The sequence below is a fragment of the Telopea speciosissima genome, chromosome 11, assembly GCF_018873765.1.
Source record: "Telopea speciosissima isolate NSW1024214 ecotype Mountain lineage chromosome 11, Tspe_v1, whole genome shotgun sequence".
NCBI classification, from domain to species: Eukaryota; Viridiplantae; Streptophyta; class Magnoliopsida; order Proteales; family Proteaceae; genus Telopea; species Telopea speciosissima.
The window spans coordinates 6,810,548-6,939,909 of record NC_057926.1 but is presented as its reverse complement, the minus strand read 5'-3'; the positions used below and the strand labels follow the sequence as shown (position 1 = coordinate 6,939,909).

At 40.0% G+C, this 129,362-nt stretch overlaps 4 protein-coding genes across 9 annotated transcripts; 2 read left to right on the top strand and 2 right to left on the bottom strand.

Moving 5' to 3' along the window:
- Positions 1-7,033: 7,033 nt before the first annotated feature.
- On the bottom strand, positions 7,034-7,948 carry LOC122644721. The gene has a single exon (XM_043838114.1). It carries the CDS (start codon positions 7,946-7,948, stop codon positions 7,034-7,036), a length of 915 nt encoding a protein of 304 aa, XP_043694049.1.
- A 6,317-nt stretch (positions 7,949-14,265) lies between these two features.
- LOC122645685 (protein S-acyltransferase 24-like) lies at positions 14,266-43,047 on the bottom strand. The gene is made up of 13 exons (XM_043839013.1): positions 42,708-43,047; positions 42,186-42,326; positions 37,175-37,287; positions 20,694-20,773; positions 20,372-20,535; positions 19,169-19,307; positions 18,971-19,070; positions 17,033-17,090; positions 16,767-16,844; positions 16,561-16,659; positions 15,880-15,958; positions 15,595-15,743; positions 14,266-14,735 (listed from the first exon to the last, which is right to left on the bottom strand). Exons 1-13 carry the CDS (start codon positions 42,975-42,977, stop codon positions 14,313-14,315), a joined length of 1,893 nt encoding a protein of 630 aa, XP_043694948.1. The 5' UTR covers positions 42,978-43,047; the 3' UTR covers positions 14,266-14,312.
- Positions 43,048-50,901: 7,854 nt separating this feature from the next.
- LOC122645684 (protein ENHANCED DISEASE RESISTANCE 2-like) lies at positions 50,902-109,976 on the top strand. 6 transcript variants are annotated; one of them, XM_043839007.1, is made up of 24 exons: positions 50,902-50,999; positions 51,279-51,465; positions 52,212-52,286; positions 54,754-54,807; positions 63,499-63,564; positions 63,868-63,971; positions 66,593-66,660; positions 66,753-66,869; positions 67,030-67,070; positions 67,175-67,275; positions 80,265-80,360; positions 89,694-89,758; positions 89,854-89,925; positions 90,048-90,203; positions 92,870-93,105; positions 93,177-93,216; positions 93,322-93,476; positions 93,577-93,678; positions 101,939-101,983; positions 102,080-102,220; positions 108,464-108,559; positions 108,672-108,773; positions 109,355-109,491; positions 109,805-109,976. In XM_043839007.1, exons 1-23 carry the CDS (start codon positions 50,992-50,994, stop codon positions 109,478-109,480), a joined length of 2,253 nt encoding a protein of 750 aa, XP_043694942.1. In that variant the 5' UTR covers positions 50,902-50,991; the 3' UTR covers positions 109,481-109,491; positions 109,805-109,976. The 6 variants fall into 6 exon arrangements, with proteins under 6 accessions (XP_043694942.1, XP_043694941.1, XP_043694944.1 ...); XM_043839006.1 differs by lacking the exon at positions 109,805-109,976 and having other exon boundaries at positions 50,903-50,999; positions 109,355-109,752; XM_043839009.1 differs by lacking the exon at positions 109,805-109,976 and having other exon boundaries at positions 50,903-50,999; positions 66,599-66,660; positions 109,355-109,696.
- A 12,720-nt stretch (positions 109,977-122,696) lies between these two features.
- On the top strand, positions 122,697-123,638 carry LOC122644720 (MADS-box transcription factor PHERES 2-like). Its single transcript, XM_043838113.1, has one exon. It carries the CDS (start codon positions 122,697-122,699, stop codon positions 123,636-123,638), a length of 942 nt encoding a protein of 313 aa, XP_043694048.1.
- The last annotated feature ends 5,724 nt before the right edge of the window (positions 123,639-129,362 follow it).

Sequence of the window (129,362 nt, the reverse complement as noted above, 5' to 3'; positions counted from 1 at the left end):
GTGTGTGTTGAGATCATACAAGCGGTACCCTTTCTAATTAAAAGGATAGCCAAGGAAAATCCAACGCGTAGCACGGGGTTAAAATTTGTGATGACTAGGGGGATGATTGTGAGCATAACACAAGCATCCAAAGACACGGAGATGGGCATAAGATGGGGTTTGGATCACCCCAAAACTTGAGAGAGAGGTTAGCCTGAAAAATGAAGGCCGTGAGAGACTTCAAGTAGGTGGCGATGCTTTTGTTCAGCCACACCATTTTGTTGGGGTGTGACAACGCAAGAGTGTTGGTGGAGAATACCATGTAGAGAATAAAATTGTTGCATGGGATGGGGAAAAAACTCTAATCCATTATCAGCCCAAAAATTGCAAATTTTACAGTTAAATTGAGTGCTAACCATATGGTGGAAAGCCGTAAAAATTATATATGTTTTCGATTAGTGACGCATGAGGTAAACCCAAACAGCACGGGTATGGTCATCAACAAGGGACAGAAAATAATGGGTGCCAGAAAGATACGCAGTGGGGTAACCCCCCCCCCACCCCCAAATATCACAATGAACGAGAGCAAATGGCTCAGTGCTACGTGTAGTACTTAAAGGAAAAGACAATCAAGTTTGTTTAGATAGATGACAAATATCGCAAGGGGATGGGGAAACAATAGCATCAAAATTATTGGGAACATGAGAAAGTAAAGGAACTAAACGATGAAGACGGTTCAGAGAAGGATGGCCGAGGCAAAGATGCCATAAGGGATAAGGTGGAGAGAGCACAACTGTAGAAGTCTTAGGAGAAGGTGGGGTAAAGTAGTATAAGGCATCATGCATCGTGCCCACCCCAATCAGCCTCTTCGCAGACAAGTCCTGCAAGACACAAAAAGCAGTCAAAAATGTGACAGAACAATTTAAAGACGAGGTTAATTTACTGATAGAAATTAAATTGAATTTAAATGTAGGAACATGCAAGACATCATGCAAATTGATGGTGGGGCTAAGAGTCTTGGAACCATGATGAGTGATAGGAAAGTTGCACCAGTCGGTAAACAGACTGGAGTGGCTTGAAGAGGGAGAAGGAGGGAAAAAACGGAAAGGTCACAGGTCATATGATCGGGGGCCCCACTGTCAAGCACCCAAGAAGATGAAGACATATCTGAGATGGAAAGATTGGCGGTGGTACTTGCGAGGTTGGCGACAGAACAGGAGGAAGCAGTATGCAAAAGACTCAAGAGCCAGTGAACCTGATCAGTGGAAAGCCCTAAGATAAGGGCAGTGGGCGATGGTGGCACCACGGACGAGGCGGGCAAAGGGGCAGTTATGGGCCTAAAAGCAGAACCAGAAGGAGGGTGCTTACCCGTGCGCTGGTGACCAGGGGGTATCCATAGAGGGCATGATAGGTGCTGCAGCAATGACCATGACGCTGACAATGATCATACTATGGGCACTAAGGACAAGTAATAGGGTTGGCATGAGAAGCCAATTCATCCCATAAGAGCTTTACCGTGCGAAATAAATGGCGAGAGAATCCACGCCCTGCTGAATAGTGGCAATGGATTGCTTGAGATGAAAGATATGAGGGGCGTTGGTGCGAGAGAAGTGCTCCTTGAGATCCTTCCGTACTGAAGAGACGATTTCGGCGTAGATAACATTGTCGGCCAACATCGGAGAAACAACATTCAAGATCCATGAAAGGACCATGAAATTACAGTGCTCCCAAAGGTGGACGGTGGCAAGAGGAGCCAATGGTTTGGTGAGAGACCCGTCCACAAACATCAGTTTATTTTTCGCATATAGGGCCGCGCATATCACGTTTCCAAGTTGAGTAGTTATGCCCATTGAGAGGGGTCGCACGACAATAGTGCTAGGATTATTGGAGTGATGGAGGTGATAAAGAGAGGAGGGACCGAGAGGTGTAGTGGGGTCGATGACGGAGGATTCAACGTTGTCAGGCATGGTGGGAAGAAGGAAGAAAGGCAAGGGGGAAAAAATTTAGGATCGAATTAAGCGAGAAGCTCTGATGTCATGTGAAGTAACACACAAAAGAGGAAGAAGTTATGTATTTTCAATATTCTGTGAAGGGTTTTAATATACCCGATTATAAGAGAAGGATCCCTTTAATTAAGGGATTAGATAGAAGAGATATACAAGAAATAGGAAACTATAAACAAGGAGAGAAATATAAAAGGAAAAGCAGCCTCAAGGGCAGCTGGATGTATGAGTGTGGATTCCCTCTAGTAAACTCGCTAATATTTATGATATATGCTATATATACATTCATGCATCAAGAGTATGACACTTATTAATTATGTATCACGAAAATGATTACGTTATATGTATGTACCATGACATAGCACGAAATAAATGCAAATGAATGTTATGAAGAAAAAGAAAGAATAATCATGATAACTGTTATGCCAACATACGGCTCGCTCTGGTATACCAAAAACTTAGGGGCAATTATCGGGAACGATCCTGTAAGCCTTAATTGGCACCTCATGGGTACACGCATCAAATGGAGAAGTTGAGGCAAAAATTGTAAAATAAAATGATTAATAATAAATGAAAGATCATGAAATGTCTGATGCCAAGATAACTCAATGTGATATACCAAGCCCTTAGTGGCAATCAACAAGAATAGTCTCACAAGCCTTATTTGGCACCTCCTGGGTATACGCATCAAATGGAGTTAAGGTTAAGATTGTAAATGAAAGGTAACTTATAAAGTGACTGATTAACGATGAAGCCATGATCAATTGTGAACTACTAATGATGATAAGTTTCTAATGTTAAATGAAATGTCTTTGACTGTCATGATCTAATGCGAGAATCCTGATTCTCATATGTTATGTTTAAATGATTATGATTATTAAGTATTTTTTATTACTACATGATTGTTTATCTTGCTCACTATGTTATATAGCTCACCGCATCGTTATTGAATATTTATATCAGATCAAGGTTCAAAAAAGAAAGGTAAAGGAATAGTAAAGCAAGAGAAGATCAGTTGAAGGATTGGATCTTTTTACTTTTGGTGTATGTAAAGTGATTTGTAGTTATGAATGCATTTTAATGTAAAGTTGATGTAATGTTTTTAATTCTAGACTGTTTTAGCTGCCAAAAGTATCACTACCTATAATAGGATTAGTTGGGGATTTATGCTTATAATGTTTCAAGAAGTTTATGTTTTGTACCCCCTTCTGATTCTCGAAGACTTCCACTGATGACGGCATTTATGTGATGATCAAGTTTTAAAGCTTATATGGTTTTGAACTAGTTGTTCTAATATGATAAATTATGATGAATGGATGTGATGCTTTCCCTGTGCAATCCCAGCCAAATCTAGTGTCATGGGCCCCACTAGGTCTTAGAGTCTAGGGCCATGACATGAAACCTCTTCAAAAGAAGCAGAGATTGAGAAAAGGTTCCTTTAAACAAATTACCCCCAAAAAAAATTGTTCCAAACTATTACAGTCACCAATGGAGGAGGGGATTTCTCCAGACAGTTTGTTGTTGGAGATATCCAATATAGAAAGACTCTTCAGGTTACCCATTTCAATTAGTAGGGATCCGACCAGAGAATTATAAAATAAGATGAGAGATATTGATAAGGAGGAAATAAGAAATAGTTGTTTAGGTATTGGGCCTTGGAGTCTTATTATTAATGGTTATGTATTGTAAATATTGACGATTTCCAATATTGGAAGGAATGCTTGCATTCAAGTTGTTTTCTTCTATATGGTGTTCATACAAAAGAGTGAGATTTCCCATTGAGGAAGGTATCTGTCCTGAAAGTCTATTTCAACCTAAGGGTAATCTTTGTACTTCGGAAGTTTTACCAAACAGAATATTATCTTCAAGAAAGTTGTGCTCCATGGTCAAAATGGTTGTGTTGACAAGATTCTCAACCCCATCAAGGATGGTTTCAGAAATTTTATTCCATCCTAAATAAAGTGTTGAGAGATTGGCTTTAAAGTTGGGAAGGGGACCCTTAAAACAATTTGTTTTTAGGTCCAAATTCTCTAAGCGTGTATAATTGACCAAAGAATTTAGAAAATCTAAATCATCAGCTTCCCCTATTCCACATGGATTTTCACTAATGAAGATCTCCTAAGTTGTTAGGAACTAGTCTAATAAAAATGTTGTCATCGAGCTCAGTTATTTCAAGGATTGAAATATTGGAGATGGACTCTGGAATACTCCCTGAAAAAGGTTCGCTCCAATTGATTTGAGATTTGGAAGATAGAGGCCTATGTCTCGTGGAAGGCAACCATATGCATTTGTTTCCTTTGAGATCAACAATTCTAAGAGAGAAAGATTATATAGTGAGATAAGGACCATATTAGATAGCTTGTCGAAAGACAGTGATAGAAAGTATAAGCTTGTTAACTAACCAAGGGATTTGGGAATGCACCCCTACAGTTCATTTCCACCTAAAGAGATAACTTGGAATAACCAATTTTAACAAAGACATAAATAAATTCGATCGGAATCTTCTTAACAAGACTATTACAGGAGGAGTGAATTTCTCTTAGACTAGTGTAGTTGGCCAAGCTGGTAGGAATTTCTCCTTCAAGAGTGTTGTTATTGGTGGGGTTCCATGCGGAAGGCGAAAAAATAGTCTCACATTGGAAATGAATCGGGAATGTGGGGGTTTACAGGTACTTGGGCACCCTCTCCTTACGGATAGCTTTTGAGGATGAGTTCTATCAAGTCCCTAACAAGTGGTATCAAAGCTAAGGTTATAGTAGGTCCAGGGTGTGGTAGTACCAAAAACTTAGGGTAGAGCCAAGGTATGGGAACCCAGTGTGATCTCGGTTGCCCCCGTGTGGAGGGAGAGATGGAAAATATCTCGGTAACTCCCGCATGGAGGGAGAGATTGTTGGGGTTTCACACTAAAGGCGATATAAATGGGGAATGTGGGGGGATTTATAGGTACTTGGGCACCCTATCCTTAACTGCTAGCTTTTGAGGATGAGTTCTACCCAAGTCCCTAACAAGAAACAAAAGCAAACAATCACACACAATGCAAGGAATTTAACGTGGTTCAACAAGATTGCCTATATCCACTTGAAAGAACTTAAATTTTTCACTAATTCCTAAAAAACTCCCTATACCACTCTCTGTTCCGGATGAAAATCTCCGATGCCCGATTCGCCTACGGATGAGCCTGCAAAAACCGAGTGACCGCAAGAAAGCCAGTGTAGCTCCAGCCTAGGACTCTCCGACGCTCAAGTCAGGTCTCCAATGCAACAGCGTAACAGCTAGTAAAAAGTGAGATGAGTGTTTGAGCTCCATACCTGAGTATTTATAGAATGAGGTGAGGTGGTTGGAGGAGTCCTTATATGGTGAGAGTCCTTTGTTGGTAGGGCTCTTCCACGCAGGGCGGAGTGGAGAGTTATTTCTTGGGTCGGACTCTTGTTAAGGTAAGAGTCCTAATGGGAGTGTGATTCGGTATCGTGATGAGATCCTGACTCGATCCTTATCCCGCGAAACTCGGGTGGTACTGACGTGGCATCGTGATCCCCGGTGGGGCGTTATGGTAGCTTCCGTAAAGGAGGGCTCAGCCTCGGTGCTTGGCCTCAGACTGTCGTGGAATGGGCGCTAGGCCTCAGACGGCTGTGGCCTCGGCATATGCGGCATAAGAGTTTCCCCGGCCACACTGGAGCTCGATCGAATCATAGCGGCTGATCTTAGGCTGACTTGCATGGACTCGGCTCATGGCTCGGCTGGCCTGAGCCTCGGCTATGCTGAGGAGGTTATTTACTCACTTTGAACGAGGTATGGCATCACGCACCGGGTGCTCGGCCTGGTCCTTGGCGGGCTGAGTGGTCAGCCTATGTACTCGACCAGGTCAGAAATGAAGTGTTGCTTCCTTCCGGGTGAACGATTCGGCCCGGCCTTGGGCGGGCTCGGCTCGGCCATGGGCCTTAGTCTCAGCACATCTATGTGGCGACCTCCGGTTGGTTGGGAGATTTATGACTCATCACAGGCCCCCCACTCATTAAGGTCGGCTCGGCTTTAATGAGTAGAACCTTTGCGAACTGATTATTTTCTCCTAAGGCCGAGTCCGAGGTAGTGGGTGCTCATCTTTCGGGCACGCCTTATTGAGGTCGGTATAATCGACACACATTCTTCACTTCCCGTTTGGCTTGGGAACCATAACGACATTCGCCAACCAAATCGGGAACTTCTCTTCTCGGATGAACCCGGACCGCTGGAGCTTCTCTACTTCCTCTTTGATCGCGGCTTGTCGATCAAGGGCGTAGTTCCTTATCTTCTGTTGGATCGGCTTTCGGCTCGGATCCACATGGAGTTGGTAGCGGATCCGCTATGTGCCTCGGTATACCCTGTATGTCGGGGGCCGACCAGGCGAAGACGTCAGCATTCACCTTTAAGAAGCTTTCGATTCTATTCTTTTGTTCTTCGTTCAACAACGATCCGAGTTATACCGTCTTTGTTGGGTCTTCGTCACTGAGGGAGAATGGGGTGAGGTCTTCCACAGGTCTTCTGCGCCTCTCGGTGAGCTCATCCCTCTGATCCTCAGGGAGGTGCTCGATGCACATTGCCATTCCTCGGACGTTGCCCTTATTTTGCTTGATAAATGTGGCGTAACATTCTCAAGCCTTCTTTTGGTCACCTCGAATTTTGTCAATGCCGTTCTCCGTGGGGAACTTCATCTTCAAGTGTGTCGGCGAGATGATGGCTTGAAGAGCAGTCAATGATGGGCGACCGAGTATGGCGTTGAAAGCCACCACCGATCGTACTACCATGAATTTGACTTGGATCGTTGTTTGACATGCAGCTTGTCCGAATGTGACCAGTAGGTCGATTGAGCCCTTGACTGTTGCAGTGGCACCCGAGAACCCATGGAGGGAAGTTCCTTCGAGCTTGAGTGCATCATCTCCGAAGCCGAATTGTCGGTACGCATCGAGCGACATAAGGTCCACGGATGCACCCATGTAGACCAATACCCATTGAACGGGTCTCCTCGCGATTTCTACTTGCACCACCAAAGCATCATTATGAGGCAAACTTATACCTTAGAGGTCAGCCTCGGTGAAGGAGATTGTCGTCTCAAACTTTGACTTTTTGTTTGGCATCTCAGCAACCCAGACGAACCGCGTATTTACCTTGGCCTTTCGAGTGGATTCTTGTCCGGGCCCTCCAAGGATAGTGTATGTGGGAGCTCCTTTGTCATTACTCGGCCTGGACCCATCATCTTTCTTCACAACTCGGGCTTTATCCTCTTCATGCTCGGCTCGTCTATTCTCGAACCTCGGCTCGGCCCTCTTTTGGTCGCGGTCTTCAGGCTGTCGACTCCCCCGTTCTTCTCGGCCCCCCTTAATGTACTGCTCCAAGTGCCCTACCTTGATCAGCTCTTCGATTTCTCGCTTCAGCTGATAGCATTCTTCGATGTCGTGACCATTGTCTTTGTGGAATAGGCAATACTTGTTGGGGTTCCGGGATGACCCGGCTTGCATCGATCGAGGTCGGCGGATGTATCCATCATCTTGAATTTGCATCAAGATCTCCTTCCACAACGTGTTCAAGGGGGTGTACTCAGGACTCCGAGCTCGATCGAACTTCTCGGCTCGGCTGTCAGTCCGGGTCTGCTTCTCATCCTTATGGTCGTCAGCCACCGATCTCTTCTTCTCTGCCTTGCTTTTAGTCATTCCGTGCTTGGAGCACCTTCGCCATATTCGTAAGTCATTACACCTTTCCAGGAGCTCGGCCATATTTTTTATTGGTTTTCGAGCCAAGTCCCTGATCAGGTCCATGTTGGTGAGTCCGTTGCTCATGGCCATATAAGCCGTGGCCTCATCTAAATCCTTAATGTCTAAGGATTCCTCGTTGAAACGGGAGACAAATGCTCGGATCGACTCGTCAGACCTCTGTTTCACACTGAGGAGGTTGACCGTCGTCTTCTTATGCTTCATGCTACTTTGGAAGCGCATCACGAAGGCTCTGCAGAGCTGGGCATAGCTTGTTATGGAGTTCGGCGGCAGCCATGAGAACCAAGAGGTCGCCGCACCCTTGAGGGATGAGGGGAAAGCCCGACAAGAGATAATTTATGTTCCCCCGTACATGGTCATCATCGCGTTGAAGTAGTTAATGTGATCCGTCGGGTCGGTCATCCCATCATACCGATCAAAGGGAGGTGGCTTGAACCCGGTGGGAAGAGGTGCAGTCATGATCTCAGACGGATAAGGATGTCGCCCGACTAGCGAGTAGGTGTCCGGGGTCGCTTGTTTCTTCAATCCTTCGACCTACTCGGCCAGCTCCCGCAGCCTTCTTTCCATTTCAGACTCGGGAGCTCGGTCGTTCTGATCCCCGACTCGGTATTGGTCTTCTCCTTCCTCCAGTTGAGGTCGGCTATTTCTACCGTCGGCTTGGTGTAAATTACCTTGCTCAACTGGCTGAGGTCCGCCATTGCGCTCCTCGACTTGGGATCGGTTCTTACGATCGTCCCGTAGAGGTCGGCCACTATACTCAGCTCGGTTGGCCTCACCCCCTCAGGCCCTTCTCTCCTCCTCGACGTTTAATCCACGAGGGCTTCTCTGCTGCTCCTCTCGGATGGGTGGAGTTCGGCGTCGGGGGCTGTGCCGAGGTCTTTCTCCATCCGCCTGGACGTGCCTACCATTGGGCTCCTCCCACGGTTCTCGGCGTCCTAGTGGTCGTACATCATCGCCGAGGCGACCAGAGAACACCGACCTTCTTGTGACCGAGGCCGCCGATTCAATCTCTCGCCACGACCTCGGGCTTTGACGATGCCCCTGCTTGTTTCGTCAAGCGCTCCTATTGGGATGCGGAGGAGGTGTCTTCTGATGGGGCGGATGCTGCTCGGCTAGAGTCGGCCCCGACTCTGACCTCCATTCTGCTCTGCATTTCCCTCGATGAGTACGGGTGCCAAGGGAGGTGCCACTGGCGGCTGACCCAACAACCCGCCCTGAGCCATTTGTCCCATGAAGGTTCGCAACATCTCGTTGGTGTGCAGCAGTTGGAGCTGAAGGTCCATGACTTGCCGATTATTTACCGATGCTTCGAGGTCCAAATTTTTTGGCAAAGTTGGTGGCGGCGCCATGGTCAGCCCATTCGGGTTAGGCTCAGCTCAAGGCTGACCTTCCACTGCCGCCGTGTCCAGCACGCTTCCTCCATTTCCACCCTCCGACGATGGAATCGGATTGGAGGTAGCGCCCGCACTGCGCTGAGTTACTCCCCCTCTCGAGGGTCTTCTGGCTGCGCCCTGCCGCGACATCTCAGGTGGTGGCGAGTGTCTCGCCTATCGATTGGGTTGTAGCTCATCCCCACGGGAGGCTGAGCCATGTTGCCCTGATCTCGTTTGCACCACCATTGTCTTCGTTCCTTGGATTGGCAGAAATGACGATGACTAGTCGACGTCGTTCCCATAAACGGTGCCAAATCTGTTGCGGATGAAAACCTTCGATGCCCAGTTGGCCCACAGATGAGCCTGTAAAAACCGAGTGAGCACAAGAAAGCCGATGTGGCTCCTGCCTAGGACTCTCCAACGCTCAAGTCAGGTCTCCAATGCAACAGCATAACAGCTAGTAAAAAGTGAGATGAGTGTTTGAGCTCCATACCTGAGTATTTATAGAATGAGGTGAGGCGGTTGGAGGAGTCCTTGTATGGTAAGAGTCCTCTGTTGGTAGGGCTCTTCCGCGCAGGGCAGAGTGGAGAGTTATTTTCGGGGTCAGACTCTTGTTAAGGTATGAGTCCTAATGGGAGTGTGATTCGGTATCGTGATGAGATCGTGGCTCGATCCTTATCCCGCGATACTCGGGTGGTACTAACGTGGCACCGTGATCCCCGATAGGGCGTTATGGTAGCTTCCGTCGAGGAGGCCTTGGCCTCGATGCTCGACCTCGGACGATCATGGCATGGGTGCTAGGCCTCCGGACGTGACCTCGGTGCTCGGCCTCAGACGGCCGTGGCCTCGGCATACGCGGCATGAGAGTTTCCCCGGCCATGCTGGAGCTCGGCCGATCTTAGGCCGACCTGCATGGACACGGCTCATGGCTCGGCTGGCCTGAGCCTCGGCTATACTGAAGAGGTTACTTACTCACTTTGAACGAGGTATGGTATCGCGCATCGGGTGCTCGGCCTGGTCCTCGGCGGGCTGAGTAGTCGGCCTATGTACTCGGCCAGGTCAGAAATGAAGTGTTGCTTCCTTCCGGGTGAACAGTTCGGCCCGGCCTTAGGTTGGTTGGGAGATTTATGACTCATCACTCTCCACCTCATAAAGTATTCTGCTTTTTTATTGTCAAGGTTTTCCACACAAAGATTATATATATGAAAACCCAAAATCCTAATCCTCACATAATTTTAATTCTACCCCCTACATGTAATGGACCCAAAACCCACCCAATTACAAATATAAGCCAATAACAATTATGTGGACCCGCAGAATACGAGACATACCTAGCCCCAACAATCTCCACTTGGCTTGGATTCTTCAAACAACCCTAAAGAAGACCAGTGTTGATGTTGATTCTGCAAACTCCCCCCCGCCCCCATTGTCTTTGCCTTTCTCCCATGCCCAAACGGACTTGGTCCACACCCCCACCTAGGGTGTCCTTGCATGTCCACCATACCCAAACAGGTATGGCCCACACCCCCAACCAAGGTGTCTCATACAGCTTATTGTTGTTGCACGATGTGATGTGGCTCCACCTCTCCTACTGCTGCAGCTCACTCCGGGAGATCATTGCTACTCATCAAATCCGCAGCGAAAGACACCCGCAAGACTTGCACTTGTTCATTGCCTGAATCACCTGCAATCTCTATCCTCCATCTGTACCTCTTTCATGAGTTCCACACAAGCTCCACCTGTTTCAATACTCCCTGCAAGTCTATACAGATCACTGCTACTCACCAAATCCGCCCTTGCATCATAATCATGGCCCCTCTTAAACCCTGAGAACTCCACCTTCATATGAGCATCTAAAACAGCTCAAATCTAGTGATCCTAGTTAAATCAGATTCATCCTTAGATCCGGTACATGTCTCAAATGAGCATCTAAAACCGCTCAAATCTAGTGATCCTAGTTAAATCAGATTCATCCTTAGATCCGGTACATGTCTCATCCCAGTCAAAGTTCGCACAACGCCATCAAACATGTGAATCTATACAGTCCCAATCCTAGTAACTTTGCTTTCCGCATTACTTGTCAATTTGACAATACCACTCTCACATGCACGTTATATAGGAAATTGATCTCTGACTAAACATATATGAAATGAACAACCAGAATCTAAAATTCAATCTGAAGTATCCATACCTGATGATGTAGTGAGAAGGATATCTCCATTCTCCCTACGCCTTGGACAATTCTTCTATATATAAGCTTCCTCCTCACAATAATATGTTATTTTGCAATCTTTAGATTTTAAACGACCCTTGTACTTGTTGAACTCCTCCTATCTCTCACTTGACATGCCAGACCTTGACCATCATCTGCAACCAAGGCATCACCCTCCTCTGACGCCCACATTACAGCTATTTTTTTGTCGTATCTCATTCATATAACCTCATCAAGTTTAAGAGTATCTTTACCAAACATTAGTGTAGTCACAATATGATCAAATGAAGGAGGCAGTGATGCCAACAAGAGAAGTGTCTTGTCCTCCTCTTCGATCTTCACATCAAGAGCCAACAATTCCATCAATATCCTCTTGAACTCATCCAAGTGCACCTCAAACTTCTCTCCCCTAATAACCGAAGACCATATAATTGTTTCTTCAAAAATAGCTAATTTATCTACGACTTGGACTTATACCTACTCCCAAGCTTTGTCCAGACTTCCTCTGGATCCGCCAGCCCGATGATCTCATGAAAAGTGTTATCTACAAGTTATAACTGGATCTTACTATTTGCTAAATCTCACAACTCTTGTCAGTCATTGTCCTTCATCTTCTCTGACTTTTCTGATTTCTTCCCAAGAGCCTTGATTGCCCCCTCCCTCGTAAGAATATTCTTCACCCTTTATTGCTACAAGGTGAAATCATTATGGCCATCAAATCATTCAATAAAGAAACTTGAACCCTTCACCACCATCATATTTACCTAACCTGTGTCATCCATACCTGCCATTGACCAGAACAAATCGTATTATCATTAATAACTTTACGAACCCACAAGAACTATACTAACGTAGCGCAACCTATGTGATCCATCCCTTTCTCTGAGTCCGAAACGCCAAAAAATCTTTGGAACATTAACCTCCGTACAACACCCTTTGCACAAAATCAGATTTCTTGTACGGAGCAAAAGCCTGTACAATACTAACTCGACAAAAAAACTTTTTTTTTCACCAAACCTAAATTTCTCCTTTCTCCTTTCTCACATTCTTCTCAATTTGTTTTTAATCCATAATAATTACTTTTCAAAAAATAAATAAGGCCAAAGATTTTATGCACGGCCATGTCCCCTGTCACAAGGAGTTGGAAAAGTCAAACCCTTCACCTTTATTAAAGCTTCGAAACTCCTAAAAACAAAAAAAAACTCTCTACACCATTCTCCACCTCTTAAAGTGTTTCCTATTGCTTGTTACCATGATTTTCCACACAAAGACAATATTTAGGAAAACTCAAAACCTTAATCCCCACGCAATTACAATTCTACCATGTATATGTAATGGACCCAAAACCCATCCCAATTACAAATTCAAGCTAATAATAATTACATGAACCCACAGACTACGAGACATACCCAACCTCAACAGTTATGAGATATAATGTAATGTAGTTGAACAGATTACCGATTTCTTGGGGGGGTTTTCCATGGAAGCTATTATTTGCAATGTTGAGGGAATGAAGAAAAATGAGATTTCCCTGGGGAAATCTATAGGTTACCTCTCAAGCCCTTTTAAATTCAAGTTGATAACTTATTGTTGATGACAATGGTCACATGTGATCACTTCACTTTAAACCAAACAGAGCATAGTAATCTTAGGAGGGGACTGCCGAGGTATATAATTCGGTTCACTTGATGATATCAAGCAAACCATTTCTGGCTTTTTGTATTAGTCCCTACCTTAAGGCCCATGTCACAGTTATTCCTTTTCATGCGTTAAATTTCAGAGTTGTCTTTTTTTATTTTCAAATGCAATAAGCTTTCAGTGTTTTCCAAAACTGCTTTAGCAAAAATAATAATAGTGTTTTCCAAAGAGTGTCAATACGAAAATCCCTTCCAGAAATTTGATTCCTTTTGATTCACTAGGGAGGTTTGAATCAGGTTTTCTTCCTTATACTATACTATACTTCTGCTGCACATTTATTTAGCTTAGAATACTTGTAAGAACAATAGGTTAAGAAAGCATCCTTCAACTAGGGTTTCACAAGAGCTGTCTGATGAACTGTACCTTTACTGTTTCATCCTCATAGTTCAGTGAGTAATTAGGTTGTCATTAAAAGGAAACATTAACTGTCAAAGCCTAACCTGTACCACCACAAGAATGATCCTTCCTCATTTGACTATAGCAATTAACTACAATCCAGCAAGTAATTTTTACTCTGATTTCCTTAATATCCATTTTGCTTGATATATAGTGCTCTTGTTTCATTTTCCAACTAGGCATACTAGAAAATTCTCATTTCCAAAGAGTTAGTTATGGCAGCTGCAGAATGAAACCATGATCAGGCATCAACCTTTTGTTTTCCCAATGCTCTAACTCTTACTCTGCAATCTGCATGTTAGCTAATTGGAGAATTGGAGTTAATAAAGGAAGTGATTGGGAGCATACAAATCCACAGAATGAGAAATTTTCAAAGCTGCAGCCAACTCAATTTAGTGCAACTCAGAAGTGAGTGGCATGTTTCTGTCCTCTTCCCCATTACTTAGAAAAAATGAGCCACCGGTTCAGGTACAAGATACTATCATTACCACCTGGACAATTAGACATTCAACCCGTAATCGCAACGAACCAATTGCAAGAGCGGTGCTCTACCAACTGAGCTATATTCCCCCGAGCCAAGTGGAGCATACAAGGACCCATCAAGGATGCCTTTAAGGCTCATCTCAATGGGTCAAGTTATGTAATTTGATTCCAGTGTGGCTTATAACTGCACCTGAAACCAAAGCTTTCCACTTCTCTGTTCAATGCTAATGCTTTTTCACTTCAAATAATACAAAAGAATGAATATACAAAAATTTGCAAATTTCGGAGTACTGGAAACTAAAAAAAAAAATTGACCAAAAACTAACCAGGTAAATGCATATGAACAGTAACAAACACAACTGACTACAATTTAAGTAACAACTACAAGTGAGTACAATTTTGACTTTCTAGCAAATGGGGGAGATCATGAGGCTATAACAGAATGGCCATTGTTCTGTCCTAGGCCAATACCCAATCCTATCGGGACACCATTGGCCTTCCCATGGTTATTATGGTTACAATGAGAGTTGTGAGTGTGGCCACAATGTGTTCTTGAGTTCTTAGAATCTACATCAACAGAAATGTGGCCATTGATGTTGACATGGTGAGAATGTGCCTCCCCGTTTTGCAAGCTTGAAGTCCTAGATATCTGAATCATTCCAATCTCGTCAGAATGGTTGGGTTCTTCCATGCATTCCACATCCTCATTGTAGCCATTGATCAAGAAATCTGAACAGTTCTTCCGGATGCCATGATCATAGGGATTTCTGAACCGACCATTGGGCCCTCTTAGATAGCTATAACGCATAGCATTTGCCATTTCATTTGTTGTGATGTTTCGGGAGATCTACAACCAGTAAAAGGTGAGTCTATCACATAAATAATAACTGGTACAAATAATTTTAATTCCTTAATGCTTGCTGACAAGTTTTCTTTACCAAAATCCAAAAAAAAAAAAGGGATGGATTACCAAAATTATTTTTTTAGGGGGCAGTTAAAAGCCACAGAAAAAGGAAAAGTTTCAAGTAAACTCCCATTTTTATAATGATTCTACTGGATAATTTTCCTTACACATGGTTTTTTAACTGGAAACAAATTAGGTCTGTAAACAAACAAGGTATCATCTCTCTGACCCGTTTATCCTGGATACGGATACAATGTTATCATGTTCGATTAAGATCCAATCCATTTATAGCATGTCCGAATAATTTTCGGTCAGATATTGGCAAAGCCATATCCAAACCATTTTGAAGTACTATATAATATAAATATATGTGACATAAATATGTATATATATGGAATTGAATGTAACAAAAGGTTATATAAATTTCATTTAGCATAACATGAGGAGTATTTCTGAAGCAAGATTTTTACAAATAAAGGTGTATAAGTAAAAACAGGTATAGAAATAGGAGGTAAAAGAGGGATTAAAACATACGTAATTTTTATCGGATATCCAATTACCGGATCGTGTACGGACAGTTAAAACAGATACAAATATGGATACAACTTTCATATCCATCGGATATCGTATATTCTATTAAATAAATGGGCGGCATATGGATATAGCTATACTTGGCCCATTTACAGCTCTAAAACAAATGGAGCCTAGAGAAATAAAGCAGCTTTTACATTCTTAAACTCTGACCTTACATATAGATATTGATAAATAATTAAAAAATATATATTTCTGGAAGGAAACATACCTGTGAAGCCTGTACAACAGTCAAGACTGCAACACCAAAGAAGAGGAAGAAGTCCACAATCAGAAAAGACAAGGCCCCCCCATGGTGAGTGCCAACATGATTAATCCATGCTCCAAAAGAAGATGGAGCTATTGGATCCTTCAAGACTCCTGCATTAGGAACAAAAGCTTTCAAAGCCTTTCAGTGGGCAAAACTGCCAGTGTCACTAATTTAGAACTTCATCTCTAGAAAATAAAAGGAGGGGGGGGGGGGGAAATCAAGGAAGTAGTTCAAGAGGACACATACTTGTAAAAGCGACTACACCAGTAATCATCATTGCAGATATTTCTAGAACAAGAAACAAGAAGAAATCCCATTTGTTTTTCTGCAATGAAGAATAGATAAAAATTGGTCAGACAATGGGCCATAGCACCAGTATCAGTGCTCATATTCAAAATGAGAAAACGCAACCATCAAGCAGATCCTTAGGATAGTCTACCAGCGCCCACATAGACATGGTAACTCTGCAATAAGGAGGAACCAACATCCAACAAACAACAACAAAGCTTCAAATGCCACTATTTCACCGACCAGCCACCAGCTGATCGCAACCATCAAAATGAAACATTTTTCCAAGTTCCGTCTAACATTTTGTAGAGAAAGGATTCAACAGCCTCTAGATAGAGCTTCTGTAAATCTTGTCACTATTAATCTAATACAAGCTTTCCTTTTCCCGGAATAGTATGATCATCTATTAAGTATCCTATTAACAGCACCGACATCCTCAATGCCCCCCCACCCTAAATGTATTTCATGATTCGGTGCCCATGGTACATTATCCCTGTGATCTACCTTAAGGTCACGTTATGTTCCACCCTCCCCCTTTATTTTTTCTAGAAATATGTTCCATCCAATGCTAAAAGATTGGCAGTGGTGCAAGAAGAAAGGTAGATAAATTGAAGACGCAAATTATCAGTGTCAAAATACCTTGCCAATGCAATTGGAAACCCAAGGGCAGTGATGATCAAATTGTTCAACACAACGATCACAGGTGGAACAGTGTTTTGAACGAAGAGGCCTGACGATCTGAAAAATAAGGCGAAAAGAAAGTAAATTAGACATTAGCCAGGAGAAAAAATGTTATTCGGAGAAACAAAGCAACAATGCAAATTAGACACAGCAGGATATGGCACCTTGCATGTCGCACAGAGCTGAGACCAATTCCCAGCTAGCAAAGCAGGATGACCAAGCTCAATCTTCAATAAAGGTTCCTATTGGAATCATAGAGGTGAAGAGACAGTAAATGTTCTGAAAAGGAAGGACGGACGAAAAAGTAACCAAGACAGAAGCCAGAAGACACTGAGAAAAGAAATTTCAGTCTGTTTTAAGTCTAAATGATGTCTGCTGCCAAGAAATAATTACGAACTGTGACAAGAAATGGCAAATGAATGAGACTCACGTCATCCTTCAGATTCTGTGAATCATGTATATTCATTCCGACATAACCTGGATCCTTCCTAACCAAACAAAATCAGAAAAATAAGCCCCAGGAAGTGCAAGCATGATCATCCAACGAACATTATCAGAGTATAATCCTAAGTTGTTCCCATCTGCAACATAGAACTACATATATAAGCAGCAAAAGCATAACCCTTCAATGTGACAGATGTTCGATTTTCCGTCTCCCCCCCCCCCCCCCCCTCCCCCCTCCCCCCTCTCTTTCTATTCCGATAGAACCACAGTTCTTTGGACTAGGAATAGGATTGAGATTTGGATTCAGACCAGTCCCAGCCAATCCCAACTTAATCAAGAGCATTGCTGATCCACTGAAAGGAATGGATGAACCACAGTGAACAATTCAATCCACCAGGTAATACAGTTTTGATAGGTCATTTGGTCACATTCAACTCTAATTTGGATTGCTGCAGTCAGGATTCGGATCTGCTGATCCTTGAAAACATGTACTGGACTGCATATACAACAACAACAAACTCAGCCTTATCCCAACTTATGGGGTCGGTTACATGGATCCAAACAAAAAAAAGTTAAGGAAAACTGAGTTCTAACCAAAATAATGGAAGGAAAAGATGGAAAAAGCGGGGTGGGGGAAGAGAAGAGCAATGAAACAGGAAATAGGTAGTAAGAGGGAAGAGGCACCGCCCAACACGTCAGGAGAATCTCAGCTAAATGGGAGAGAATGCATATGTGCGGCATAAAAGAGAGAATTTGTTTCCTAGGTGAAAAGAATAGACAGATCAGAAGAGTGAAATAAAATAATTTATTAATTATAATCCTGGTATCAACCGCAGCATCAGTAGGTCTAACATATAAAGATAAAACTCAACTCAACTAAGCCTTTTTCCCAACTAAATGGGCTCGACTACACAGATTCTGTTCCACCATTCTGTAGATCTAAAATGTAAAGATAAAACTAAAATGTCAACTACATTTCTCCATTAGGTAACAGGGTCAGCAATCAATACCATTGACATGGAAAAAACAAGGTCGACATTAAGAAAAGTTACCATAAAATGTTCACAACACAAACCACAAGTTAAAATATTAGAAAAACATGGGATGGTACTAGTAACCATTTTCTTCTTTCTTTCTTTTTTTTTTTTCCCCTAGACATTCTCTTCACCAGTCATAGAAGAAAGCATTTAATCCAATAAATATGCAGCGCACACTCATGATCTAGAAGTGTTTCTGTAATTCACTTAATAATTGCTCAAAACCAAAAGAATATTTACTAGAGAGCATGCTCACAAATATCTACAACATGTTAATAAGTTTTATATAATTAAAGTTAATTTCTCTCATTTTGAAGAAAAGAACGTGTAGAAAATCTGATGGTGATGAAATGTGAAGCATTTACAAGGGAACAACACACTTCCAAGTTTCGCCCAATGGTATTTCCAGAGGTAAATAAAACAGATAACTGATGGACTCTTTTGAATCTTGAATAGTATTTTTTTACCACAGGGGGGGGTGACTCGACCTTGAATAGTAACTTGAGGAACTACTTTTAACTCAGCCTGGTTCTTGGATAATTATATTAGATGGTACCAGGACTGTGCTATATTTTTGATGACGCACGGTACCATTTTTATTCAACTAGAACAAAAACTAGATTAGTTATTTGTGCATCAGTAATAATTGAAATCCAGAGATCTTTATTTGATGGCAGTATAGGAACCCCAATCGATATAAATCAATAGATGGAAAACTGGATCCCCCCCCCCCCCCCAAACACCAAAAAGGGGGGGGGGGGGTGGGGAAATCACTGCTTATTGCCGTATTGCAATCGCTACAAAGAATTACCTTCAATGTATGCTAACAAGTAGTCAACATTTCCCTCTTTTTCCCAGGTAAAATACAAATGGTCTTTAGAAGATACCTGCTACACCTGTAAAACATCACTAGACCAGCAGTTGCAAGAAAAACTCCCAACCATGCAAAAAGCCCAAATCCAGCTGTTAACTTCGGCAGGTTTGTTGCTGCAGCCAATCAAGATAGGAATAGCTAACGTAAGTTTGCTAGATTGATATTGAGAATGCATAAAGTGATTCTTATATGCAACATTGAAGCACTATACCCATGACGACCGAATGAATATAGGTCACTAGCAACATAAGGATTATACACCAAAGTACAGGTGCAAGTCCTAGCTTTGCAAATTTCCCCAAGCGGCTGTTTCCATCACAGCGTTTATCAAACAGCCTTCTGGCATTTCCCTGTAAAATTAGACACATAAGAACATTTCATGCCCCGCAGAAGATAAATTAGGAACTCAGCAAGCACTCATCTCAGATCTCTTTGAAAAACAATTGCGCACTTTAAGGCCCAAAGAAAGATTGTAACGTCTCTCAATAGCCATTACTCAATCGTAATATATTTCGATACCGGGTTTGAGTTAGATTATGAATTACTGAGAGTCCTAACACATTACCGCTGTTGGAGCTCTTGGCAGTGTTGTGATTGTTGGCAACAAGGATTTGGCAGTGCTGTGGTTGTGAAGACAGCATTCAGTTGGTCTGAAGGGTATCTTTTGGAATTGTATATATATTCTCGTTAAAGGACCAAAAACGCATCTCTGGAGCCCTAGTGAAGAAGGAAATCGAGGAGAAGTCATCTTCTACCATTCCGCCGTGATTCGAGAGCAAAGGCGCGAAGGAAATCGTCAGAAAACATCGGATTGGTTGTTAGCGATGGATTCGAGTGCTTGATTCGTCATGTTGAAGATCTCACAGCATTCATTTGGAGTTGGGAGTTTTCTTTTGAGAAGGTAAACGTGTTCACAAACCATTGTGTACTCTGTTAAGGGTTGGGTTTGTGATTGAAATCTGATTATTGGGTTGATTGATTGTAAGACTGAGGCCATTTTATATTGGGGATTGAAGTCCTTGCCCTCACTGAGGTGAGAGGTTGAAGCAGGGTAAGGGGTATCCTGGCCGAAGGGGCGGCTAATTGTACTGTTGTTGAGTATTGGGCATATACGAAACCCTGAGGGGTATTGCTCCGTGGACATAGCCTTCACATACTATGAGGTGAATCACGTAAATCGTGTCTCTGTGTCTACTTTTATTTGTTGGAGACTAATCCCTGTTTTGCAGAGTGGGTTTATAGTCTTGATAGACCTAGCCACATTCTGGTGGTGCAAGGTGAGACTATAAGTGACTGTGTGGTTTGCAAAAGATGCCGTAAAATTTAAGGGAACTGATTCACCCCCCCTCTCAGTTCGATCCGGCTTTCACAACCACCAACAAAAATTAAAGTGGTTTGGTCATAGAATACCTACAAGAAAAAAAGCAACTTGTCTGTGATTCTTATCAGAAGCAAGTTGGGCTGGTGTAAAGCCAGTTTTATCAGTCACCATCAAGTCTTCTTTCTTCCCTGCCTGCACTAATACGGTGCATGCCTCTAGGTTCCCCCGAATAGCAGCCCAATGAAGTGGGGTACAACCTAATGAAAGAAGGAAACAACTGCAAGTAATATTATTCTACAGTCAAAATGAGTTGCATAAAAACTAGAATATATCTCCTCTACATCAGCAGAATGCATCAATGACAGTTCAAGAAATAAGAGGTCAGCTTATGAGAAAACAGAGCACACAATATTACCCTCTTTATCTTGTCGTGCCCTATATGCATCCAGAAATAGAAGAAGCCGTATACAATCAGCAAAACCTTTGTAGGCAGCCCTAAGAAGCTCAAAAGAATCAGTTATACCATAAGGTACAAGTCCAATGAACGTAATCATTGATGCCCATAAGTATGGACCACAAAATGTTTTTGACTTCATAAAGACTTCAAATTCTCAAGCAGTACAAACCCAACGTTAAGGATCATAATATATCTGTGTATGACGGGCATGTGATAGCACCCAAGACAAAATATGACTTTCCCAGAAAAGAATTTAAGCCCATGGTAAAATAAGCAACTTAGCATGCATATGATTTTCATATTAATGTGCACAGTACCTGTTTCTGAAAAAAAGTCTGTGTCCCTCATTAAATCTAAAATACCAGGGGAAAAAAGCTGCCCAATGCTTACATTGAGCATATAGCATACTTCAACTTCTGCATATTGACACTACGCATACTCCGGATTGTCACCGTTTTTTTCAATGTCAAATGTATAGTGCAGATATTTCCAATGTCCTCAAACCTACTATGGTGCAAAGCTTTCATGTTACATCAGTTGTACTGGAGGAAACCATGAGGAGAACCATGATGTCCATGATGGATAAGGGACTTAAAGGTAGATTTATTAATGCAGTTTTAGTGCAACATTACGGCCCATTTTGATAGTACTTGGCTATGGGCTTCTGTTTTAAATGTGCTTATTTGTAATGGCTCAATTATAAGGCCCAAATTTTAGGTCCATAGGGGATACACGAAATTAGTATTTTAAGCTTATCCTATTTGTGGGACCCTGTTTGGAGGTGTTGAAATAGGCTGCTTACTGCTTACCCGATTGGGGTAAGCAGTGCTAGTTCCACTAGGATTGGTCCTACCTGTCCTAGCTTACTGATTAGTCCTAGTCGAGTTAGGTTGGTTAGTCCCACTTTATTTATGTTTCATTTTCTTTATTTTTTATTTCCTTTTATTGTTTTTCCCCAGCTGAGTTCTAGTTTGGGATTCCTAGTTGTATTAGGAATTCCTAGTAGGACTAGGACTGAGTTAAGTTTCTATTTTCAGTTGTAATTCTGTTCTTTATATAAACAGGGCCTGAATGATCGAATTAATCATTCAAGCATTCTCTACATCTCTCTTTTAACATGGTATCAGAGCTAGTCTCTCAGATCTAGCCTGGTTCCTAGCCCCCCACCCTCCTTCCATTATCACTCGATCTCCATCTTCCCCCCCCCCCCCACTCAACTCTCTTCACTTTTTCTAGTTTTTTCTCCACTTAGGGCAGATCTAATGAGGTGATTTGTAGATGCTGCCCTAATATTTCACCTCAACAATTGATGATTTAAGAAGTTCTTTGATCGATAGCTGCTGCCCACACTTCTGCAAATTTTTTTTGGAGTTCTCCCTTATTGAACATCAGATTCTCTTACAATTACAGGCTGGTTTTCTTGGGATCCAACACTGCAGGTTTTTCTGGACAGCTGCTGTCTCTGTTTTTCTTCCTACCATTGAGACATATATCCATATCACTCTCCAGGTTTTTTTTTGAACAAATATTCAAGACCTGCTGCTTCTCGATTTGGTTTATTTCTCCTCTCTGCGTGAGCAGTTTTGTTGCACAGATCTGCATCAACTTTGAAGACAGATTCTGCAAATTTTTTTACAACATGAAGACCCCTGAATCTCAATCGACTTTTCTTCTAGGGTTTCCTCAAAACCCTAACTATCGATTTTTTATTTAGGGCTGGTTCTTGTTGCTACAGAAGGGACTCATCTTTCAGTTTTTATACTGTTTTGTCTGCAATATGGGGCACTCAGATGTAACCACGGCCAACTCTGGAGTTGATTCTCAGCCGCGGACAGAATTTCTCCCTTATGCTGCAGCTATTAAACTTGAGGGATCAAATTACCTCATCTAGGCCAGATCTATCTCCTTGACTGTGGCTGATAGGGGACTCACTGGCCATCTTACTGGCACCACCACACAGCCTACTAAAGCAGGTGCTGCCCATACTAAATGGGCTGCCAATGATGCTATGGTGATGTCCTTTATTACGAATTCTATGACCACTGACCTCTCCAGTCAATATCTACTCCTTGACACTGCTACCCAGATCTGGACGGCTGTCAAGGGAACTTATGGCCGTTCAGGTAATGATGTTTAGGTGTATGACATCAGGAAGACAATCCAACATACCACTCAGCAGGAGCTGTCTGTCACTAAATACTATGCTGCCCTCAAGTGTTTATGGCAGCAATTGGATCACTATGCTAGATTTTCACCTACTACTACTACTGACATCACTGCCTATCATTCCTATGTTGATAAGTTTCGGGTCTATGATTTCCTGGCTGGCCTCAATGATGATTATGATCCTATCTTCTCTTTGATGAAATGCCTATCCACCTCAACATGCTTAGTACGATCATGTTGTACAGGATTGTGTGCTATGCTGATTGCAGCCTTGTTGTCACAGTACAACATCATAGGAAGACGAATAGGAACACCAAGATCTTGTAACAACCCTTTAAGCCAGAGTAACTCACAAATACCCTGTGCCATAGCTCGAAACTCAGCTTCGGCACTAGAACGGGCAACAACATTTTGCTTCTTGCTACGCCACGTGACAAGATTTCCACCTACAAAGGAGCAATACCCAGAAATAGACTTGCAATCTACAGAACCAGCCCAATCAGAATCAGTGTATACTTCGATCCGTAGATGACCATGCGTAGACAAAAGAATTCCTTTTCCAGGAGTTGACTTCAAATAGTGTAAGATACGAAGAACAACCTCCATATGAGAAGAATAGGGATCATGCATAAACTGGCTTACAGTACTCACGGCGACAGCAATGTCAGGACGAGTGTGTGAGAGATAAATCAACTTCCCTACAAGTCTTTGGTACCGGCCTTTATCAACAGGCTCCCCTTCTTTCTCGTTGAGTTGAACAGTAGGGTCCATAGGAGTATTTGAAGGATGGCAGCCTAGCAACCCGGTTTCAGCTAATAAGTCTAGGACATACTTCCTCTGGGAGAGAAAAATGCCTTTAGAAGATCTGGCCACTTCAATCCCAAGAAAGTATCGTAATTTCCCTAGATCTTTAATCTCAAATTCTTGTCCAAGGAAGGTCTTCAATCGTTTGATCTCATCGCCATCATTACCAGTAACTACTATATCATCGACGTAGACTATAAGAACAGCGAGTTTTTCACCAGTCTTCTTTATAAAGAGTGTGTGATCAGCATTACTCTGCTTATAGCCCACAGAAATCATAGCTTTGTGGAACCTGCCAAACCATGCTCGAGGTGACTACTTCAGCCCATAAAGTGCACACTTCAGTTTACACATTTTTCCTTGGTTTCTGTTACAAGAGAACCCTGGTGGGACGTCCATATACACCTCCTCATCCAGTGCTCCATTTAGGAAGGCATTTTTTACATCTAGCTGCTGCAAATCCCATCCAAGGTTGACTGCACAAGATAATAACACACGAACAGTATTCAACTTTGCAACAGGTGCAAAAGTTTCCTGGTAATCAATGCCGTATGTCTGAGTAAACCCCTTGGCCACGAGCCGTGCCTTATACCTATTCACAGTGCCATTAACCTTCTGTTTCACCACAAACACCCATTTGCATCCAACGGTTTTCTTCCCAGGTGGAAGAACCACAAGCTCCCATGTGTTATTTTTCTTCAAGGCCTCCATTTCTTCCATCATAGCTTCCTTCCACTTTCCGTCTGATAGAGCTTCCTGCCAATGGTTAGGAATACGAACAGAAGAAAGAGAGGAAACAAAAGCATGAAAGGATGGGGAAAGTGAGTTATAAGAAACAACATGAGATATGGGATGTTGAGTGCAAGTCTTGACACCTTTGTGAAGAGCAATAGGTAATTCAGGAGAAGGAATATTACCAGGTGGAGAGGCAGGTTCTAGATCCGGGTTCAGCAATTGGATGGGTACTGGAGCAACAGTTGATTGAACCTGCTTATGTTTCCTTCCATAGGTCTTCACAGTACGGTAATCAATCCTCCTCTGAAATTCACTAATAGTCCTCTAGATAGGAGTTTGGACCGGGGTAGGTTGCTCCTCTTGAATAGAGATAGTCTCCCCCTGAGTCAAGGGAAGTACTGGGGACAGGCCGAACTGGTTCAGACTCGTGGTAAACAGACTGAAGTGGAGGTGGAGAGTCAATAGTCAACACATCTTCACTAACACTCTCCCCCTGAAGAGGTGGGGACACATAATATGAAACATGTTCATGAAAAACAACATCCATGCTAACAGAAGTCCGGCGGGAAGGAGGGTAATAACACCTATACCCCTTCTGGGTAGCAGAGTAACCCAAGAAAATGCAGCGGAGACTACGTGGGTCAAGTTTACCAGGGGACCTTGTATCCCTGGCATAACAAACGCAGCCAAACGCCTTAAGGAAGAAGAGCCAAGTAATAGCTCAATAGGGGCCTTGGAAAGAAGAACCCGACTGGGCAGCCTATTAATTAAATAGGCTGCAGTAAGAACGGCATCTCCCCAATAAAGGGAAGGGACATTGCGAGCAAACATAAGAGCTCTAGCCACCTCCAAGAGGTGACGATTTTTCCTCTCAGCCACACCATTTTGGGCTGGAGTGTCAACACAGCTGGTCTGATGGAGGATTCCATGGGTAGCAAGGTATTTTTGGAACTGACCTTCCGTATACTCTTTCCCATTGTCACTCCTCCAAATTTTAAGAGTGGCAGTAAATTGGGTCTTAATTAATTGATGAAAGTGCTGAAAGTAAGAAAAAACTTCATTTTTTGTGTGCATAAGGTATACCCAAGTGAACCTAGAATAGCAATCAATGAAAGTGACATACCACCGATGGCCAGTCAGGGAAGCTTTCCTACTAGGCTCCCATACATCAGTATGAACAGTATGAAATAAGGAAGAGGATCTCTTATTAGAAATAGGATAAGTTGAACGTGTCTGTTTAGCCAAGACACATGGTTCACAAAAAAACTCTTCCTTATTACAATCCTTAACTAATGCTGGAAATAAATTTGATAAAGTTCCTAAGGGGGATGGCCTAGTCTAGAGTGCCATTTATGTATTTCGAATGAAAGATGCCGAAGGTAAAGACGAGTAGGTGTAGGATCTCCATCAGCGGTGCACAATCCGCCATGCACTTTACCCGATCCAATCGTCTTCCCCGAGTCCAGCTCCTGAAAAACACAGTGAGTTCGAAAAAAAGTCACTTTACAATTTAGGGATTTAGTGATACTGCTAATGGAAAGAAGGTTAGTTGTAAATTTGGGAATATGCAACACAGATGGTAGGGTAAGGGAAGGAGAATAACCAATGGATCCTTTCCCTGAGATGGAGGAGAGGGACCCATTAGCAATTTTGACTTTATCTTTACCAGAAGCAGGAGAATATGTATAAAAAAGGTTAGAAGAACCTGTCATGTGATCAGTAGCACCGGAATCTATGATCCATGGAGTGGATACTACCGATGCACAATGACCAGCAAAAGAAATACCTGTACGGGCAAAGAAGGAACCTGAATTGGCAGCAGACGTAGTAGAGGCAGCGGATGTGTTCAACATACGACGGAGAGCCTGGAGTTCTTCCTGAGAGAAATCGATGTCAGCAGTAGGAGTTGGGGCTACACTTGCATTGTGATTGGCTTTGCTTTTAGACTTAGCACGTCCTCGTCTAGCCTCAAAATCAGTAGACTTGCCATGTAATTTCCAACACTGAGTCTTCGTGTGATATGGTTTGTGACAATGCTCACATTTCACAGGCTCTTTAGTAGTGGTAGCACCAACACTGTCAAAAGAAGTAACGAGAGTGGAGGCAGCAGTCAGTAATGCTGATCGCTCAACTTTGGGAGTAATCATCATGGCAGCCCTTCTTGTCTCTTCACTGTGAACATAAGAAAAAGTTTCCTCTAAAGTGGGGAAAATTGTTTCATCCCAATTTAGTCAAGTTGGGCATGATCGACATCTTTGCTCCAACTTGAGGGGGAGTGTTGAAATAGGCTACTTACTGCTTACCCGATTGGGGTAAGCAGTCTTAGTTCCACTAGGATTGGTCCTACCTGTCCTAGCTTACTAGGATTAGTCCTAGTCGAGTTAGGGTGGTTAGTCCCACTTTATTTAGGTTTTATTTTCTTTATTTTTTATTTCCTTCTATTGTTTTTCCCCAGCCGAGTCCTAGTTTGGGATTCCTAGTTGTATTAGGAATTCCTAGTAGGACTAGGACGAGTCCTAGTAGGACTAGGACTGAGTCCTAGTAGGACTAGGACTGAGTCCTAGTCGAGTTAGGGTGGTTAGTCCTAGTCTTGCTATTGTGCTTGCTCATTATGATGGTTAGTCTTATTATGTTGTTAGATCTTCCATCATTGTCTCTTTTGAAGCATTGATAACCTTGTTGCATGTCACAGAGCTTATGAACTCTTAGTGGAAACAATGTCTGAATAACCGGGTTGATCAGTACCTTAAGGTTTTAATTTTCAAGAATGACTTCAACTAACTACAAATGGCAGCCCATTTGGTATAAGGCTTTCAGTTGAGTTTACCTCAACTAGCTTTAAATGACTAGGAAAACAAATACACTTCTACCCTCTAGTAGTGGCATTGTATCGATATGAAATTTGGACATATATAATGCCTTTAGGGTCAGTCTTTTAAATAGAGAAATAGTAAAATCAGAAGTGTTCATAATTTCAATTGGTCACATTTGTTGACTTTCTATTGGTGTTACAGAGGTTGGGTTTTACGGAGTTACTAATTGGGATATTTGTGAATATGTAGATCCGCGAATAGATGAATAATGACCAGTGGAACGATGAGGCTTATTGAAAACGCAGGAAAATAATTGTCTTAGCTGCAATTGCTTGTGCTATAGCAGCTGACAAATATTGTAAGATGTACCTCAGTAAGGATCGGTATCGCGGTGAAGCTCTCTGTGATCAAGTCGAGACAAAGAGAATTATTGGTGTATTTGACACCACTTGTCGATCTCTAATTAGGATGAGTAGGAGGGCATGTTTTAGTTTAGCTAAAATGGTTAGGCATAGGGGTTTTCTCTATGATGGCAAATTTGTGACAGTGGAGGAACAACTAGTTATTTTTTTACACACAATTGGCCACAATGCCAAAAACCGAGTCGTCTTACACCAATTTGGTTGTTCGGGTGAGACTATTGGTAGGTATTTCAACCGTGTTTTGTGTGCAATACTTCAACTGCACACAGAACTATTGAAACCTCCAAGATCCACAACTCAGCCCCAAAAAATACTTACAGTACTTCAACAACTGCATTGGAGCCATAGATGGTTCGCATATCTCTGCATGGGTATCAGTTGACCAGCATCGAAGATTTCGTGATATGAGGGGGAATATATCACAGAATATCTTAGCTGTCTGTGACTTCGACATGAGGTATACATATATCCTTTCAGGATGGGAAGGTTCTGCATCAGATTCTCGAATACTAGATGATGCCATCCTCAAGGAAGGAGAAGAAAAGATAGTTGTACCTCGAGGTAAGTACTATCTTGTTGATGCTGGGTTTGCTAACCAAGTGGGTTTCTTGAGACCATACCGCAATGTTCGTTATCATTTGAAAGAGTGGAGTAACTCCGAACATGCACCAGCTAATGCGAAGGAATTATTTAACTTGAGGCATTCTAAATTGAGAAATGTAATTGAACGTTCATTCTCTCTATTGAAGTCCAGATTCAAGATACTGAAAAATCAACCAGAATACCCTTTCAAGACCCAATCCTAGATTGTGATAGCATGTGTTTTGCTACATATTCATATTCTCACTAAAAACACTGTTGAAGAAGAGGAGTGACATGCACAAGAAGAATGGGAAAATTCAGCCAATAATGAGAATGAGATCAATCCTAAACAAATGGTAATTAATGATGAGGTGGATGAAGATTATAATAATGTTGACATGAATCAATTCCGAGACGAGATGGCAGATAAAATGTGGGATGACTGGGTCGAAGGTTACAATGAGGAGGAAGGAGATGAAGAAGATGAAGAAGAAGATTCCGATTAGATTTTATTTATGTGCTTTGTAAACATTTGGGTGGTTATGTAATTTGATGGTACAATGGGTTTTGTTGAAACATTTGGTTTGTTATGTAATTTAATGGTACAATGGGTTTGTTATGTAATTTGATGGTACAATGGGCATTATATATTACGAATTGTTCCCTTTTTGCAGCTTCTGTTGTTACCTGCTGTTTGGATATGTAGGGGTAGTGTACTGGTTTCTAGTTTGATGGTTGTCTTGCTGCTGCTTGCACTTGTCATTTTCAGTCTTTTGGGAGATGGGTATGAAAAAAAAAAGTGAGGTGGAGAGAGATGGATATTTTAGGTATATAGTATGTACTTATTTTTTCCTCTCTCTCTCTTCCTTTTTCCTTTCCCTTGAGTCCATGACAGAACATATACTTCAGGAGAAACAAATAATACATGGGTGTTTGTTCCAACTCCTAAGATTTACTGCCCCTCTTAACCTTGTGAAATGTATCATTAGTTCTTGGGGCTTAAACATGTTCTAGATGTGGTAGCTACTAAGCTTTATGTTCTTGAATGCTCTTAACTACTGTTCTGTTTGATACTGGGGTAGCAGATGATGGTTTATGTGAATTATGGAATGTCGGGTAGGTTTAGGCGCTGGGAGATGGGGTCAACTTAAAAGTTTCGTCAAAAGTTCCTCTTCTTCTTCTTAACATGGATTCCACTTAAAACTTTAGAAGATAAACAGCTTTTGTTTTCTCTGTCTTTTAGGTTATTATTAACCAACCCCATTTCAGATTTCTACAACTTCACCAAAAATCGGCCAAATCAAGCCCGAACATAGAAGATGGATTCTGATCTCTCTTTGATCTTCTATATCTATATCACATATATAGAACACAAAAAAAAAAAAAATTAAAAAAATATATATATATATTCTTCTTTCATAAAGAACTATCTCACCATTTCTTCTTTCTCTTCCTTGCTGGGAGATGGGGTCAGGATTTCTTGATTATTTTCTTTCAAGGTTCTTATTAAACTCTTAATACATTATGGCATTGGGGGCTGTTGCTAGTCTCTTGTAGGAGAGAAAAGAGGTGTGGAAGGGTGTGGAGAAACTCTCTTTTTACTGTATTCATTCTTATACAAATCGCGAATCTGTTACTTGGATTAGAACCTCACTTTCTATGTAAGAAAATTTTCTGTTTGAGTGGACATGATAAATATTGGAAGTGGGAAGTTCACGGGGTTAGAACTTGGAAGTGGAACAACTTTAATTGTCAAATACACCTACTAATTAACGGGGTTAGAACTTGGATCATGTCTGAAATTTCTGAATGGCATTTGATGTATACATGGCCCAAGGAGTTCATTACTTCACCTTTATTAAGAAAATAAGAGATTCAGCATTGTTCATTCTTAGGGAAGGGTGAGGATGCTAACAACAGTAGCAGAGCTTACGCCCAACAACTAGAGATGAGAATGCATACACCAGGCAGAAACATCATCCAAGACAAGTTTTGCAAAATCAGATAGCCTATCTGATGGTAACTTCTAATCAGATAGTGGGGAAAGAACAGGGTGGAAATTGAACGTTGTATAACAAAATGATTGTACAAATGCATATCAAGCTTCCCCCTTGCAGGCTAAAATACCCAGATTATTGTTTGAGTCCGAAATGAAAAGAAGAATGGGGATGGAAATAGATGGCTAGTTGGCTGATTTGATGGCTGCTTCATATATTCAAATCCCCCATTAAGCATTACATTTGATTGGATTTTCTGTTACTGCTGATTGCAAGGTTAATTGTAGTAGTTGCTGCCTTAGTTTCTGCTGCATCCATATATCAGTTTTTGAGCCTCATGTGACTATGTGAAGAGAACATCTTAAAAAGTAAACTTTTATTACTTATTATAGATTCATTAACATTTCTTTGCAATCTTTCCCTTATTATAAGTAATATTCTTCTTCTTCTTTTGTTTTTTTTTTTGCATCCTTATTTTCTTTTCTCTTCTCCAACTTTCCAGATTGATGGACTCTGAAAACCCCTCTCAATCTAAGACAAGAGACATTGCAACATGGCCTAGTGAAATATCACACTTTTTCCTAGAGTGTCTCTTACAACAACATAGACATGGGAGAAGTGGAGATAATGGCCTCAAGAGAGAGCAATGGCAAGCAATCTCACTCAAGATAAAAGATCACTTTAACACAACCTATGAATGGGAGCAATGCAAAAACCACTATAGGATATGGAAAGCTAGATTGAAAGCATTGTCTGACTTACAGAACAATTCTGGATTAGGTTGGAATGCGATAGAGATGAGATTTGATGCACCACAGCATGTTTGGGCTGAGTTTAAGGTACATTTGGTTTGTTATTTCATATGAATAATTGAATTTAGAAAATACCATTTTAGTCATTCTTGTTTCTCTTGTTCTTGTTTGTAGAAAAAGGAGCAAAAGTATTGGAGAAATACTAAAGTACTTCCCATTTACTTAGAAGTTGCAGTGTGGTTAGGCAACGAAATTGCAAATGGGAATGCTTCAACCACCCCAGCACAGGCTGCTGCTGCAGTTGCTGGACTTGATAACTTAGTCCTTAGTGATGATGGGGAGAGTCAAAATGAAGAAACTACAACTCACACTCCTGTTGGAAGTTCCACTCGTAGACGTGGTAGACCTCAATCAACAGGCACAAGTAGGCCACAGAAGAAGAAGAAGCAAGGGGTTGAGAAAATTGCAAGTCCTCTAAAAGCTATTGCTACAGCCATCACGAGTATGGTGCAGAATGATTCACAGGTAGCTTTGGGAGACAAAATCATTGATGCAATTGATTCTATCCCAGACATTGACTTCCACAAGCAAGCCGTTGCCAAGTCTTTTTTTCTGGGAAATAAAGACTTAGGCCTCGCCATCATACGAGCAAAGGTGGAAGATAGGCTGAAATTGGTGGACTTGTATATGTCAGCAGCTGGGAGAACCAATTAAGGCTGATGCTGTGGTGGGGTTCTATGGTTTTATGTGGTGGAATTCTATGGTTTTTAGTTTGGATGTGTTGAACAATATTTGGTTTTTTTTTATGTCTTGCTTAGTTTGCAAGAACATTTCATGGTTTTAAAACTTATTGCTTGTGTGTAATATTTTAGTAATGGTTTCAGAACATGTTTGGATTTTATGTGGTGGTCTTTTGTAATGTTTTTGTAGATTAGTATTTGACTGATCTACAAGAGAACATTGAACAATTAGTAATGGTTGCTTCTAATGCTTTTGGTTAATATTTGTTTATTATACTGTTAGTAATGGTTTAGTAACGGTTACATCTACATTGACAACTTCTTATTATGTGTTCATTTTTGGATTTGGATAGATGGATAACAATGTGGCTAGGTGTGAAATTTGTGGTGCTAAATGCATCATAATGACATCAACTACTAAGCGTAATCCAGGAAGAATGTTCTACAAGTGCCAACTACACAATGATTTTTTTTTTGGTGGAAGGATCACTTTAGAATGTGTGATTGTGGAGAAGAGGACAATGCAAAGTGCGGAGATGTACTAGTGGACCAACAATGGGAAGTGATTTTTGGTGTTGTTCCCATTCCACTTCAGTATGAATCAACATTCTTTTTTTTTTCCCCTTTTTTTAGATGTTTTTTCTTTTGATAAAGAATTCCCTTTAAAATCATTTTTTAATCAATAATTGGAATTTTTGTTTATTTTCTGGCACAAAATCGTGGTTGTGGGATGTTTAAAATAATAGAAGAGGGAGAACCTTCGTCTCCTAAAAACAAATGTAGAAATATCGAAGAAGTTTAAACCACAATCACACAATCACCACTTGCAGACACAAAATACATACAAGGTTACCTTTGGGAAACAATCAATGCTTCTCAAGGTCAAGCAAGGATGTTGGAGCAACATACAAGGGAGTTGGAGGACGTCCTTGATGCTGTCAAAAAACTTGACCTTAACAAGTGATGATGTGTAGGAGGAGGGAATATGATATCACAATAGTATAACAACTTATTTAAATATATATTTTATTCATGTAATGAATGACATACACAACTGTTGGATAAGAACTCTATTAATTCCTATTTTATTCAAGTTTAAACATTAGTTGAAATGGTTAATTCTTCATAATTATTTCATTTTCTAGCCATAGAGTAGCCAATCTGATGGTAGGATCTATCTGAACCAAACAGTTTTTCATACAGATTCAATTTGAATCCAATTGACAGAATCAGGGAAACCAAACAGTTTCTCAGGATGATTCAACTAACAGTCTCAGGGTAACCAAACTGTTTAATCTACCTGGACAATGGATCCATTGGTGCATCACCAACTGGGTCAACACCAACATCAATGCAGCCACCAATTGGTTCTCCGAACCAAACACGCCCTTAAGAATTCCAGCCTTGTTGACCTCTTTAATTCTTTTAAGACCAAGACCCCCTTCTTTCTTAGGCACACAAATATAGGACCAGCTGAGAGGGCGGAGGAATCTAGAAGATTGAATACCTTTCCAGAGATAACCATTCATGTGACCTTCAATGGCTTTGGGGATGGATTGGGGGAGAACATAAATACCGTGTGGGTCCATAGCGAATCTGCCATTGTTATTAACTTCACTTTAATTAGAGGATTTGCCATTAACTCTTTGATTTGAGTGTTTTCTTATCCGTGTGGGTCCATAGCGAACCTGAATACCTAAGGTTTTAGTGAGATTCTCTAACAACTAAATTCATAAAAAGGTGAGACCGATAAAAAAAATTCACACTCTCACTGTATGTGTTGATTTGCTCACCGAAGCCGTTAGTTCCCTCCATACTATAATGACATCCATGCAAACTTCTGTTGACCGACTGGTGGCTTATGATAAAGGAAAGAGTCCAATGTAGTCTTCTAACTCCATCCCATAGGGTCTGTCCCATGGTACGCCACCAGCACCATCATATGGAGTTTGTCGATAGGATGATCCTATTTATGAAGCTGAAAGAAGCACAATGTTGGACTTCCTTGATTTTTATGGGGATAGCAACCCAGAGTAGTAACTTAACTGGGCTCACAATTTAGAGACCTTTTTCAGATGAAACGGGATGACAGAGACCAAAAAGATCTGAATTGCAGAGGCCAAACTGAAGGACACAGCTCAAGTCTAGTGGATCAAGCACCAACTACAGAATCAGACTCGAGGAATTGGTTTAGTCACTACTTGGGTTGAGATGAGTGAAGCCATGAACTAGAGATTCTTTCCTATTGACTACAAGTAGCGTATGCACCTTATGTTTGCACAGTTGAGACCGGAAAGCATGACAGGTGAGGAATACTTCACCAGGTTTTGTTATTTAGCCACTCAATGTAATTTTGAGTGGAATGAAGAGATATTGGTTGCATAGTTTTGCAATGGTTTGCATCCTCAGATCAGTGGTGCACACTTACACTAGCATCTAGTTGACTGCCTACAAATTTACAATGGAGGATGTTGAGAGACACCCTTGTTATGTTCTTTGTCTTATTTTGACCACTCACAAGGTCACTGAGGATGAAGTTGGCGTGACAACAATATCTGAACCAAACAGTTTTTCATACAGATTCAATTTGAATCCAACTGACAGAATCAAGGAAACCAAACAGTTTTTTATATAAATCCAAATAGAATCCAACTGACAGACTCAGGGTAACCAAACAGTTTCTCAAGATGATTCAACTAACAGACTCGGGGTAAACAAACAGTTTAATCTGTCAGGACAATGGATACATTGGTGCATCACCAACTGGGTCAACACCAACATCAATGCAACCACCAATTGGTTCTCCGAACCAAACACGCCCTTAAGATCTAGAGGCCCTTTTGTTGATTGGTTCAAGGTTGCTTGGTTCAAAGGCCATATCCCAAGACATAGCTTTTGTGTTTGGCGCACACTTTCAAACTGTCTTCCAACTCAAGCTTTCCTCATCCGCAGACATCTTAACGTCTCTCCCGCTTGCTGCCTTTGCTGCAACGGCTCCAAATCAGTTGATCATTTATTCTTTGACTGCCCCTTCTCTGCTTCTATTTGGTCAGGAATCCTCATCAAATGCTGGCCTAGGAGAACGAAGGTTTTGGCCCTTCAGAGTGAGTGGAAGTGGATCATTAAAGCTTTTGGAGGCAATTCGATTTGCGATAGAATTGGTTTGCTGGCTTTCGGGGCTACTATCTTGCACATCTGGATGGAGCGTAATATTAGAGATGGACTTCCAACTCTAGGTCTTTCAGGTAGAATTGGGACTCCATCTCTTTCGATGTTACCTCCAAATCCTCACATTCTCCTTCTTCCTCTTGTGTTAATTCCCCAAGGAACAGGCTCGTTGTTGCTTCCTGGGGTCTCCCTTCTTCTCTTCTCTCCCCTTCCCCCTAGGGGGTCGGTTAGCCCTATGTATTGTAGGTTTTTCTCTTCTCCCCCCTTTTCCCCCTGAATTCTGGGGGCTCTTTGTTTTCTTTCTCTTTGGTAATGAATTTTATTCACCCCCAAAAAAAAAAATAACAATGGCAGAATTGTAATTATGGGAAAAACACACGAGGAATGTCACGTATGGGTGGGAGGGGTAAACTTGGAAGCAAAATAAAATATAGGACAAAAAAGGATAATGGAGAAAAGGAGGGGAAGTTTAGGAATAAGAAAAAAATAAATAAAGAAAAGAGACAAAAAGGGGGGATTCTGGGGGGTTACTGTCTCCTACTTGGAGTCTTTTACTCCAAAGAGGGAAAACAGCGAATAGTCACTGTGGGTCGCGACTGTGGACAGAGAAGGGCCACAATGCAAGGAAGGAGGACTCTTCACAATTTCAAAGGAGGGTTCGATTTGATGACGCCGACAACTCCAGAGGGGGATTCGATCCGCTTCGAATAAGCCAACCAGGGAGGACTTCGAACCAGTATGTTTCTGGAACCAAATAGGAGTTCTCCCTTCTCTTTTTTTTTATCTCTCTCGCTCTCTCTTATCCTCTTTTCTTATTTTTTTGGTTGCTGGCGGAACCCTAGGGCGAGGGGGTGTCAATCAAAGTTCCGAGAAAAAAAGGAGGGCGGTGGGGGGTTGTTCTGTGGGAATCGAAGGGGTGGGGTGGGAGAATGATTGCACAGGGGTTACGGTTACAGGAGGAAGGACAAAAATGTCAAACAGAGAGGAGAAGATAATGGAGGAAGGAAAGAAAATGGATCAAGTTTTCTGTTCTTTTTTTCTTTTCACTGGCGGTAACCTATACTGCTGGGGTGACTCGCTCAGAGAAAAGGGAAACAGTAATGAGTACTGTTTCACAGAGGGAAGAGAGAGACTGATATGGAAGATGGGGAACTTCAGCTCTGATACCAAATAGGTGGAGGGCCAGTTAGAGAAGGGGAAAATTCTAAGAGGAGATCTCAGTTGCAGGGAGGACAGAGAAAACAAACAACCACACACTAACGTAGGGCAAACCCAACCAAATTTCTATTCACTGCACTGCGTCTAAGGTTGGGTTACAATGTAGAGATAATAAAAAATAAAAGACTCCCAACTAGACTCAAACTGTAAATAACTTGTAATCAAAGTCTATCTATCTCCTAAATATCCTATCCCAAAGTAAATAAAAGACACATAACTAAACTACTTCCAACCCTTAGTGGACCAAAAACCTGGGTTGGACCGGTTCTGTCTGGGTTTGGGTTTCCAAAGCTGGTCATGCTGGTCCAACCAGTCAAATGCTACTGCATCATTTAGACATCATCACATGATAAAAAATTCTTTCAAGCCTCATCAACAAAATGTTGATTGACATTATTTTCAAATATGTTGTATGAGCAGCAGAACTTTGGAGCCAATATATGCAAAAATATATGTATTTTATTAAGAAGAATCCATAAAAGTACAGATATTTAATGAAACACGTTTGCTGATCAAGTTTTCTAACAAAGAATATTGCAGGTGTACATGCTGCAACAGAGATGGAAGCTCAAAAGCTCTACATATTTGTCATAATATCATCTACACATGTGAAAATTGTCAGCATCAACTTGCCGAGAGAAACCCTAGTTTAGGAACATTTCTTTTTCTCTGCAAGTAAAGTTTAAACACTCCCAACAGCTAGCATTACTGGGGCATGAGTCCAGTACGCAGTAGGGAACACTAATGTGGACAGGCATTTAATTTCACATAAGCAATTCAATAGATTTTCAACCCAAAGAAAAAAAAAGAATAGGGCTGTCCAATAGACATCTGGAACACCAATGTCATAACCCCCAACGAAATAGGAGACCTCATCTAGTAAAGAGACTTGGAAGATTCAGTTCAGAAACCTTTTCCCATATTAAAGTGTCACATGCACAAAGCATCAATGAAGTCAAAACTCAAAAATATGATTGAAAGTAGCTGAGTCAAAATATTATTGTTCAATAAACAAAAAGGTGTAGCCAATGCTGTAATGTACCAGTGTAGAGGACTTCTTCCATCATTATCAGGAACATCAGGATCAGCGTTCCATTTCATAACAATATGATAAAGGAAAGCTGTTTGACCATATTGTGCTGCAACATGAGTTGTCTGCATTAAAGTGAAATTAAACATGCAAATGTTGATCAGAGACTGCAAGCTGTAAAAATAGTTCAAGACTAAAGAGAAAATGAAACCAAAGACGCAAAAGAAAAACAGATGAATTCATCCTCCACTGGAAATAAATAATTTACAAAACAATAGGCTATGGAAAGCACAAGTACATTTAGGAGTTTCTTATGGAAACTTATGACCTCCTAGCCTACCATAATTGTCAAGGTGCTAGGCAACCAAGGTGTTGGAGGGCCTTCCTACACACTTAGGCGACAAGGCAACCAAGGCACCTGGACACCAAGGTGAAGCCTGGACAACCATGTAGCATACACATTGTCAAACTTGCTGGCAGTGAATTGATCATGGTCACTGAATGGACACCTTTGAGCAGTTTGGGGTAAGCCACAAAAGCCTAAACAATCAGACGAGAGCGATATGTGAGAATCATCTGACAGGTAAGGACTTAAGCCAAACATGACCCAACTGAGTCTGTATGGCATGAAACATATTTTGCACAATGAAGTGAATAATACAAACACCCTGTCCATGTATGCCTCAGATTTTTCATGTACAGAAATTTAATGCACCTCGTTTCTACGAGCATCCAGCAGTAGTAAAACATAACCAAGCAAACGAACTATGAAGATTAGAGAAGGAATATACAAGAGCTGCTTAATAGAACTTAAATTCCCAAGAAAATAATGCAGATCAATCAGATTTAACAGATCTGATTGACCTACATGTATTGGGCCCGCTAAAGAATGTAAGGGATCCCACTTTGATGGATAGATGTGGGTAAGATCTGATCTACGAGATCCTAACAACTAATTTCCAGGATTTAAATCAGTCATAAAATTGGCAAGTAATTGAATTTAATGGGAGGAATGAAGGAGAGGACAAAAGAGGTCGATGGATGTCATAAAGGTGATAAATTAGGGATGCTAGATCCTAAAAGCCTGATATGGGGGTGAGAAAAGTAAGAAATTAATTCCAAAGAGTTGTCCACTTGTCCCATTAAAGAAAGAAGCAATAGGAGGAAAAAGGGGAAAACTGATAGTAGTAAGAAGAGAGAGAAAGAAAGGGAAGAAAATAAAATGTGCAAACAGTGTGGGGTGGGGAAGAAAAGAGCTCAGCCACACAAGGCGATTTCCAAACTAATACATCCATTCCAATTCAATCGTTTGGTTGGGGGGGGGGGGGGTTACAGCTCTTTATATTAAAAAAATTCAAAAACAAGAAGCCCAAGGCCCATAGAACCAATCATGGGCTAAATAAAGTATTTAAGGCCCAAATGGCCCAATTGGACACCCTTAACTGCATCGATTCCCCCGGTTGTGGGAGAAAAAAACCATCCTCAAGTTTTATAGAAGGTGAGCATCAACGCCACTCAATTGGCATCCACAGTCGGTGGCGTTGATGCTACAATGATCCAGTGCACCACATAACCAAAATCAACAACATTCGGCTTCCTCACATCAAAGATTTGTGGAGGAAGAAGGAAATCAGTGGTCTTAATCCCTATGAATTGTGTTTCCTCAACTGGAATCATCTCTTGATGATCATTGAGTTCTTCTGCCGCTGAATCTTCTTCCACTTCTGATTCGTTTTCCGAAGCTTCCATCATGATCAATACATTATTGCACAGATGCTTAGTATTATCAACAAACTTTCGAAAACCCGATCAGAGATCCAACAAGCTATCCTCAAATTTCTTCACATTTCATCATGATCAATACATCTTTGCACAGATGCTTAGTATTATCAACAAACTTTCGAAACCCGATCAGAGATCCAACAATCCATCCTCAAATCTCTTCACACTTCTCTCCATGTGAAGTTGAAGAGCAAGAAAATCATACTCAATCATCATCGAAAATAAAGGATTTCAGCTTTGGTACCAAATAATACAGATCAATCAGATTTGAAAGATATTGGCCTACGAGTAATGGGCCCACTAATGAATGGAAGGAATCAAGATCTGACGTCTAGATGTGGGTAAGACATGGAACTAAATCTCGGTTTCTCAGGTTTCCGAGACGAGTTGGCCAGGAACTAGAAAAAATGAATGGTTTCGACTAGTTTCAACCGGTTTCGACCGAGATGTTGGTAATTTCGCAAGTTTCAACACTTATGCCCATCGAAACTTGGGGAAACCTGGCTCAAAACCAGTACAAATACTTATGTATGCCAGAAACCAGAACAGAAACAAGTATAGGCACTTAGTTATGCCTAATATCACTTAAGTGAATGATTTCCTTTACTTAAGATATTATTCATAAATAAGCAAATACCCCCTATTTGAATCCAATAAAAATAGTTAAAAAATCAAATTTCTAAAAGATAAAAAGTCAACACCCCTATTCAAGAACAAAAACTGGATTTTCGGCGGTAGGTGAAATTTTCAACCTTCTAATGCTGAGGCGTTTCTCAAATCTATAAACTCCATAAATCTTAATATGGTAAAACAATTTGAGCACTTGCTTAAATCTGATTTATATTGAAGGAGTTATGTACCGATCAAACTTAATTTGGTGTGCGCGAATGCTGTCAAAATCGCTCTAAATGAAAATATTTTTTTGGGCATCAAAACAAATGAATATTTTACCGCACTTTCAGTTTTTAGCAATGTTTTACCATATTAAGATTTATGGAATTTTTTAAATGAGAAAAACCCAACATTAGAAAGTTGAAAATTTCACCTACCGCCGAAAATCCAATTTTTGTTTTTGATTTGGGGATTTGACTTTTATCCTTTTGGAATTTAATTTTTTAATTATTTTAATTGGATTCAAAGAGGGGGTATTTGCTTATTTATGAATAATATCATAAGTATTACTTGAATGATATTAAGCATAAATAAGTTTTTGTATACCAAGGTTTGCATAATTAAGTGTTTGTATTTCCCACCGAGATGACCGAGATCTCGTCAATATCTCGAGATCTCAGCCGAGACATTGTATTTTTCTATTTCGCCTTCAATCACATCTCGGTTTTTGAAAAAACCGAGATCTCAGCGAGTTCTTGAACTATGACAGAGATTGAAGAGAAAAGAGTTACGGTTGAAGCTGTGAGACACGGCAACGATGAGAGAGTGTGGGTGAGAGAATGATATGTTGAGAGAGCCTGGCTCAGAGAGCTGATCCTATCCCCCTATATCCCCTTCATCTGCTTCTTATCCTTTTATGTTTCTTCTTTCATATGTAACGTCTCAAGGTTTTGATCTAGCACGACACTCGTTTGCATGATAGAATTGGAGTGATGTATTAGTATTGGATGTATTTTAGTGGTGAGAAGTGACTCAAGTGAGAACGAAAGAGGAGTTGATAGAGGTTTATGTTAAGATTGATGTATTTTTCATTTTTACATTTCTAATGCTTATTTAAGTTGTTTTACATTAATTGTATGCTTTCTACTACTAAATTATGTGTAGAATAGGACCTATTAGTACGTTGTAGCCTACCAACCTAGGGTCCGAAGTCAAACTCCTATTTGGAAATTTTTCAAAATCTGATAGTGCCATTGTGTTTAAATGGCCCAAAATAGGCTTCATATTAAGTTTCATGACCTAACTAGGTCAAAAACTCACCGAAACCAAGCATCAAGTTCAAAATATATATATATTGCACCAACGCATCGGCCCAACTCGGTTTTCTGCCTGGCCGAAACCAGGTCTGAAACCGAGACCTTGAACCATGCCATGAAGCGATCACATTCCTCATAGTACAGCTTCCCTGTGTTCTGGCCATATTGAATTTTCAGTTCCAACCATGGATTTTTGTAGCGATCCAACTTCTTCCCAATTTTAGAGAACATTAAGATCAAATTAAACTAAACAATAAAACAGCAAGGAAACATCCAAAATAAATATTCTTTACTTTTCTGTTCTGATTATTGTCCTTGTTGAATTGCTAAGGCATCAAGCGCAAGCTTCTTATACACCCTTTCAATCACTTTCTCCTCTATCAAAAAGTATAATATCATTCCAATGAGTAAAGAGTTGTAAAATAGCTTGAATTTCACTTGTCAATTTCCTTATTGTTTTGATCCTGGCTGCAATCAATCTCTCACTGGTTCTTCCCTGGTTCAAGGTCGACTTTTGCATTAGATTCAAAAGCTGAAACTGGGTTACATATACCTTGTAAGTGTAGACAAATAGGAACAATGTCAAACAAGAAATTGACAGCCTCCTCCTATGCCAATGAATCATTCCATCTCACCATAATAACTATCTACTGATTTGCATACTCATGCACTAACAAACTTGCTTAGATTGAAACAGATGTGTAAATCTACACTGATAATAACAGTAAATGTGCCAGTGGCATTTTTGCCACAAAATTTTCTACTTGGGACTCCAGAATCAAGCACCAGACTAACCATAAGGCAATGTTGATACACACAGAAAATCATATCATCATCCAAACAAACCAATGAGGGAGAAAAAACTGTAGTATGTGCAATGAATAGTGTATGTTTTAATTTTGTAGTCCTCAAGCTATGTTCTTCAAATTGAGTATCAACATCCTCCTACAACACTGTTATACAGACAACCACGGCCAATGGATGCACACATGCTCACAAGATATGATAAACTGCATAAGCATGATCATTAGTAGCCCTATTCAAGGTGACGTCGCCCCAATTACGAGGCACCAGATCGTCTTCTCTACTTTTCTTTAGTGTTTAATCATGACATTTAGGATACTACTGGGACTATTCAATATGACCATCCCCCAATTACCAGGAAGCATATCATCTTCTCTACTTTTCGTTAGTAATGGATGTGTTTAATCATGACATTTACTCCTTGACCTTGGGGGGAAAAAAAATATCTTCAAATTCAATCAACTATCCATCTCAAATGTACTTAACACAATGATCAAGGGAAGACTAACCTGATAACCATATAAATCAGAAGTATCCACACGAGCACCCTCCTGGAGTAATAGCTCGGCAGCTTGGATTGCTCCCCTCACAGCACTCCAGTGGAGAGCTGTTTGCCCGGTGTGGTCGGCTGCATTGACATCTCCTCCATGCTGGCAAATGAAGGAGCAAAAACTATCAAATACTGAAAGTAAATGAAAGGGGAAAGAAGTGAAAACTATTAACTTCAGTTACTACATTTAACCGAAAGCAACCCGAAACTCCCATCCAATTCAGTTGTTGAATAAAAACCAAAATTAACTTTGATGTGCCTTATCCACTGTTCAACTTAGTGATTACTAGGGGGCGGATATGGAGAAGGAAAAAAAAAATCTCATTAGTAAGTTCACGAAAACACGAATTAATGGAGAAGGGGCAAAAAAAGTCAGCTCCCTGAAATCTCCCCAAAGATGAGAAAGAAGAATGGAACATTAAAGTAAATAAAGAACAAGAATGGAGTCCGAGGTAGAAGTAGAACGTATCGGATACAAAACCTCGATAATATACTGCACGGCCGCGGTCCTATTGTTCAAAGCTGCCCACTGCAACGCATAAAACCCAAGCCCATCTGGCTGAGAAACTGAACACCCTTCGCACTCCACCAACCTCCGCAACTTTTCCAAATCACCGTATGCCGCCGCAGTGTACACATCGTTCCCAAGACTTTCATCGCCTTCGACGATACCGGTCGTCTCCGTGGAAAGTCCACCCTTTGCACCCGTCTGGCATTCTCCTTCGTCAACGACCTCGATCTCGGATGCCATCTCTATTCAGAGAATTACGCCAATTCATCAGAGGGAGAGTTCACCATTTATGCAAACAGAGAAAGATCACTGTTTTGATTTCTCGCCCACCATATCTCCGTTGAGTATTCAAATTTGCCTGCTCTAGGGTTTTGTTGGAGGGGAACACCGGAGAATGGGAGAAGAGAAACATGTACGTAAGCCGCCGTTCGTGTTGACTGGGTCGCGTTGATGGTCTCTCTGACTCTCTCTGTCCAAATATTTTTTAAGCCAACGCCGAAAACCAAAAATCAAAAGACCAACGAGTTCCAACATGCAAATGGATATATCTGGAAATGCATCGTCAAGATCATCCCCATTGAGGATCGATGGCAGTGCCACACTGCCACCTGTCTCAAACTGGTTCTTTATTTATCATTTATTATATTTTTGTATAGAAGACAATATCTTATGGCTAAAAGTAAGGGTGTGAAACGGTTCGGTTTCGGTTTGATGCACATTTTGCAAGGTACAAATCAAAACCACATCAAATAAGAATCATCCAAAATCATAATCATTTTAAACGCGATGCGATTTTAGCGGTTTCTATTCGGTTTTTGTTATCCGATTTACATGCGGTTCGTAATACTAGTTTCACCTTTCTTTTAATTATATTTTCCATATCCTTGTTATGCGGGAGAAATTATATTGTTTCATACACATCTAACTCTAGGCAAAGTTCATTTAAAGATACTAGTTGCAATGATACTTTTAAGTGATTACTCAAGGCTGTAAAGTATCACAAGGGAAACCAACCTTGAGGACGTCACCAATCTAGACCCCACTCAATTCATTAATAGAGTCCACTAAGACATGATTGTATTAAAACCTTCTATCCCTTCATGAATTTGGCACTCAAAGTATAATTTTTTTTTTTTTTTTTAAAAAAAAAAAAACATCTATAAAGAATCCTAATATTTTAGAGTATTTAACCCCATTCTTAAACAAATAAAAATATTCTTAATCTCGGTTTTCTATTCGGTTAACCGACGGTTTTTCAATTTTGAATCGAACCGAACCGATAATAGAACCTATGAAATCAGAATCATACCGTTTTATACTATGCGGTTCGATTCGATCATAAACGGTCAGTTTCGGTTCCGACAAACGGTTTTGGTTCCATTTTGACACCCTTACTTCCCATGTTGGTTTTTTGGAGTGATACATAAATTAATAATTAACGTAAGGGAGGCAGTTTTCTGTACAGGAGTGTGGCCTATGCCAGCACTCCCATGTGTCTATCTAGGGGTGTCAACGGGTCGGTTCGGTCCGGTTTCGGTTCGGGCTTTTTGATTTCGGTGTGACTTTTATAGAAACCGAAACCAAACCATTAAGAAATGTTCGATTTCGGTTTAGGTGCGGTTTGGTTTTGTGTCGATTTCGGTTTATGATAACGGGTTGATATCGGTTTGGATTCGGTTTGATACCGATTTTATATAACTAGTAAGGTCTTGTTAGTGTTTATTTTTCTTCTCTTTCTCTTTTAACTACATCAAATATTTCAAATACAATGCATCTTTCCATCATATGTCCTATGCCTGAGATAGTGAGAGTCGAGAATTTGAGATGAGAGAGTAAAATTGAAAGTGATTAGGGCATTTAGGGGGCAATGGGGCATTTTTTATTTATTTTTTTTCCAGTAAAAGGCAATGGGGCATTACGCATTAGGCATTTATTGATTTTCATTTACGCATTTATCGGGTTGGGTAGGTTCGGTTTGGGTTCGGGCCAACGATGCACCATCGGGCTAGCCCGAACCGAATCGAAACCGTTTGCTCTCTGAATCCACAAACCGAACCCAAATCCAATAAGAGATCGATCCGCTGTGGTTCGGGCCGATTTTATCGATTCGAGTTGGGTATTGACACCCCTATGTCTATCTCTCACCTCCTTAAAACAAGGGGGCAGAGGTGTTTTTTCACATGGGGAGGAGAGAGATAGACTCGTGGGAGTGCTGGCGTAGGCCACACTCCCGGACTGAGAACTTTTTCCCTTAATGTAAATAATTGAGTGAATGTCTTGAGGAGCTCGTAGGGTGATGGGACTATTGTTTTAAGGCAGGACTTAAAAGAATGGGTTTGGTAGGAGGAAATCGGATCTCATTATCATCCCTAAAAAACATGGATCATTTGTTTTAGCTGTTTTTGGTAAATTTAATCCGATGGAGATGCCGATCCGATGGTTAACTTGATTAGAACATTAAATTTTCTTTATCACTACATCGAAGTGGAAAATGTTATATGATACGATACTTGTTTCCAGTCTATGTAGTGGACCCCTCCTTTTTCACTGCACCACATTGTGTCCCTCTTTTGTTGCCATCTTTTAAGGAATTTTTTATTCTAAGAAGTGAAATCCAATTTTTTTTTTTAATAGAAAGAAATTTATTGAGAGGAGTCATTACAAGTAATGGTGTCAAACGGTGCGGTTCTGGTTATTCGGTTCGGTTGTGGTACGATTTATATTTTGATAAGGTGAAATCAAAATCGAATCGGATAGGAATCAGTCAAAATCAGAATCATTTTGCATACGGTTCGGTTTTACCGGTTTCTATTCGATTTTTGTTATCCGATTCACAAGCGGTTTACATGCGGTTTGTGTATTGTTGTTTTGGAAAATATTAATGAAGACAACCTTGGTTTTCAAGGCCTTTATATTCCTGTGTTTCCCCATTCTCTCCAGGTCTCCCTCACTCATCATATTTCTTATGCCTATGCGATAAAAATAAAAAACTTTTCATCTTCACCCATCATTTTCCTTTCTTATTTTTTGTTTTTTCATTTTTTTTTTCTCCACTCTCACAAGATGAACAAACTATTTCTTCTATTAAAAAGTAGGATTTTGTTAATCCATTTTAACATCATCCATAATTTTCAATTCATACTTAAACAAATATAATATATAGTTAACCCATGGTATTTTACTTATTGTATGTTTCATGTTGATACAATAATTATATTTATTAAATTAATTATATGTTGTTAATTAATCCAATTGATGCATGGGTTAGTATTAAAGTAAGAGGTATAGGTTTCTATTCGGTTTAGAACCGTGGTTTCGCAGTGAAAATCAAAATCGAATCGGGAAGAGAACCTATAAAATCAAAACCGGATAATTTTTCTGCGGTGCAATTTGGTTCGATAGTAAACGGTCGGTTTCGGTTTCGATATTCGGTTGCGGTTCCATTTTGACATCCTCAATTACAAACAGTAGCATCAGCCTTGCGAAGCTGTAGAAACCATGGAGAAGTGAGAGGCCAAACAACCGATGACTATTGAAAGGGCTGACCTGGCCAAGAAATCCGCCACATAATTGAAGAACCTTAGAATATAAGAAAAACTGCAAAATACAAAAGAATTCTACAAATGAAAAATATCTTGGCAAATGCCATTAATCTCGATCTTATATTTAGATTTGGAAGATAATTGGTTAATCATATCTGAATAATATGATTTAACCAAAATCTGATTAAAGCCACACCTAGCAGCTTGTAGCAGACTAGATCAAATAGAGAGGAGCTTCACCAATTTTACTGACTCACATTGCATCCCACTAGAATAGGCTAAAATTCAATTCATGGTCCTCTGAATGGCTGAACCCTTCTCCTAAACATTTTCCATGTAACAATACTAGAAGAATATGGGTTGACGAATCCTCAATACCAGGGTTTTAATAATTGGTATCGATGTTGGCCAATATCGATGTGATATCGATTCATATCAAACAATTTTACCCCTAAATGTCAAGAAAAATCAGTTTTATTTATATTTTTACCCTTAGTCAGTACCCTTGGATCAATATCGTATTGGTCAAGAATTGGTATCGGTCTCTATTCGATATCGATTTCTTGAACCATGATCCTAACTCAAATATGGACCGAGTTTCTTTTCAGGGGTGGCTTAACGGAGCTGATGATGGGACAAGAGTCCCATCACATGGTCAGATCACCAATGGTGAGAAGATTCTTCCTTCCCCCACTCATGAAGGAAAACTATCCCACAAAACTAGGGACCGAGTTTTCCTCCATTCATCGCAAGTGTCAGATGGACGAGAGAGGGCATTGCAAGGGTGATTTGGGAAATACCAAAACCCTATAGGGGTTTGTGAACCCTATGATGGTGATGAACCATTGTCCTCTTTAGGAAGAAGAAAACTTTGTCTCAAAACTATTATTATGTTTAGTATATTTTGTATTTGTATGCTATTTTTGCTTCATAATCCCAAATAGGGGTGTCAATTCCAGGCGCGGGGCCTGCTAGGCACAATCGAGCCCATCCGATTAAATCCTCATCCGACCTGATCCGCTTGACCCGATTACTAAACACATCGGGTTTCCCATTGTGGGGTCCTAGCCCATTAGGTACCCGATCAAACGGACCGATTCAAGGTCCAACCTAACCCACCTGGTTATAGCCTCACCCTTTTTTTTGTTGGTCTTTCATATTTATTGGTTTAAATGTAGATACACTTAAACGTAGGTGAGATGAGATTGATCTCCTCAACTTGGGTCATGATTGTCAATGAACCACAATAACAGAATGGGCCAAGAGAGAGAGAACAAGGTCATTTCATAATCCAATTGTTTAGTTTCTTGTTGACCAATTAGAAATAATACTAAACTACTAACTAGTTTGGAAAGTGTAGTAACTGTATGTAACAATGAAACTTGAATTTTTAAAGTCATCTTTGTCTCCTGTCTAGCCATCTCTTTAGATATGGTGTCTCTTTTCCCACCTCCAATGCCCTTGCTTTAGCTGGTGTTAATGATGGCTCAATATCGAGCATTCTCAGTAAAACAACTTTCTCCCGTTCTTCTAGAAATCCTGAACTCTATATATTCTTATACAGCTTAAAAGATAGAGTCATCCACCAATAAATTGTTCTTATGTTAGTGATGCTTCACAAATAGTTGTGTCATTGTGTGTATATATTGCAACAAGAAACTTATAATTGTTAGGAAAGAACGGTGGGATTGAGATTGTAGACTTCTCTATGGTGCAGTGGGATATGTAAATTCGTCTTTTTTTTTTTTTTTTTTTTTTCATAAGTTTTTTAGGGCTACACCGTTTAAAACCTGTTTAGATTTAAATATACTCATAGTCCGATTAAGGTCTGAGTCTAGTACCTGATTATAGCTTGAAGTCCGTTCTGATTATCTAAATGGGCGGTCACAATATAGGCTTCAAGCTTGGTTAAGCCCGATTAAGCCCGATGGATTGACACCCCTAGTCCTAAGTACAATGTGTTTTTCGATTTCTTATTGCTAACAAAATAAGGAGAAAATTTTCGTACACCCATAGTGTAGGGTTCAACCACCATTCTAAGATTCTAAAACATCCCCATATTGAATGAAGTTGACAATACATTAATACCTTCCTGCCCATTCCAAAAGCTATGATCACGGGATTCCCCTTCACCGTGGCTTTGGAAAACTCGGTCCATAATACAATCACTAGTCATCCGAAATTTTGTTTCCTTCATTGACATTGTTTGACCCAAGTTACAAGATCCATGTTTGGATGATCTTGATCCATTTACACAGGCCCCCTAGAATGCAAGTATTAAGTAGACTTTTATTTTCTCGTGGGACATTCTTCCACATGCATCAGTTTCATGGATTTAGGGATTGAGATCGGATTGATAATATCAGTGAGGTTCTATGTTAGGATTAGATAGTTCTGATTCCAATTGACTTGTGATCTTACCACATGAACTGATTTATGGACTCGACTCATGTTTACATACGAGAATATTCTCGTACGCCTGCAAGCCATCCAAATGGAATTCACTCCTCCTCCGAATTCCATTGGATGACTTGCAAGCATAGTTCTCTTGCGTGAACCTGAGCCGGCCTCTTGATTTATATATACATGCATATAGGTGTCAAAAACCAACCTGAACTGGTTGGACCAATTGAAACTGAACAAATAGATTGAATTGAACCGAACTGATTCTCTAATCCATCGTGTTGAGTTTGGGTTTTTTATAAACCAGCACAAACTGAAAATCAACCAAAATGATCCGAATTGATAACCGGAAATTTTGATAAAATGTTTTTTTTTTTAAATGCTAAATTTGTTTCTGTCTATGGGAAGAGAAATGAAATGGTAATGGACAAATATCGGACCGATAAGAATCCATTAAGAAACCAATAAGAACTTGAACCAAACAAGACCAAATTTGAAATCGATTGAAACATTTCAACGGTTAGAGTTTGATTTGGGTTGATGCATGCATAAAGTCGATCCAAACCGACCAAAACTGGATTGAAGTGAGATGACATCGGGATTACTAGTGCCTACTATCTTTTTTTTTTGAGTGAGGTGGTGGTGGGGATTTTAGTCTAAAGAATCAAGACTCTAACTAGAAACCTCTTGGGGGCTAGGCTCTACTATACTAGCCTCAAGCCATTTGTGCTAGTGCCTCCTATTGACATTGATTAGTCAAATACTCAAAATGAAGTGGGAAGGCATGGGATTACTAATGCCTATTCTTGTTTTTTGGTAGTGTAGTAGTGGGGATTGTAGACTAAATGAAGAACCGAGTCTCAAACTCAAAACCTCTTGGGGGCTAGGCTCTATTATACTAGCCTCAAGCCATTTGCGCTAATAGCTGTTCTCTATAAGTTCCACTATAATACTCAATACCAAGCACTAAATTCGTGATTGATTTATTATTAGTTTTTGAATAATATTAAAAAAAAAACCAGAAAATTAGCAAAATAAGTCACCTACATCGAAAGTATAGACATTACAAGTAGGAATGCCAATTTGATATTCAACAATCCGAATTAGATTTGCATCTTTAGTCATTTAGGGGTGTCTGTCTTTGTTTAAGAATATTCGAAAAAAAAATTCATAGTCTAGAAAAAATTTATCGGATCCGGATTGATATACAACTAATAATAAAAAATTAAATAGCTAATTATCTTGAGGATTTTTGAAGATTCAACATGCTCAAAGGAATGAGGAAATGAGAATCATGACACTAAGAGACATGGATTGATAGTAAATCCTATTTGTCAGGGGAAGAAGATCTGGGTTATACAAGTCAAGAATAAAAACGGAATGTCAAACATCTAACTTCGATTCGCATCCATATCCAGTTTGGGATATCTGTGTTCGGTCATGAAAAAATCTGAATCCGATTAGTATTCGATTGTTTTAAGTCTCTAATTACAAGCCCATTATTGAATTTGAAAATTTACTCCATGTAGGAAAAAATTTGATAATAACATTCTTTTAAATAAATCAATTTAGATTCATATAGTAATATGTGGAAATTTCACTTGTCCACTTCTTTGAACCTTTGACGGTAGAGACTGGAAGTATCTAAAATTTAAAAAAAAATGGGAAAGAAATCTTTTTGAAACTTTTTGAGCTTTTAGAGGACCGCTTCCTATTTTCCTTTTTGTCACACACGACTTCGACACAGATATTCTGTTAAAGATACTCTTCCTCTCCCCCCAAGAACAAACAAAAAAAATGTAAATTTTTATCCATTTCAAGTTATTTTCACAAAGTCCACAACTAAACCGCCCCCCAAAAACGCCAAAAAACCGAATGATTCCATCATCTCTCTGCCAGCTTCACATCTTCGGGATTCGTTCACTTAAATCTTCGTAGTTCGTAATCTCTGCCTTTCTTTTAAAACAAAACCTCACCCCAAACCCCTCTGTACTTATTCCCGCCAATCTAGTCAACGTCACCGGAAGTTCTCGCCGGTAAAAAATACCTGTCGTTTTCCGTTGCCGGAAAACTACCTTCCCTGCATTTCAAATTGAACGAGAAAAAAAGAAAAAAACGACAAAACTGTGTTTTCTGATTTTCTCTTCCTCTATACAACAGAGACCTGATCGGTCCATAGGTTTTGTTCTCCAGGCCGGCTGAGTTGATGTTTGGCTTCACCTCGAGCTTCTTCGCCTCTTCGGATTTTCTTTGCGAATAGATCGTCTGATCGTTCGTTCATTAATTCTTCAGAAATCTTGAATTTTGGAATGAAAAGGTATTTAGGTTTTGAATTGAAGGATTCTGCTGGAAATTGAAATTCTTTATGTCTGTATTTGATGATCTGAGTTTGATTCTTTCGCTATTCAGTTAGAATGGTTGGTAAAGAGTGTTGATTTTACAGAATTTGATAGAAAAGATGTGTTTTGTGAAGATTTTTTATGTTTTTTCAGTTTCTTAGGTCTTGATTGTTTCGAAGGAAGTGGGATTCTTTCTCAGCTTCGAGAATTTTGAGGACATTTTGTTTGGGATTTTTGGAAGCAGTTAGCTGATGAAGGGGTGGATGTGGATCTGTTGCTGGTGGTGAATATTTAGAGGGGGCGACAATGTCGAAGGTCGTCTATGAAGGGTGGATGGTGCGATATGGACGGAGGAAGATCGGACGTTCGTTCATCCATATGCGATATTTTGTTCTTGAGTCTCGGCTTCTTGCTTACTACAAAAAAAAGCCGCAAGACAATGTAGTAAGTTTCTTGCCCTCTGTTTCCTCGTAATTTGTTTTTCACATGGGAACTGTTCAGGGTTCTAGGACTATTTCTTTGTTTTTGTTCATTTATTATCTTCTTCCAGTTTCCACATTTTAACTCATACTACCTGTTTATTGTTCTTCTGACGGATGGTGAGTGTTGCATTAGAAAGAATGCCAGAGATACAATAAAATCACCCAAAAAAAAGAAAAAAACATACGAGAGGATTAGAAGATCAGTATCATGAGGGCAAACCATCCCCAAAACATATCATAGGGCAGAGGGATGTCTTTCTTAGCTAAGTCATGTCAAATGAAAAGTTTGGGTGACCAACTAAATATAGAATATATCTGATGACAAGCGAATCTCCAATGTCTGTCCCCCGTCTTTTGGGATCCATCAAATGATGCTGGTAGCATCACCTTCCACCAGGATGTTGCTATTACCAGCTCAGAGCGCCATTTCTAAGTCCACCTTCAAGAGCAATTCTGCTCTTGTAGAGTGACAGAACTCTCCGGAGGTGAGATCCAAGAGAGGTGAATCTCGTCAGAGGCCAGTTTGTAATTGTCATTCTTCGCAGCTCTCTCTTGGACATGCTTAACTTACTCTGTTTGATTATAATTGCAATGGAAGAAAGTTATTTCAACTATGAAGCAACAAGACCATGGCATTACATGGGGAGTTTTGAAAGAAAAATCAAAATTATTTTAACTCTTGACTCTCTTTCTATGCTGCATATTTAGGTTCCAATCAAGACCCTTCTTATTGATGGCAATTGTAGAGTTGAGGACCGTGGCTTGAAGACACACCATGGGCATGTGAGTCTCTCTCTTTCAGCAAACAAAAAGAATATTTCTTTCGTAAATATATTATTTGTTCTTTGCATGAGAGACTCTGTCACACAACAGAAAATAAACATATAATAAAATTCTTAACGGTGCAGCCATGCAGACATTAATTTGTGAAATCATCTGCCCAAATCCTCATCTATGAAGCATAGTAGTTTTAAATTTGACATTCTATTTAACCCTGTGTTTTTGGGCCCGGGAAAGCTCTTCCTAGAGAAATTAAGCGTTGAAATGGGATCAGGGGTGTGAAATTTCCAAGCATTCCTATTAACATTCAAATCTTGTTGGGAATTGATATGAACTTGAGAAAAATATAATATATGGTCATTGTCACCAAGCATGATTAATCTTGTTTGGCATCGACACACTGTTATCTCTTGCAATGATTGACCTCTCAAGGGTGCTTGTAACTTCCATCCAGTTGGAGTGACCCTACAGGATTCTCCTCCACTTGCTGTATACTGGGAGCCTCTATTCTTGAATTTTCCACTGCTTTAATTGGCCCCTAGCAAACTCAATTTTGACCTGAAACTTGACATGTGAGCAGGGACCTTGAAGTGTACCTGTCCACTAAATTTCAGCCCGATGTGGCCAGATGTTTGTGCCAGTCTGGAGATTTTTTCAAGACCTTCCGGACTGGAAAAACTTCTCCCTAAAAAAACTTTAAAGAGTCTTATATAAATGACGAACTAAAGATGGGATAGACACAATGGGAACATCATGCCATGGGCATTCTGTTTGCATCTATTGATGGGAAATTTTCTGTTTTCTAAGTTACTAAGCTAAGATGAATTTTTCTAAGCCATAGGTGCCTTGGTCGCATTGTTGTTGTCATCTTGCATTTTTTTTTTAAACCCGATTATGAATTGGGACCCGGGCCAGCCCCTAGGATGTTATTGATTTCCAAAAAGAATGAACAAATACACTGGACCGGGGGGGGGGGGACATGCCTCCTTAGCCCTATCCCAAAAAAACAAAACACAAACAAAACACACTAACATGGGAGTTATGATCTAAGAACTGGCAAACCAGCCCTGTCCTTCCGAATGATACGTTGGAGTTCACCTAGAGACTAGAGTGTCCGGCTCAAAAGTGGTGGAAGACCCTACCTCGCAGGCGTGGTTAGCCAGCCAATCAGCAGCTCTATTACTCTCGCTGAAAGCAAAAGAAATACAAGGGCTGACCAGCCCAATCAACTCCAGTGCTTCCTGGAACCAGTACCAGCCCCTCCAAAGAAGGCAAAGATTACACCTCTTTAGCCCAACCATGTTCACGGTGGTGACTGAATCAGAGTTAACCACAACCCCGGATAGGCCTAAGTCACAGCATAACTTTAAGCCATCTCTCAACGCACGAAGTTCAGCAATAGAATTCGTGCAGGCACCATAGAAGTTAGCGTAGGCTGCCAAAACGCAACCTTCCCTGTCCCTTATAACTCCACCCCCTCCACCGAGTCCTGGGTTCCCTCTACATGCACCGTCCACATTCAATTTAACTGACACAAATGGCGGGCACCAAACAACAGGAAGGGGACGAGATGGACTAGTGGGGGGGGGGGGGGAGATCCCAAGAACACGAAGGATCTGCCCACCTCTAACCGATGAAGCATTGCCAATCTTGGGGGGCAGCGGTAGGCGGTTCACCCAAGCCTTGATGAACTCAATGATACTTACTTCCAACCGCATCCTCTCCCCATGCCTTCTATTGCACCTCTCCTTCCAAAGCTCCCAAACTATCAAAGAAGGCAAGAACCCTGCAATGAAGTCATTGAGATTCTTGCAGCTTGCCGATTCATGCCAAAGCAATAGGCGGCTTCTGGCATCCTGGGCATGGACCAACGCTACATAAAAAATCCCTGAAAAGAAACTCCATGCCTTGGCAGCTGTCCCACCAGACACAAGGCAGTGATTTGTGGATTCACTCCTTGGCCTCCCACAACAGTTGCACTTAGATACCAGAGGGATACCAACTGCCATAAAAAATTCATCCGTAGGAATCAACCCATTAAAGAGTTTCCAAGTGAAGAAAGCAATCTTTGTTGGTAGGGTTTGATTCCAGATCCATCTGGCGTAGGGAACCACTGGCGAGCAACACCTCCCCACATTCCAAACGGACTTCATTGTAGCCAATGCCTTGGGTAGTCTAGATACCGTGACTGACAACTATGTTCTAAGCCAAGTTCTTGCTTTTTGCAAGCTTTGCCTGTACTGTGCTATACTTTTCTAATCCAATTCTTAGTGATAAAAATATCCATTAGATGTCTAGATGTACAATAATTGTGCCATTCTTATTTTCTGTTCTCATGTTCCTCTTTTCTTCATTTGTTGTTCCTTTTCTTATTTTTCTGATACTTAATATGCTGCAATTACTACTTCTTCTCTCTCGCTTTGAAATTATGCAATTTTCTCAATTTTGTACCTTTCATCTTTCTAAACAGATGGTCTATGTTTTATCTATCTACAACAAGAAAGAGAAATACCATCGAATTACGGTACACGATCTCTCTTTTCTCAGAATCATAACCATTTAATTTTCCTATTATTTACTATTTTTGCGAGTAAAAATTTGCATGTAAACATGTGGGATCATTTAGATGCAGTTATCCCTTGTTTATATTATCAACATTTCTGTTACAGATAGGTTGTCATTCAGCAGTTCTGTTACAAATAAATTTCCATTGATTATGAGATTGCCTGAGGCTTGGGCTGTTCAACTCATCCAATTTGAAGCTTTAAGTAATCCCAGCAGGTGTTTGAAACCAGGCCCCAAATTTACTTTTCTTATGGTTACATTTGACATAAGATTATATACTGTTTTTGGTGCAAACCTGTACTCTCAAGCTCTAAGTGTAGGACTCAAGAAGATTCATTTGCAAAGTGAATTTCTAACAGTGAGGAATAATAGGGAGCTAATAGAAAATATAATAATAAGAGCACACAATTCAGAGATTAAGAAATAATAAAAATTGAAATTTCCAGGAAAAGGCAGTTTACAAAAATAAGGAAAACAGGGAGGTTTAAAAAATTTCTGGTCAAGTTGGAATCTGATCCAGATCTAAAAGAAAATAACAAAAATTCAGAAATTTCCAGTTAAGATTGTTCAATGGGGCCTAGGAAGACTCTATTTTGGCTCCATGAGTGGATTTTATGAGCCTTGGGCTTTTTATTTTTGGGTTTATTTATGTAATGCGTCTCTTTATTAAGCCATCTTGTTTTCTTCTCTAACGAGCTCTCTCTTTCTTATCCCTTGGGTAAGAGATGTCTGTTCTTTTCTCTTTCTCTCTCTCTCTCTCTCATTATTCTTGTTGATGTGTGTTGATATACATTGTTGCATCAAAGCCAATCGGGTGTTCGATCCTTGGTGAGTGCAAGGGTTTGTGTTGTATGTTGTTATGCCCCTACACTTTGTGCCCCTTGGTACCATGAGATGGTGCCACCACATGTAATGTAGTCCTAGGTAGGTAGAAGTCCCATTAGGTACCAGTACTACAGGATCTGCTATGAACAGGCAGTCCGATTGGTGTAAAATATGGATTTAGGTCAAAATTAGGGTTAGGTTAGGGTTTAAAAGGTTGGTTATGCTAGGCAGGTGTAGGGGAGTCTATTAGTGAAGGTCCAATGATGGCTTGATAAGAGGAAGTGTGAATAGTTAAATGGCAGCAGGTTAGGATTTCGGGTTTTTGAAAAGGGAGAAGTGAGGAAATCTAGGGTTTATGATGGGAATTAGGGAAGGAGCTTTGGATCGAGTTCTCTAGGGATGGAGATGAGCACTCGGCCAAAGTTTGGAAGGGTTTAATGGCTTGAATGGTCTGGACAGAATTTTAGGGTTTTGGGGATTGGATGGAGCAGAGGTCTGGATCGAGTGGAGGGGGTGTTCTGTGGTTTGAATTTGAAGTGATTCTGATGGTGGGTTAGGTCTGTGAGTGATTTAGGTTATGAGAATTTGAAGAAAACAAAAGGGGGAAATTAGGGTTGGGCTGTAGAGGGTTTAGAAGAAGAAGTATGGGGTTGGGGATGTCTCAAACTTGTAGTTCCAGAGATTAATCAGCAGCAGCAGAACCTTGAATAAAAATTGAAACTTGCAAAGGAAAACTTGAAGGAGGGCTTGTATGAACCACCCGGGCTTCACACCGCAAGGTGTCAATTGGCTCACACACCAATTCCACCTGCTTTGATCAGACACAAAGCAACTTCACAGTGGAAGAGAAGCAGCAGCAGCTTGCACAAGCAGAATTTTAATTTCAAAATGGAGAGTGATGAGCTCCACGATTCTATTGCTTTAAATAATGGCTTATAGCCTTAGCCTTAACCTATTCAGCGTAGGAGTCAAAAAGACCCCTAGCCGACTTAACTAGCCCACACTTCTCTCTAAATCGTGGGAGTGTGGTGTGGACCCAAAAAAAGTAAAAATTATATAATAAATAAAAGGGGTGACTCAGGTCACTTGAATGAACCACTGGTTCACCCAGGTTGGGCCGGTTCAATTTAAAAACATAAAAACACTTAAAAAAAACTAAGTATGGATTCACTACTAATACTACTAACACTTCTACTTGGGCAGCAGCTTCTTGTTCTTCTTCTTCTTGCGGATGTAGTACTTCATCTCTGCATCAACATGAGAGTGTCATGTGCAAATTCGCGTGTGTGTGTGGGCCTGCGCGTACCGGGTGTGCTAATGTGTGTTGATAAACATTGTTGTAGCCCTTACTTATTAGCTCGAGTGATGCAGGAGAACTTTTGAGGATTGGCTCAAACCCATTTGGGAATCCAGACGAAGATAAACCGGGTTCAATTGGGTTTTTTTTTGGTCTAGTAGGATTCTTCTTCCTTTCGTCTTTTATTCTTGTCCCAGCGCTACCGCCAGATCTCACAAACAGGTTCGGTTCTCCCTCACCCCTCTTCTATTCCTTCTCATATTCTGGGTGCGCACTTACCTACCTGAAGCGACTTCAATTCCAGGAGTTTGTAACCTAAAACCCTTATTGCTGAGACAATCAAATCGGTTTCTCAAGTGGTAATGTTAGTGCCATCAGTTTCTGATTTCAGACTTTAACCAATCGACTATGAGTTGATTTCTGGGAGTATTTCTTGCTGGAATTGATAGAACATGAAGTTGCGATTCTACGCCTGAAATTTCAGGCCTAGCTGATGACAATCAAAGGAATTCTTTTCCTTCGTGGGTTCTCCTCTTCTGCCACTTTGTTTTGATCAGGAGGTTGAAGATAATCCCCTTCCTTTAATTGTTATCTTTAGTTTTGTCTGTTGTTTCAAATTTACCTTATATTTGCTTCCAAGTCTTCTCCTGGTCAATAATTGTAAAACCCTTCATATCCTGCTCTTTATCTTACCTAGTAACCCTTGAAAAATCTGGTTTGTTACAATATTGCCACTAGTTCTTAAGTTTGAGCTATTTGTTATTTGGGTGGGCCCCTTGGCGAACCCAAATAGGGTTTTTCGACCCGGGTTCCGCATCATCGAGCCTTTGGGATAAGCGGTTGTAACAATTCTCTCTTCTTATCAATCGCATCTTCTCTCCCTTGCGACTTGTTATTTTCTCTTTTTTCTTTCAATATTCTCTTTCCTTTTTTTGTCTTCTAAGTTTTCTCTTTTTGCCATAAATTCTGTTATCAGATCTGATTGTCTCTCTTTCTTCCTTCTGTCGTTGATCGATTCCTGATTTTAAGTTCTCTTTTTCCTCCCATATTGTCTGTCCTTTAACCATTGATAATTATTTTCTGTCCACTTTCCCATCTCATCAATTTTAATATTTTTGGGATATCTTATTTTTATTTCTATCCTGAAATTTAATTTTTGAAATCTATTAGTAATTGTTGGACCTAGAAAGTTCCATCTATATGATGCAGCTCCAAGTAGGAAGAAGAAGAAGAAGAAGAAGAAGAAGAAGAAGAAGAAGCCCTGAACTTAGGGCTTGATTAGGGAGCCATAGATTAGGATTATTATTTTCCATACTTAGTTTATTTTTCTGTTTTTAGATTGAACCGGTTTAGAATTGGTTGCACCCAATTGGTTCAATGGGTATAATTTAAGTGAAGTGTTCCTATTGGTTAATAGGTCCTTATATCCCATTGGCTAGTATGGAATCTTCTTTTAAATTAGTTGTTTTAAGTTAGATTCTTTTAAATTAAGTTAGTAGGGGTAGTTAGGACATTTTACAGTTTTAATTACTATCTTTTGAGTTATATTCCTTCTCTTCCACGGTTTATCAAGGGAGAGGTTATTTTGTACTAGGATTTGGCCATTGGCCCTTTATTATAAATAAAGAAATCGTGGAGGGCTCCCCCACATTGAAATTTGAATTAAAAAATCTGTTTGCTGCTGTCGGCTGTTGCTGCTGCTGCTCCCTCGTGAATGATATCCTTGTGGATTTCAAGGTGGATAGGGTGGGTGAATTCCTGCGACTCCTTGCATTGAGACGATCGGGAGGTTCCTTCAATTATCAAGCTGCTGCCGGTGGATTCCTGCTCTGAGTTTGACTTTTAATTATGTTTTTCCATTCATTCTCCTTCCCCAATTGATTCCCCCTTTATTTTCTGTTTTAATTTCATAAACCCTAATGTTCTAAATTCTGTCCAACCATATCCTATCATCCAAATCCCTTCAAACTTCGGACACAGCATCACTACATTAACCCCTCCACTCGACCTAGCCTGCTGCGCCATCTTCAATAACTAAACCCTAATTCCCCTTCATCTCCCACAAAACCCAAAAAAAATCCTAAGATAGTCTCAATTCTGTCCAGACTATTTTAACCATCAGAATTGGCCAATATTCTGATCGAACTTTCCCCCCACTGCCAGTAAAATTCAACCAGAAACCCAGCCCAAAAATCCTATCCTAAACCCTAGTTTTCAACCTAGACTGTAAAACCTAAAACCCAAACCCTAACCCTATCTGCAGAATTATAAAACCTAATTAAATCCTATTTTTTTTATATCAAAATAATCCCCTAGACCTGCTGATCATTACCATGATCATTACCATGTATCACATTCATCCCTAACCCTAGCCTAAACCCTAAATTTGCCCTAAACAGCCCCAAACTGCCTAGCCAAACCAGCAGCTGTATTTAGATCCTATTGCTTGGCCTCTAATAGGATCCATCTCCTATTTAGAGTTACATTACTATATTTATGAGTTTTAGATATGAATACCATTGAATGATGTGTGTTTGGATATACTAATGTATATGCTAAATGTGCTAAAAGATAGATGTTACCTAAGTTGCTGAAGAGGTACAGTTGAAGAAAGAATAAGGCATGTTGATTGAAAGAAGAACTATTGAAGACGGTATTCCGTGTGCTTGAAGAATCAAGGAGCTGAATGCTACATCAAATGGAAGATTCCTTCAAGACTTGTCATTAGAATTTGAATATGATTGGAATATTTTTGTAATCCTAATGTACATGATCAACAAGATGCGAAAAGCCCAAAAATGACATAGAAAATGACCTAAATGGAAAAACCAAGAAACTAGGTGGTTTCGCTTAGAAAGAACTCTTAAGTCTGCTAGTCACGGTTTTCCGTGAATAGGGACGGACGACTGGGCTTAATTGGCATATCCAAAATATTCTAGGTCTGAACTCATGGGCAACTGAGGTTTTAATGCTAAGTGTTCATGGATGACCACTGCAGTCTTCCGTGTGGTCTTCAGTGAATGTTTAAGAGTTATGAGATTAAGTCTTCTCAGATGGACGATGCCACGGTCTTCCATGACCATCTTCCATGCATATCCGTGAGTGACTATCTCGAGTCCTTTTAGCCGTAATCTTCTATGCAATAGTGTTTAATGCTGTGTGGTCAAGAAGTTGGAAAGTCTTTGACTATTTATTTATGATCATTTGGACTCTAACTACTTGAGTGGAATTCTTAAAATCTTTACTGATGTTGAGGAGCACCAACAACTAGTTTTTCTTGGAAATCATTAGTTGAATCTTGGAGACTAAAATTGATTAATACTTCCAACTAATTTGAAGTTTTATGGGTTCTTCAACAACTAGTTTTCTAGGGAATGAAAGATGAATTCAAATGTTCAAAGGAGAAGTTTAGCTTGACTCTAACAATTAGTTTAATGACTAGTTCGTTTTGCCTATAAAAAGGATAGAGTCATTTGATGTCATGCAACAGATCAATCACAAAAAAATACAACAAGAAGAGCAAGAGCCTAAATTGATCAATCTTCTTGCGTAGAGTGTCATTGTAAAGATTGTCTTGAGAAAGTACTGCTGCTGCTACTGCTGCTATTGCTGTGACTGAGCTCATGTGTCATATCATCTTGAGGGGCTGAACTAGAGCTTCAACGTGTAAAGTGCTAAAGCTAAAGCATCTTGCAATTGATGATAGTGTGCTTAAAAGGTTACAATTATCCGGCTTGAAGAAAGAAGCCATTTTGCTGTAAAGTAAGCTTGTGTGGCTTAAGAGAAATCCTTGGTTTGTGCGATTTGGGTGGAAATCCTTAGCTAGGGTGGTCTGGGTACTCGGCCTAAAAAGTGGTTGAGTTTGTAAGGGCTTGATTCTTGCCTGGGAAAAAAATCGGATAGTGGAGAAATCCTTGGTCCATGGTCAAGGTAGTGGAAGTAGGGCAGGTTGGTCCGAACCAGTCTAAATCCTTGTGTGCTTGATTGCCTATTGCTCTCTCTCTCTCTCAACCTTGCAAGTAGTCTACATCAAGCCACTGGTAATATCCTCTATGGAACTTCCTTTATTTGTTTTCTATTGTGTGCCATTGTGTGATGTTGTTAGAATAACATTGGGTTTAAGTTTTGTTTGTTATGTTATGTTTTGTTTTATTTGGTAATAAGCCGATTCACTCCCCCTCTTGGGTTGCCTTCATAGTTCGAGAACGCGTGAGATCTCACCAAATTTCTCGGTTTTTGAAAAAACCGAGACGATACTACCTGTGAGTCGCAAAAGTGCAATATCTCTGCGAGATCTCGGTTTCGATCCATTTTTTAACCCACCTACCACTTAAATACCTCACCTAACTCGACAGAACTCGACATATCTCGGTGAGATCTCGGGTTGACCCATGGAAATGACCCATCTACTATGTATTTACCTAACTCGATGGAAAAAAAAATATGCACCAACTCGGCGAGATCTTGACTCGACTCGGTTTTTCCAAGAGCCGAGTTGGTTCCGATACCCAAGTTTTAGTACCTTGGTTGCATTTGATCCTACAGTAATATATCAAAATCTGACAGTTAGATCTGAGATCAGATCTGACCCATATCTAGTCTTCAGATTAGATTCTTCTGCCTCCAATCTTTAAGTGAGCCAACCACTTGCGGATCCATCATTCGATCTGTATTAAAAGGTTTTTAGAAAATGAGGGCATATATTAAGATGGGAAGAAAGTAATCAAATAATTCAAGAACTAATGACGGAATTCCAAAGGTTATGATAACAGAAATTGAAACTTAAAATTTGAGAAGTAACAGAGCAGTAATGAGAGAGTTAATGGGATGGTGAAAATGATAGAGAATAGGCCTAAAACAGGGTATCTGCTGGCTCGTATAAGTAAGAGAGAACTGGCCTGAGAATTAGCTGAAAAGAGGAATACTAGGGGGAAATTATATTGTCTTACCAATGATGCTAAACTAACTTGGAACAGAAAAACCAGACCTGTAACTGATTCCTACTCAGCCAAGGACAAATTTCATGACATAAACTGGAGGATAAAACTCAGCAATTATCCTACTAACTCTTGGTCTCCAAATTGGACTTGAATAAAGAGAGGAAAAAAAAACATAAAACTATATTTCAGAATTTCATACCTGACTGTAAGATTTTTAGTGAAGCTCGGAAATAGGGGATGCATGGAACAATAACTCGCCGAGATCTCGGTAATATCTCTCTATTTTCAAAAGGCGAGACGAGATGGAAGGCGAAATGGAAAATTACAATGTTTCGGTTGAGATCTCGGTTCGACTGAGACTGAACCAAACCCGTTGAGATCTCGATTGGTCTCAGTGCTCTCAGTTGTTTCGACAGTGAAGCTCCATGAAACTTGAAAAATTGGTTTTGGTCCCATTTTTCGACAGAAAACTCACTGGATTTCTCGGAGAAACGTCAACAATCATTGGAACCGCCTCTTCCATACCCTAGGATAGTGTTCCTTCGGATAGTTGATGACAACACTTTTATGTATATATGGAAGAGTGCGTGCAATGCTTCAGCAGCACTATGACATAGGAAGCCTATGTGTCACATACAGAGGCTAACTTGCTTCAAAACTAAGACTTGGAATCATAGAGGTATATGTTAAGATCGATGTATTTTACATTTCTAATGCTTATTTAAGTAATTAAGTTGTTTTACATTAATTGTATGCTTTGATTGCTTTCTATTACTAACTTCTGTGTAGAATAGGGCCTATTAGTAGTTTAATACGTCGTAGCCTACCAACCTAGGGTCCGAAATCAAACTCCTATTTGGACTTTGATTTTGGAAAATTTGATAGTGCCATTGTGTTTAAATGGCCCAAAATAGGCTGTATACCAAGTTTCATGAGCAAACTAGGTAAAAAAACCCACCGAAACCATCAAACGAGTTCAAAACAAAAGTGCACCAACTCGCCGAGATCTCGGCTCAACTCGTTTTTTTGGCTGGGAAAAGCCAATACTGAAACGGAGTTCTCAAACCATGAAGGGATGTCAGTCCCTTATCCTTCTCTTAATCACCACTTCAGTTTTCAAATTAATAATCCTGGTTCTTATACATTAATTAATTGAAATTTACAATAGTCAATTTTCATGGATGGTGGGAGTTCAACTGGTTCAATCACCTGATCCGGCATCAGTTTGATGACAGTGGACTGCAGAATTAGGCTTGAAAATGTTAATAATATGTGATTAGAATGGATGGTGGCCAACTTAGCATGCCTTGAATAAGCAAACTGCAACAGTCGAACATGACATACATAATGTATCTAGCAACTGTCCAATGTTGCTCAACTTTAAGTTGCATGCCTCTGCTTATTTTCTTTTACAAATTCTATGAGGGAAATGGGGTTCATTAAATGCATTATTGACTACCTTTTCCTCTTCCTCCTTGCTGAAAAGTCATTGTCATTTCTCTTGCATGGGTTTGTGTGATGTTAGCTTGGCATGCATTGCTTTCTTATGTTTTGGGAAATTTCTCCTTTGGGTTTTTTCTTATTCCAGATGGCAGCGTTCAACATCCAGGAAGCACTGATCTGGAAGGAAAAAATTGAGCTTGTCATTGATCAGGTCTGCTGTTCTTCAACATTTATTGTGTTTATCATCTTTGTTGCTTCTTGTTGGGCGATGACAATGAGTGAATTAGGATGTGATCTTTTTCTAGCATTTTCTCTTCTGAATGGTTTTTCCCAGTATGCTCTAAACCATCAGCTATTGATATATGTGTCGTATTATCCACGCTCTTGTCTTTGCCTTTGGACTACAATATTTCCATACCCACATTTTAGTTTTTGCCCAATATTATGGTTGACCTTTTTAAGTGGACAAAAAGCATTGAGTTTTGGATGCTAATTAGGTAACTCTATATTGCAGCATCAAGAGTCTCTGATTTCCAATGGTAACAAATTTGTTTCATTTGAATATAAATCTAGTATGGATAGTGGGAGGGCTGCTTCGTCATCAGACCGTGAAAGTCAGTAAGTAGTTATTCATATCTTATTCCTGTGATATTATTTAAATATTTTCTGAGCTTTCTTAAAATTTGCTTTCATTCCTTTCCAAATGTTCACAATTTGAATCTATGTTACCATGCTTAAGGAATCCTGCTAGATAATGGGTTTGAGTAGATTGCTTGTATAAATAGCTTGGTAAACCGATATAAATTTTCTCCATATGTAAATAGCTGGACTATAATAAATATTTTATTAAGCTATAAGGGAAGTTTAGATATAATGTGGTTAGAAAAATCTAGACATCAAAAATTTCATTAATCTATGATACTAGTTTTTGGAGATCTGTTGTGAACACTAGGTGGATTTTCATTGAGAGCAATAAGAGAATTCTGCTTTGGAAGGATTATGGGTGTAGTGATCAATTTCTGTTGCACTGGTTTCCAGAATTTACTATATTGCCGATTGTTTTTTTTTTTGGGTGATATGAGTATGACAGCTTGGGGTGGATTGCTTGGACTCATAGCTTATGGAGATATTGAGTGACTAAGAGAAGCAACAACTGTCTTCTCTTCTTGAGCAAGTTTATTCCATTGTTTATTCATGATGAGAACTGTTAAAGAGAACAGGAGAGTATGGAGATGGGAGGGATCTGGTAAATTCTCAGTTTCTTATGCAAAACCAGGGGGTTGTGAATCTTCTTATGACGAGATTTGGACTTGAGGGCTTCATTTTTAGGTACAGTGGGATTCATTCTAAGGTACAGTTTTCCCTCTGGGCAGCAACTCGTAAATAGAATCTGACCATAGACGTCTTGATCATTGACATCCAATGTCCATCCAATGCTTGTTTCTTCTAGTGTTTGGAATTTCGAGTGGAATACATCATAAAAGCCAGGTAAAGTAGGAGAATACAATATTTTGCTGAAATAAGTGAAATAAAATTATCAAGATGTTAGAGTTTAGGTCAAAATGATCTAAACATTACAATACAATTTAAAAAAACTAGAAAAGTAGGGGTGGTGATGTGGCAGATTGGTTGGTTCTTCTTAGTTATGTAAAACACTTCTCTCAAGCTAATCAAAGCTGCCACACCAAGATTTGGAGGAGTTTCAAGCAGATTTTGCTTACATTTGGGTAGAAACTAGATTTTAAAACTTATGTCCATATAATTATATCTTACACTGTCTTTGTTTAAGTCTATATATTTTATGTTGCTGATCTACAATAATTCATATGGGTCAAGACTCAAGAGGTAGGGGTGGCTATGTGTCGGATGAGTTGGTCGTGTGAATGTCGTGTTGAATTCATGTTTTGGTTAAATGCACCCCAACCCAAACATGACTGACACAATCACTTTCTTTTTTTCCCAGGTTGACACGAATACGACACGATTTGACACAAAAACAACCTGACCTAGTATAGGTTATTTTTTTCCCCAAAAGAAAAAAATAGGACCAAATAAAAGCATGCAAAATCTCTTTATAAATATATGAACATTAATTGTTTAATTCTCATATCATTAATTGTGGAGTTTGAATTGTCAACCCCTAAAAAAAATGGAATTAAATATGTTTCAGGTCGTTGCGGGTCAACCTGAACATGACCAGAAAACTTTTCGAGTCATTCGGCTTCAGTCTGAATCTTACCCGAACCTCTAAAACCCCCTAACCTGATCACAGAACTGTCAGGTCTTGTTTGTGTTGGGTTTAGCCACCCCTAGGTCGAAGACACATTACTTGTGCAAGCTACTAGCAACATAGGGTGTGGAACAAAAATACTAATTTTATTATTTTTTTTTAAAACATTGAATTAAATAAGCAGCACTTCAAGTTTCATTACAACCAACATTCAAAGGATTTCCCTCATTTCCCTTTATTTTCCCTTTTTTTTTTAAGAACCAAACTTAGATGTAATTTTGCCAATTTTGAGGAAATATTTCTGATTTGACATGGGATGAAATGAACTATCCTGTTGAAATCTCAAACCTTGTTTTCTTATTTTTAAGTACTCTGCAACACCGTTCCATGATCTTCCATCTACTCATACAGTCAGTATTCTTTTGAAGTTAGGGACCATTGTTTCAAAGAAATCAACATTGCCTGGCCATTGCCAATGGACTTGAAGAGTCTTTGGTTCTGCTGGAAAGACATCAAGGGTGATGAAAATAAATTTTGCAGTTTATTTCATCATGCTTCTGTAGAGTATTTGGAAACATAGGTAGAATATGGCTTTTAAGGGTATTCTGAACCAGCTTATAAATTGTATGAAAGTGCTTTTCACAAGTAGTTTGGTGGGCTTTCAATTGTAGAGATAATGCAGGAGCATCATTTTTCATTGCTTTTTATTTGCCTCCATGTAAGTGGGGCCTAGTCCAGCTATCAGATAGAACCCTTATTCAAGGAAGGAGATGGTGCATCAAAATAATATGTAAGAAGTTTGTTTCTATTCATTTAATACGGTATTTGACCCAGAAAAAAAACCTCTTTCTCGTCTGCTGAAGCCAAAAAGTATCAATATTGTCTTTCTATTTGACAATGTCATTTCCATTTGTCAGTGGATAAGCCGATCTTTGGATGTTGTACCATTTTGTCACCAAATAAGAAAATGTTTGGATGTTCTTATTCCCCTTCTAACTTTTTCTTTTAGGTGCAGTGCACATGAGGATGAAGAGGAGAACAATCCAACATTACTACGGAGAACGACAATTGGAAATGGTGCAGTTGTAACTAATCTTGATAGGTTTCTTAAGCTGCAAATTGTTTGGTAATATTTTGATCTGAATATAACTATCTTCTACAACTTGCAGGGCCTCCTGACTCAATACTTGACTGGACTGAGGATTTTGAATCAGAGTTTTCAAATCAGGACAGTAGTAATCAAGTCTTCTCTAGAAAACATTGGCGTCTTGTCCAATGCCAGAATGGCGAGTTTCTATTAAATAATTATTTTTTTAAATAATATTTTCACTTAAAGGCATGATGATGAAGATAAACTATGCAAAGGGTGGACAGGAAATTTTGTCTTCACTATGTTTGAATACTGTCATCGAATCATTAATAATCTTTTGGTATGGAAATTTCCAGGCCTTCGCATTTTTGAAGAGCTTCTTGAAGTTGATTACCTTGTATGTATTGTGAGCAGTTTTATTTCCTGTCCAATTCTTTTACAGCTTAATTTTATTGGAAATTTTCAATTCACTTGCATTATCTATAATTTTGTCATTTGCAGCCAAGGAGCTGTAGTAGAGCAATGAAGGCTGAAGGTGTGGTGGAGGCTACCTGTGAAGAAATTTTTGAGCTTGTAATGAACATGGATGGAACACGGTTTGAGTAGGTTTTTTCCTCCATTTGATTTGTTTCTTTCCTCTTGGCCCTGAGGGGTGATGGGGTTAACAATTATGTTGTCCCTCACAAAAGTTGACTGGTTGTGACAGATTATATTTACCAGCACCTTCTTCCAGGAGAATGATCCTTAATCTTGGGAATATTAGAAAATGTTTTTTTCTTTCTTTGTAAAGTCATGGCTTGAATACTAATAGAATTCTTCTGTTAGTTGGAAGCCTTTTTTTGTTTTTTTTGGGGGGTGTGGGTGTGGGGTGTAGCACAAATCCAGCAGTTTAAAGAGGACCTCCCACACAAGTGACCTGTTGACTTCCCTTTAGTTAGAAGACTTTTGTATTATTATTGTGGTAAAGTGGATTCTTTCTATTTGAAGAGGATGATGGCCAAATTAATGGGGATGATGCATAGAAAGAGGATAAAGGAAGAGGGTTGGTGCGTCAGGTTGGTAGCCAGCACTGCAAAAATTTAGCCAAACCCTTTTGCATGAATTCTAGAAGTATAATTTTCGACCTTATGCTAGGGCATTCCCTTGAAGCGATGCGTTGTACTATGACTTGGGTGTAGTGGAAAGTGAGCAAGGGTTGGCTAGGGCTTTGAAGCGACACACTGCTTTGGCACTCGGTTGCGGTGACAAGTAGCCAAGTAGGCAAGGGTTCTTGCATCATGGGTGATTGGTAAAGAAGCTACACCAAAAGCGTAGGATTAGATTAGCATTGTGGCAAAGTTCTAAAACTCGGGGAGATCTCGGGAAACTCGAGCTTCTCGAGACGAGTTTACATACAAGACAGAATATGCATAAACTCGAATATCTCGACCGAAATTTTGGCGAGATTTCGGTAGTTTGTACTGTCTTACCAAAATTTCGGAAAGCTGCTACATTCCACATTATAAAAAAGCACCAACTCGAGAACCCACTTCGAAATTTCGAAATAACTCGATAGAGAAGGGGGAAAACCTTGTTTCTTGATTTTTTGGGAACACCATCACTCAATACAACTGGGATACACTACTGGGGGTTGCCACATCACTACAAAGAGATCGATTGTATTGTTTGGAGTTGGGACATGGAAGGCTAGTGAAGTAGGGTGTCTATGACTAATGTATTGTTCATTGTTGGGTGTCTATGTAATATGCGTTGTGAACACTTCACATGGAGGAGTTTGTAGTAGAAGCTTTAAGTCTTTAACTATTTTTTAAATACTTATTCAATATTATGTGTCTTCATTCATTATTGCATAATTTACTTGTTTTACTTGCCAATTATGTCTCATAGTACTCAAACAATGTGTAGAATAAGCAATTTTACATTTAGGGTTCGACATTTGTTGCCAACCAAGGATGCAAATCTAAAACACCAAATTGAGTGTTTTTTTTACACTATGAATATTTAAATATGTTTATTAAGCCTAAAACAAGCTCCCTTGAAAGTTTTAGAGCCAATTGAGGCCATTTGTCCACCGAAACATCATACCGAAACCAAAAAAAAAAAATGCACAAACTCGCCGAGATCTCGATCGTCTCGACCTGGTCGAGACACCGAGTTGAGACGATTTTTCGAACTATGCATTGTGGTGCATAGGAACTTTAATTGGGAAGAGTTTGGAATTGATAGACGTAATTAGAAGAAGAAGAATTAAATAGCATATATATAAGAGACTAGATGGAAGGTAAAAAATATAAAGAAATAGATGATTATAAACTTTGGTATATTGATACAATAATAGTAGAAGAGGAGTGGGAGTACTGGTAGATAAAGATTTAAAAAATGTTGTTGTATATGTTAAAAGATTTGGTGATAGGATAATATCCATCAAACTTGTGTTGGAAAAAGAGGTAATAAATATAATTAGTGTTTACGCACCCCGAATTTGATTCGAAGAAAATACTAAGAAACAATTTTGGCATCACATGGATAGAGTAGTTCAAGGAATTAATCAAGAAGGAACGTTATTATAGGGGGAGATCTAAATGGACTTGTTGGAAGAGATATTAGAGGTTATGAAAGAATTCATGGAGGATATGATTTTGGATACAGGAATGAGGAGGGGTCTTCAATTTTAGATTTATACCAGGGGAGAGCTTAGCCACACAATATAGATTGATGGTCATGGTCATGTGTTTTAAAATGCTGAATTATAGGAGTACTGAGATTATTTGCTCTAGAATAAGATGGTGGAACTTAAAAGGAGAGAACTTGATGACATTTGCAAATAAATTAATAACACAGAGAAGGAACTTAAAAGGAGAGAAGTTGATGACATTTACACATAAAATAATAACACAAGAAGGAAGGTGGGACTACGATGAATATAGTAATATAGTGTGGAACAGGGTGTCTACTTATATTCAAAATGTAGCGACATATATTTTAAGAGAATCTAAAGGAAAGCGACATTCATTTAGGGAAACTTGGTGGTGGGTTGAGGAAGTTCAAGTAGTCGTTAAAGCTAAGTAATCTAGTTAAGTTGGAAAATGACTGAAAATGAGGATTTAAGAAAAGTATAAATTTGTTCGAAATGAAGCTAAGAAGATAGTAGGGAAAACACAGACTAAGAAATATGAGGATCTCTATGACAATTTAGGCACAAAGAAGGGAAAAAAGTTGTCTATAAACTAGCACAAGTGATTGAAAGGAAGAGTAGAGATTTAAAACATATTAGATACATTAAAAGTGAGGATGGTAATGTATTAATAAGTGATGAGGAGATTAAAGAGAGATGGAAAAACTATTTCTGCGACTTACTAAATGAAAAGAATACAAGTAATAGTAAATTAAAAGGTTGTAATAATCATCAAGAAACCCCAAATCTTAGATATATACGAAAAAAATTAGGATATCTGAAATAAAGTAAGCTTTAAAGAAGTTACAAATAGGCAAAGCGGCCGGTCCAGATGGTATACCATTAGAGGTGTGGAAGAGCTTAGCATTTGTGGAATAACTTGGCTAACTATGTTGTTCACTAAGATTATGAGCACAAGGAAAATGCCAGATGAATTGAGTAGTGACTAGTGTAAGAACGGTTGGGGGGGGGGGAGAGGGTAGTGAATTCCTAATTAGAATTGGATTACATATAGGATCAGCTCTAAGCCTGTATTTGTTTGTGCTAATCATAGATGAGCTGAATAGAGATATTCAAGATCAAATCCCTTGGTGTTTGCTGATGATATTCTTTTGGTGGATGCAACAATGGGGATAAATGCAAAATTGAAATTATGAAGATCAACCTTGGATCAAAAGGTTTTAAGATAAGTACAACAAAAACATAGTGTATGGTGTGTTACTTTAGAAACAATAGGATTGAAAGCAGTGTGATGAATATGATAGAGAAGTTCTGCAAAGTGAAAATTTTAGGTACTTAGGTTCAATCATAAATAAGGAAGGAGAAATAGAGGATGATGTTGCACACAATATTAGAGTAGGGTGAATGAAGTGGAGGGGAGCATCTAGAGTGTTGTGTGGTCAACATATTTCTTTAAAACTCAAAATGAAAATTTTTATAGGACAGGTTACAGTCACGGAGGTGAATGCTGGGCAGTGGGCAGTGAAGAAACAACATTTAAACAAACTTAGTGTAGCTGAAATGAGGATGTTGAGATGGATGGGTGATAAAAAAGTGGGTAATTTACATGTACCTCCCTTGAGGTAAGGCCTAATTACAGATCTACCTGTGAGTTTTGGATATTTATGCACACCCTCCCTGCTTTCCAAAATAATTAATAAGTAAACTCTTAATAAAAGAAAAGTAGAGATTTCGACCATGTGAGATGTATTGAAGGTGAGGATGGAGAAGTACTGGTAAGGGATGAGGACATTGCGTGGAGATGGGATGATTATATTTGTGAACTTTTAAATGGGGATAGCTCGAATATGATTGACTTGGGTAATTGCATTATTCATCAAGACACCACACGCCATAGATATGTTCGAAAGGGTGTGGCGGAGGTTAAAGAAGCCTTAAGAAAGATGAAAGTAGGTAGGACACCGGGCCCAGATGAGATCCCGATTGAAGTGTGGAAGGCCCTAGGAAATTGTGGGGTATATTGGCTAACCAAGCTGTTTAACAAGATTATAAACTCAGGGAAAATGCCAGATGATTGGAGGAGAAGCATTGTAGTGCCGATCTACAAAAATAAAGACGATATTCAGAGCTGCAATAACTATAGAAGCATAAAACTGATGAGTCATACTCTTAAACTATGGGAGAAGGTTATTGAAGTTCGTTTGAGAAGAGAGACACATCTCGAAGAACCAATTTGGTTTTATGCCTGGTAGATCTACGACATAAGCTATTTACTTGCTGAAGAGGCTTATGGAAAGATGTAGAGCTAGCAAGAAGGATCTCCATTTGGTCTTTATTGATCTGGAAAAATCCTATGATAGAGTCACTAGAGACTTAATCCGACATGTTCTTGTTAAGAAGGGCGTTGAGTAAATATATTGATGTAATTATAGATATGTATGAAGGCATGGTGACTAGTGTGAGATCTATGGGAGGTCAGGGCAAGGAATTCCCAATTACGATTGGATTACACCAAGGATCGGCTCTAAACCCTTATTTGTTTGCGCTTATCATGGATGAATTAACCAAGAACATTCAAGACGAGGTCCCGTGGTGTATGCTCTTCGTTGATGATATCGTTTTGGTAGACGAGACTAAAGCAGGGATCAATGCTAAGTTAGAGATGTGGAGATCAACCCTTGAAACAAGAGGCGTTAAGATTAGCAGATCGAAAACAGAGTATATAATGTGTAACTTTAGTCACTCTACGATGGATAATGACATGGTAAAAGTTGAGGAGAGAGAGATACCGCAAAGTGACTATTTTTAATATTTGTGGTCAACCATAAATAAAGAAGGTGACATAGATGATAATGTTTTATAGAGAATTAAGGTGGGATGGCTGAAGTGGAGAGGTGCGCCCGGAGTACTATGTGACTGACGTATCCCTTTAAAGCTTAAAGGAAAGTTCTGTAGGACCGTTGTTCGACCGGCTATGATGTATTGGGCAGAATGTTGGGCAGTTAAGAAGTGTCATATAGAGAAGTTATGTGTAGTGGAGATGAGGATGTTAAGATGGATGGGCGGCAAGACTATGAAGGATTAAGTAACGAATGAGCGTATTAGGGCTGATTTGGGAGTTGCCCCGATCAAGGATAAGCTGCGAGAATGTCGTTTGAGGTGGTATGGCCATGTTCAACGGAGGTCTGAGGATGCCCAGGGGCAGGCCGAAAATGGCCATAGGAGAGGTTGTGAGAAAAGACATGCGTAGTCTGGGTCTTGTACCAGGTATGACCTCAAATAGAGCCTTTTGGAGGGCAAAGATCCATGTTGCCGACCCCATATAGCTGAGATTTCCTTTACATCCCGGGCTGGGCCTATTTCCTCTTGCTTTCATTTACCTTCACTTCTCTTGCATTTCGTTTCGCACTTTTCATCTCGTGTGTCTTCATTTCTTATTTCTCTTACTTTGATTTGCAGGGATCCATCTATCCGACCCCATTTAAATGGAATAAGGCTTAGTTAGTTGTTGTTGTTGTAAACCCACTCCGTTAACCTGGGACTAAAAACGTTAGAATTTAACATATATTGACCAAATTTCCTTTCCTGCTAAAATGAACATCTTCTTTCATTATTTCTAGGGTTTTGCGAGAATAAACCAAAAGGAGAAGCTGCGACTAAGATCTGCTAGTTTGCTACTCCTCCGATCTGGGTCCACCGCTTAGACTTGCACCTTCTCTCTAGTGTCATCATAATCATGTGCGTGCTGAGTATGAGACAACGCTAGATTTGCTAGATCTCTGTTTCTGTAAACCCTAAAAGCAATGGTCTTCGAAGGCCTCTTCTAGCAGATATTCAGGGATTCTATTCCTCTTATTCTCTCTTTCTTTCTTCTGTAAAGTCTGTCTCTAAAAATTAAGTTTGTATGGAATGGATGGAAGTGATGATTTTTTCCCTTACTTTCGGTTGCAGCAGCCTTCTATGGCTACTGCCCTAGTTTGATGGAATAAAGGAGAAACTAGGGCCTCTTCTACCTGTTGTTTTGATAGACTATGATGATCTAGCCTATCTTCAAGTTCTTCAAATTCTATGAAGACTATTGTTGCTGCCCCTGGTCTGGGTGAATTATTTTTGACTATTGAAGCCTGCTGATTCTCCTACCTGCCGTATCGGATTGCTTCCAGGCTTTGGGGTTTCTCACTACATCTACTAAGGCTCACTCGATCCATATTCTGGAGGTTTTCTACTTCCATATTTGCTGCTCCATGGTTGTGATCGATACTCTGTTTTTTAGAGTTTTTTTTCTTTCTCAAACTCGATGTTGACTGGGACTCCTCTTCCACCCTGCTGATCTCTCTATTTTTTCGGGATCTTATTTATCTGCACAAGGGACTGCTTCACCATTAATTTCAGGTCAACCACACGTGCAGAACTGGTTCTCCTTATCTGATCAATTTTACCAGTCAGGGTTTTACAGGCTTCTCGATTTTGGGCTTTCTCCCAAATTGTACCACTGATTTGCATCAATTTTTGGGGTTCACTTCCTCCTGCCTGGTATTTGTTTCAGTTGTCTTCTCAGGTCAATCATATGGGGAAGAAGAAGAAGAAGAAGAAGAAGGTATATATATATTTTTTTGGTGAATAAATATATTACCAAACCCCAGGAGGGGGCAAGGAGAAAAGGGGGGGGATATACAAGAGAGAAGGAAAAAGGGGGGGGGGGGGAACAAGGAACAATCAACCCGACCTACGCAGAGGAGGGAGACTGCAAGAGAGACGAATCAAGACCCTAGGATACAACAATATGCCTATTCCTTGGGGTATCCAAAAATTGCCTGTGACGAATAAAATAAAGCTTAGAGGACTCGTCGAAGAATATGGCTTTCCAAATCAAATCAAACGACCGAGAGTTGGAAGTCCATCTCCTGAGGTTCCTTTCCATCCAGATATGATAAATAGCGGCGCCAAAAACAAGCTTCCCAATACTGTCACAGATAGAGGTCCCAGAGCATGTCATGTACAGCCTTAGCCATTCTCACTCAAAGGCAAGAGGTCTCTTGCATCGGGGCCAGGTCGAGGAGAGGGCATAAAATGTCTAAAACACTCTTACCGTTCGCAACTAATGGGAACAGCTAACGGAGTGGGTATATTTATTAATTATTTTGGAAAGCAGGGGATAAAATAACGAATGAACAAATTAGAGCTAATCTTGGAGTAGCCCCGATATATGATAAGTTGCAAGAAAGTCGTTTGAGGTGGCACCAATACAGAGGGGAGATTTTAGGGTAGGCCTAAAATGACTCTAGGAGAAGTGGTGAGGAAAGACATGCATAGGTTAGGACTAGTAAGATGGCTTTAATTGAGCTGATTGGAGAAAAAGGACCCATTTAGTAGGGATAAGTTGAGTTGTTGTATTGATAGAAAGAGAATGCTGTTGAAATATCAGGAGAAGATTGGTTATGTGCTACTATTTCATGTTGTAAGAAGTATCGATGAGCACTGCAAAGTTTTTGTCATTCCTCAAGGCTTTTGTGGAGAAAATATGAATGAGAACTGAGATGCATTCACATCAGTAAAAAGTTGCATTTTTTAATGGTGCAAGTTGCATGTTTTAGTGGTGCAACTACTATTGTTCATCAGTGTTGTCATGGTCCAACGAAGATAGGTATGGTACTTATTTGTCTTACTGGGCAAGATCATATGACGATGTTGCTACCATGCAAGGATGAAGCAAAACTGTGTTTGTGTTCATGCTTAGCATGTTGATCTTAACACTACTGTGAGAGGATGGAACAATTTTGATTTTTCTTTTCATAATAACTGTGTAGTGTTTAACTCATTGAAGACAGTAGCGAGTGACTGAGAAATCTGAATCTTCAAAATGGTTAGAACCCTCAAGGATGTAGAAAAGAAATTAACAAGAGATTTTTTGAATGACACCTCTATAGATGTATTTAGAGCGTGTAATCTTTTGATTTCCCCTTATTATTCCCAAATGTTCTTCACACTAGGGGTAAAAAGGGGTTTTCAAAATAATTTGAAAATATATTTAGCACTAAGTCATTTTCAAGAGCTGTCACAGTCTCGCATGTGTTTTGAGTTCATATGGAAATGACGGGATTTTATCCTCACTGAAAGAAGTGTGTTATACTAGGAAGGCAAAAAAATTAAGGTTACAAATTATTTGACACCTTAAGGGGGTGTCAATATGAAAATCCCAATTAATAAAGAAGCATAGGCAGAAGGTGAGATGCTGATTATAGGAAGGAAGCTGCTTGTTTGTGACAAAAGTGAGGTAAGTTACAAGCTTCTGGTAGCCTTATGTGAGCATGGCCAACACCACTTTATGTGATATTATGGTCTAGGGTTTAGGATAATCCCAAATTTCTTGGTAAAATGCCCTTCAACCAACAATTGGGAAACTAGGACAGAATTCCAAACTGTTTGCTGGAATTGAAATATCTGCAAAAACTGGGTCACAATTTGTATCGATTAAATAAATCATTTGAATTCCCAAAATGTCACATTCTTAAAGAGCTGTATATTCTTCTTGCTGATCAACGATGATTTACAATATCAGGCAACCCGGTCATATATTTGATTTCACCCAAATAAGCTTGCAAGTGAGATAGTTGTCTTTTCAACGTTGCTGCGTCTCTTTTTGAAAGATGGTTGTCTTCCTGCCATTTGTTCCACTCTCAAGTTTCTAAACTTATGAAGTCTCGTTTCTGTAGTGGACCAATTTGTTGACATACCACCTGATGCAGATTTATCACCAAAATAGGCTTGTTTTATTAGGAATATATCTAGGGCTGGGTTCTATACGTGTTGGGCCTTTGGCCCATGGGTTTTCAATGTAATAGGTCACTTTTATGGACCTAAAGTAGGGGTACATAGGTTGCATACGGGATTAGATGTTAGTTTTATTTTGGTGTTTTTGTTCATAAATTGAACCGGTTCAACCAATGGTTCAATCTAAGTGATTTTATTAGTTTTCTTTTAAGTGTTTAGTGGGGTTGGACTAGGACTCTTTTTTGAGTCTCTTTCAGTTTCCTAGTCAATTTATTTATTTATTTTGGTGAATAAAAAATGTATTACCAAAGCCCAAGGAGGACGAGAGGAAAAGGAAGGGGGGGAATATACAATGAGGGAGAGGATGGGGGGGGAACCCAATACCCAACTAAGAGTGGGATGGGAAAGCAAAAGAGCACTATCTAAACCCCAGGATACAACAATATGCCTGTTCCTTAGGGTATCCAAAAAACCATTTTTAGTAACAAAAGTAAGCTTAGAGGAAACATCCCAAAAGATGGCTTTCCAAATCAAGTCAAAAGAGCGAGAGTTGGAAGTCCATCTCCTCAGGTTCCTCTCCATCCAAATGTGATAGAGGGTAGCACCAAACACAAGCTTGCCTACAGTGTCGCAGATAGAACAGCCATGGAAAGTCCTGATGAGCTAGAGCCATTCTCTGGCGAATGGAAGGTGTCTTCTACTGTGGGGCCAAATGAATGAAAGGGCTTTTTTTCAGATGTTAGAGGTGAAAGGGCAGGCAAAGAAAAGGTGGTCAATTTCTTCGGTTCCATTCCAACAAAAGATACAGGAAGGGGGGACAGGGATTTTACAGAGAGCAAGGAAGTCTTAGGGAGGGAGACAGTGGGTAAGGGTTCTCTAAGCAAGGAAGCTGTGACGGGGGATGTGGCCTTTGAACCAGACAAGCTTGTGCCAAGGGACAGAGGGGGCATGGTGTCTAACAAGGTTCCAGGTAGATCTAAAGCTAAAGAGACCGTTTGAGGAGGGGAGCCAAGTAATTTTGTCCGCTAAAGCCGGGGAAGGGGAGATGGGGAGAGGGGGAAGGGAATTCCAAACCAGGGAAAGGGAGATGGAGGAGGACCGGGGGGGGGGGGGCAGGATCCGTTTAAGATGATGTGGGAAAGAGGTGCCAACTTGGGAATGCCAGAGGAGTAGATTTTTCTTGGGCCAAAGAAGTTGTAGAGGATATCGATGGGATGCCAGGGATCAAGCCAGAGGGAAGTGGAGGATCCATCAACAATGGAGGAAGAGATGGCTCTAAGGGCCAGCGGGCGAAGGAGAAGAATCTTGCGCTAGACCCAAGAGGAGTCAACAGGAATGGGGACAATCTAGATGGAATCATTCTTATGGAGGTGGGAGTAGACCCATTGGACCCAAATGGAGTCATGATTAGAGGAAAATTTTCAGATGAGCTTTAGGATTCCCGCAGTGTTAGAGTCTCGGATCCGACGGATGCCGAGGCCTCCTTCAGATTTTGGGAGGCAGATAGCTTTCCAGCTGACAGGGTAAAGGAATCTGGCGGTTTCCTTTCCTTTCCAAAGGAAGGCACAGAAGATGGATTCCATAGCTTTGGTGGTGGCTTTAGGAAGGGCAAAGATGCCGCACCAGTAGATGTAAGAAGATTGAAGAACGGATTTGATACATTCGAGCCTACTAGCATAGTATAGGAGTCTTTCTTTCCAGAGTTGGAGGCGCTTGTGAATGTTGTCAAGCATAGGGGTACAATGGTGGTAGGAGAGTCTCGCGGGGATTAGAGGGAGGCCGAGGTATTTCACTGGGAGGGAGCCCAGAGAAAAGCCAGTGAGGTGAAGGAGGTGGTCTCTGTCAAAGGAAGAGACACCAGAGAGGAAGAGTTTGGATTTAAGGAGGTTAATGCAGAGGCTGGAGAGACTCTCAAATAGGTGGAGGGAGGACATGATGGCGGAGATGGAAGAGGGGGAAGCTTTGGAGAAGATCGTAAGATCGTCCGCAAAGGCTAGGTGGGATAGGTTGAGACTCTTGCATTTGGGAATCGGGGAGATAAGGTGGAGGTCAGTTTTGGCTTGGATGCTTCTAAAAAGAACTTCCAGGGCCAAGGAGAAAAGGAAGGGGGATAGAGGGCATTCCTGACGGATTCCAACTTTGGAGTGGAAGAAGCTAACAAGGGAACCGTTAACTATAACCAAGAAAGTGGGGAAGGAGATACAAGCCAGAATCCAACGGATGAAAGGGGGGGGGGGAGCCCATCTCGGAGAGCACATTGCTGATGAAGTCCCATCTAAGGGAATTAAAAGCTTTGTGGAGATCAATCTTCATGAGGGCTGCGAGGGAGTGGGATTTTCGGTCAAAGCCACACACAATTTCAGAACAGAGGATAATGTTATCTGCAATGCTTCTGCCAGCAATGAAGGCAGATTGGTTGGGACTGACCAAGGAAGGGATGACCAGCTGGATCCTATTGGCAAGGATCTTGGCAATGAACTTGTAGAGAAGATTACAAAGAGAGATAGGTCTGAAATCAGAGAGGGAGGAGGCACCATCTTTCTTAGGGATGAGGCAGAGGAAAGTTTGATTTACCTAGGCAAGCTGACTGGGGTTGAAGAAGAAGCTGCGGACTGCTATGATGAGGTCATCCTTGATGGAGTCCCAGCTGCTAAGGAAAAAACCCATCCTGAACCCATTGGGGCCAGAGGCCTTGTTTGATTTGTTGGACAGGATAGCCTTGGTGATCTCCTCATCAGAAGGGATGGAGAGGAGGGAGCTAGCGAGGGAGGAGGGGACAAATTTGTTGATGAGGCCAGGGGGAAGGGGCGAGGGATGAAGGAGAGGGGGGTCCAAGAGAGCGGAGAAGAAGGAGGCGGCGGCTTCAGTTTTAATGTCATGGACTGAGGAAAGGGGGGAACCATTCCTAGTCAATTTAAGTTACCTAATAGGTTAAGGATTGGGTTCGGCCTTTCTTTTTTAGTTTAGGAGTCTATTTTTGAGTATTTTATATAAGGTTGTAAGGGGGGCAAGCCTTGTATATGAATTTTGATATTAATGAAAAGCTTTTGCTGCTCTTCTTCTCCATTGAAGATTTTTGTCTTGTGTTTGATCAAGGCTGGTGGGATTGGTGTTTGATGCGATTGACACCTTGCGGTGTGAAGCCCGGGTGATTCTTTTGAAGCTCTCCTTCAGGTTCTTTTGAAGATCTCCTTCAATTTCAAAATCAAGACTCAAGAATTATTCAAGATCCTCTAAGGCTTTAACCAACTGAGCTGCCTTTGCAGCAACAATAAGTTTGAATCATCTCATGAATATCCATTCTTCTCCTAATCCTTCAAACCACCCCAAAACCCTAATCTTTTCCCACCCATCTCTTGAAACCATCCCATCTCCCAAAATTCTTAACAAACCATTCAGCTAACAACACCTTCACATAACTGGATCGAGTATTCTCTTGCCCAATTGGAATTCTCGAAATACCCCATTCAAACCACAATATTCCTCCCATTTCTGGAGATCATCCCATTACCCAAATTCTGCCCAGCCCAAACCAACCATCAGAAACACACCATATCTGAATCGAATTTCATTCCCTACACTAGCAATAATCGATCCAAACCCTAGCCCCAAATTTCACCTATAAAACCTATTGTTGACCTAGCCGATTTACCTGTTCATAACAGATCCTGGTTTATTGGCTCCTAGTTGGTCTTCTACCAATCTAGGACTACATTACCACCGAGCCATTTTTTATCAACATAATGACATCGAGCCCTTATTGCAGCCGATGCTACTAAATCAGCTGTTTTTTTTTTTTGGGGGGGGGGGGTACCAACTATTAAGAATTGTTTTCCCTACTTGCTGCATCAAAAACTAAATCACAATTTGGTCGCTTCTGTAACTCAGTTTAAGCTGGAACCTTAAATGTGTACTTAGTATTCTAGAGGCTGACATCAACTAAAATTGCATGAAATGACTCAAGAAGTGCCCATTACTGGTTCACTATTGAAATCTATTTTCTATAATCTCCTGTGGCAAACCAGCAAAGACCCTTTCTTGAAGAAAGAAAGAAACCAAATATCCTGGAAGGTGCAATAATTAAATAGTGTTGCATGTTTTTCCTGGAGATAAGGTTACATAAACTTTATCATGTTGAATTATTTATATTTGCTTGTGTTTTATTCTTGGTTCTTTCTTTTGTAGGTGGGATTGCAGCTTCCAATCTGGTAGCTTAGTTGAGGAGGTAGATGGACATACTGCAATAATTTATCACAGTCTGCATCTGGACTGGTTCCCAATGTAATATATCTCTGTCCCTCTTATTTGGCCAATTGATTCGACAGTAGGTGTTGATCTCTTTGGTGTCTTGATCCTGGGTCGACCAGTTCGACAGAATGTGGTTGTGGCCAAAACTCAGTAAAATCCATCATTTTATTTGGGGAGGGGGGGGGGGTTGTGCGTGTGTAGTTTCGATTTCTTTTGGTGTTCAGATCCTGGGTTTGCCAGTTCAACGGCAAGTGGACTGGTCAAAACCATCGAAATCTGGATTCTTTTATTAGTTTTGTGTGTGGACTTAGTGCTATACTTTATCGGAAACTGCAGCAGTACTGGTTTCCAATGTATTGTATCTGTCCTTTCTTCACTTGCTATCTTCGAAGAAGTAAAACTTCTTGATAATCTGGACATAGAAGAAGTTGTTCTGAACTGTTAGTTTGGGGGCCATAGATTTGACCATATGTGTTAATTTCTGCTTTTCTCATTTTCTATATCTGCAGAAGTAAGACTTCTTGGTACTTTGGAGATAAAAATAAAATTGTTCATATGTGGACTGTAGATTTGACTGTATGCTGTGGGACAAGGTCACTAACAACAAGCTAAAAAACTAACCCAGCACTAGGATCACTAGGACTGATGAACAGCATGTTAGACTCTTGTTTACTGTAACAGAAAAACAATAAGTTAGTCTAACAGCAGGCTAATTTCAGAAGTCTGTCGATATTTGGTGAACCCATACATAGCAGATGCAAGGTACTGTTATCACAGGCTAGACAACAGTGAACAAACAAGGTAAACCACTACTGGCGGCAGTAACAGAATGGCTACAAAAAACTCAGGAAATAGTGAAATAATGACCTAAAAATAGCAACTTAAGGTAACACCGATAAATAATTCTAACCAACTCTGATGGGACTGTAACTACTCGAAGGTAATGTTATAGGAGGGCTTCATCACTTCAAAATTAGGGCCACATCTGATGGCCAGATCAAGAGATATGACAGTAGTTCAAAATTAGAAAGAATATAACCAGATTTAGAAAGTTGTTACCTCAGAGGCTTATAGCCATTGGACGGCTATGAACTTACAGTCGAGGGAGGCCAATGAATAGAAGATTAACATACTAGAAGATGGAAAGGGGTTAATGGCTAGATGTGGAGGAAAACAAATTTGAAGGTTACTGCCAGAAAACCCCAAAAAAGCAGTGCCACAGGAGTATTCTTGCTTCCAAGGCTTCAGTGAATCACTAGGATTGATGGAGCATGCAACGGTATTCTGCCCAGTCATTAACCCTAAAACTGCTATTTTCCATCCTTCAAAACCCTAACCCTAGCCTCCATTCCTTGTTGCCGAACCTGCTACAGCCCCCGGTTTTGAGTTTTCCTTAACGTAACCTTCACTTGAAAACTCATACCTGTCATTTATCCCATACCCCATCATCAAATCCTAGACATTTTCAAACCCTAACCCTAAATCCCATTATTTCTCGCAATTCCTTGCTGCCGATTCTGGTTAGCAGCCTTAGACTTGTTATTTTTTAATATAACCTTCATTGAAAGACTTCCCTACCTTAACTAATACCAACCCTACCATCAAGCCCTAACCCCAATTTGACCAAAATCACCTATTTTGACCTAGCCAAACTACCTGTTCAGATCAGATCCTGGTTGTCTGGCTTCTAGTTGGTCTTCTACCAATCTAGGACTACATTAAACACTCTCACAGTAGATCTCGGTACTTCTTAATAAACCTTGGTTGCAGTGGAAGTAAATAGAAACTAAAGAGAAGATGGTAGAGAAGAAGAGGAAGGACGAGGGGGTGGGGGAGGGTATGACCGAGGCCTCTCAGCTATGCTCTTGGTTAGTCTCTCACTAAGCTTAAGGTATTTCACCTCACTCAACTGCATCACACAGTAACATTGCAGAAACTTTTGAGTTATGAGAGGACGGAATGGAAGATGGAAACTATAACAAACAAAGGTAGCTTGCTTCCCTAGCATGAATGGTTTGTGTCGATTCTTCGAAACCAAGCTTCCAATAACTTTTCAAATCATGGGGAGGGCTCTTAGTTTGGACAAAAGGGACTTTTACAACAAGTAATTAATATAAAGGAAGATACTTCGCTAACTAGTAGAATCTAGCCTAAGATCACAAAATAGAAACTAATCCCTATTTTTGTGTAGGCTTCAAGTCCTTCCTATTTGGGCTTATAGATGGTCCCGTTGCAATAAAAAACTCAAAATTACCCATATCACCCATTGGGGACTTAAAATTCCAACCTAATTTATTAAACAGCGGGCTCAATTTTACCAAAAAAACTTAACCATTCCTAAATCCGAAATTTATTCCTCTTTCTTTGATCTACATCATTGTAGGTGTTAATTTCTCTTGGTTTGGCAAAAACACGATGAAATCTGGATTCCTTTGTTAGTTTGGGGTGTGTGCGTGTAAGAGTGAGATTTTGTTGAGCTCAAGCCTCCTTTATCCCAAAAATGAATTTTCCAGTTTGTATAAGCCATGGCTTACAAACCTGGTGGACTGCTCCACTACTTGGCTGGTCCAGGTTTGATGATATGAGATAGACTAGAATCAGAAATTTTGTCTTTTGTAAAACTAGTGTTCTAAAATTTAAATGTTTCCATAGGGTGTAATCTAATACCAACTAACTATATTATGCGGTATGATATAAAGTATATGAATCTTAGGCGCAAATAGGCCCAAGTATGTACTGTTATATCTGATGGCTATTAGCAGAGTTTAATATTTGATAAAACAGGCTTAGATAAGTAAACAAAACAGGAAATTAATAGAGAGGATTGGATCTGATTTAAGTATAGATTACTGAATAGATAATATTTCAGATCTGAGAAACAGAGATGGAGTGACATCAGAAACAGAATAGTAAACTATGGGTCAGAAACGACTTTAAGTATTATAGCAGAAAAAAGACTGAAGATAAGTGTTAGATCTGGAGTCAGAGAATTAATACCAGAACAGAATACTGAATTACCGTGTCCAGAAATCAGATGTTGATTTTCCAGTAACAGAATGTAAGTAATAATACTGAATATAGTAGAGAAAACCTAGATGCCAGATAACCTTCTGCAATACCTGCAGCAGGAAGGAACTGATACAGAATAGGGAATTGCAGGGGAGGAAAGGATAGGGAGAAAAAGGGAGAAGAAGAAGGGATTGAGATTGGGTAGGGGAGACGAGTTCATCGTAGTTCAAAATTTCAATCGAAATACCGAAATATCGACTTTTCATCTCGGTTTCGACCTTTGTCAAAACGGAACCACCAGCGACTTGATAGTTTACAAGAATTCGGTAGAAATTTTGATATAATGTCCGAAATGGTCTAAACAGATGAAATTTGGCTCGAAATATGGTCGAATTGTATAATGCCTTCCAATTTTATGGTTCTGATACTGCAGGCTATGACATACACTAGCCACCGAGTGTCCTTTAAACATGTAAACATGCTCAAATAGGAAGTTAGGCACTACAAGAAGTTTGAGGGAAAAATTCCATACTGAAATAGCCATTTCTAGTTGACATGCGAAATGAAACAAATTTCGAGTCCATTTCGCAGATTTCTGTGATATATTTTGGTCTCGACAAGGGTTGGAATCTTGCTCAAAACCGAATTTGGCACCTTGGAGCTCACAACCTACACATTCGTAAATAAAATTCTATTAAAACGTATAAATTGATTTTTTTTGGGGGGGGGGTGGTTACATCCTTAAATAAAACTCAAAAATTAAAAACCTAGTAGACATCAATCATTTCGACACCATTGTATAGTAACACTAACTACTAGGATAAGACCCCATGACCAGGCATTGGGCCCGACAAAAAAAAATACAATATACCCCTGAAATTTAATGGAATTACAAGAATGGCCTCAAATAAGTAAAAAGTTTTCTAATTACCATCTACCCGGTTTATTTGGACCAAAACTTGAGCCCAATTACTTAGAGAATGAACTGGAGCTCATGGGTTATGTCACTGCATCAGTTCTCTCGAAAAAAACTGGACCCTGCCGAGTTCAGATGAGAGCCAAGTATACCATTCGATTCAACATGTTGGAGGAGAAAAGTTAAATGCTGGGAGATCTTTGGTGGGAAGAGCTCTATTTTCAGCCCTCCATACTTGAAAGCATAGGTATTTTCATACCACAGTGCTGTACCACCTTGTCATAAAGCCAAGGTTGCCCAAGGAGAAGAGGGATAGGAACAGAGCTCACAGCTCACATATATTTCAGAAAGTAAATATAAAATCTCTCTTTTTCAGTCATTTCAATTGTAATTATGATTCATTTGATGAGCCTATTAGTCGATGGAATTGTAGAACCATATCATTCGTCAAACAAAGACATGATAACTACTTTTTTTTTGTATAACAGGTTTCTTAATTACTCGTTGGATTTTTTCAGGGAATTTCCCATTAAGTGATTTATATGAATCAGTAATGTTCCTTTCATGGAGTTTTTCCATTATTCATATAGTTCCTATAATATGGAACCATAAAAATCATTTAAGCGTAATAACCGCACCAAGTGCTATTTTTACCCAAGGGTTTGCCACTTTGGGTCTTTTAACTTAATTACAGCAATCCACAATATCGGTACCTGCTCTAAAATCCCAGTGTTTAATGATGCACGTAAGTATTATGGTATTGAGCTATGCATCTCTTTTATGCAGATCATTATTATCAGTAGCTCTTGTAGTCATTTCATTTCGAAAAAACATAGAGATTTTAGGTAAAAACAATCATTTAATTGGGTCATTTTCCTTTGGTGAGATCTAATGCATGAATGAAAGAAACAATGTTTTTCAAAATCCTTATATAAGATTCAAAACATTGTCATAACCGTTTCCTTGCCCTCTGGTCCTTCTCTCTAGAACCAATGGTCATAACCATTTCCTTGCTTTGGGAACAGTGGCTGACCACTCAGACCTGACGGACCTCTGCAAGCCCTGATGAAGCCTGTGCTCCCCTCTCGGATGCCGACGCTGAAGTCTCTGCTCCCCTTTTGCCAGCTCCTGATCCTGCCTCTGTAACTGCCACTTTCCAGCCTGTGGCTTCTGAACCTTCCATTCCCTGCTCTCGTTCTCGAGTTCTTTCTCTACCCCCTCCTACCTCTCCCGTCTCCTTTTTCCTCTTGGGGGCCCCCACCGCTGTTATGTCAAACCCTAGCCCTTGAGTTGGTCCTCTTTTGGCTCCTTATCACCAGAATCAGCTTGGGCCCATTTCTAGACCATCAGAACTCTCTTTGAACCAGACCGGCAGCCTCAATGCTTTGTGGACCCATCACCCTCTCCGGAATTCCTTTTGGACTCGTGAGTCTCATAATCTGACCCATCTTCCGCCTTCTTTTTCGCCAAACTTCGAGCAATCATCTAGGAACCCAGCTTCTAACCCTTCGAACCTTAATACCACTCACTTCTACCCTCCTCCAATCGCTACTCCAGCCCCCACCCTCACCCTGCCACTTCAGCCCATCCTCTCCATACTTATCGTCATTATGGGAATGTATCCTAGTTGTCACGGCGGGTAGGTGACCCAAGGCGGTGGAGAGGGTAAAAATTCAAGGCGGCACCAAGTAGGCGACCAAGGCGTTCAAGGCGCCCGCCTAGGCGACCAAAGCGCCTGGACAACTATCCCCTTTACATGGGCTTGGTCATGTGTTTGCTGCATGGCTGCACCTCCCTCACCCCTTCCTAGATGAATTGTGGCCTCATTTGGAGTACCAGAGGGTTAAACTCTCCCTCAAAACAGTTAGAAGTCCGTTCCCTCATCAAATCCCTTCATGCCTCCTTTAGCTGCCTCATCGAGACTAGAATAAAGGAGGCTAATGCTTCCTTCATTGCCTCTGCTTTAGCCCGTTCGTGGTCCTCCTCCACCTTCAACTTCCACCACCACCCTAATGGCCGACTTTGGTGCCTTTGGGATCCAACTCTCATCTGCTTAGTCTTCTTTAATTCTCTCCTCAATTTTTCCATTTCCAAGTCTCAGACCCCAATGGCAATCACCGTTACCTCTTCACTGCCATTTAGGCATCAAATTCAGCTCATGAAAGACTAGTCATTTGTGCTGACCTTCGCTGCATTGCTCTCCAAGTTGGCCAACTTCCTTGGGCCATGGCTGGTGACCTTAAAATGTTTTTCGTTTTGGCAATGAGAAAATCGAGGGTGACCATCTCTTGGATCCTTTGGTGGATGACTTTAATGAATGCTTGGAAGACATTGGGATAAATGATCTGAGATGGTTTGGTCTCAGATTTTCCTGTAACAATGGAAGAGCTGGCCTTGCTCGTATTTCTTGTAAGCTGGACCGGGTTTTGGTGAATGAATCTTGGCTTAGTTCCTTCCCCTCCTCCAATGCCTCCTTTGGCACCCCAGGTATATCCGACCAGTCGACCACTGCCCTATCTCTTTCCACATCCACCCCTATGTTTCCTTTGGTCCCAAACATTTCAAGTTTTTTGATATGTGGACTTCCCACCCTTCGTTTCTTGGGTTAGTGACTGATGCTTGGGCAAAACCAATCCCCCTTACCTCTCTCCCCCTCATCTTTTGCCTATAAACTCCGTAATGTCAAAGGAGACCTCAAAAGGTGGAATTCCTCTGTTTTTGGCAATATTTCCTCTTGTCTCTGATTGTAAAGCTAAACTTTCAGATACAGATATCCAAACCCGCCTCCAATCAGAAATCCACAACCCCCCCTGGCTGAAGATGAAAAATCTACTTCCCGTCACCTTTAATGCCTCTTGTCCCAAGAAGAAAGTTTGCAACTCAAGAAATCCTGCATTAAATGGCTTGAGCTTTGTGATTCAAATACGGCCTACTTCCATCGCTCCTTGAAGGCTAGAAACAATATAAACTCCATTTCAGCGCTTGAATCCCCTTCTGGCTCCCTCCTCACTTCAGTGGAAGAAATCAAATCCACTCTGTGAATGAGCAGATTTGTTGTCCCTCTCTAATGTAGTTCTAGATTGGTAAGCGACCAACTAGAAGCCAGACAATCCAGGATCTAACTTGAATTGTAGTTTGGCTAGGTAAAAAAAAAAGGTTAAAGTGTGAAATTAGGGTTAGGGTTTGATGGGACCTAGAGTTTGATGGTACGGTTAGGTTAAGTTGGTGTAGAGGAGTCTATCAGTGAAGTTCTTGTTAAGTTTTAGTAGGTTTAAGAGTGTAAACTTGAATTGGCAGCAATTTAGGTTCAGGGTTTTGGGTTTTTGAAAAGGGAATAATGAGGGAAACTAGGGTTTTAAGTGGACAATTTGCACTGGGGTTTGGATCGAGTTCTCCTTAGGGTGAGAGGGAAATTCTATCCAAGTTTGAGATGGTTCTGATGGCTGGTTTGGTCTATGGAGATTTTAGGGTTTGGGAATGATGTCCAGAGATGGAGGGGATATTAGGGTTTGGGTGGTTTAGAAGATTAGAAGAAGAAGGGGGATGCTTCAAGTCAATGTTGTTGCACAAATTCCCTGGCAGCAGCTTATTTGATTGAAAAACTTGAATAAAAATCAAATCTTGAACTAGGACTTGAAGGAGATCTTCAAAAGAACCACCCGGGAATCACACCGAAAGGTGTCGATTGGATCAGACACCAATCCCACCAGCCTTGATCAAACACAAGACAATTCCCAATGTAAAGAACAAAGTTGCAGAGCAGCTTGAGCAGGTTTTAAAAATTCAGAGGTGAGAAAACCCTCCCACCGAATTACTTTATTTATAGTGGCCATAAGGCTTTTCTCATAACAGCCCTAGGATTCCTATTCAGCCTAGGAGAAGAACTTCTGCATCCCTGGCCGAATTTTATTAAAGCCTAATTAAAAAGGTCATGTGATTTTTGTAAGTGGTCACATGACTACTTAAAAACAACTAAATAAAAGGACAACTTAAATTGAATCACTGACTCAACCAGCTTTGGATGGATTGAACTTATTACATAAAAATACAGCAAGTATGGGAGTCTACTATACACAGGCATCCCTACTTGGACTATTTCTTGTTCTTCTTCTTGCGGATGTAGGATTTCAGTTCTGCATTAAATAAAAGGACAGCTTAAATTAAACTGGTTCAACTAGCTTTGGGCCGGTTCAATTTATTACATAAAATAAACTTAGTATGGGAGTCTACGATACAAAGGCATCCCTACTTGGACTATTTCTTGTTGGGACCCTCCCTCCCCATCCCTTCCCCCCTGGACCTCATATGGTTAGCTCTCCCAAGTATCCATAGGTCCCCCCAAGGAAGATGTGATAGGGTCTCTTGGAATGCTTCTCATTCAGGTATTTTCAGTTTGAAATCTGGTTGGAATCTTATTAGATCTCATGGTGAAGTTGTCATCTGGCGCAAGGTTGTTTGATTCCCAAGCTGCATCCCTCAGCACAGCTTCACCCTTTGGCATGCTCTCCCCTGCTGCCTCCCCATGCAAGGCTTCCTTATTAGTAGACATATTTCTGTGTCCCCCTGCTGCATCCTCTGTTGGAATGGCTTTGAAGATATAGACCATCTGTTCTTCAGCTGCCCATTTCTCCTTGAAGATTTCGTCAGGGGTTCTTGATCGCTGCTGGCCGGCTCGTCGGCGGATCCTTCCTATCCATTGAGAATGGATTTGGGTTGATATGGCCTTTGGTGGTTCCTCTTTTTGTGATCGTATGGGTAAACTTGTTTTCAGTGCTGCTGTCCACCACATAGAGGATGGACTTCCAACTCCAGATCTATCCATCAGATTTGGGACTCCATCTCCTTCGACATTAAAAGCAGACTGTCTGCAGTCCCTCTTAATTTCATTGATACTCCTAGAAATAGGCACATTGTAACTTCTTGGAATTTTATCCTTTAAGGGTTGTATTTGTGGTTTGTTGTTCCTTTCCTTATTTCCCCTCTTGGGGCTTCTCTCTTTGGTATCCCTATATATTTTTATTCACCAAAAAAAAAAAAAAAAAAGATTCAAAAGTAGGCTTTCAGTAAACTTCAAACATTTCAAAAAAATTCTAGCAGATTTATATAACCACTAAATGGATTTAAAAAATAACACTGACTATATTAGCATTACTTAGACTAACCTTAGATAAATCCCATGACCTATCCATGGGCTCACAATAAAAAATAAAAAATCAATTATGCCCCTGGAATTTAATAGAATCACTAGAATTCCCCCAGCTAGCTAAATCACTATCTAATTATGAGTTATGGGCCTTATGTGGAGCAAAATGTGAACCCAATGTCTTACGGAGTGGACTGGACCTCTTGGGCTTTTGTTCCAAAGTTTATTGTCTGTCCAGGTTTGTAAATATTCCTGACATATTGGAACTCTGAGTCATGGCACAACTTTTTTGCTTCAGGATTATCTGGCCCCGTGACCTTTGCTACGTGCGATATTGGCGCCGTAATGATGATGGAAGTTATGGTCAGTATTTTCTGACCTATTTTTTAATTGTTGCATATCATTACTTCTCTAATCCAGTTCTGAGCTATCAATGATGCATGGATGTTATTGTGCAGTTGTGTTATTTCGTTCTAGGGAGCACGAGAATTGTGGTCCCCAGCCTGGATTTGTGCGGGCCCATGTTGAGAGTATATTTTGTTATTATTTTTTTGTCTGTGGATTCTTGTGATTATCGATCTATAAACTATAATAATCTTTTATGGCCCTATTTAGTTAATTCAAACTACCTTGTGTATTGTGATATTTGCAGGTGGTGGATACAACATTTCCCCTCTAAAACCTCGCAATGGGAGGCCTCGAGCAAAGGTACAGCATCTTATGCAAATTGATCTGAAAGGCTGGGGTGTGGGTTATGTTCCTTCCTTTCAGCAACATTGTCTACTTCAAATGTTGAATAGTGTGGCTGGTAAGTTCTTTGGTGCTCCTCCTCTTTGTAGTTTTGAGGGTAATGGAACTTATGTGCACCCACATATTTACCGTTTACGATTAACAAACCCATCTATTCATGTGATTTATTCATTGGTAGGCTCTTGATAGCATTTGCATGGAGTTTTGGAGTTAATTTCCACCACAAAGATGTAGTAATTTCTTTATAAGTATTTGCTCGGGTAGAATATTTACATTTTCAGGTGAGCTAGCAAAATCTTTAGATCCTATGATGATGCAGTTGCTCTTCAATGGTTGGACCGGTTTGATCCAGTCCAGAAACCCTGACCCTGACAAACCGGGTCCAAACCTAGTTGTGGTTCAATAGGGGTGTCTAGGATAATTTTTCTTTTATTTGGGTTATTTGCGTCATTTGATGTGTATAAATTTTTTTAATTTATGTCTGATAGTCGTTAGCAAGTAGCAGGTAGTGTTTGAATTCATTCAGTCTTTTGAGTTACTTTACGATAAGGATCCTAGTTAGATTGATCATCAATATTTTACAAAGTTATTAATAGCCATGAAACCCATCGTTTTGGCAGATTAAAATTTGATTGAATAAGTTTGGTGGATATTCATGGTATGACTGCTGATTGTACAGTCTATTCTTCGATTCAGACCATGTTCACTTATCTTAGGTGTGATCTTCTTCTTGTACTTATTCAGAACCCTTCTCACTGATTCTGAATTCTTCTTCTTGTACCTGTTATTGTTTGTTCTCTTTATTCATTCCCAGTGTTCTTCTTCACTTCTGGTTACTGTTTCTTCCTTTCCTGCTACTTGGTATATTTAGGTTAAGCTGAAGTTTATAGAACTCCCTGGTTTCTAATCCTCTTGGCTTGAAACTTTGGGGATACGTTTCCTACCGTAGGGCAACTCAGCCTGTAAAGTTTGGGCCTGAACGGAGTTGAGGTGTGGGAGATCTGAACCCATCTTCAAAACTTTTACTGTTCACTCCACCTGGAGCAGTTTGAGATTTTTTTGTAATTAATCCACTATTTGTTCTATTACTGGGTTGCACTTAAAAGGGTTGGGAGTTAGGAGTCTCTACCAGAAATTTTAGATTAATCTGAGTTCAGGCTAGTGAGATTTCTCACCAGAATTCAACCTATACAAATTCATTTTCTATTGGGGATGACCAACTTTGTAATTTACAAATAAGGACAAGTCTCAGGATATTTATTAAAAACCCCAACTTTGCTGAGTTTTGTTCTATTTTATCTCCATTCTCTTTAAATTCCAGATTGGTCATTCCTCTCTAAGTTTATTTACCATTCCATCTCAGATTCTGTTTCTTGCCCAAAAGAGGTCCTAACTGTTCCAGGAAATTATGAAATTTCCACTGCTTCATTTTTGAATTTTAATCACTTTGGGGGCCCATAGCAACCTAATCAGGGTGTTTTGGAATCCTGGGATTGCGTTATAGGGCTATTGCATTGAATATTGGGGATCTCTCGTGGGATGCTCTACAGCAAATGTGAGCCGAAGACCAATTGCAAACCAAAACCCAATACCACATCCACTTCCAATGTAACACAAAGGTGGCTTAAACCATCTCAAAATGTTATCTATTTTATTCCATTTATATTTCTAAGTTTTTATTTTTGCTGATTAGTTAAAGCAAATTATACTTAAAAAAATGATGGCAAAATATGTATTCAGGTCTATAGGTCTACAGGTCTATGTTTCCATGTACAGAAAATTATTGGTATGGATGTTACATTTCAAATTTTTATGGTAATATATGAAATTATTCTGATTTCGGAATTATCTTTTCAAACTTTTATGAACTTAGGAATAAAATGAAACCCAAAATTGTTAGTCAATAGTTTGAGCCTAAACTTTATGCCATCACATAGAATAGAAAAGTAAATTGTCTACTAAATGAATGTCTGAGAAATCTGTTTTTAGTTGAAATTGGGCTTTGGTTGAAATACTAATGGGGGTCTTTAATTTATGTCCAAAATACCACTAACTGGAGCTATGGTTTCTTTTGAAAAGATTAACAATCGCAGTGACCTAAAATTTCATCTCTGCAGCAAGATGGGGGTTCCTAAATGGCTTCAAGCCATCAACATGGAATCCAGCCATTCTATTGGAGTGCCATCTATTATAAATAGAAAAGCAAGCAGTCAGATTACCATCCGGAAATTAGTTGTCACTAGGAGTTCCCACTTTCTTCCAAGTTCACCAGTTAGATCCATCAATAGTTTACTGAATTGGGGAGTCTAACTCTGTAATGTAATTCCACTAAAAGCACCAAAATATTTTGAAATTTTGGTTGAAATCTTGGAATTTTAAAAAGTGAGGCAGATTCTGTTTGAGTTTTATTTTGGAATATTTGGTTCGAACCACCAATATCTGTTGTATTTGAATTCAATGAATATGTTTCCTGGATAATCGCACCAATTGCACGCAGAACCCTCTGGGATTCTGACTTTATATTTCTTTTCACCATTTTTAAAAAAAATCTTTACTTAGCTCTGTTATTGTTTTGGATTTGATATCCCATTTGCATCAATAAATTTTATGGTTTGCTAAGTATTTTTCTTTGACAGTCATGTTAGTTGAATCAATCTTTTGATAGAACAATTGCTAGTATTTTGATGATAATTAACCATGATTGGGTTATTACTCCTGTTATAGGGCTACGTGAATGGTTTTCTCAAACAGATGAAAGGCATGCAGTTCCAAGGATCCCAGTCATGGTAAATATGACCTCAGATACTGTTTCTTCAAAGAAAAATAAAAAAACACAGGAACCTTCTGTTCAGCCTGCCCCGTCACTTGATCATATCAATGCTGCTAGCAGAAACTCTGTATTGATGGATGAATACTCTGATGAGGATGAAGAATTTCAGATAGCTGATGCTGAACAAGAGGTTTGTATTTCATTTCTGTTTTTGTATTTTTTTGGTTGCCTTCCTCTGAATATGAGCTTCTCAAATTTCAGGCATCCCCAGAAAGGGTTGAGAATGAAGTCAAACGGCCAGGTTGGAGTTCACTACACTAGATTATTATTCTATTCTTCAAATACTGAAACATTTTCTTGAAATGGACTTAACTTCTAATGAAGCTTGTTTTTTCATGAATTAAAGCTTTGGATGAGGAACCAACAGATCAAATTGATTTGTCTTGTTTTTCTGGCAATCTACGGCGGGATGACCATGATAAGGGTCGTGACTGTTGGAGAGTGTCTGATGCTAACAATTTCAGAGTCCGTAGCAAAAACTTCTGTTTTGACAAAACCAAGGTTAGCCTTCTGCTTTCCTTGTGTTTGTATCTCGGATCTTGATTTGGTCAGGGACGTATAATAACATGCTTGCTTCCTGATTTCCTATATTCATCTGCAGGTTCCTGCGGGGAAGCATCTGATGGAGCTTGTTGCAGTTGATTGGTTCAAGGATACAAAGCGTATGGATCATGTTGCTAGACGTCAAGGCTGTGCAGTGCAAGTATTATTAATTACTCTTTTCTTTCTTCATTCAGCTATATGGAAGTAGTCACACTTCTTGATTATGGAGCATTGATGAACATGCATGGGGGATTTTTTTTTTTTTTTTTTTTTTTCCCCTTCTGTTTTTGGTAGGTGGGGAGGGGAAAGGGATGGGGCCTACTATTAAATGGGTCTGTTGGGAGATCTTGTCAGACATTGACTATGTTGGATGATTTTTATGCGATGATCCATGCCTTCTTTCTAGATGGATGCGTGGGCGTGGGGGTGTTTGGGGGGGGGGGAGGCAGAGGAAAGAAAAGCTACGGCAAAAAATGCTCGTAGAATTACTGACACAAAATGATAGGAATAGTTCTTGTCATAACCACTCATCTAGGCTACTGGGCTGTTTTTGAATAATTTATGATAGGGCCTGAAGCTGAACCCAAATTTGAAGTGCTCACTCCTGATATTTCAGGCGCATCCATAAATTGCTACTTGTTTAAGTGAAACACCTTCCTAACAAATGATTTGGGCCTATGGATTGAAGCCCAACAAGTGCACTAACAAGCAGTGTTGTGGTGTGAATTGGAGGTGTTGAAAGGACGAGTTGAAAGCCAGAAGTGACCTGTGATGAAGTGGTGACTGGTGAGAGATGTCATGAGTGCTTGTGACTTTTTTTTTTAATCCCGAATGTTACCTGGGACCCGGGCCAGCCCCTAGCATTTTATTTATGTCTAATAAAGAATAAATGAATACAAGGGGGGGGGGGACATGCCACTTTACCCCAACCCACTGAGCACAAGCACTCTTACTCTCCAAATCACTCCACCCATACACAGAAGAGTGCTTGTGACTAATTAGCGTCATTAAGTTCTCATGTTACATAATGCTAATTCATAATTACTAATGGAAAATTTTGCAGTTTTTTTGTAACCTTTTATTGCTAGTGGAGGCAAAAAGAGGCCAAGAAGAAAGATAGCCAAGGGGTTGCCCAGCATTGAAACACACAAACTTTGGACCAGCATGATGATCTTTATTAATGTAGTCCTAGATTGGTAGAAGACGAACTAGGAGCCAGTAAACCAGGATCTGCTATGAACAGGGTAGTTCGGGTAGGTCAAAATAGGGTTTTTAGTGAAATTAGGCTTAGGGTTTGATGTTAGGGTGATGTCAAGTCAAGGTAGGAGAGTCTATCAGTGAAGGTTCTGAGATGTTTTGATGGATGGAAGTGTGTAAATTTGAATAGGCAGCAACTTAGGTTTAGGGTTTCGGGTTTTGGAAAAGAGGAAAAGAGGGGGATCTAGGGTTTAGGATGGGAATTTGGGGCTAGGGTTTGGTTCGATTATTCCTAGTGTAGCGAATGAAATTCGATTCAGGTATGGTGTGTTTCTGATGATTGGATTGGTCTGTGAAGAATTTGGGTTATGAGATGATCTCCAGAAATAGGTGGGATGTTGTGGTTTGAATGGGGTAATGGGAAAACAGCTCGGTTCGAGTATTCCAATTGGGCAGGAGAATACTTGATCCAATTATATGAAGGTGTTGTTAGCTGAATGGTTTGTTAAGAATTTTGGGAGATGGGATGATGAGTGGGAAAATTAGGGTTTTTGGGTAATTTGGAGGATTAGGAGGAAAATGGGTACTGATGGGATGATTCAAACTTACTCTTGTTGCAAGGGCAGCTCAGTTGGTTAGAGGATCTTGAATAAATCTTGAATCTTGATCTTGATTTTGAACTTGAAGATCTTCAAAAAATTGAAAGAAAGCTTCAAAGAACCACCCAGGCTTCACACTGCAAGGCGTCGATTGGATCAAATACCAATCCCACCAACGAACCACCCGGGCTTCCCACGGCAAGGTGTCATTCGGATCAAACACCGATCCCACCAGCCTTGATCAAATCATCAAACACAAGATAAAAATCTTCAATGGAGAAGGAGAGCAGCAAAAGCTTTTCATTAATATCAAAATTCGTGTTCAATACTTGCCCCCCCTTACAACCTTATATTAAAGACTCAAAAATAGACTCCTACACTAAAAAGGAAAGGTCTAATCCAATCCTTAACCTATTAGGTAGCTTTAGGCTCATCTCTTCGTCTAGCGTAGCTAGAGATTTCCTAGTTGCCTCCATCATCACCCAGGGCTCTTGGTCTCCCCTCCTAGCTGATCTCTAGAGGTCTCTCCCCCTATCCCCCATGTCATCGTGGTAGTGGTGACACGGTTCTTTGGCTTCCCTCTTCCTCAGGTCTTTTCAGTTCCCAGTCAGCATGGGGTTTGATCAGACCCAGTGGCCTAGTTACTCCCTGGCACAAGATCGTCTGGTTCAAAGGCCACATCCCCCGCCAGAGCTTCACAGCTTGGAGAACCCTCTCCAACTGCCTCCCCACTTAGGCTTTTCTCATCCACCGGCAGACCCATGCTGCTCCATCTTGCTGCCTTTGTTGGAATGGTTTTGAAGACGCCGACCACTTGTTCTTCTCTTGCCCTTTTGCTGCTACCATTTGGAAGAAAGCTCTGCTTAGCTGCTGGCCAATCAGAAGAAGAGATCTTCCCCTTTTGAGAGAGTGGATTTGGATTGATATCACTTTTGGTTGTAACTCCATTTGTGATACTGTCGGCAAGCTTGTTTTTTGTGCCTCCATCTCTCACATCTGAATGGAGCGTAATTTGGAATGCCATCTCCTTTGACGTCAAGTCCAGGATTACCTCCCTCCCCCATCATCCAATTCGTGATTCCCCAAGGAACATGCTCATTGTTGTCTCCTGGGGCCTTCCCTCTTCTTTATTATAGCCGGCTTCCCCCCCTCCCTTTAGCTGGTTTGCTCCTCCATCCCCCCTCTTTTCTTTTCTTTTGTTGGCCCTAGGGCTTGTATATTCCTTCCTTGTTCTTTGCAACCTTCCTGCCACCCTTCCATTGGTGTGTGCGCAAACTGGGTATTCACATATGGCTCTGTCGGCAGTATGCCATTCTAATGTCCCATCAAGCCCCCGTTTGCAACAGCTTAGTAGTGTCCATCCCCAGTCGCAGGCTTGCAACCAATCAGATTCAAGGCACATGGTGCTTGGGGGTTCCAATGCTCCATCTACTGCTAGCTTACCTGATAAGGTTGGGGATGAGATTCAAATTAGATTGGAAGTTGAAGCTGTGGATGCTGAGATGGCATGTTCAATTGGCCCCACAGAAGCTGTTGTGGAATCCTCTTCTACACGTATAGAAATGATCCCCAAGAAGCGAAAGAAGAAAAGTTTTAAAACTAAATCAAATTCATTCTTGACACATGTTGTGCCCGATCCTTTTGGCATGGAAACCTCCCATTGTATTTTGTTGCCTTCTTCCAAGGGAGTGGATAGCCAAGTTGACCCCACCTTAGCTGACTCATCCTCGGATGGTATCAAGTTAGTCATTTATCTCCATGGGAGCTGTTTGGCTCTTGATAAGCATCACCTCTTGGCCCCTAATAGCTTTTCTATTTTGGAGTCTCTGGAGGAAGAAAGTCAACCTCATCATTCATTCAGTGGGCCTTATTCTCGTCTTCATCAAAATGAGTCAGTTTCTACTTTGCACCTTGGAGACATAGAAAGAGATTCAAATTGTGTTGGAAGTGGAGCCATTGGATGCTGGTTCGACTTTGGAAGATAAGGGTGTTGCCAATCAGGTTCAGAACGACTATGTCGATGAAGGAGCTGTGGGATCTGAGGGCATTTCTTCAGGCTGTGATTCCCCTATTGGGTCTGACCATGTCATCAATTATTTACAGGGAGATACTAGTGATGATAGGAATATTTGCATTAATGGTAGGGGAGACCTTGGGTCTAATGGTGTCATTTTGTACAAGGAGAATCCTGCTTTTGCTTCAAAGAATCAAAGCTCGAAGTGGATGGTCCCTCCCATTCCTCTCTATAATCTTAATGGGAAGTAGGTCAACTTTATTTTCAGATGATTGCTGGTTTATTGGGGCTGATTATGTCCTTTTAATCCTCTTTGGGTAGCCTTCCTTCAGCCTGATTTGGCTGTAGGTTAGTCCGTTGTTTTGTTGTGGAGTTTTCTCCTTGTTATTTTATGTTCTTTATTCTTTTATTTTTTTGGGGAGAAAGATTTTGTTTGCTTCGTTGAATATAATTTTTATTCATTAAAAAAAAAAAATACATCATGTATAAGAAGGAGAACACAGTACGACAGCACAAGTGCATTCAATTGATTATGTATAAAGGATGAGGTTTTTTGCATGTACTAATACCAAAAAAGATGTAAATTTCAGTTTGAGGAAGATTTAGGGTTTAGATGACAGACCTTTGGATTGTAACTTCTTAAACACCAAACTAGGGGCATTCCAAGATCAGTAACACATCATTGCTAAAAAACCTAGTTTGAGCATTCAGGTTGTTTTTCACTAATTTAGTGATCCATTACAAAAAGCAACACTAAAAAGTAATATTTGAGCAAAAAATTGAAGTTTTGGTAGATAATTTTTTTTGGGCGCAAATTTCGGTTTCGATCCTTGATTGCAAGCTATTTAATCCCCAAATGATGATAAAATCAACGCTACTAGAGTCGCTTTTTCCAGTAGAAGCAAGGAATCAAGTTGATTTTGCCAGAAAAAAAAGAAAGATTAGAATGCCTTACACGAGCTCTGTCTATAGTTTATAAAAGATGTATCAAGTGAATCGATAGATATTCACCATATCAAGTCATGTATTGACCTGATACAGTCAATACATTATTTTTAGGAATCATCATAGTTGTCATGGCGTCGCCATATCGACGCCGCCGCCATGGCGTCATATCGTTGGAGAAGTGGGCATATCGACCACCGATATGGCCTCCATGTCGTCGCCATGGCGCAGCCATGGACGCTATACCACGACATATGGCCATATCGGGCGACATGGTTGTTTCAAATTATAAAACTTAATTTTTTAACAATAATTTTTTTAAACCATTTTTTATTTTAATGATTTTTCCTTAACATAAAAAAAATTAAAAAAAATCAAACAGAAAACACTAATACACTATTGACTAATACACAATCACATATTCACATCAACAATTTTTATTTTTTATTTAGATGGGTTGTTTATTAGCTTTATTCGCTCAATATAAATTACGTTCTTGTAATTGTTTTTTTGTTTTGTTACTTTTGTAGTCACTTTCATATGAATCATATCTCAACTCTCATGATTTTTCAACTTTATTATCAGCAAGACTATTGCTATCAATTATTTGATAATCCATGATTTCATATACACTAATGCATATTACACTTTCATGAATTAAACCATAGTAGATTAGTCGTACACTTTCATGCTAATTTTTGATGTTATAGGGTATATATTATAGCATACTAAATGACATTAAAAATAGAAAAAGTAAAAAATAAAACATGGTCGATATGATCGCCATGGCGGGCGACATGTCAATATATCGACACGGCACCCCTCCACCGACTTGGATCGCCATGACGACGTGACAACTATGGGTATCATATTGGTACCGTATCTTAGTGGTACCATAAAGATACAATACATATGTGTTAGTATTGGTGGATATGGTATGATACTTAAAACCTTGGGCTGGAGCAACTTGTTGAACCATAAAGGTATTTGTAAGAGCTATGATGACAGGATCAGGAGATCCAACAGGTGATTAGTGTGGAACACTTGCGACAAGTTGTTGTAGAAAATAAGAAATTGTGTTGACAGTAAAAGTGTTGTAGGGAGATGGCAAGTCAAGAGAGGCCACTTCTTTTCCTTTGGAGGATTTGTAAGGGAAGGCATTAGATGGGAAGAACGTGGAGGGATGGTTGGAAGAGATGAAAAATGAGAATCGGGAACCGAATAGACTGGTAATGGGTGGGGATAGTAGGTCCTGTAAGGAAATGAAGAAGATGAAAAAGAAGGAGAAGAATGTCTTGCTTGAATTGGAATAAAAAATATTGTTTGGTTGGACTGTTGCTTATGCTGTTGTGCTTGAAGTTCTGTAAGCTAGGGTTGCAAAATCCTCTTTTCTTTTTCAAGTTGAGCAATATGATAGGAAGTTTTGGGGGAGTCCTTGCAACTGACTAGATGAAGGGATTTTTCTTGAAGTTTTTCAATTTGCTGCTTAAGACTAGAAAAATGAGAATCAACAGAAGATAATGCCTGAGATGTAAATTAGGAGAGACTTTGCTGATTATGCAGAATGGATTCTAACATAGTATTCTGGTAACATGCATTTTTCAGCCTACCAGTTAAGGGCTGCCTCGGTTGCACAGACCTTTAGATTTTGTTCAAGGGGAGAGTAACTTTCCATAAGTGGAGAGTATGATCATCTGGTAAATCAAAATCTTCATACTTTGGGCCGTGATCTTTAGTAAACATTTGAATATCTCGGAAAGGAATGGGTGTAGGAGTTGTACCTGGAGGAATACACATTTCAAGATCACCATATTAACACCTGATAATCAGAGGATCAGTCCTCTGAACTGTTTCTTGTTGTTTATGCTTATGCTCAGAAGATGTAATCCATGTTGCACGAGATGCTTAACAAGATCATTTTGCGTGATTGCTGGGGTACAAAAGTGTGGACATGTGTATTTACAGAGAGAGAAAACTTCATCAGCAAAGGAAAAAGGAGATTGTGGAATATCTATAGAATGGTTCTAAAACCTGTAGACCATATGATGATGAAGTGTTGCTGCATAGGTCGTAGATACCTGAGAGGAACCAGAAATCTGGACTTGGATTTTGGGCATATCTAGAAGATGAGGATCAATCAAAGGTACATTGGAATTCAGAAAAAGGGTGATAAACACAGTTCCAACATTAAGAGTAGTCTGAATTGATCCAAGGCAAGCATTTGGGTACTCAAGAAATCTTGTATCAAGCAGTGCTAGCCATGAAACAATTGGAAAGAGCTTTCTGCCATGAAATGTAAAGGGCTATTCGAATGGCTCCAAAATGGACATCTGTGTAATGCTGTTGCTGGTATCACATGATTAATGAAGGTAGAACTGGAATTGTGACAATGTTTGTCAGCACTAGCAGGTATAGGGATAGCTATCAAATGCTGAATTCTGAATAATTTCTTGTCGGGGTAGTTGGGAAGATTTATTAAACAGAATCTTGACCACTGTTTGCAAGTTGGGACTTGGGAGAAGGATGGTACACTTGGGGGGAACGTAACTTGGGGAAAATTAGGAAGAGAAACCATAGAAGAATCAGGGACAAAAGAGACTTAATGCACAAAATCTAAACTTGGAGATGTAAATTTGCGAAACAAACAAGAAAATGAGGATGCAGAGGACAAATATGCTGGTATATCTGCCCTGCTTTAATCTTTGAGGTATTGTCAATGCCAACACTGCCACACCTTCAGTGGAATCACATAGCTTTAAGGCTCTCTTACAAAGAGAAATCTACAACAGATAGAAGAAACCCTTTGTTAGGAAAAAACTTCAGAGAAGGAGGACACTCGGAGCCTAATATTCACTATAAAGGAGAGAAGGGGACCGGAGTTATACTTTTTTTTTGTCGGAGTTATACTCAAAGAGGACTAAAATGCGCAGACTTGTATGAGGTCAGGACACTTTCCTGTATATATATAGGTTCCCTGTGCCACCAGTGTATGGGGAATCTCCTCTCTCCTCCCTGACCATGTGGGTCCTGTTGACGAAATCGTTTCCCGCATCGTGATTGGTGGTGTGGGAGATTCACACCTAACGTTCTATGGCCGGATCTAATTGGACTATTTATGGTTAAGCATATCCACGTGTTTCTTAAGCATTTCCATACGTATCTTCAACGTATCATATGTCTCTTAGCTTATCTCCGATATGTCTCAGAGACGTCTCATAAAACCACTCTCCTGATTTGCTTACCGATGGCTGACACCATTTAGACAGGAGAAAAACAGCTTTGAAGAAACCTGATGTAGACTGTGTCGTGAGTCATGACAAAGGAGAATCCATCGGAAGTAGTAAAATAATAAATTATATACAAGCTTTGTAATACAACCAAAAGGCCTGTCCTGGTGTATGTTCACCAATTTCCAAGGAAAAAATTGGGTGCCAAATTTCACTATTTTTTTTTTTTTTTTTTTTTCTTTCTGGTATTGGGTATTATTACATTTTTTTTTCTCCCAAATTGTGTCGATCATAATGTAAGTTCATACCCAAGGAGCATCTATGTAAAGCAATTTTACAGGAACAAATATTTGCATGTCTGTAATAAAATAAAATATATGTACTGTAAGTGCAGTTGCTTGGACATAAAAGCTAATTCTGAATGACTGCTTGCTGTAGGTTGCCTCTGAAAAAGGACTATTCTCACTTGTCATAAATCTGCAAGTAAGATCCTAATCTTTTTCTATCTTTTTTCTTTTCCTAAATCATTATTTGATGCATCTAGAAGCTGGAAATGATGATAACATGGTATTGTTGTAGGTACCTGGTTCAACCCATTACAGTATGGTGTTCTATTTTGTGATGCAGCAATTGGTACCTGGATCTCTGTTGCAACGTTTTGTCGATGGGGATGATGAGTTCCGTAACAGTAGGCTGAAGCTTATTCCATCAGTTCCTAAGGTCTGTTTCTTTCTCCAAATATTTTTAAATACTTGGGCAACATTGATATGGATGCCTGGATGGAACGAGCATTTTGGTTTATGCCATGGTTTCAAGGATTGGGAGGGAGCGCATTAGTGGCTGCTGATCTCAATCCGTATTGATACAGAAATCTCAATCTATTGATACAGAAACTGATGACAGGATCAGCAGATCCACTGGGATTTTCTTAGAGGACTAGTGTGATTAATTGCAATCTAAGAACTCATGGACAGTTTCTTGGAAATGATGCCGATTGACTGTGAACTCAAACTTATAGGTTTTTTCAAATGGACATATTATGTGGTTCACTAAAGCATTAACATGCTGTATATAGATTCAAATTATTTTTACTCGCATTCTCAATTGCAACAGAATATTTTATGGATTTTTAATCGGCTGTAAGTTTAGTTGAAAGTGATTCAAGTTCAATTGTTTAAGTTTGTATAGCAGCTTGGATTACTTAGTACTAGAAATTCTTGTCTAGAACCTTTTCATTCTATCATAGACTTGTTGCTTCAGTGCTTCCTTGCATGAAAGCTCCACTCCTTTATTTTGTTTATGCTCCGGAGAGCTCCAATCTGATTGTGATGAAAGAAAGGAGAAATCTGCTGATAACTTATTGGAATTCATGGAGGGTATATGATTCAAAATTTGGTTGGAAATGAAAGGGCTACTAGAAGGTAGGAGCTAGATATACAAAATTTGTCATGTAGGATTAGTTTAGTCCAAATTTGTGGAGATTTTTGAGTCCTTTTTATGTTAAAATTTAGCTAAGCTAATAATGCAACCTCGGGTTCCAAAACACCCTAATTAGGTCGCTATGGGCCCATCAAAGGGATTAAGATCCAAATATGAAGGAATGGCAATTTCATAATTTTTGGAACAGTGTAGGACCTCTTTGGGCAAGAAACAAAGTCAGGGACGTAAAGGTAACTAAAATATTGAAGAAAGGATGAGTCTGGAATTTAATTTGTAAGGTAACTAAAACTTTGAAGAAAGAATGAATCTGGAATTTAATTTCAGAATAAGGAGTGAATTATAAAAGAACTCTGGATTGAAGGGCTAATGTGTAAATTATATAGTTTATGTCCTTAGTTGCAAATTTCGTTAACCTTCTTCTTCATATTGAACACAAACCAACGGAGGACCTGAACAGGTTTCAGATGAGGTATCTCTCAATAGGTATCCAATCCAATCGAGATTTAAGGCAGAGATTCCCAACACTTGGAACTATTGAATCAATTCAACAAGTACCCAAAATAACAAGTGAAATAATAATATTTAATGACAGAAACTAGGTCTAGCTGTAGTTTCAGAAGCAGCCCCATACGATGATTTGTTTCTCTGCCAAAGAAGACTCTATGGGCTCAAGTTGGACAGATAAAGTCGCCCTTTGGAGTATAACCCTTGCACAAAATCTCAAGGTGAAAGGAATAGGATCGGTGGAGATTGATCCAATGTACTTGCGCTGCAAGTATTTCCCCAAAACAGGGTATGAATAAAGCTTTAGGATTCAAAAAGAAAATGAAAATAGAAATAAGAATGGAGAAGGAATAAGAAGAAAATAGAGTATACAGAAAATTAAAGGGAGATATGGGAGGGAAGAATAACCATGAAAAAGAGAGACAAGAAGGATATCTCGCCTGTGGAATGTGATTGGTAATGGATGGTAGTAGTTATGAAATCGTTCTGGATCGTCTCACATCTAGATCTGTAGCTGCACCTAGCTCTGTTGTTGAGGGGGGAGGGAACAAGAGATGGGATTTGTTTCATTAAGAAATCAATGCCTCTATGACCGACACTAGTTTTAGGCGGTGTATTGAACTCCAGGACCAAAATCGAATCTTCAGCTGGGAACTACGCAGAGCAGCACACTAAACTAAAATGCTTTCCAATTCATTCAACTCTAATATTCTCACATCGTGGGTAACATTTATATATAGACTCAAACTGCCTAGTCCTTATCAGTGTCTGGAAACATATTTGACACTAAATTGGACTCAGTCTCCTTCTGCCGATCAATGACTAAACAAACATATAATAATAATTTACCAGAAAAAAAAAACATATAATAATTAAGTGAACTTAGAAAAATAATCTAAAGACAAATTCCTACATATCCCTAAATAGACCATAACCCAGGTTTGGACCTGGTGATGCAGGTTCATCATAGAAATTGGCTTATTTATTTAGAAATAGGCCTAGGGTTGGGTTATATACATGTTGGGCCTTTGTTCCCAAGGGTTTTCTATGTATTCGGCGACTTTAATGAGCCTAAACTAGGGGTACATAGGTTGCATACGGGATTACCCCAATACTTAGTTTATTTTTATGTTTTTAATCGAACCGGTTCAAATTGGTTGCATCCAATTGGTTCAATTTAGGTGATCATGTGACTTGGTTAAGTGGTCATGTGATGGAAGTTGGGCTGGATTAGGACTCTATAAGTCCAGCCATGTTTTGAGTTTATTTCCTTTAGTATTTCAGTTTCCTAGTTAGTTTAAGTTATCTAATAGGTTAGGGATAGGGTTAGGTCATTCTTTTTTAGTGTCTAAGTCTATTTTTGAGTTTTCTGTATAAGTTTGTAAGGGAGGCCAGCATTGAACACGAATTTGATTAATAAAAAATATTGTTTTGTTGCTATCTTTGTTGCTGCTGCTTCTCTCTTCAGAGACTGTCTTGTGTGTCATATCAAGACCCCCCCTTGTGAGTAATATCAAGGTTGAAGGACTGGAATCCCCAGTGACTCCTTGCATCTTGTAGATCGGAGGTCCTCTCTTAGCTTTTCTTCAATGCCTCTTGTTGGAGATCGGTGTTAATTCAAGTAAGTAGTTTTATAATTCTGCAATTTCATTCCTCTTCTTAATCCTCCACTTAACCCTAATTGATTCCCATAACCCTAGCCTCACTCTAAAATCTGTCCAGCCTTATCCCTCCACTCGATCTCAGTTGCAGCCCAATCTGTCCATCAAAACCCTAAATCCAATTCTGCCCTAAATTACAGAATTTCATAACTCATCCAAACCCTAACTTCTTTATACCAAAATAACCCCCTAGACCTGCCCATTAATACCTTATAAACTCCTTTCCCAAAATTGACCCCTAAACCCTAGATCCTGAAAATACTCCATTTTTATAAGGCCTTTAACCCGAAACCCTAGATTTCCAACTTCATCCAAATCAATCCAAACCTACACCAATAGACTCCTAAAAACATGCACATCATTACCAAATAAAACCCTAGCTTGGACACTCTCTCGTTAACGGCTAGCTTTTGAGGATGAGATCCAAGTCCCTAACAAGTGGTATCAGAGCTGGGGCCTAGAAATTCCCATTTGACCGAGGGTTCTCGAGGTTTGATCTCAGGTTCCACGTCAGCTCCTGTGTGGAGGGGGAAATCGGGATCTCAGGCTCCACGTATTTGCCATCCGCGTGGAGGGGGAGATTGTTGGGATATCCACGCATAAGGCAAAAAGAATAGTCCCACATCAGATATGAAAGGGGATGTGGGTGGGTTAATTGGTACTTGGACACCCTCTCCTTAATGGCTAGCTTTTGAGCATGAGACCCAAGTCCCCAACAAGGCGAACCAGGTCCAAACCTGTATTATGGTCTGTTGAATTATTTATCCATCCGTGTCCTCCTTTGGATAATCCGCCGTGTTAGAGCTCCTATTTGATATACATATTGTTTCCTCCCTTTCCTAGAAGGTCGGTCTTTTAGAGGAAGCGGTACCTACATGGTATCAAAGCAGGCAAGGGTCACGGTATCGAGTCCCCCTGGGAGCGGGCAGGTGTTAAAAAATTATTTATCCACCCGTGTCCCCCTTTGGATAGTCCGCCGTGTTAGAGCTCCTGTATGATATACATATTGTTTCCTCCTTTTCCTACAAGGTCGGCCTTTTAGAGGAAGCGGTTCCAACATGGTATCAGAGTAGGCAGGAGTCACGATATTGAGTCCCCTTGAGAGCAGGCAAGTGTTGAATTATTTATCCACCCGTGTCCCTCTTTGGATAGTCCGCCGTGTTAGAGCTCCTGTTTGATATACATATTGTTTCCTCCATTCCCTACAAGGTCGGCCTTTCAGAGGAAGCGGTTCCAACAGCTGTTTTGCTTCAACTTCTATATTCTGGTTCCTGAATACTAGTTCTCTAAAATTCTGTTCTATCCTGTTGATTGAGCTGTTGAAATTCATGTTCCACTATACTTATTTAGTTTCCCAGTGGTACTCCAACTTGCCCACAGAAGCTCATCTAGCCATTAGATTTCTGTGAAACTTTGCCAACATATTCTTCTGTTAAGGATGGTCACTCAACCAGGGTAATAGTCCAATCTGAACTCTATCTTCTGAGTTATCAAATTTCTCTCTAAAACTGCTGTATTCTCTGTTAAGGAAGGTTACTCAGCCAGGGTATTAGGCCAATCTGAATTCTCTTCTGAGTTTCAGATTTCTCCCTAAAATTTCCTTATTCTCTGTTTTAGTGATCCTGTTTCTGCAAGAGTTCTAGATTCTCTCTTTTGGAGTTGTGCTTGAATTAGCGTATTGAGTTAAATGCAAGGCATGGTTCAAAATTTTGGTCAAAATGACCATAAGTTCGCGAAATATTTCAGTTTCGGCTGAAATCGAAACGATAAAACTATCAAAATTGTAGTGTTGAAATGGACTGAAATTTGCGAATGGATTGAAATTTCACTGAAATATATTGTTTTCAACATAAATTGAAATTGGGTCGAAATCCGAAAATTTAAACCTTTATATGAGGACAAACTGTTCCCCCCCCCCCCCCCCAAAGTACAATTAAACGACAAAAATTTCTCCTCTACATGCGTTACAACATTCCCTCTCAAATTGGTGCATGAACATAAAACATGCCCAACTTGCTCCCAATAGAATAAAATTGCCCATCATTTGAGACCGTCAGTAAGAATTTTGGCAAGTTGACACTCCTTTGGTACATATGGGGTTCTGATTTTGTCACCTTATTGCTTTTCTTGAATGAAGTATGTATCACGTCAGTAGGTTTAATCCTTTCATGTTCTGCTGGATTGTGTGATGCTGATGACGGCTTTATTCTTTCAATATAATGACTTGGGAGGAAATAAAAAAGGCTAGTTATTCATCAGGATCTTCAACCATGGAAACTCACACACCCCATGTGCCATTACCCTGAATTCAGCTTCAGCACTGAACCTTGCCACAACTGATTGTTTCTTAGTTGTCCAAGTCAAAAGATTACCTCAATGGAGACACAATACTCAGTAACCCGAAAGTGGATCCTCAAGTGAATCCAGACTAATCAGCATTAAAACTTTGATTCTCAAATGGGTATGCTTCGAGTATAACAACCACTTTTCCACGACACATTTAATATTCTGTGAATTCACTATGCTTTTTTCAAGAAATATTCTCGATGGAACATGCATAAATTTCCTAATTGCGAGCTGCTTGAACCATATCCGATCAAGTAGGGAATAGGTAAATAAATTTGCCAAACATCTCTGTTTCAATTCTACAGCTCTTACACTCCTCCCTTAGCCTGTGGTTTTGCTTGATGGAAGTATCTGGTGGCTTACCCTCAGTAAGTACTTTACGAGCCGTAAATAAATTAGGTAATACTTAAATCTGATCAGAATGTCTTTTATCTTGACTAATAATGCCCTTAGAAATCTCTGAAGGTGATGGTTCTTTATTATTTCTACTATCCTTTTTTTTGCTTTGTGGTACCTCTACAAGCATCTCTTGAAACCAGGTTATATGATTTCATCTTAGATACATCTCCACAGGGCTCTTTAAGGTTTTCTGACATGTACCTGCACCTAAAACTGTTTACTGGTGAATCTACTTTATATGTTTGGATACACCCCCTTTCAACAAGCTAGATTTATTTCTCTTTAGAACCACGAATTTGTTTTGGTAACTACTAATTCCAAATGAGACATTCTTTGAAAGGGCCCACAGCGCTTCAAACATTACTGCCCTCCGTTTGGATTGAAAGAATATGCAAGACAACATGGCACAAAAATGCGTTCTCTCTTTTGACTGTTTGCTGACAATCAATAAATATGAGCACATACTGGAAAGCTATGATCATTAATTAGAATCATTTTTGGCCTAGTATACGTACTGATATTATTTTACAATCTGACTTGACCATCTTTGTTCTGGTTCGCTTTTTATTGAGTTTTTGTTTTCAGTACCTGATTTCAGTCTAAAATCATGCAGGGTTCATGGATCGTGCGCCAGAGTGTTGGAAGCACTCCTTGTCTGTTGGGCAAAGCAGTTGATTGCAACTATATTCGTGGTCCTAAATACTTAGAAGTAAGATCCTTATTGAGTGTCCTCAATACATGAAGGATATGTCATCTCTAGACATGCTTGACTTGGAACAAATGGACATTTTTATAGTATAACATATATCTTCACTGTACAGATAGATGTTGATATTGGTTCTTCTACTGTGGCCAATGGAGTCTTGGGGCTTGTTTGTGGCGTAATTACCACCCTGGTTGTTGACATGGCTTTCCTTGTACAGGTAAGTTGTCCGTCTGTATGGGTTGTATCTTCATTTTTGTAGTGACAAAGTCTCATGTTCAATTCGCTGGAGGTGCTCCTCATTGTGGTTGAAGCACTACTTTGCACAGCTTTGTCTAACCCTGTGTCCCAACATCCTATTGGAATTGCACTCTAATTGGGGTTCTTGTGCTGGGAGCTTAATCCTTACGTTAATGGTCTATGGTGTTGTCTCCCTCCACCGCTTTGCTGCGTTTTCTTGTTTCAGAGGTCAGGGTTACCTCAACCCGTGATCTTCTCGCCAGCATGCCTTTCTCTTTCTTATTAATAATAATGAATGTATTCTGACTCGGTTGGTATAGATTTGAAATGCCTGGAAGTAAAATGAAGTTGGGGAAATTTTATCTTCACTTTTCCAGTCTTTTGGGAGTAAAGCAATGACCCACAGTTCAAATCCATTTATCCCTTTTACTTCTGATGAATCAAACTTCAGAATATAAAATTTTATGTTCTTTTTTCTACTCTGCCCATTTTATTTGAAAACAGTCTAGCAAAAAATAAAATTAAACATATGATTACTGAAAATTGTGATGTTTTCTACAGGCAAATACTGCAGATGAGCTGCCTGAACGACTTATTGGTGCTGTTCGCGCCTCACATGTTGAGCTTTCATCAGCAATAGTTCCAATATTGGAACCCAATCCATCAACTGCAGAATCTGACGATTGATTTGAAGCGAAGTTTGTATCCAGCATTCTTTACTCAGCTTTCTTTCTCTGTAGATCTTCAAGTAATTGTCTTTACTACATGATATGTTCAAATATATATAAATTGGTTCCCATTCAAAGCCACTCCCTTTTCCATGTATTCTTTTGAGGAATCTAGTTTTTTGCTGGAGCATTCTCACCACATGTCGAGCATTCATAAAAGAGAAGCGTGATTGTCGCATATCATACTAGAGATTTAAAGGTTAACAAATCTTTCTTGTTGGTTTCCATTTTGCCATGTGGGAGTCTGTAAATGATGTCATTTGTAACATCTTCATTGTTTCAGGTAGTGAATCTAAGGTAGACTTGTAGCCCATCCAAGGGTCCTGTCCATCCCAACCATCCATTTGAAGGGTGCTGCCTACTTGTAGCTTTACCTGTGCAGTCAATGTGAAACAAGTCAGTAAGTATATGGTTACAGTGATGGATTGACATCTAAGAAAAATGAGGGATGGTTAGCATGGAGAACTGCTGGACGTATCTATTCTTGTGTTTGGAGGCATCCAAGTGAATTATATTGATTCTTAATGTTCCTTCCATATAAAAGAAGAAAAAATTTGCTTATATTTTCACTTGACTGTCACGTGGGGACACCTGGGGAACCTCTTCTAGGTCTTTTATGGACCAAACACAATAGTTGGTTTTACCTGACCTTGTGGGTACTTATTCTGGGTTTGGATCCATTTGAATATGATCACCCGTGTCCTTGGTTTCGTTGATGTGGAGTTCAGAAATTCAGATGGGGTGTTTGGTTTTTGAACTCCAAATTGTTTGATGTGATGTGTTAATTGGACAAATTTGAACTGTTTGAACATGAATTGGGTGTCATGTCGTTGTCGGGTGTAAACTTTGGGGCCTTAATTGTTTGGTCATCTTGTATTACATATTTCTTTTGCAATTTTCAATGGTCTAGAAACATTCAAAGATTGTGTTTGGTCACTAATTTTCTTTGTTTTATTTTGATAATTAGGAAAATTTTCAATGTTCTAGAAATATTCAAAGACTGTGTGTTAAGATTACAACACACCTAACTCACCTAATCGAAATGGAAATGGTTGATTTTACCAAAGGAGTCTTCCACATGACTCAAGGTCTATTAAAAAAAAATCTGAAATCATAAGATGCAATTTTTAGAGCTTTTTTTAAATGCAAGATCGACTTCCACAGCTTTAGGGTTTACCCTTTAAGCAAAACGTGCTTTACGACAATAATATTTTTCAAAAATCCAGAGCAATAAAACGTTTAGGGTAATGATATAGTACATGTTTAATATGGCTGTGCTGTAAAAATCGGGAAGTACCATAAGAGTATATTCACTATCCAAAATGTTTGTACACCTAATAAACACAATAATAGCATTTGCTAATGTGTCCAAATTTATAGTTTGCTTGGTAACAAAACCAAGGTTGGGTTCATTCTTCATTCTGGAGCTTGGAATGGCCATGAGCTTAGAATGGCCATCAAAAGGGATGATGATTGAGATATGATGTGAAATTGAATTGAAATATTGGAATATTGATGCACATGATCAACTCTCACTTTACAAATTTGAACCTATGACTTAGATTGCATTATCAACTTAATGATACTCATCAAATCAGTTTGTTGTATTTATTGTCACTTTGAAAGGAATTGGGTAGAATATCACATTAAAATCTTATTGAATATTTCTCAGATCCCTGTTGAAGTCCAAAAACAATAGTTCAAATTAGTTTGTTGCATATAAGAGACCATTTATGAAATGTATGTTAAATCTGATTTAAGGAAAATGGTGCAATAAATTTGAACCTATGACTTAGATTGCATTATCCATTTGGTGATATTCATCAAATAAGTTTGTGATATTTTTCTGTGTCACCTTGAAAGGAATTGGAAAAAATACCACATTACAATCTTAATAAATATTGCTCAAATTCTTGTTGAAGGCCAAAAATAATAGTTCAAATCAATTAATTGCATATAAGGAAATTAAGGACCATTGGAAAGATCGGTATAAAGATTCAACTGATAAAAATGAACAATCCCGACTCCTTTCTATGATGCAACAATTCTATGTTGACAACCAACAGAGTTTTGTCGCACATAATTTTGTGCTCTTTTTCGACGACGACGAAGACGAAATCCACGAAGGATCGTCCTCTGACTCTGACTCATTCGAGTCCCCTCCCGAGTCTAACCCCGACTCACCTGTTTCCCACAGTACCCCCACTGTTGGAGAAACTTCTTCTAAACGTAAGGTGGACCCCAAAGACCATCTTGACACCGATGCGGATTTTCAACCCCAAATGGGTACCCGCACTTCTTTTGGTACTGACGACGTCTTTACCACAAACCCCGATGTAAACATTTATACTCGCAAGGATGATCTCCACAAGTATGGATTAGCATCGTATGGCACATATTTGGATCTCACCAATATTGCCATTAAAGATTATGATAAGGCAATCACGGAATGGGCTCAAACCTTTTCCTTGTTGATTACCAACAACAAAGCTACATGGAAAGTAGACCAATTTTTGGAATACCTATGTGGATCCCTGCAAGGTGATGTCTTGCAATACATTAAAAAATTTGACCATGAAGGAAAAGCCACCAAAACTCTCCTTCTCACCTATACCTTTGAAAAACTTCTGGTCGAATTTACCAAATTACTCAAATCTGAGTTTTATGGTTACCATCACCCTGACAAGCTTGCAGAAGATGTCAGTTTCAACCTCACCAAGATTAAGCTTAATAATTTAAATAAATTTGAAGCTTTTTCTAAAAAATACATGTCTCTTTTCCAACTATTAGATCCAACCAAATCTGGATCCTTGAGCCCGCTGTTTGCTACACAACTCAGGAACCAGATTTGATATGGCTGGTAGAAGCATTCACGTTCACGCCAACCAAGGGTGCTGTAGATGGTAAAAAGGAGTCCACCAGAAAATCTCCAATGAGCGACGGAGTGAGAGACCATCGTTCGGATCATCATGGGTAGTTGGTCGAGGACAGAGGTATTGTCAGAAGAGAAGACAAGGTGTCCAACTAGGCCCCATTCAACAGCAGAAATACTCCATGGTTCGGAGCCGGGGTAGAAAATGAGTCTGTACCTATTGTGGGTAACAGTTCTTAAGATGTTTTTGGGAAATTCCAGGAAGAAATTTTTATAACGTTGATATTGTTCTTCTTCACAATGATGTTGTATCATAGGAAAAATTTCCCGGGGGAGAATTTCTTTAGCTTTTAAATAAAGGCAGATTTTAAATGTTTTATGGAAGAGCGCATCTTTTAAATGGTCTTCGATACAATCTGCAATCCGAAGAAAGCTGTGTACTTTCTCGGGGGAAGTAACATCGTCCCAATCCGTTTGTCGAATCGAGTCGAGTACAATAGACTGAAGGCTAAGCTGTTTGGCGTAGAAGATGCCAAGAGCTTTGGAGAAGGCGGTAAGAGCAGTACGAAACGGCTTTTTCTGGCTGACAACCTGCGTCTTCCACAAAGTGTTTATCTGATGGTACCAGTTGGTAGGTATGCCATCATGATGAAAGAAATCAGTGGTGTTTGTTACCGACTGACCAAATGCTGAAGGCGAAATATTGGCAGCTGATTGTTTTTATACAATCTGGGAGTAGCTAGCCGGGGACATATTCCACAAATAAAAGGGGTCCTGACTGTCCTGTTCTTTACTATTCCAGGGGAGGAAATAGGGACTAAAAGGCTGAGAAAGAGAGGGAGAGCATTCCGCTGTGGTGGCAGGAACGCGAATGAAACCAGTAGGCGATCCTTGGGTGGGTATCGCTGCTGTTTCCTGGGGTTCTCTGATGAGAATACCACCTCGGGGGGTAGGGAGTAAGCCAAGAGAAGAGGCTTGTTTTTTCTTGCTCTTGCGATGTGGTGTCGCGTGAGCTTTACCTTTCCCTTTATCGGGAGGATGCCGGGGATTCATGATGGCCTGCTAAGATAATCAGCCAAGAAATTGTTAGTGCCTTTAACATGTACAATTTCATATTGATATTGATTAATTAAATTGGCCCAATTAATCCGGCGAGAATTAGTTTCTTTAGATTTTGTTTTCAAAAAATCTCGTACAGCTTGATTATCAGTACGAATTAGAAACTTCTCAGGTAAAAGATATATTCTAAACCGTTGAATTGCATTAACAATGGCTAGAATTTCTTTCTCATATATATTATAATTAATTTGAGCAGAAGTGAATTTGCCAGAATTGTATCCGCAAATTTGCTCGTCAGAGGGGTTTTTGAGGGGTCGTGCTTTCAGGACACATCCCCAGTGTTCATTGCTAGCATCGGTTTCAAGAATTAAGAGATCACCAGCAAGAGGGAAATAAACCGAGGGACAAGATTTGGTAATCTCGGCCTAGATAGAGAGGACTGTCTGTGTGTCAGACTGGGTCCAAGTAAAGTCAACATCTTTTTTCAATTTTAATAAAAGACTTTGCTCTTTAGAAGAGAGGTCCTTTATGTAATTGTGTCCATAATTTAAAATTCCGAGGAATTGTTGGAGATGTTGTTTGTCTCGTAAGACAGAGGAAAAATCCTTGATTTTAATCAGGATGTGATCTTGGAGTTGGAGTCCGTGATCAGTAAGGATGAGACCTAAAAATTCGATTCGAGTTTTTTCGAGTTCGATTTTCTTAGGGGAAAGGATTATCCCATGCTTGAGGAATAAATCACCGATTATACGAAGGTGTTTCGTATGCTCAGTAGGAGAATCGGAGAAGACAAGGATGTCATCAATATACGCCACGCAAAAAGGAAGAAACAAATGTGGGCTAAATCTTATTTAAGGAAAATGTTGCAACATTGCCATTATATGTCTTAAATCTGATTTTCAGTACACAATTGAATTTAAACCAACTGTGAAATTGCCATTCCTGGCAATTGGTCAAGGCATAAAATAAATATAGTGTTGAAACCGAACTCAAGTCAACAATTTGTGTAGCACCCCGAAATTTGGGTTAGATAACGACATAAATTTTTTTTTTTCATTTCTTTTACCTATTGCCAGTAAATGCGGAAGCTGTAAAATCCATTTCACATAATAACGGAGACATCTGATATCAGAGCAGATTACAGTATCATTTCCACCAACATCTATAAACCTCCTAACATAAGCTATATTATATACATCAACTTAACCCTGTATCTATGCATTCACATCAACATCCATCTATCCTGTGCATTTTAAAAACTGGCATCTATGAAATTGCATCAACACAACTAGGGCTGCAAGTTTGGCCCTGTCGACCTGAACCCGCCCTGGCCCACCCTGAGCCCGAATAGGGCCTGGGCTAAGATTTCTGGCCCTGAGGGCAGGTTAGAGCCAGAAATTCCTGGCCCTGAGTCAGGGTCGGGTTGGGTCAGGGTTGAGACCTCGGGCTCAGCCCGACCCTGATTTTGACCCTGATTTTGGCACTGAAGAAATTTCTTTATTTATTAAAAAATAGAAGCTATTATTAATATAAACAATTGCATGGGGCACTTGGAGTTTGTGTTGAGAAAAAACCAATTGCTATCAAAAGGTCTTGGGTTCAAGCCTCCTCTCTCACATCTTCTCTAGACTTGTTATTTTAACTTAATTGTTGCAGGGCCAGGGCCATTAGGTCAAGCCCAACCCAATCAGGGCGGGCTTGGGCTGGGCTTGGCCCGTTAGGGTCAGGGTTAGGGTCAAGGTATTTAGGCCCTGAATTAGGGTCAGGGCAGGCCTGGGCCCAACTAAGGGGACTTAGGGTTGGGTTATGGTTTTAAAAAGTCCGGCTCAACCCGACCCTGTTGCAGCCCTAAACACAACTATCCAAAATACATGTCTGTCAACAACTCTCTTTTTTTTTTTTTTTGGATAAGATACGACATAATTTTTTTTCATTTCTTTTACCTATTACCTGTAAATGCGGTAGCTGTAAAATCTATTACATAATAACAGAGACATCCGAAATATCAGAGCAGATTACAGTATCATTCCCACCAACATCTATAAACCTCCTAACATAAGCTATATTATATACATCAACTTAACCCTGTATCTATGCATTCACATCAACATCCATCTATCCAATGCATTTTAAAAACTGTAATCTATGAAATTGTATCAACACAACTATCTAAAATAAATGTCTGTCAACAACTATTAAATAAGTCCTAACATCCTGTATCTATGAAGTTACATCTATCCATCAAAGTACATCCCAAAATATCTATGTACACAAAAATAATGCTTGTGAACTGTCTTTCAAAATCATATACTGGGAAGGTTGGACACCTTTCCACTCTGGATCTCTAGATGCAATCTACACACTAGCACTCCACATGTGTGTGTTCTGTAAAACGTTTATAGCTATGAGGTGAGCAACTAACTCAGTGAGAAGAAATACCATTCATACCATGCTTGTGAATCTATGAAATTATGCTATGTTGTGAGAACTTTTGCAATGCACATGCTATAAATAAACTTATAAAACTGGCTTGCTATGTCTATTCATACAACATAACTGTCATGCATGAAACTCATAAATAATGAAAACAATACATGTTATTCTGTTACTGTGACTTGTAATCTTTTCTGTAGTTGTTGGTCTATCATTTTCTTACTATAACTTGTTTTATCTGTTATAATCTTTTTATCTGCTTGTGTAGGTCTCTTACTTTAGCTTATTTTGTCTGGTTATCTCAGTGAAGTTCTTACTTTGGCCTTTTTTTATCTGACTTTCTCTGTAAATCTCTTGCTTTTGGTTTACTTTATATCCTTATACTTTGCTTAACCTCACAGGGTCTTCCATCTCAATTGGGTTGCCTGGTCTTGGTGTTTTTCTTTCATTTCTTTTATCTGATTCTCTTTGTGAACTACCATTAAGCTCTGTACTAGTGAGGATACACACTCTATAACTTTGGGGATCAGAGAGAATCTGAAACTCAGTGTATATAAAGAGCCAGGGAACTGAGCTCAAAACATACACCTCTAGGATCAGAAGATCCAACTGTAACTGTGGGGATTAGAGAGAATTTGAAACTCTGTGTATATATAAAGACGGGGGAACCGGGCTCATGACATACACCTCTAGGGATTAGAAGACCCAGATGCAACTGTAGGGATTAGAGAGGATCCAAAACTTAGTGTCTATAAAAAGCCAGGAGAACCGAGCTCAGAACATACACCTCTAGGGATCAGAAGATCCAACTGTAACTGTGGGGATCAGAAAGGATTTGAAACTCTGTGTATATAAAGAGTCGGGGGAACTAAGCTCATGACATACACCTCTGTGATCAGAGAGGATCCGAGACTCTGTGTATAAGAGCTAGGGGAACCGAGCTCAGAACATACACATCTGGGGATCAGAAAATCTAACTATAACTATGGACATCAGAGATGATCCAAGAATCTGTGTATATAAAGAGCCAGAGGAAATAGAGTTTAGAACATACACCTCTAGGGATCAGAAGATCCAATTAACTACGTGTATCTCATCTAGTACCTATACCCCTACAGAAAAGTGTTGATATTCAAAGGCTTATGCTATGTTTTACTATGCTTTGCTGTTCTTTGCTAACCTTCTAGTCCTCCAATGTCGAATTCAACTCTAGGATGATTTGGAATATTGATGGAATCCCTATTACTCACTCCCAGGTAATAGAGGGGACATTTGGGATCTATTACTCCACTCATTCATATTATTGATTGAAACAGCATTGAATCCTTCAGTTCAATTCATTTATATAATTAAATGATGTAACTTTATTTCCCAAATTATATGAAAAAAATACTAATCCGAACCATCCATAGACTCCTACTCCATTGGTGTCGTACTAAATCTCAAACAGAAGGTTAAGATGAATTAAAAGCTTAAGTCCCAACACAATATCTATGAAGTAAACTCACGGACAAAAGGAATAAACAAATCTCTTCAAAATTCCATTACTCAAACATGATATTCCAAAACAATCTCAAATCTTCTTAGTTTTATTTAAAACTTGTACTATACGTGAACATCTATCAATCTCTTAACTTTCACTACATCAAGTATGTTTAGATTAAAAATTCAGCAAATTATATCTATAAATTTACCTAATCAATTAACATGCTACTGAACCATTACAGCTATAGGACAAAACACCTTCTTTGTAACTCAAGACATACGTCATGAAGGTCATCAGTAAAGTCTACCCACTTCCATTATTCAAATAAAAGTAATTCACTACAATAGTCTCTCAACAAAAGATAATAAAATTCAAAACCAATACACCCTAAATAACAAGATTCTGACATCATTACATCATAACAGTTCCAAAGCCTATGATTTTAGACATTTCAGTCAAACCACTCATATATTACTATCTCATCATGCACAACAAAACATGACAACATGCCAAAGGAGTTGCAGGCTGAGCCCCTGGGCTATTGGCTGAGCCCTTGGGCTGCTGGCTAAGCTCCCGTGCTGATCTTTTTTTTGTTCCATTTCCTCTCTTTTCATCTTCTTTTCATTATTCTCTACATACCCCCTATGAAACTCTAACACATATTTCATTTGAAATCTTAAGAATCTATCTCAATACAAAAAAAAGAAAGGATATACACAACTTGCAAATTCATTTGGAAAGAAACCATCACTTGAGTTTCCCATCTAAAAATCAACACCAAAACAAGAAAAATAGAAGTTCTAGAAATATTTTAAGAAGAGAGAGCCTTATCCCTTAGGAAACTACTCCCAAACTTTCTTGCAATAAACCCTTTTCAAGCCCACTTCTTGTTGTCCATGATTTCTCTGAACCTCCTCCCTTACTTGTTCTCTTCCTTTTTTTTTCATTTTCTCACAATTTCCCTTCTCTCTGCCTTTCCCGATTTCTTCTCCCTTTCTCTTTCCCTCTTTCTATAAATATATATAGTTCTCTTCATGAATAGCAAAAATTCATGTAGGCAAGGAAGGCTTTATTGTCAAGTTTCCCCATATTCTCGTTCTATATAGAGAACCCTAAAAACTCATACTCTTCTGCTAAGAATGCATAAAAAGGCATTAACAGTATATGAAATAACATTTATGATCGAAAGCAAAAGGACACATGCCATCACCTAATCTTTCATGAAGCCTACACCTATAGGTAGGTGATCATGTGTCTTCTTATCTAACAAAAAGCATTACTAGGTTTGCCTGACTTTTGATGTGCTAGCTAGTGCATCCACAATATTAAGTTGCAATAGGGCCAGGCTTTTAAAAACCCAGGCCCGACATTGTTGGGCTCTTGGGGCCCTATTTTACCGTTAGACCATTTTGTTCGTTCACTAAAAATCAATTTTTTTTTTGTTTTTGAATAGATAGGCTCTTGCCAACTAAGCTTTCTCCTTGGGATTAACAACTAAAATTGAGTTTATCCGTCATTTCTCCCTCTTATTTATAGCCTCTCATTCCTTTTTTATTTTCTTAAATTCCCAATGTGAGACTAAAGATGAGTACATTCTTTAGTTTTCCTCTATTTTTTGGAACAAAAAAGAAGTGTTTTTCAGTCCCACATTTAATACTTAAGAGAAGGAATAAAGGATGAGATGTCTATAAATAAAGTTAGATATCCCAATTCCCTAACCGATCTTTGACGGTCACAGCATTTAGAGCACGGTAGTCGACACAAAAGTGCCATGTACCGTCTTTCTTTTTCACCAACAGTACAGGGGAAGAGAATGGACTAACACTGGGTCGAATGATCTCAGATTGGAGCATCTCAGCCACCAAGCGCTCAATCTCTGTATTCTTTAAATGGGGATACCTGTATGGCCTAACATTCACCGGTGAAGTATTGGGCTGTAAACGAATAGCATGGTCGTGGCTATGGAGAGGAGGAAGCCCTGTAGGAGCCTGAAAGATGTCGATGAATGATTGTAATAACTCCACCAAATCAGCAGACAGTGAGGGTGAAGTGGACGGTGGCTTCGGTTGAAGCTTGAGGTGGAACAGAGCAGCACAAGGGCAATTTTTGATCAAGCGGTGCAGAGACTGATATTGTAAGGGGGTGGCTGTAATAGGGGAATTGCCCTGAAGAGTGATGGCAGTGGAACCATCCTTGAACTCCAAGGTCAATTGACGATAATTGAGCAAAATCGGACCCAGTTGGCGTAGCCATTGTACCCCTAAAATAAGATCAGCACCAACGATGGGTAAGATATAAGCATCAAGGATAATCAAATGAGTAGGGAATTGTAGGGGAGCATTGCGAACCATACCTTCGCTTGTAATACGCTCCCCATTGCAAACAAAGACTGTGAAATTTGGTGCAGAGGCAATATCCAAACCCAGGTGATGCGCCACACGGCTTTGAACAAAGTTGTGGGTATTGTCGCTATCCACCAAGACTTGAACCGGAGTACCGTGAATAGTCCCAGTGAAGCGCAGAGTGGCCGGCTAGTTCGCACCAGTGAAGGCATGGTACGAGATCTCAGTAGAGACAATAGGATCCCCCAGTGGGGCATCAACAAGTTCTGGTGGTTCCTCAACCACTGCAACATCCTCGTCAGAAGGGTCATCGTCAAACTCCAGAAGAAAAAGTTAGCGGCTCTTGCAGCGGTGGCCGGGGGTAAACCGCCCATCACAATTTAGTAGAGACCCTTCTCTCTACGACTCTGCATCTTGGCGGGGCTTAGACGACGAATAGGAAGCCGAGAAGGAGGTGGTTTAAGCAGAGGTACTGAAGGAGTAGACGGAGCCGGAAGGGAGAGCAATGGAGATTTGACAGAGGATTGGTGAGGAGATTTTCGTACGGTGGAAAGTTTGGATTCCTGGAGTCGCGCGAGGTCCACGGCCTGAGCCATGGACGTAGGCCGGAAAGCAAGGACCTCAGAGCGAATATCCGAACGAAGACCCGAGATGAAGCAACTAAGTAAAAAGGAAGGAGGAACATCAAAGATCCGATTGGCCAACATTTTGAACTGTGACTGGTAGTCAGCGACAGAGGAGATCTGAGAGAGTTTAAAAAGAGCTCCTTGAGGATCATCGAAAGCAGAGGGGCCAAAACGAATCTCAATCGTCCGACAAAAGACAGGCCATGTGGGAAATTGGGCGCTCCGATACATCCACTGGAACCATTGCAAGGCTGGGACATCCAAATGGAAGGACGAGATGAGAAGCCGTTGGTCATCCTTGGTGCCGTGATAGTCGAAGAAACGATCGGCCTTAAAAATCCAGCCGGTGGGATCATTGCCGTCAAAACGTGGAAAATCCAGTCGAATGGTACGAGTCTGGATTGTGGGCTGTGGAATGGGGTGAGCCAAAAATGGTGGGGGCATGTAAGGGGGAATAAAACCGGCCGGTGGTGCTTCAGATGTATTGGCAGAGCCTAGTTCCGGAAAGGGAAGACGGACTAGTTGCTCCAACCGACCATCCATCGCCGTCAAGCGAAGGACCAGCTCCGATAGAGTCTTCTGCTGATCGTCGAGGGCAAATTGGAGGGAGTCCAAGCGCTCGCCATGAGCGGAGGAAGACTCACGAAGTGTTTTAACCGCGTCATCGAGTTGCCGAAGTCGGGTACCCTCGGCCATGGGAGCACAATGAAAGCACCAAAATGATAGAGAAGAGAATAGAAAAAGGAAAAATGAAGAGAAAATTAAACTAAAGTTTCTTCTTCAGGTCTATTCATTCACTATTCATGGTTTATATAACCAATACAATTCACCACTATTCAGTTATTTTAATATTACTTTTGCAGATCTCAAATCATAATAGAAAGTCACACGAAATTCCTGAGTTTGTTAAGGCGTGTCCTCTTTCTAATGCTCTTGCGTAGTGGAGCGACAGTGTCATCCATGCCTTCCACATCAGCCCTATCTTGATCAACACCTGGCACTGTATCAGCTGTTAATGTACAAGTCAAAAACTTAAGAGAAGAAATAAAGAATGAGAATGTGAAGCTTGCGTTATTTTTATTTTTATTTTATATAAATATAAATATATGTAAATTTGTATACATGCTTCAGCCCAAATCCGACACTAGCCTAGGAATCTCAATCCTTGCCTGCCCTGCAGGATGAAAAGCCCACCTGAGCCCAATGGGCTTCGACAAGTATGAGCCCACTAGTTCAAACTTGCACCCCTACAAAATATGAAGTGCGTAAGCACACCAAATCATGGGAGCCAAATAGTTAAGAATTACGAGACTGAGTGAGGAGAGGTTTTAATAATCGGTAATTAGATCTCAATTTCCACCAATCCGATACAGTCATTCATATCCAAAATCCCTATAAATTCCCTTTTTTTGGAATTTGAGGACCAATTTTATGGTTCTTAAACACCAATTCGGATCAATTCCGATCCGGACTAGAATACCGATTCCATGTTTTAAGCCTTGGTGAGAGACGATCTGATTAAGAATAATAGAAATCTCAAGAGTCAAGATACCTTTAAAATATTATTAGGATCTAACAAAACCATCACCCTCAAAAGGCAACTTCAATAGCTGGTAACTGACTCAGTTGGCCTTCTAAAAAAAATTAGATCGAGTAGAGAGATTCATTCCGCTTATATTGGAAAATATAGATATATTCCCATTGCAAATAAAATCTTGCCTTTTTTATTTTCTTGAGTAAAAAAATATAATCTTGCCATAGATTGTCAAATCCTTTTAAGGTGTGAGGTTTCAACTCTCAAGTTAGTACATTCTCCCCAATTGCCATTGAAGGAGCTCATCTTCCCTTAGAGAAGTTCGCCTTCATCCGGTATGTACATCTCTCTCTTTCTCTCTCTCACACACACATACACAGTTTCTTGACCAAGTAAGAAATCTAAGAAATAGAGAGATGTTGGTGATTTTTTTATGTGTCTAATGTAGTTCGATCTAGTGTATGGGCATTAGATGTGTCTGTGTCTATCCCTTGGTTCTTCGTCTTTTTTGCCCAATGTGGATGTTAAATGTATTGATATATGGGATAAGGTTATGGTTGTTGTTGTTGTTAAATGAATTAATATAAACCTATTTTTTTGTAAGTGTTGCTACTTCAATCTATTGGTTGCGGGTTCAAAACTTGGAAACAGCCTCTTTTGCGAAGCAGGGGGAAGCAGGAGATTGGTGCATGGGTTGCTTTTTCTTTTTTTTTAAATCGGCTCTGGAGCTGTTGGCATATCAATACCTAACAGATTTTGAATCGAATGTATATTTTTATTAGCTATTTGATGACTGAACAGGAGAGTAAGAGGGTGAAGATCGATGGGTTGTGCGAAATTGATGTTAGAACTCATTGCGAAGGAAAGATCTTGCAACACCACTTTCCAGAAGATAAAAAAGGGTTTAAAGAAGAAAACCTACGAGTTCTCCACACTTTGTGATGTTGATGCCTGCTTGATCATCTTTGGGCCCAAACAAGGTAACCGTTTGATCGAACCAAAGACTTGGCCAGAGAACCGTGAAGATGTTCTCAACATCATCGAATGGTTTAGAAAGAACTGTACAGCTACAGAAGGACGAGGGAATCGACACATAGACATTCCTGAATTCTATGAAGACCAAATTAAGAAGCTTCGTAGAGAGTTGACCGAGTTAAAGCAACAAAATAGCAAAACTCAGTACCCTACGTGGGACAACCGTCTAGATAATCTCTTTGTGGACCAACTCAAACACCTTGCTGCATCGTTGGATTCAAAGATTGAATTTCTGAAGACTATGATTGATCTTAATAAGGGATATCACTATGTGTTGGATGATGTCGCAAGGTTGATAGAATACTTTGTCCCACCAATGAATCAAAACCCTGCTCCTTCTCTTCCTCTTCCTATTCTTGCTTATAGAGATTCTTATAATAGGAGTACAATGGATGACATGCACATGCACTTGAACCCTCACCACCAGCCCTATTGTGCTTTGGATCAATCTCTTGTGATCAACGGTATGGAATGCATGGGAAATTACTATGGTACATCGAATAGCATTATTCCTTATCATCCTACGGCTGTTGTATCTCCGATGTCTAATCAGATCTGTTACAATCCCATCCCAACGGTTGTTGAGATGACCGTAATCAACAATGCCGAAGGAGGATCGGTACGGCCTTGCTACTTCAGTCATCCCTATTTTGCACCACCGCTGCATCAGATCAATGAGTTTTTTGATTTGCATGATTATCATCATGATCTGGATGATAAACGGTCATAGGTTCTCCACTTATGTTTTAATTGATACATATGTCTAGCTGCTACAACTTTGACTATCCCAAATTTGTCTTTTATTATATCTTTATGAGGAGGTAGAACTTAAGAGTGGGGATTATTAATGGTTAGATGAACTAATGTAAGTATCATATGGTAATAATTTGTGATTAAAGAGAAGAAGATTTTATTAGTAGTTCTATTTCTTTGTGTTTTTTCACTTCTATGATTTGAATTGGGTTTCTCATTTGTGTTGTTAGGCTCTTGATTAAGAAGATCAAAATGGTGGTTAAGTATATATGACAGCATGATAGGAGCTTATTTGTCCAAAATACTATTCTAGGCCTATCACTACCCATCACTAGCACTTTATTTGGGGTACCATTGAGATTCAATTCCATCACATATGAATCTACATATAAATAAGGGCAAAAGATCTCTACTTGGTCACTTGGTCTCTACACAAGCATTTAGGTCAATGGGTGATCACACCTGGGTATCTACCCAGGGGATAGAGGCGTCATCTCATGGTGGCCACTGAGAGGGCATAGGAAACACCACCAAGTAGAGATCTTTTTCCCTAAAATTATATATAGTTCTCTTCATTAATAGCAAAAATTCATGTAGGCAAGGAAGGCTTTATTGTCAAGTTTTCCTCATATTCTCGTTCTATGTAGAGAGCCCTAAAAACTCATACTCTTCTACTAAGAATGCATAAAATGGCATTAACAGTATATGAAGTAACATTTATGAAAGTAAAAGGACACATGTCATAACCTAATTGTTCATGAAGCCTACACGTATAGCTAGGTGATCATGTGTCTTCTTAGCTAACAAAAAGCATTACTAGGTTTGCCTGACTTTTGATGTGCTAGCTAGTGCATCCACAATATTAAGGTGCAATAGGGCCTGGCTTTTAAAAACCCAAGCCCGACACTGTTGGGCTCTTGGGGCCCTATTTTACCCTTAGACCATTTTGTTCATTCACTAAAAATCAAATTTTTTTGGTTTTTGAATAGATAGGTTCTTGCGAACTAAGCTTTCTCCTTGGGATTAACAACTAAAATTGAGTTTATCCGTCAGTTCTCCCTCTTATTTATAGGCTCTCATTCCTTTTTTGTTTTCTTAAATTCCCAATGTGAGACTAAAGATGAGTACATTCTTTAGTTTTCCTCTATTTTTTGGAACAAAAAAGAAGTGTTTTTCAGTTCCACATTTAATGCTTAAGAGAAGGAATAAAGAATGAGATGTCTATAAATAAAGTTAGATATCCCAATTCCCCAACCAATCTTTGACGGTCACAGCATTTAGAACATGGTAGTCGTCACAGAAGCACCATGTACCGTCTTTCTTTTTCACCAACTGTACGGGGGAAGAGAATGGACTAACACTGGGTCGGATGATCTCAGATTGGAGCATTTCAGCCACCAAGCGCTCAATCTCCGTCTTCTGAAAATGGGATACCTGTATGGCCTAACATTCACAGGTGAAGTATTGGGCTGTAAATAAATAGCATGGTCGCGGCTACGGAGTGGAGGAAGCCCTGTAGGAGCCGAAAAGACGTCGGTGAATGATTGTAATAACTCCACCAAATCAGCAGACAGCGACGGTGAAGTGGACGGTGGCACCAGTTGAAGCTCGAGGTGGAACAGAGCAACATAAGAGCCATTTTCCATCAAGCAGCGCAGAGACTGATACTGTAAGGGGGTGGCTGTAACAGGGGAATTGCCCTGAAGAGTGATGGGAGTGGAACCATCCTTGAACTTTGAGGTCAATCGACGATAATTGAGCAAAATCGGACCCAGTTGGCGCAGCCATTGTACCCTCAAAATAAGATCAGCACCAACGATGGGTAATACATAAGCATCAAGGATAACCAAATGAGTAGGGAATTGCAGGGGAACATTGCAAACCATACCTTCGCTTGTAATACGCTCCCCATTGCCAACCAAGATTGTGAAATTTGGTGTAGAGGCAATATCCAAACCCAGATGATGCGCCACACGACTTTGAACAAAGTTGTGGGTACTGCCGCTATCCACCAAAACTTGAACCGGAGTATCGTGAATAGTCCCAATGAAGTGCAGAGTGGTCGACGAGTTTGCACCAGTGAAGGCATGGTACGAGATCTCAGTAGAGACAATAGGATCCCCTGATGGGGTGTCAATAGGTTCTGGTGGTTCCTCAACCACTACAGCATCCTCGTTGGAAGGGTCATCGTCGAACTCTAGAAGAAAAAGTTTACAGCTCTTGCAGTGGTGGCTGGGGGTAAACTGCTCATCGTAATTATAGCAGAGACCCTTCTCTCTACAGCTCTGCATCACGACGGGGCTTAGGCAACTAATAGGAAGCCGAGAAGGAGGTGGTGTAAGCAGAGGTATTGAAGGAGTAGACGGAGCTGGAAGAGAGAGCAATGAAGATTTGACAGAGGATTGTCAAGGAGATGTGCATACGGTGGAAAGTTTGGATTCCTGGAGTCGCGCGTGGTCCACGGCCTGAGCCATGGACGTAGGCCGGAAAGCAAGGACCTTATAGCGAATATCCGAACGAAGACCCGAGATGAAGCAACTGAGAAAAATTGAAGGAGGAACATTGAAGATCCGATTGGCCAATGTTTCGAACTGTGACTGGTAGTCAGCGACACAGGAGGTCTGAGAGAGTTTAGAAAGAGCTCCTTGAGGATTATCGAAAGCAGAGGGGCCAAAACGAATCTCAATTGCCCGACAAAAGACAAGCCATGTGGGAAATTGGGCACTCCGATACATCCACTGGAACCATTGCAAGGCTGGGCCGTCCATATGGCAGGACGACATGAGCAGCCGTTGGTCATCCCTGGTGCCGTGATAGTCGAAGAAACGATCAGCCTTAAATATCCAGACGGTGGGATCATTGCCGTCAAAATGTGGAAAATCCAGTGGAATGGTACGAGTCTGGATCGTGGGCTATGGAATGGGGTGGGCCGGAAATGGTGGGGGCATGTAAGGGGGAATAAAACCGGCCGATGGTGCTTCAAATGTATTGGCAGAGCCTGGTTCCGGAAAGGGAAGACGATCGAGTTGCTCCAACCGACCATCCATCGTCGTCAAGCGAAGGACCAGCACCGATAAAGTCTTCTGCTGATCGTCGAGGGAAAATTGGAGGGAGTCCAAGCGCTCGCCATGAGTTGAGGAAGACTCACGAAGTGTTTTAACCGTGTCATCGAGTTGCCGAAGTCGCGTACCCTCAGCGATGGGAGTGCAATGGAAGTACCAAAATGATAGAGAAGAGAATAGAAAAAGGAAAAACAAAGAGAAAATTAAACTAAAGTTTCTTCTTCATGTCTATTCATTCACTATTCATGATTTATATAACCAATACAATTCACCACTATTCAGTTATTTGAATATTACTTTTGTAGATCTCAAATCATAACAGAAAGTCACACAAAATTCCTGAGTTTGTTAAGGCGTGTCCTCTTTCTAATGCTCCTGCGTAGTGAAGCGACAGTGTCATCCATGCTTGCCACATCAGCCCTATCTTGATCAGCACCTGGCACTGTATCAACTATTAATGTACAAGTCAAAAACTTAAGAGAAGAAATAAAGAATGAGAACGTGAAGCTTCTGTCATTTTTATTTTTATTTTATATAAATATAAATATATGTAAATTTATATACATGCTTCAGCCCAAATCCAACACTGGCCTCAGAATCTCAATCCTTGCCTGCCCTGTAGGATGAAAAGCCCACCTGAGCCCGATGGGCTTCTACAGGTTTGAGCCCACTAGGTCAAACTTGCACCCCTACAAAATATGAAGTGCGTAAGCACACCAAATCTTGGGAGCCAAATAGTTAAGAATTACCAGACTGAGTGAGGAGAGGTTTTAATAATTGGTAATTGGATCTCAATTTCCACCAATCCGATACAGTCACTCATATCCAAAAGCCATATAAATTCCCTTTTTTTTTTAAATTTGAGGACCAATTTTATGGTTCTTAAACACCAATTCGGATCGATTCCAATACGGACTAGAATACCGATTCCATGTTTTAAGCCATGGTGAGAGACGATCAGATTAAGAATAATAGAAATCTCAAGAGTCAAGATACCTTTAAAATATTATTAGGATCTAACAAAACCATCACCCTCAAAGGGCAACCATGGTGAGAGACGATCAGATTAAGAATAATAGAAATCTCAAGAGTCAAGATACCTTTAAAATATTATTAGGATCTAACAAAACCATCACCCTCAAAGGGCAACTTCAATAGCTGGTAACTGACTCAGTTGGCCTTCTAAAAAAAAATAGATCGAGTAGAGAGATTCATTCCGCTTATATCGGAAAATATAGATATATTCCCAATGCAAATAAAATCTTGCCTTTTTTATTTAAAAAAATATTATCTTGCCATAGATTGTCAAATCCTTTTAAGGTGTGAGGTTTCGACTCTCAAGTTAGCACATTCTCCTCAATCGCCATTGAGGGAGCTCATCTTCCCTCAGAGAAGTCCGCCTTCGTCTGGTATGTACATCTCTCTCTCTTTCTCTCTCTCTCTCTCTCTCTCTCTCTCTCTCTCACACACACACACACACACACACACACACACACACACACACACACACACACACACACACATACACAGTTTCTTGACCAAGTAAGAAATCTAAGAAACAGAGAGATGTTGGTGATGTTTTTTATGTGTCTAATGTAGTTCGATCTAGTGTATGGGCATTAGTTGTGTCTGTGTCTATCCCTTGGTTCTTTGCCTTTTTTGCCCAATGTATATGTTAAATGTATTAATATATGGGATAAGGTTATGTCTATTGTTGTTGTTAAATGTATTACTATAAACCTGTTTTTTTGTAAGTTTTGCTATTTCAATCTGTTGGTTGAGGGTTCAAAACTTGGAAACAACCTCTTTTACGAAGCAGGGGGAAGTAGGAGCCTAGTGCATGGGTTGCTTTTTTTTTTTTTTAATTAGCTCTGGAGCTGTTGGCGTATCAATACCTAACAGATTTTTAATCGAATGTAGATTTTTATTATCTATTTGATGACTGAACAGCTCTGGTGAAGATTGATGGGTCGTGCGAAAGTGAAGTTAGAACTCATTGCGAAGGAAAGATCTCGCATAACCACTTTCCAGAAGAGAAAAAAGGGTTTAAAGAAGAAAACCTACGAGTTCTCCACACTTTGTGATGTTGATGCCTGCTTGATCAGCTTTGGGCCTGATCATCTTTGGGCCCAAACAAGGTAACCGTTTGATCGAACCAGAGACTTGGCCGGAGAACTGTGAAGATGTTCTCAACATCATCGAACAGTTTAGAAAGAACTGTATAGCTACAGAAGGACGAGGAAATCGACACATAGGCATTCCTGAATTCTATGAAGACCAAATTAAGAAGCTTCGTAGAGAGTTGACCGAGTTACGGCAACACAATAGCAAAACTCAGTACCCAACGTGGGACAACCATCTAGATAATCTCTCTGTGGACCAGCTCAAGCACCTTGCCGCATCGTTGGATTCAAAGATTGAATTTCTGAAGGCTATAATTGATCTTAATGAAGGAAATCACTATGTGTTGGATGATGTCGTAGGGTTGATAGAATACTCTGTCCCACCAATGAATCAAAACCCTGCTCCTCCTCTTCCTCTTCCTCTTATTCCTTATAGAGATTCTTATAATAGGAGTACAATGGATGACATGCACATGCGCTTGAACCCTCACTACCAGCCCTATTATGCTTCGGATC

Coding starts and splice junctions, on each gene's coding strand:
- LOC122644721 (XM_043838114.1), bottom strand. CDS start 7,948: ATGCGCTTCCAAAGTAGCATGAAGCATAAGAAGACGACGGTCAACCTC.
- LOC122644720 (XM_043838113.1), top strand. CDS start 122,697: ATGGGTTGTGCGAAATTGATGTTAGAACTCATTGCGAAGGAAAGATCT.
- LOC122645684 (XM_043839007.1), top strand. Junction 63,565..63,867: donor TTGAGCTTGTCATTGATCAG/GTCTGCTGTTCT, acceptor TCTATATTGCAG/CATCAAGAGTCTCTGATTTC. Junction 90,204..92,869: donor AATGTTGAATAGTGTGGCTG/GTAAGTTCTTTG, acceptor CTCCTGTTATAG/GGCTACGTGAATGGTTTTCT.
- LOC122645685 (XM_043839013.1), bottom strand. CDS start 42,977: ATGGCATCCGAGATCGAGGTCGTTGACGAAGGAGAATGCCAGACGGGT. Junction 20,536..20,693: donor GGCACGACAAGATAAAGAGG/GTAATATTGTGT, acceptor TTCTTTCATTAG/GTTGTACCCCACTTCATTGG. Junction 16,845..17,032: donor CACAGAATCTGAAGGATGAC/GTGAGTCTCATT, acceptor TGATTCCAATAG/GAACCTTTATTGAAGATTGA.